The sequence below is a fragment of the Myotis daubentonii genome, chromosome 16 (genome assembly GCF_963259705.1).
Source record: "Myotis daubentonii chromosome 16, mMyoDau2.1, whole genome shotgun sequence".
Classification (NCBI taxonomy): domain Eukaryota; kingdom Metazoa; phylum Chordata; class Mammalia; order Chiroptera; family Vespertilionidae; genus Myotis; species Myotis daubentonii.
This window is the reverse complement of record NC_081855.1, coordinates 17,559,505-17,694,110: the sequence shown is the minus strand read 5'-3', so window position 1 is coordinate 17,694,110 and position 134,606 is coordinate 17,559,505. Positions and strand designations below refer to the sequence as shown.

The window sequence follows — 134,606 nt, the reverse complement described above, 5'->3', positions numbered from 1 at the left end:
ACATCAATGTTTCTCTCTCTCTCCCCGCCACCTCCCTCCCTTCCACTCTCACTGGAAATCGATGGAAAGAGTATCTTCAGGTGAGGATTTTTTAAAAAGAAGAAGATGTGGATGAAGCTTACACGAGCAAGGCAGAGCTGGAGCCCCTCCTGGAAGGGCTGGCCGATCCGATCAACTTTTACAGGCAGCTGTATGAGGAGAGTCATGGCCTGCAGTCCAGACCTCCCACACATCCATGGTGCAGTCCATGGACAACAACCGCTCCCTGGAGCTGGATGGCATCATCGCCCAGGTCAAGGCCCAGTACATGGAGATCCCTAAGGGCAGCTGGGCTGAGGCTGCGATCATGTACCAGATCAAGTATGATGAGCTGCAGAAGCATGGGATGATTGGCTGGGAAGCATGGGATGACCTGCATCGCATGAATACTGAGATTTCTGAAAAGAACCAGAACATCAGCCAATTCCAGGCTGAGATCGAGGGCCTCAAAAGCCTGAGGGCTTCCCTGGAGGCCCTATCACTGTTGCTGAGCAGTATGGGGAGCTGGCCATCAAGGATGCTTAGATGCCACCTCCAGGGAGGGTGGGCGCTGAGCGGGTGGACTAGGCATCGAATGGCAGGACACATTCGGGCTGGCTCCTTGCACTTCTCAGGGCGGCACTGGAACCTTCAGAGCTCTACTGATTTTTTCTGAGAAAAAGAAAGGGAGAGAAAGAGAAACATCAGCTTGTTGTCCCACCTATTTATGCATTCATTGTTTGATTCCTGTATGTCCCTGTGCCCTGACCAGAGATTGAACCTACCACCTTGGCATACGGGGTGACACTCTAACCAACTGAGCTCCCCGGCCAAGGCCTATAATTCCTCACCTATCAGTTATCACTTTTGATCATGAAAAACTCATGGGACAGATTTTTTTTTTAAGATTTTTTTTTTATTGCTTAAAATATTACAAAGGGTATTACATATGTGTCCATTTTTTCCCCCCGCCCTAGACAGTCCCCTAGCCTCCCCTATCCCCCAGTGTCTTATGTCCATTGGTTATGCTTATATGCATGCATACAAGTCCTTTAGTTGATCTCTTACCCCCCTACCTCCTGCCCCCCAACCCTCCCCGGCCTTCCCGCTGCAGTTTGACAATCTGTTTGAGGCAGCTCTGCCTCTGTATCTATTATTGTTCAAAAGTTTATAATGGTCTCTATTATCCATGAATGAGTGAGATCATGTGGTATTTTTCCTTCATTGACTGGCTTATTTCACTTAGCATAATGCTCTCCAGTTCCATCCATGCCGTTGCAAATGGTAAGAGTTCCTTCCTTTTTACAGCAGCATAGTATTCCATCGTGTAGATGTACCACAGTTTTCTAATCCATTCGTCTACTGATGGGCACTTAGGCTGTCTCCAGATCTTAGCTATGGTGAATTGTGCTGCTATGAACATAGGGGTGCATATATCCTTTCTGATTGGTGTTTCTGGTTTCTTGGGATATATTCCTAGAATTGGGATCACAGGGTCAAATGGGAGTTCCATTTTCAGTTTTTTAAGGAAACTCCATACTGTTCTCCATAGTGGCTGCACCAGTCTGCATTCCCACCAGCAGTGCACGAGTGTTCTTTTTTCTCCACATCCTCTCCAGCACTTGTCGTTTGCTGATTTGTTGATGATAGCCAGTCTGACAGGTGTGAGATGGTACCTCATTGTTGTTTTGATTTGCATCTCTCGGATGATTAGTGACTTTGAGCATGTTTTCATATGTCTCTTGGCTTTCTGAATGTCCTCTTTTGAAAGGTGTCTATTTAGGTCCTTTGCCCATTTTTTGATTGGATTGTTTATCTTCCTTTTGTTAAGTTGTATGAGTTCCCTATAAATTTTGGAGATTAGGCCCTTATCAGATATGACATTGGCAAATATGTTTTCTCATGGGACAGATTTTTGTCCATCCACAGCCATACACCCCAGTCGAATACATTGGGAATCAGCAAGCATTTGACTGCCAGTTAGAGAGAAGAAAAATGAGCCCCAACTTAAACCTATCACTGGCAACACAACAAAAGGCTTCTTTGGAAAAAGTGGTTATTTACTCAGAACGTTCCATAGTGTGAACTACAGTAACCATAGTGAGGATTAGTCCCTTGGTCCCCAAGGGCCAAATGCCCGGTTCTGAAGAAAAGCCAAGGCTAGCTAAAAATAATAATAATAATAAAATAAAAAGCCAAGGCTAGAAGACCCCACTCAGTGAGACCCGCTGCAGATCTACTGTGACTCCTCACACTCACCTACCCCTTCCTGTCCCGCCTCCGACGCAGAGGGAGCCTGAGGCTTCCTCTCTCCATCTCCGCAGGGTGCCCGTGCTCCTGCACCATCACAGGTGACCATGACTAACACCCACTGCTAACAGGTACTCATCTAGACACGCCCTTCTCCATCTACCCACCGATTCTTTAGCTTGGTTCCTGATTCCACATATCCCAGCCCACATAACAGAAGGCTATCCACAGAAAAAACCACCATGCCCACCCTTGCTCTTTGCTTACATTTAGGCAGGCATCTGGGATGTAGACTGAGATTTGCCGGGTTGTGTGCCAATAGGAATGTTCAATAAATCTATGGAATAATACTTGGGGCCCTAAAATACATTAGGGAAAAAGCAACTCTTGTCAGATGCCTACTTGGCTTTCATTTCACGTCATTTCTTTTCTTTTCAGCTTTACTTGAGGAACCATACAAAGCTCCTGACTGGGTGAAGGTCAAGTGCACCAGTGCGCAGCTGGGTGGTGAGGGTCAGGGGAGGGTAAGGGCCCTGAAAAAGGAGGAACATGAGCTTGTGAAGCGCCCAAAACTGGGAGCCAGAGACCTGGGCAACAGGGGATAGCACTTAGCACTTTCTGATCGGGTTTTTACTCAGCTGTGGGAGGAGACTGAAATGCATGTCCTGCCCACCCTTGGGCTAGAAGGGAGTAATATAATTGGCCAAAACACTGTTTTGAAAAATAAGCAGTGCTGTCTTTATCTAAGTAGCAGCGTCATCGTTTGTGATGTGCCCAGATCACTGACAGAGACCGTATTCAAGCTGTACAGGCAGGAAAGCACATTTTGGACGTTACCAAGTAGGTGCCAATAACCTAATATGTAGAAAAATACTTAAAAGCAACCGAGTGTTTGGTGGGTGGATAGCCTGGAGCTTCAGAGCATGTTTGGAGTTGGAAGTCTAAGCACACAAGAGCCCTCCCATCCATGAGAAGGGCTGGGTAGCAGCCTCTGGTGATGGAACTAGAAACTCTCAGGTTCCAAATAAAACTTTCATAAGACAGTATCATTTGTCCTCTTTTTATAAAATTGCAAAAACAAACAAAATAAACATGTATCTTCCTAGCCAGTTTTGTTCCGTGGTAGAGTGTCAGCCCGCAGACTGAAGGGTCTTGGGTTCGATTCCGGTCAAGGGCATGTACCTCAACTGCAGGCTCAATCCCCGGCTCCAGCTGGGGTGCATGTGGAAGGCAACCAATCAATGTGTCTCTCTCACATAGATGTTTCTCTCTTTTCCTCTCTCCCCCCTCCCTCCCTTCCACTCTCTCTAAAAGTCAATAGAAAAAAAATCCTCATGTGAGGATTAACAAAAATAATAATGATCCTATCTAATAAAGACAAAATATGCAAATTAACCATCACTCTGTGACAAAGATGGCAGTGCCCACAGGCAATAAGGAGGACATATGCAAATTGATGTGACAAAGATGGTGGCGGCCGGGGTGGACGGGACGCCTGCTATGGGGGCATGGGGAGTGGGGGGAGCTCCAGGAGGGTGGCAGGGCCAGAGCAAAGGCAGAAGGTGGCTCCAGCTGGAGCAAAGGCCCAGGTCCCAGGTGACAGAGGGAAGCCAGTGCCAGCTGCCAGGGGAAGGAAGGCCTATTCTTGCATGAATCTTCATGCATCGGGCCTCTAGTAATAGTAGTAATAGTAATAATCATAATAATAATGCAGTTACATTATTTGTTTAAAATGTTACCATTGATTAAAAATAAATTAAAACAAATAAAATAAAAAAATTTAATTTTATTATCAGGCAATTCCGACTCACCACAGTGTGTGTTTGGCAGACATTCAGTGTCAAATGCAGTTTGATTGTCTTGCCCACGGTCTCAATATTATTTTTAAATTGGCAGAGGCAGCAGAACAAAGCTAGGTAAAATCCTATAAATGGAAACACAGAGAATTCAATCAGTGGCAAAGGAGTTACCTGAGTAGGTAGAAGAGGCAGGCCATTTGCTACTCTTTAACACTGTAAATAAACAGAGAGGAGGACAGACATGCCCAACAGAAGGGTAAGTATGGCAGAGGGTATGGGAGGCCTAGAATAGAGGTGATAAGGACTAGAATTGGGTGACACTAATGCACAGTTTAATTCCGATGTATCCCCTTCTCCCAACCCTTGAGAGTCCACAGGAAGAGGAAGACTTCTCAGAAGACTCCGAATAAGTCGCCAACTTATGGAGTCCCTTTCTCAATTCCTAATTGTGAGTGGGAAATATATAAGGAATTACTCTGGGCATAGAAACATTGTGTGGTGGGAGAGATCAACCAAAGGACTTGTATGCATGCATATAAGCCTAACCAATGGACACAGACACCAGGGGGGTGAGGGTATGAGTTGGGGGGTGTGGGGGGAGCAATGGGGGGATAAGAACACACATATACCTTAATCAATAAAGAAAAAAAAGCATTGTGTAGATAAATAACAGATTACATTGGTCAAATCTGGGCAATTTGAACATTCAAAAGAAAACTGATAAGTTACAACATAATTAATTTAAAGAAGAGCTCATGAGTTCATAATGATACTCAAAAAGAAAAGAGGGGAAGCTATTATAGAATAATGCTGCCAGCTAATAAATGTAGAAGGAATAATAGAATTAGAAAAAAAGTGTCATTTTGTAACCACCAATAATCGATTCATACGCAGATTATCATTGATGCACAGCTGGTAAAAAGCTGAGAGTAGAATCTTCCCTGATCCCAAAGTATCATCCCACAGATTTATTAATTACCAAGGGGGGAAAAATCTTTACAACGGAGAGATCTGCACCAAGGGATCAAATGTAGCCCACTATGGGCCACCTGCAGTGATGAGGTAGGAAGAACACATCACCTATGTAGTAAACCCTCGATTTTTCGGACAAAATTTCTGGTCCATACGTCCTATGTGAAAATTAACACCCTGTTCATTGTAAAATGCTTTTAACCAAGATGTGCTTATTATTAAATTAACAGGTTATTTTTGTAATTATTTCACTGTTATTTTTAACAAATTTTAGCAAATGGGCCATATGTTGGAAAAAACAATGGAGTAATTTCACCAACATACATAAATACCACATATCTGCAACTATAGTCTATATATTTAAATGCAAGAATCACCGCTTGCAAACATTGGTCAGTGAATGATTAGCACATGATTACGCTAAATTGTGCGTGGTAATTGGTTCTGTTGTCTCGTGAGGATTTTCTGCAGCAGTTTTCGTTTGTTTGTTTGTTTGTTTGTTTGTTTTAATCCTCACCCGAGGATATTTTTCCATTGATTTTTAGAGAGAGTGGAAGAGAGAGGGAAAGACAGAGAAACATCCATGTGAGAGAAACACATCTATTGGTTGTCTGCTGCACGAACCCCGAGCAGGTCCTGGGCAGGGGAGGAGCCTGCAACCGAGGTACATGCTCTTGACTGGAATCAAACCAGGGGCCCTTCGGTCCGCAGGCCAACGCTCTATCCACTGAGCTAACTGGCTAGGGCTCAGCAGCAATTTTAACACATGGCGCCAATGTTCCCACCTGCGCTAAGCCTGGTCCCAGCGTGTGCACCTGTTTACTCGCAATGACTGGTGACTGCAGTATACCCATTCAGGGTAAGTTTAAAATTATAATAATACATAGAGAAAACTTTTCTGTGAAATTAAACTTTTCATACATACTTAATTTTAATTACACAAACCTGTCTACAGAAGTAAAAACAGGTTAACTAATTTGTCCATTTTTTAACATATGCATTCAGAAAACCTACTTTATTATGTAATGGATTTTTCAGCTTTAATGAGCACCTCTCACCGCGATTAGTCTGTTATAGTGAGGTTTTACTGTATTCTCCCCAAAATAGTTTACCTTGAATCTAATCACAAGCAAACAGACAGATCCAGACTGAGAGACAACATACAAGACAACTATCTTAAGCACATCAAAAATGCCAGTGTCAGCCTTGACTGGTTTGGCTCAGTGGATAGAGCGTTGGCCTTTGGACTGAAGGGTCCCAGTTTCGATTCTGGTCAAGGGCATGTACCTTGGTTGCGGACACATCCCCAGTAGGGGGTGTGCAGGAGGCAGCTGATTGATGTTTCTAACTCTCTCTCCCTCCCCCTTCCTCTATGTAAAAAATCAATAAAATATATATTTTTTTTAATGCCAGTGTCAGAAAAGACTTTTTTTAAAAAGCGTAGGAAAATGTTTTGGACTATAGGAAACAAAGACACAACATGTGATGCCTGATCTTTGATTGGATTCTGGATCAAGATTTAAATACTATTATAAAGGGAAAGGAATACTACTGGCTTTTGGCCAAGATGTAGTAACTAGGGCCAATTTAACCTCCTTCCCTTCCTTCCACTCACTCTCTGAAAAACAAAGAAGGGAAATAATCCAATAAAATAAAATAATTTAATAATAAAATAATAAAAGCTGTTAAATTCCTGAGGTTGTTTCAACCACTAACTCTGTAGATGACTGAATCTTTGCCTTTAGATTTGTCCTCTTCTCTCAGCAACAACTTACCTATTCCGTTTATATACACACTAGAGGCCCACTGGGGCGGGGGTTGGGGGATCCCTCAGCCTGGCCCGTGCCCTCTCACAGTCCAGGGGCCCTTGGGGGATGTGTGACTGACGGCTTAGTGCTGCCGTGGAGGCCGGAGAGGCTCCCACCACTGCTGCTGCACTCACCAGCTGTGAGCCTGGCTCAGGGCATTCCCTCTGTGGGAGTGCACTGACCTCCAGGGGGCAGCTCCTGCGTTGAGCGTCTGCCCCCTGGTGGTCAGTGTGCATCATAGCGATAGGTCCTTCTGCAGTTTGGTTGATTTGCATATTAGCCTTTCATTATGTAGGATTTTTCAGGAAGGTCAGAAAAAGTCAGATACCTGTCTGCACCGTTTCCACTCAACCAGAAGCCTTCCTTCCCAAATGCTGTACGTCCACCTGTTATACCACCATCATTCTCATCATCCAGGGCAGAAATTTTACCAGGGTCTTATTCTTCTCTTTCCTCTACATATCCCCCCCCCCCCCCAGCTCCAGTCAGTTACTAAGTCTTGTCAGTTCTGCCTTTATAGTGTCCCCAGGATTTTCTTTCTACTCCTGTCATAACCGCTCTGGTCCAGCGCCTTCTCACTTTACTCCTAGACTTTGCTAGAGCATTCTATTTGGTCTCCCTGAATCAAGCTTTCCACTCTAGACCACTCTGCATATGGAATCTAAAATAATCATATTTCAATCATCTGTCTCATTTGGAAACTTTCAGCGGCTCTCCCTATTTCAGTGTACGTTTCACACCCTCAGCAGGTTTTCATAATCATACTAGAGGCCCAGTGCACGGATTCATGCACTGGTGGGGTCCCTGGCCTGGCATGCAGGGATCGGGCCAAAACTGGCTCTCCGACATCCCCCGAGGGGTCCTGGATTGCGAGAGGGCACAGGCCAGGCAGAGGGACCCCACCCGTGCACCATTGGAGCTGCGGAGGGACCGCGGGAGGGCTCCAGGGCGAGTCCAGCCTGTCTCACCCAGTCCTGATAGGCCAGACCCCAGCAGCAAGCTAACCTACCGGTTGAAGCATCTGCACCCTGGTGCTCAGTGCGTGTCATAGCGACTGGTCGAACGGTGGACCAGTCAGACACTTAGCATATTAGGCTTTTATACATATACATTTTTCACTACTTCCTAAACCAGTTCTTTACAGCCAGATGGGTCTATTACGTCCTGATCATTCCTGCAGCCATGCTTTTGCTTACACTGCACTCACTAGTTTTTCTCTATTTAACAAATCATAGACTCCCTTTAAGTTCCAGCTAAAGTTCTAGCTTATTCATGCAGCTTCCCCTGACTCCCACACCCCCGTGACTACAGGCTCTGGTGAATTATACTATCTCTTTTAGTACTTAATTATATATCACCTCCCTTTTTATCCGTATTCCCTTTCTTCCCACCTATCATTGTTATGTTCTTTAGACAATGTCTTATTTCTGTAGCTTCCACAGCACTTAGGCCTGGATTGGGCACAAAAATGAGTGATATATATAAATAGAAAGCCAGGGGGCAGAGATGAGTTCTGGACATAACTGAGGGATCCAATAATAATAATAGCTGACACATATATATGTTAGGCAGTGATATAAGTGCTTTACATATATTAACTCGTCTAAATCTCACGACAATCCTATGTGGTGGTAACTATATAATCTTCGTTTTCCAGAATGAATCCAAGGCTAATAAATGACATAAGTGCAAACCCAGTCACTCTGGCTCTAGACTCTCTACTCTTAACCACTTTGTTGTATCATCGCCGATAAGGTGAGGAGGGGGCCAGGTTGCTTTAAAGAGGATGGAGCAAAAGGGGGAGAAGAATAGAAGTTAAGGGATGGGATGATGGGGCTAAAAACATGGATAAGGAAAAATAATACGGGTAAATACAACTGCGTCTGGCGACTGGCTGCTGAGCTACGGTAACTCCCCGGTGGATGCGAACTCGCTACCTGCTCTGGAGGCGGACGTCTGAGTCCCTTCAGGGCACGTGGGAGAAGAAACTGCAGTCAGGACCCTCCCAGCGAGGCCGTCCGCTCCGACCTGCCCCGCTCCGCGCCGGTCTGCCCGCTTCCCCCCGGAGAGACCTCGCCAGGGTCTGAGCCAACCGCTCCCGCTGGGGTAACGGACTCCCCACTTTTCCGTTGAAAATGCGTTCTCCGCGCCAGAGCGGACTGGCTCAGCTAGAAGTCCCCGCCCCTAGTCCCTGATTGGTATTCCTTGATTCTGTGCGGTTGAATCGTCCAACGCTCTATCCTGATTGGTCAGAATAGAGCCGCTCTGATTGGTCAGAAGTGCACAGCTGATTGGGTGAGGAAAGCTCCAGTCCTATTGGTTGGAATGGGACGCCTTTCATAAGGGTTCGCTCAACCACAGGAGCACAATGCAGGCGGTAGTTCACCGGCGCTGGTAGGCTTCAGTATCGTTAGCGCTCTTTTTTTTTTTTTTTTTTAATATATTTTATTGACTTTTTACAGAGAGGAAGGGAGAGGGATAGAGAGTTAGAAACATCGATGAGAAAGAAACATGGATCAGCTGCTCCCTGAACACCCCCTACTGGGGATGTGCCCGCAACCAAGGTACATGCCCTTGACGGGACTCGAACCTGGGACCCTTCAGTCTGCAGGCCAACGCTCTATCCACTGAGCCAAACCAGTTAGGGCTCCATGGATTTTTTAAGAGAGAGGGGGAGAGACAGACACAGAGAAACATCCAGGTGAGAGAGACATATCAATTGGTTGCCTCCCACACACACCCTGACCAGGTCCAGGGATGCAGCCTGCAACCAAGTAGGTACACTGGACCGGAATCAAACCCAGGACCCTTCATCCAGGGCCAGCGCTCTATCCACTGAGCCAAACTGGCTAGGGCCTCTTCATGTTATTCTCCAAGAATCAGATTTTAATTTTGTAGGTCATATCTACATTTTTATATCCTACTTTATTAGGTTTTGCTTTTTAAAAAAAGTCCCTTTCTTCTATTTTGGGGGTTTATTTTGTTATTTTTTTTTTAAGTTTCTCGAGTTAAAACAGCTTATTTCAACTCACCCTTTCTTAATTTTTTTTAATAAATGTGTTGAAGGCTCTGCCCAGCTCCTCCTGGGCGCTGCGTTAGACCACCCACACCCCAGTGTGCAGTGCTCTCCTTGTCCATTTCTAATTCACTTGCATCTACTTTGATTTTCTCTTAAAGTTTATCTAGAAAGTTGGTGAGAAAGGCAGATGTGATAGTCCTTTTTGGTTCTACTTGTTTTCAGGTCTAACTGTTTTATTGGGGTCCTTTTTAGAATTAGCTGGGGGCTTGTTTGTGGCTAATGGTGCATGTTTGCTGACAAACCCGGACGAGTCTGTAGAGCCTTGGTCTGTTTGTCCTGTTGACCCCTGTCCTGGGTTGTGGATTCCACTTCTCTGGGGTCTGCCCTTCCGTGGCGCTGGCTCTCCTCCTGAGCGTGGTGCTCTTGGTTGGGGCTCCGCTTTGGGTCCCTGCACTTGCCGCCTGTGGCCGCTGCTTCTCTCCACTGTGATGCTCGAACAGATGCATCAGCTGGAGGCTCGGGAGTGCCTGACACAAGGGCGGCCCTGCTGGGTGTTAGGTTAGGTGGCTCAGGAGGCGGCATAGGAAATAAAGACAGTCCAGTGAATCAGAAAAAGAAAGAAAAGGAAAAGGTTTATTTCTGTGTCCCCGGGAGACCCACGTACCCCAACCAACAGGGAGGGGGGTGCTTTTTTATACTGCGGTTGGGTGAGGGGCGGGGACATGAGCTGAGGTATTCAGCTGAGGAAGTTTCAGTTTCAGGGGGTCAGCAAGGTATTCAGGAAGGAGTCAGTGTCTGTGTGGGGGTATGTGGATTCAGGGAGAAGAAGCCGGTATCTGTGTCTGGCACGTTGATCTGTGAGAAATTCCAGGGGAAGTCCATTATCTCATCACACATCTGCATGTATCCGATCCTGGGCTCTCTCCTACCTAACACTGCGGGGTAGGAGGGGGTGGTGTGGGGGGCGGGGGGTGTTGCTGGAAGGATGGTCCCAGCACAACACCGTGTTCCAGCTGAGACTCGGAGAGCAGAGTAACTTGCCCTAAATCACACGCCTGTAAACAGCGAATCCCTCCCTCCGGCCCAAAGCCATACTGTTCCCACGCTAACCCATTACCTGCCCTAGGCTTCCCCGTGCCAACGGCCATTCCCCATGCTTTTCTTTTTTTCTTTTCTTTGTTTATTGATTTTCTTTAGAGAGAGAGGAAGGGTGAGGAATAGAGAGGTAGGAACATCAATGATGAGAGAGAATCATTGATTGGCTGCCTCCTGCTGGTTCATAGGTCGACACTCAACCACTGAGCCACACCGGCCGAGCCCATTCCCCACTGTTAATCCCTCATAATTAGTCAACTCAGACTGTTTCGTACATTTCTCTTTTTACTCAAAAAAAAAAAAAAAAAAGTTGACAATAACCTGCAAACCGTAGAAAGTGGCATAGCCCTCAATCTCCCCGCCCTTCCGAACATCCTCTGCATTCCTCGGCCACCATCCTCTCCCCTCCCCTACAGCCCAGATGAAAAGCCCCAAGAATGTGCAGGAAGCCCCAGCTAGGAGGATCCCAAAGTGAGGAGCCTTCAGCAGGTGAAGGCATCGAGGAAATAAATTAGGGGAGCGGAGGCTCCTGGGTGGGCCTGCCCAGCTCTGCCTCGCAGACCCAGCGGTAGGGCCTCCGGCAGACGTCATCATTCCAGCGGCCATCATCTGTGAGGTGGGCACAGTCCTCGCCTCCCCCAAGCCCGTGCCCGGTCCAGTCGTCTGGCTGATCTGGCCTCCAGTTCCTAAGAAGACCAGACAGATTGGGCCCCAGGAGGCCAGACCCTCAGCCAAGCCGAGGAGCCCCTCTTGCCCTTGGACCCGCCAGGCTGGGACAGCAGGGGAGGGGTTATAGCGGAGGCCAGTGCAGAGCGCACAGCACACACACACTCACTGGAAGCCCTTCTCGTAGTCCGACCCGTCTATCCATCTCCAGGGCCCATCTTGGTCAGTGAGGCCCATCCAGGTGTTCACAGGGCCCATGTGGTGCTGGACAAATCTCTGGGGAGAGAGGAGGATGGTGACCTCTCCGTAGAACAGACTGACTCCCCGAGGAGCCCTCCGGAGCCCTCACCTGCTCCTCCCAGGAGCCGACCACCACCAGGTGCCCGTTCTCCAGCTGGCAGTACTTCTCAGCCTCCGGCCAGGGCTTCGCAGTCCGAGAGAACCAATAGCAGCTGCCTTCATGCTCCACCCAGTTAATAGGGCAGCAGTTCTTCTCAGAGCCTGGGGTGGGGGGAGGGGGTGCAGAGGGAGGGTGAGAGGCTGAGCTGCTGCCAGGAGGGGAAGTAGGCATGAAAGCGGGGCTGGGCATCCCTGACTCCTCACCATTGCCCTGGAGGATGGCCAGCTGGCAGCTCAGGCTTCGTATGTCAGACACAAAGGTCTTCACGTGGAGCAGCAAGCTGGAGTGATCTGGGGGGACAGAGGGCGGGGGGAGGGGGAGAGTGAGGAGGGAAAGAGGTCAGTGTAAATTCCGTGTGCAGGACGGAAGGTCAGTCCCAGGTGCCCCTGCCACGGGACCCCTTGGTTTGATGGAGAGAGAAAGTTTCTGTCAATGAAACGTTTGAGACTTGCAGGGCGGAGGGGAGGGGAGGGGAATTTGTTGTCAAGACTCCTTGGTTTGGCCCAGCCGGTGTGGCTCAGTGGTTGAGTGTTGACCTATGAACCAAGAGGTCACAGTTTGATTCCCCAGCCAGTAGGAGGTGTGCAGGAGGCAGCCAATCAATGATTCTCATCATTGATGTTTCTACCTCTCTCCCTCTCCCTTCCTCTCTGAAATCAATAAAAATACATTCTTTTAAATATATTTTATTAATTTTTTACAGAGAGGAAGGGAGAGGGATAGAGAGTTAGAAACATCGATGAGAGAAAAACATCGATCAGCCACCTCCATACCCTTGACCGGAATCGAACCCGGGACCCTTGAGTCCGCAGGCCGACGCTCTATCCACTGAGCCAAACTGGTCAGGGCGATAAAAATACATTTAATTTAAAAAGAAAAAGAAGAAGAAAGAAAGACCCCTTGGTCCGGCCTGAGAGACGCCCTGTGTTCCACACATGGCCCCGGCACACGGGCTCCCCTCCCACCTTGACTCAGCTCCTGCTGCTGTTTCTCCAGTTGGGACTCCAAGGACTTCATCTTCCTGCCCACACCTCCTCCTGGGGGAGAAACTTGCTCAATGTCCCAACACCCCTAGCGTCCCACAGCCCCCACAGCCTCAGCCCCAGCCCCTCACCCTGGATGCGCAGGTCCTTGACCTCGGCCTCTGTGCTCACGGTGAAGTTGCTGAAGGTCTCTCTCAGGGCCCGCAGCTCCTCCTTCAGCGTGGAGTCTGGGCAGGAGAAGGTGTGAGTTAGACAAAAAGAGAGCGCTGTGCCCACCATCGTGGCTACCAGCACTCCCGCCACGACTGCTCCCATCACCTCCCCCAACATTGCTCCCTTCCCCGCCCACCCCTGGGGCACCCACTCTGGGATCCGATCACACAGACAACCACCAGCAGCAGGAGGCTGAGGCCCAGGGAGAGCAGGAGGAGGCGGGGGCCGGAGCAGAGCCGTTGGAAGAGTGGTCGGGGAGGAGGCGGCCCTGCAAGAGGAGAGGGTCTCAGGGTGGCGGCAGAGTCCGGGCAGCGCTGGGGTCCCGGGAGGAGAGCCGGCTAAGGCTCCTCTCGTAGGCTCGGAGGAATCGCATAGATTAAGAAGCATGAGCGTGTCCTAGCCAGAGTGGCTCCGTTGGTTGGAGCATCCTCCCGTACACTACAAGGTCAGGGTTCAATTCTCAGTCAGGGCACATACCCAGGTTGCTGGTTCGGGCACATGCATTTATGTTTCTCTCTCTCCCTCTCCCTTCCTCTCTCTCTAAAATCAACAAAAGTACCAGCTGCATGGCTCAGTGGTTGAGCATCAATTGACCTATGAACCAGGAGGTCACAGTTCAATACCCAGTTAAGGCACATGCCCAGGTTGTGACCTCCATCCCCAGTGGGGGTGTGCAGGAGGCAGCCGATCAATGCTTCTCTCATCATTGATGTTTCTATCTCTCTCTCCCTCTCCCTTCCTATCTGAAATCAATAAAAATATATTTTAATAAGTAAATAAAAGCATGTTCTCAGGTGAGGATTTTTTTTATAAAAAAAGAAGAAATATGGGCAGTGGGTGACTGAGAGGCCAGAGGCCTCTGGAGGTGGGCAGGGAAGAGGGCTGCAGATGGAAGCAAAGCTTGGACCTGCGCGAGCCCTGCCCTGGCCCTGGGCTTTGGCTGACACCTAGTGGCCTGACCGTGTCAGTGCAGCTGGTGAGCCGCTTCGGAGCCGTGAGGATGGAGTTTGTGAGCTGGAGACCAGCTGGGGAACCAGGGCTCCTCCCTGAAGGTGGGGCCAGGGGCAGAGGTTTCTTCCTCCCTCCAGGAGTCCCACCGCTCTGGCTGGGGGCAGGCTGGGGCAGGAGGAGAAGGTGGGGTAGCCAGACTTCAGGTCCCTCAAGTTGCTCCACCAGGCAGCCCTGCTCCAGTGAGCCAGAGTGTGGGAGGCCTTCCCCTCCATTCTCGCCCCCTTATCCCCTTTCCCATCAAAGGCACTGCCCACTCCCACCCCCCAGGAGCTGGACCCTCGCTCAGCCCCAACGGCGTTCCTGCTCACGGGAGGAAAAATGGGGGTCTTTTTATTGTTGTTGATGATGATTTTTAGATAGAGAGGGGGGAAATCAATGTGACAGAGAAACATCAATCAGTTGCCTCCTATATGTACCCCGACTGGGGATCCAACCTGCAACCTAGCTATGTGTCCTGAGGGGACTCGAACCTGTGACCGTGGTGCTCCGACAGCCACACTGACCAGGGCGCGGGGTCTGTTTTTTATGTAGGAGGGCCTCATCCTCCCTCAGATCAGAGACCCCTCAGCCTCTTCACAGAACTCTTATCCCCTGACCAAACTGATCACACACACACACACACACACATACACACACACACACACACACAGCTCACTGGTGTTGAAAGAGGAAAGGAGGAGGCGCCTGACTTCCTTCATTACCGCCACACTCATGGGCCCACCCCCTCCCCAAGGCCCTGAGAAGTGGGTGGCATGGCAAGGGTCAAGGGTACCCTCCCCAAGACAGAGCTCCAGCCCCACACCCCCACCTCCCCTTAGAGGGCAGCTATGTTCTCGCGACAGGGGAGGACCAGAGGCAGAGGCAGGGGCATAGAAAGAAGCCGGAGCCTAAAGCTCGCCCTTCCAAAACAGCGGCGTCCCTCACCTCGTCTGATCTGATGGTCATTCTCCTCGTTGTCCAGGTGCTGAAGATCCTGATACTCCTTGGTCATGGTGGGGCTGGCTGGACCCCGGACTAAGTCAAGGCTGAAGTGAGGGTTGAGATTGGGACTGAACCGAGTTGGGGGTTGGCGTCTTTCCCTTTCTAAGTGGCCAGTGGCGACGTGCAGACCTTCCTTCTTTCCCTCATTCCATCCCAGGCCTGTCTCCCCTGAGTGTTCCCACCCAGCCCCTCGCCCCTGACAGCTGGTCCCCTCCCCCCTCCCCCAGCCCGCCCCAGTCAGTCCTCCTGCCTCTCTTCCCCTTTTACTTGCTGGTGGTCTCGAGGGTGACTCCTGGATCCCTCAGTGCGGTGCAGATCCCAGGCTAAGAAGGAAGCTGAAGCCTGGAGAACGGGGGTGCGCAGACAGCCCCGGACAGTGGGAGAGGGTCCATACAAGGGCCCTGAGCCCTGTGCTTACGCGTGGCTGCTTGTCTGTGTCCCTAGTGTGCCGAACCTGGCATCTCCAGTGCCAGGGACTTTGGACTTAAACAGAGGTGGAAGTGGATTTGGAACCGGGGGCTGTGTGGGGGTGGAAGCAGGGGGATGGGTTGCCTCTGCTTTCCTCCCCGGGGAGGGGAGTCTCCAGGTCTGTCCCCCTCACCTCCACAGGCTGGTCACCTCGCTTGCGTGGTCTGGGAGGGGAGCCTGGAGGGCCTGGGTGCAGCTTCAGGGTTCCCCTCTGTCCTCACCCTGTCACGCCTGCCTCCGAATTCCCGGAATTGTTGGTGTCTCCAACGGGATCAGAGGGCCGGGCATTCTTTGCTCTTGCCCAACCTGGGCCTGTGACCTGGCATCTGAGGCTAGGCCCCAGCTTCCTTGGGGGCTCTGCCTCCAGACTCCCCAGCTCAGGCTGAGGGGCTTCAGTCTCCTGGAGAGTCAAGTTCCCCAGCAGCATGGCGGGGGGGGGGGGGGGGTGAGATGTGGGGAGAGGCAGGAGACCAGGCTTCCCCCCTCACCAGAGATTGGTGCCCACAAACCTCCGCTGACTCCTGCTGGGTGCCCGGGCTCTTGGTTCATTAACTCCTCTCCTCCCCAGAGCACATCCAGGATGAGGAAACGCAGACCCTGAGAGGTAAGAGCTAACCCAGGTTCACACTGCGAGGAGGCTGCACCGGGGGCATGGAGTTGGGGCAGCCTGACTCCAGGACCTTGTGCAGTCTCCGCAGGGCCCTGAGGTCTCAGAGACGGCTCAGTGGTTGAGCGTCGACCTATGAACCAGGAGGTCACAGTTCGATTCCAGGTCAGGCCACATGCCTGGGTTGCAGGCTAGATCCCCAGTGTGGGGCATGTAGGAGGCAGCCAATCAATGATTCTCTCTCATCATTGATGTTTCTATCTCTCTTCCTCTCCCTTCTCTGAAATAAAAATATTTTTTAAAAAATAAAATAAAATACTAGAGATAATCCTCAGAAACGAAAAAGTTACTAAAATCAAAACTATGCCACGATGGTGGTATATCTACCTGTGCACTCTGAGAATTCATCCACCCTTTACATTTATTCCTTTAAGAATATATGCCTCGCCCTAGCTGGTTTGGCTCAGTGGATAGAGCTTCGGCCCGAGGGCTGAAGGGTCCTGGGTTCAATTCCGACCTGGGTTGCGGGCTTGATCCCCAGTAGGGGCGTTGCAGGAGGCAGCTGATCAATGATTCTTTCTCATCATTGATGTTTCTGTCTCTCCCTTCCTCTTCTTTTCTCTCTGGAATCAATAAATAAATTTCATATATATATATATATATATATATATATATATATTTTTTTTTTTTTTAAGATTAACTACATACTACAGGGCTCATAAAGAGTTGCAAGCAGGATAGTGGTGAAGTCAGATCTCTAAGCTGATAGCCTGGCCGTGGAATAGGTCATGGGTCAGAGGTGGGTTACTGAGAGGAGGGGGTGAGGTCAGGTGGCTGCGGGGCTGGTCTCAGTGAGGCCAGACAGGAGGGCCACTCGGGCAGGACTTGGCAAAGGAATGGCGTGGACCTGCGGCTGCTGAAAGTGCAGTGGGAGGAGGGGATGGGGCAGGGGCACAGCAGCACGCCCGCCAGGACCCAGAAGCCTGATGGAAACGGATCAGGAGTCCACAGAGCTTTCGGGGCTGGAGACGCCGAACTCATCATCGCGGGTGTGGCCCAGATGTGGCCAGTGCCCGAGATGACACCACCCAGCGAGAGGGCACAGTGGGGAGGGAGCAAGCAGCCAGGACAGAGTCCTGCCAGTGGGAAGAGCAGAGGGAAGAGCCCCGGGTTGCCAGTCATACCAACTGGAAGGCGAAGTGGCCTTCAGGGCCAGCTCTTGGCACCCGGAGTGCCAGGCTCCGTGCTGGCTTCCCACAGAGGGTGACCTGTGGTTCTCCAAATCTAGGAGAGGGTGTGGGTGGCACTGAAGCAGGAGATGCTAGAGGAGGTACCTCCGGCTGGAGCCTCAGGGCCAGGACTAGCAGCAAGGGGAGAGGGGGCCCCAGGGCTGCAGGAAGAGAGGACCACGCACACACGTCTAAACAGGAGCCGGAACAACCCACCCCAGGGCTTCAACATCCGCTCCCTCAGCCTGCAGTGCCTGGGGCCCGCCGAGGTCCCTCCCCCTGCTGCTCTCCCCTCCCCTCCCCTCTCCTCCTCCACTGCCTCCATCCCAGGCACCCCCCTCTTTTCAGTCCTGGGGTGGCCAGGGTTCTGTGACCCAGGGCCCCCTCTGCTCCTCTTTCCTACTCAACTTTTAGAAAAATTTAAAACTCCAAATGTTTCCAGGGTTTTTTTAACTTTCAAGTTTACCCGGTAACTGCGACTAGAACATGAAGCCAGTGGCAGTAATGATTCCGTGTTGGCCCTGACCAGTTTCGTTCGGTGATTAGAGCTTTGGCCTGAGGGCCTTGGGGTCTCGGGTTCCATTCCTGGCCAAGGGCACATCTTGGGCTGCAGGTACCCCAGTCCCAGTGTGTGGGAGAGGCAACCAATGTGTCTCTCTCATGTGGAGGTTTCTCCCTCCCTCCCTCCCTCCCTTCCTTCCACTTTCTCTAAAAATCACTGGAAAAAATATCCTTGGGTGAGAATTTTTTTAAAAAATTATGATTACTGTTTCCTAAGTGTGCCAGGAAGGGTGCCTAAGGCTACACGGATTATCCCTTTGTTCCTCACCGGAGTCCTGGGAGGAGGGTAGTTATTACCCCCATTTCACAGCTGGGGGAAATGAGGCCCGGAATGAAGTGGGGCATCCACAGCGACACCGCACCTCATCCCACCCCACAGCCATCTCGGGACCGGCTCTGCTGCCCCTTCCGGACCTTCTCCACCAGCGTGGAGGCCGACGCAGTTGCTCCCTGCTTACAGCTCCAACAGGACTTCCTATGGCACCATTTTATTTTATTTTTTTTAATATATTTTATTGATTTTTTGCAGAGAGGAAGGGAGAGGGATAGAGAGTTAGAAACATCGATGAGAGAGAAACATCGACCAGCTGCCTCTTGCACACCGCCTCCTGGGGATGTGCCCGCAACCAAGTACATGCCCTTGACCAGAATCGAACCCGGGACCCTTCAGTCTGTAGGCCGATGCTCTATCCACTGAGCCAAACCAGTAAGGGCTATTTTATTTTTTATTGTTTATTGATTTCAGAGAAGAAGGGAGAGGGAGAGATAGAAACATCAACAATGAGAGAGAATCATTGATCGGCTGCCTGCTGCACACCCCCCACTGGGGAAGGAGCCCACAACCCGGGCATGTGCCCTGACTGGGAATCGAACCGTGACCTCCTGGTTCATGGGTCAGTGCATAACCACTGAGCCACACCAGCCAGGCCTATGGCACTATCTTAAAAATCCATAGACAGTCCTCAGGCCTTGCTTACTTCCCTGATCCAGCTACTTACCTCCCTTCCCCCACCCTGCCGCACCCTCGTCCTCCTCTCTCCTCGGACAATCCAAACTTCTTCCTGCCTCAAACGTTCCTCCAAGAGGAGGCGTCTGTGACCACCCTGTCCAAACTAGCAAGGACACACACCCAGCATCATGTTCTTTGCTTAACAGCATCATCATCATAACTTATCAACACTCCTTTACTTCCTACTGTCTGTTGCCCCCCCCCCCCATGGGCCCCATGTTCCCTGAGGGCAGGGACGTTGCATTCCCAGCATTTTAAACTCTTCCTGACCCCAAGGAAGATCCAAACAGGTGTTTGCTGAGACCAATAGAGGGGCATGGAGGGGTCAGAACTGGAGCCTCGGTGGCCTGTCCATTCACACAGGTCTCCGTAACCAGCAGGAAGAGCGTCGCGGATCTGGGGGACCACATCCCAAACTGCTGGCGCGCTTCCCTCTGAACTATGTGGAATGAGATGGGGAGGGAGCTTTTTATTTCTAGTCATATGTATTTCCATATTTACTTGAATGTCGGTAAGGTACATGTATTACTTTTGTAATCTAAAAAATACTGCACGTGCCCGGCCAGTGTGGCTCAGTGGTTGAGCATCAACCTATGAACCAGGAGGTCACGGTTCAATTACCGGTCAGGGCACATGCTCCATCCCCAGTGCGGGGTGTGCAGGAGGCAGCTGGTCAATGATTCTCTCTCATCATTGATGTTTCTACCTCTCTCTCCCTCTCCCTTCCTCTCTGAAATGAAAAAAAATATTTTTTTTTAAATGCATGCAAAACTAGGTAATTTCACCCCTTCTCGGAGAACCCTCCTTAAGCCTGTAGAGCCAGACACCTCACCTGCACACCTTCCCAGCTCAGACGTCTCCCTTCGGCTAACGGCAGAGACCATCAGCACAGCCTCGAAAGTGTTTCTACGCAGAACCAAGCTAAGAGGCTTATTTGAAAAACATCTTGGGGAGCAGAGCTTCTCCACCCAGCAAGACATCAGATTCACCGGGGAGGCTTCCCGAATGCAGAGTCCTGGGCCCCGCCCCCAGGACGGGGCTCCGTCGGGTAGAGGCCTGCACAGAACTGCGCACGCGGTCCAGAGAGAGCACCTCTCCAAGTTCTCTGCCTCTGACCTTGGATCGCTAGGGCTGGGGCAGCCCACCCTCCCCAGAACCAGTGCCCCTGGGGCCTGGCCTTTTGCATCCCTCTCTCCACTTCCGTCAGGGGGGCTGTAGGACTGCCCTGTGGTCTGGCCGGTGCGCTCAGTGTTTGAGTGCCGACTCCTGCACCAAGAAGTCGCTGGTTCAATCCCTGGTCCAGACACATGCCCTGGTTGTAGACGTGATCCCCAGGGGGGCAGGAAGCCAATCAATGTTTATGCTTCTCTCTCTCCCTTTCTCTCTCAAATCAATAAAAACATTTTAAAAAATGTTAAGCTGTCCTTTCACACTGTTCAGGATTGACCATTACGCTTAGCACCCTGCAACCTCAGCCTTCCCCCGAGGCCCCGAGGCCCCCCAGTCAGAGGGGGAAGGGGCCACACCCCACTGGGACCAGCAATGGTTCATTTCTGCTGCCGCTGAGGCCTTCATGGCGGGAGCCTGTCAGCCTATGAACAGAGGCAGAAGCAGAGCTGAGAGCCCTGCCCTCCATGCCACATCTGAGGAGCTTCCGTTGGACTTATGGCCAGAAAAAGGACTCCCTGAAAGGACGAGAGGCCCTGGCCGGGGAGCTCCGTTGGTTAGAGCATCATGCCCACATGCCAAGGTTAAGGGTTCCATCCCCAGGCAGGGCACACACAAGGGGCAACCAATACTATAAATGCACAAATAGGTGGAACAAATCCATGTTTCTCTCTTGCTCTCTCCCTTCCGCTCTCTAATATCAATAAGTAAAATTTAAAAACAAAAGGACTAGAATTTTGTCTTTATATCTAACAATAATATATAAGTGTATGCTCTAACCGGTTTGGATCAGTGGATAGAGCATCGGCCTGCGGACTGAAGGGTCCCGGGTTCGATTCTGGTCAAGGGCATGTACCTTGGTTGCAGGCACATCCCCAGTGGGGGATGTGCAGGAGGCAGCTGATCGATGTTTCTCTCTCATCGATGTTTCCAACTCTCTATCCCTCTCCCTTCTATATATATATATGCCATTTCCTTTTTTGCCTGGTCTGCTAGGAAGCTCAGAAATTATCTTTATCCTCACAGCAACTGTTTCTCCTATTTCTATCTTTAGTATTAAGTTCTATTTTCCTACCCTTATCAATTGCAAAACTGCTTCAAATCTTTTTTTAAAATATATTTTACTGATTTTTTACAGAGAGGAAGGGAGAGGGATAGAGAGCCAGAAACATCGATCAGCTGCCTCCTGCACACCCCCCGCTGGGGATGTGCCCGCAACCAAGGTACATGCCCTTGACCAGAATCGAACCTGGGACCCTTCAGATGCTCTATCCACTGAGCCAAACAGGTTAGGACTGCTTCAAATCTTTTCTGTAGAGATGAGGCATAAAGAAATCCAATGAATAAGTATTTACACAGCATTTCTCATCAGCAAACCTCTGTGAAGACGGTCGCTGGAGCCCAGCTCAGGCCACAGCTCCATGAACAGGAACAGAAAGTGGCCTCTGTGTTTCCCTTCACAGACCTCGTGCTGCCTGACGGGACCAACAGCCCTGAGAGGGGTCAGGGCTGAGCTAAGTTTTCAGGTTTTCAGGAACGTATGCCTCCTTGTAGGGCTGTCAGTGAAAGGACAGAGCTCCAGTGCCTCCAGGCTCATCCCCTGATTTGCAGGTTCCCTCCAAGGCCCCTCCAGACCCCTCTACCCTGGGGGTTGGGGGGATCAGCCCTATGCTCCCACCCTGTCTCCCTCCTCACCCAACTCCCAAATAACCAGGCCACACACCAGGTTTCAAGTATCTGTCTCTTCCTTTCACTCTCTCAAAAGAAAAAAATAAATAAATTGCAGAAGGCGGCAGCATTTCCAGTCTTCCCCTGGACACCCAACCCCCACCCCCACCCTCCCTCCCACATCCCCACTCCCTAGACCCATCCCTCCCCTTTCCCCAAAAAAAAATCCCAGGGGAAAAAAAAAAAGCCACAGTTAACCCTTCCACTCATGCAAACCAGCAAAGATAAAAGGTGGGGGCATGTGGAAGGCAGGGGCCCACAGTGGAGTCCCCTACTTGTCCCCCAAAAAACCACCTTTGAGAAGAAAAAAAAAGGAAAAAATAAATGAGAAATCAAGGGAGTTATGGTGTGGGCAGGGGTGACCCCAGAGCTGCCTCAGGAGAGCGGAGGCCTGGGGCCTGCCTCCCCCAGCGGGTGCTCCCGGAGGGCAAGCCTGACTTCTGGAATGTGTGTGTGGAGACGGGGGAGGCGCCCCGTGGGTCTGTGTGTGCGTTGGGGGCGGGCAGGGCCGGGGACCCTAAGGAGCCAGGGCCCGGGACCAGGAGCTGGCTCCCCCAGACCCAAGGCTCCTGGGGCTCAGGAGCCCAGTTCTGGGTGCAGGATACATGCAGGGGAGTGTCCCCCCCAATGGGCTGGATCCGGTTAGAAAGGAAATAAATAAGAAAGGGGGGGAGGGAGGCCGGGGAGTGCGAACGGCTTGGGCAGTTCAGTCCAGACCAGGGGCCCAGGCGACGGAGGCGAATCCAGGCCACGCCCGGGCAGGAGTCAGAGTCTCTCTCGGGCTGGGACCCAGATATAGGGGCCGGAGAGGTCCTCGATGACGCGCTTCACCTTGTGGTAGATCTCCTCAAAGCTGTCGCCCTCCACGATGGCTGGGGGGGGGGGGGGGGGGGGGGAGCCAGATGAGCCAGCTGTCTGGCCAGGGGTGGCAACAGCCCAGAGAAAGGGGCACCTTTTTCTAGTTCTCTCTACGCCGTAAGCCGTGCGGTTGCACCCCCCAAAGGGGGCACCTGCTTCTAAACCGCCCCCCAGTGGTCTCCACCCCCTCTCCCACGCCCTGCGCCCTCTGCCCTCTGCTCTTTGACCCGAGCAGCGGCGCCCCGTGCGGTGCTGGCTCACCCGAGAAGCACTCCGTGAACTCCTGCTCCAGCTTGGTGGCTCTGTCGAAGGCTTTGCGGGCTTGCTCCTCTGTGATCCGCTTATTAATCTCTCTGTGGAGAGTGAGAGACGCCCTGAGGGCGGGTCCCCCTCTGCCCCTTATCTCCTCCATCCAGGGACGTTAAATGGCAAACGGTCTTTTCTCATTTGGAACACGAAGCAACAAAATAAGAATTCCCAACATCCTCTGGGGCCACAGAGGACGGCCCCTTCCCGCAACCCACCAGCCGTGCGGCCCTCCAGGGACCTCTCCAGAGCCGCCTCCTCCAGCTGCAGCCCCAGTGAAGGGACTGGGACTCCAGCTCCCAACAGCGCCGAGGCCCTGGCTACCCCAGCGGGTGCGTGCCCCGGGGGCTGCTGGGAGTTGTAGTCCTGCCTAGTCCAAGGAAGAAGAGGGGAGAGGCCTGAGATTGCTGCATCCTCCGGGATCCAGCTCTCTGTGCAGAGTCCCCTCAAGGGCTGCTGGGAGCACTGCCCTGGGTTACGAGGGCACAGTTCAACACAGAGGCCATTGAGGCCCAGGGCCGCGGGTGTGGGGGAGTGGAGGGGAGGCCCCCGGGACCATACTCACAGCACATTCTCCAGGGAGCGGGGGCGGATGAAGATGGCGATAGGGTGCAGGTGGGCCGCCTGCAGCCGCCGCACAGCATTGGCTGAGACATCAAGGATGCAGTGCTTCCCCTGGGGCAGGCAGGGCAGGCGGAGGGGGACCAGCAGGTGGTGGGAAAGGACAGACAGAGGCACCAGGACAGGACACAGTACAGGGAAAGGCAGGAAACAGGAGGTTGGCCAAAAGGGAAGTGAAGTGACATGGATGTCAAAAGACACATTGGCAGAGAGTCAAGGTGAGAAGGGGGTATGGACACAGTGAAAGACAGAGAGAAAGAGGGAAGGAGCAGACAGAGCGAGGGAAGGGCCAGCACAGGAGGAGGGGATCGGAGAGATGGAGGAGGGTGAGAGACAGGCAGGGAGGAGACCCCGAAGAAGAGGCAGAGGAAGGCAACAGGGCAGAAGAGGGTGGGGGGATGGAAGGTGGGACAGGACAGATGGGGCAAGAAAGCAATGGAAATGAAGAGAGGAAGTAGGATAGAGGGAGGAGGGAGGGGAGGACGGACAGAGGACAGACAGATGGAAGGAACCAGGAGAGACAGATGGGAGGGAGGAGAGGCAGATGGAGAAAGGATCGGTGGAGGGAGAGAGGGCAGGGTGGGGGCAGCATGGAAAGGAGGTAGCAGAGGAATGGGAGAGGGAAGTGGGGACCCCAGGAACAGAGGAGGGGACAGGGACAAAGGGGAGTCAGCCGAATGGGGGTGACCGAGGTAGGGGAAGCCAAACCACCAAGGGCAAGGCCACAGGAAGCGAGGAGAAATGGGGCAAGGAGGAGGGAAGGGGGGAGAGGGGCCAGATGGCGGTGCGGAGTTTGGGGTCAGGAAGCAAAGGAGGCCGGCAGGAAGAGCGGGCACAGAGAGCAGGCGGCCAGACAGAGTTGCCCAAGAGGAGAAGGAGGTGGAGGAGTGGAGTCGAGACCCAGCAGGGAAAGAGACAGAGAGAAAGAGAGTTAGAGAGAGCTGGAGGAAGGCCATGGGGTGGGGAGAGGGGAGGAAGAGTGCGAGGTGCCCGCCGGGTCCTACCTGCTCTGCCACCTCTCGCACGGACTGGACGCTGGTTCCATACAGGTGGCTGTTGTACTGGCCGGCCTCGATGAACTTGTGCGCTTGAATGTCCTTCTCCATTTTTTCCCGGGATGACACAAAGTGGTAATCCCGGCCATCTATCTCATACTCCCGCTTGGGCCGTGTCGTATCTGCCAGGAAGTCACCCCGCCCCCCAAAGATCTAACCACCATCCCTCTAGCTCCCAAGCTGCCTGTGTCAGCCCCTCCAAGTGCCCAGCTGGTCCCTCCGGGCAGGGGCGCAGGGGAGACCGAGGCTGAGAGGGACAGCCCCCGCCCAGCACCCTCCGCCTCCATCCTCCAAGTCTGGCCTCCAACGGCAACATGCATGGGACATGGGAGGGCTGAGAAGCACCCCTTTTCTGAGAACACCAGTGTCCTCCTGCAGGGCAATGCCCAAAGGTGGCTCTGCCCCACCTCCCACCCGTGCCCCCCCCCCACTTCCGCCTCCATCCAGCCCCAGCACTCACGGGGAACACAGGATCCAAACTTGTCGGGGAACTCAGAGAGAAGGTCGTCGTTGGCACGGTCCTTGGTGGGCCCGAGGATGATGATGGGGCGAGCATAGTGCACTGGGGAGAGAGCGCTGGCTCAGGCGGGGACAGAGCCAGGAGCGGCAGGGGCTGGGCCACGCCGGGCGCGGGGCTTACCTTCCATCTGCGTCACCGTCTCGTAGCTCAGAACCGAGTCTTCCCGACCTGGTGAGAGGTGGGTCATTGTCAGGGGCTCTGAGATAGGGGACGCAGGCTCCCTGTTGCCTTCCTGAGGACATCAAGCAAAGCTCAGGGCTCCCCTCACCCCAGATCTTCCCAAACTGACCCTACCTACCCTGCGATCCAGAGCTGGAGCCCCAATCCTAGGAAGAAAGAGCAGGCCATGTGGTTGGTTGAGTTCACCCCATGAGTCCCTGACTCTTCAACCCAAGCTCACCCCACTTCTACCTACCTTAGCCTTTAACCTTGACCACTCCCGTCGCTCAACCCTACGGGAAACAGGGAGGAAGGGGGGATAGGAAAATGTCCAGTGAGGAGCCCCACAGCCCCAATCACTGGACCAGCTCCTAACCCCCTCTCCCAGCAGGCCCTGGGCCCCTGTGCTCCTAAATGAGATGTCTGCCCGAAAGGCTCATAGGAGCTATGGTGCCGGGAGGGCCAGCAGACAGATTCCCAAGAGGGCAGAGGGCACCTCCACGTCCTATGGGCTGCCCACCCGGGACCTGAGGAGAGGCGGTGCCTGTGGCAGGAAGGCTGAAGGCCCGAGAGCCTCACCGCCGTTTGCTGGGAATAAAGCCAATGTCGTCGGTCTCGCTGTCGGAGTGAACCCGCCGTGCCTGCCACCACTCCTCATCACTGGCATCGATGACATGCAGCACGTCCCCAAAGTGGAAGCTAAGGGCCTGGCTCAGGAATCCGCAGTCCTTGGTCTTGTCGTAGTCAAACAGGGCCCTGGAGGACAGACGGCCATCGGTCAGAGCCTGGCTGAGGACCCCAGCCACCGAGGCCCAGCTCAGCGGTCAGGGGCAGGGGGCTACAGCAGAGCACGCTGCCGTGGCGCTCCCCCGGGTGCCTGGGGTCTGAGCAGCCCAGAGCTCTGAGGGACCCAAAGCTCCGTCGTTGCTCACGGTCATTCAGTCAATGCTGTGTCCGCGATCAGACAAGCCATGGACGCAGTGCAGTCTCTCAGGTAAGACGGGAACCCCACCCTCCCGGGGAGGCAGTCTGCAAGCACAGCACGTCACAGCCACAGAGGTAACCTGGAATCGCTCAAGTTCATAGGAAAAACAACACGCTGCAGACTGGCTGTCTTAACACCTCAAATCCCTGCCAAGGGGCCCTAACCTCTGCAGTTGGGGCAAGGGGAGAAATGACCACCGAGAGAGCCAAGATGGAGAGCAAGACAGCGGGACGGGAGGAGAGACGCAGGGCCAGCAGCGTCACCTGTGAGTCAGCACTGACCAGCCTGCAGCCAGGAGACCTAGCAGGGAGGGAAGGGCCGAGCAAGGCTCTGGTTTGAGCCGGGTCACTGGTGGTGCCATTCAGCAAAAAGGAGAGAAAACACTGACTCGGCGAGACAGCAAGCACAGCACAGGAGGAGGAGAGGAGCTGTCTGGGACGTGTTGAATGTGAGATGCCTGTGGCACATCCCCAGGGACATGTCCAGAGAGCAGATGGCCAGATCTGCAGGTCTGAACTGGGGGAAGGTCGGGCCAGAGCTGACAGCTCTGAGAGCCACAGAGTGGAGAGCAGAACAGACCAGGTGAGTGGACGGGAGCCCAGAGGGAGAGGAGAGAAGACAGACGTCCGGGGAGGGCGAGAGAGAGAGAGAGAGAGAGAGAGAGAGAGAGAGAGAGAGAGAGAGAGGCGGCTGAGGGGAGGAGCCCAGAGAAGGAAGTCAACGCTACTGAAGAGACAGGTGGCAGGAGCGCGCTGCAGCGCACCCTCCCTGGACTGCACATCCCAGGGGGAGATGCAGGCTGGGCACACTCGGAGTAGCCCCGGGCCCCGTTCTGGCACTAACCTTTGCGTTAGAAAATGTGGGGCAGCTGGGGGGGGTAGGGGGGTCCTAAGGAGAGTGTCAGGGTAAGGGGACTAGAGGAGTGAGGCTGCTTGAGGCTGAGGCTCTTTTTCAGGCGACAGGGAGTGTTTAAAACACTCATCTGTGCAGCTGAGCCCGGAGCACAGCTGAGTGTGGGGCTGGAGGGGCAGAGGGAGCCAGGCCGGGTTAGAGGAAGGGCTGTGTGGGGCTGGGGGTCCCAGAATGAGGAGGAGCCGAGCCCAGGAATCCCCCACCTGATGTAGAAACCCCTTTTGGGGTTGCTCCGAAGGGAGGCGGTCCCTGAGCCCAGGCTGCTGTTCATGAGCTGCTCCCGAAGGTCGTGGATCTTGGCCTCGAATCGGCTGTACTCTGAGGAAGAGCAAGGAGGCTCCTGAGCTCCGGCCCCGTCCCACTGCCTCCCTCCCGCCCTCCCTCCGTGCCCACTGAGGCCAGAGCTGAGGAGACAGGGTCCGGAGGGCCATCTGAGCCCCCAAGAGGAGGAGCTGCAGGCCTGGTACCTTCTGGCTTATACTGAGCGATGATCGTGACCGTCTGACCCGCATTCTTCAGGGCGATGGCGGCCTGCTCGTGGCTGGCATTGCGGAGGTCAACGCCATTGACCTGGAGGGCGGAGGAGAGGCTGGGTCACCGGAGATGAGGGCCAGGCTCCGGCCGTCCAAGCCCCTGCCCCAGAGCCCTGGGCCCTGCCGTGAGGGGAGCGGGTGGTGCGGGCAGGGGCTGGCCTTCTCTCACCGAGAGGATCTGGTCCCCCTTCCGCAGCTCCCCACTGAGGTCCGCAGGGCCCCCAGCCAGGATAAAGGAGATGAAGATGCCTTCACCGTCCTCGCCCCCGACGATGTTGAAGCCCAGGCCGGTGGAGCCGCGGTGAATGACGATCCGCCTCGGTTCTCGGGGAATGTCTTCCTCCCCCAGCAGGTCCTTGGCCACCGGGGAGTAGCGCCGGGGGGACGTGGGGGTCATGGCTGTGGGGTAGTCCGTGCCCAGGTAGCTGCTGTGACTCATCTCGTTGTCCAGGTGCTGGGAGTAAGCTGGGGGAAGACGTGGGATAAAGGGTGACACAGAAATGCATGGACAGACAGCACCCCCCTCCCCTGCTCCCGGGAACCAGGAGAGCTGACTCGGGTGAAGGGGAAATGATTCTGGCAGATACACTGGGGGGTGGGAATCAGATCACAGCGGTGCCGGGGGCAGGAATTCACAGGTGTCCGAGCTGGTTCTCCTAGGACCTACGGCAGTGATGGCGAACCTTTTGAGCTCAGCGTGTCAACATTTTGAAAAACCCTAACTTAACTCTGGTGCCGTGTCACATATAGAAATTTTTTGATGCTGAAACCGGTTTGGCTCAGTGGATAGAGTGTCAGCCTGCGGACTGAAAGGTCCCAGGTTCGATTCCGGTCAAGGGCATGTACCTGGGTTGCGGGCACATCCCCAGTAGGAGATGTGCAGGAGGCGGCTGATCAACGTTTCTCTCTCATCGATGTTTCTGGCTCTCTATCTCTCTCCCTTCCTCTCTGTAGAAAATCAATAAAATATATATTAAAAAAATTTTTTTTTTATATTTGCAGCCATAGTAAAACAAAGATTTATATTTTTGATATTTATTTTATATGTTTAAATGCCATTTAACAAAGAAAAATCAACCCAAAAAATGAGTTCGCGTGTCACCTCTGACACGCGTGTCACAGGTTCGCCATCACTGACCTAGGGGGCCATGGATGTGCGGTTACATGTCCTAGGAGTGAAGGACGGTGGGGTCAAGGGGAATATTAACCCCAGGCTCTTGGGGTTTTCTTTCAGTTGCAGAATGTCTTCGTCTAGAACATTCCTCTCCCTCTTTTCTTTTCCTCCTGGCCATCCACTTGGGAAAAACAAGGTCATTGTCTAACAGAGGTCCCCTCGTCCTGTCAGGAAAATCTCACTGGGCAATCGCTGCTTGCACCCCGTGGTGCGAACATGAGCCCCTGCCTGGTATCTCCTGCAAACTGGTCATTCAGAAGAGAGACTTAGATTCAAGTTCAACTTTTCAGCAAGAGCCCTTCCTAGATGGTGCTGTGTACTTTGCGCTGCCCGTGTCCCGTTGTCTCTCCGTTCGTAGACCAGCTGGCAGGCCCCGGGGTTTCAGCATCCCGCCTCAGCGTTTCCGCAGCCCCGTGAGCGCGTCCTGGTTCTAAGGTGTCACTGGGGATAGCAATATGGTGACGTTCTACTGTCTTTACTTTTTTCTTTTTCTTTCCTTTGCGGGAGGGGCATTTATTAGTGGGAATCATGCTATAAAAATAACTATCGCGTAGCCGGCTTGGCTCGGCGGTTGAGCGTCAACCTGTGCACCAGGAGGCTGGGGTTAGGTTTCCGGTTGGGGCACGTGCCCGGGTTGTGGGCACTGTCCCCAGTGAGGGACATACAGGCAGCGGATTCTCTCTCATCACTGACGTTTCTATTCTATCTCTCTCCCCTTCCTCTCTGAAATCAATAAAAAAAAATTTTTAAACATATAACTGTCCCCATGGAGGATCCTGGAGACCATTATGCTAAGCGAAATGAGCCAATCAGAGAAAGACAAGTGTCACATCATCTCACTTATATGTGGAATCTAATAAACAAAATAAACTAACAAACAAAATAGGCCTGGAACCGACTGACAGATCTCACGGGGGGCGGGGGGGGGGGCGGAATGGGAAGAGATTAACCAAAGAACACACGTACATGCATGTATTCATAACCCACAGACACAGACAACAGTGTAGGAAAGGCCTGGGGCGGGGCAGGGGTGGGTGGGAGGGGGCAAAGGGGGGGTAACACTGTCAACAATAAAACAAATAAGTAAATAAAACAGAACCGTCCCGTGTTAACCATTTGGTCACCCTAAGGTGCAGTTGCTCCAGAAGGAGAACAAACGCCTGACTTTTCCCCCTTATCCGCCCGTTTTCCGAATGAATGGGTCCTGAACACCCTCCAAAGGCACCTTTTGAAGCGCCAGCGTGATCTCCCGGACTTTCATACATTCAATGCGTTTTCGTTAAATGGCCAACAGAGCCCCTCCCTGCATGTGGCTCCTGTGTCTCCGCCGCGGCCCTGGCCGTCTCAGACACCCCCTGCTTTCTAGTACGAAAGCTGTTGTGAGCTCCTCGTCTACATTTCTTGCCCAAGCTTTGGAATCGGCCCTTCCTCCAAGAAGCCGCGGTTCCCGGCAGGCCATGGTGCTGAGAAATGCTACCACGTGATTTTAATAGCGTTACAATATGGCTTCAGATGTGGTAGGATCAGTCATGCCTCATCATTCTTTTCCAAAAACTTCTTATTCTCCCAAATGTATGTTTCCCGTTGAACTTTAGAATCAACCTGCCAAGTTCCCAGGGAAGGAGGGGGAGAACATTAAAATTCTGATTAGGATTGCATAAAATGCATAGGCTAATTTGGAGAGGGCTGAAATCTTTAACATAACAAGTTTTTCCATTCAGAAACATGGTGTGACTCTCCATTTTCTAAGTCTTCTTTTGTGTCCTTCAGTAAAGGGTACTCATTTTCTCCAGATAAAACTTATACACTTCCGGTCGTCAAGTTCATATTTCTAAGAATGTTACAGAATTTTTTCTATGGTAAAAGGAACCTTTTTACCCATTACATATTCTTATTGCTGGGAAGTTACTAATCCTTGTCGTTTATCTTACATATGGCCACATTCCTAAACTTCCATATTATTTCTACATTTTTTTGGATTTTAATATCAACAGACAATAGTATAGTTTATAAATAAGGACAAATTTGTTTTTCCTTTTCAAGTGTAACTGCTATCGTCCTGGCCGAGTAGCTCAGTTGGTTAGATCATCTTCCTGTTAACGCCAAGGTTTCAAGTTTGATCTTCAGACAGGGCACATACAAGATCAAACACTGAATGCAGACATAAGTGGAACAACACATCAATGTTTCTCTCTCTCTCTCTCTCTCTCTCTCTCTCTCTCTTTCCCTTCCTCCCTTCTCTCTAAAATCAATCATTTTTTTTAATGTCTCAAATGTAACATCTATTTATTCTTCTTGCCTTCCTACATTGCCTGGAATCTCTAACGCTGTGATTCTCAAGCAGGGTAATGTTGCTTCCCAGGGGCACTTGGCGATGTCTAAAGACATTTTTGGTTGTTCTGACTGGTGGGGAGGAGTCCCATCATCTGATAGAAGCCAGGGATGCTGTTACACATCCTGCAACGCACAAAACAACCCAGCAACAAAGAACCACCGAGTCCAGAAAGTCAACAGTACCAACGCTGAGAAAGCCTGCTCTCCAAGCAATGCCGAGTAACAGCAGCAATAGGGACGTCCTTGCATAGTTACCGACGGGATGGACACACTAAGGTTTATCATTAGGAGGTGTTTGTTGTTGGATTCTGAAAACTACTCTTCACCACATTAAGGAAAATTCCTGCTCCTTGTTTACTGAATTTTCACCTGAAAACAGATATGGAATGCCATCAAATGCCTTTCGCACATCTATCTGAAATGGCCCTACAGTCTTCCTCCCTTAACTTTTTAATACAATGAATCAAATTAAGAGGTTTCCTGATCTGGAACCACCTTTCTGAAACAAACCCTACTTTGTGACAACCTATTCTCTTCATATGCTCCTGTGTCTGGTTTGCGACTCTGTTATTATAAACTTTTGCATCGCTATTCGGAAACAAAATTGGCCTGTGCTTGCTTTTACATTATCTTGGTGACCATTGGAACTGCCCTTACAAAATGAAATGTGACGTTTTTATCCTTTCCTATACTCAGAGAGAGCATAAGAATAATCCATTCCTTGAGGGTTTGATAAAATTAGCCATAAAACCATCTGGGCCTTGTGCCTTCTGGGGGAGAGACTTTTGACAATATCTTTTAGTTCTTCCACGGTGACCAATTTCCCACATATTCTCCAACCACAGGAAGTGACAGCAGCTATTTCACGGGGAGCATCTGAAGAGGAACAGTGACCGGAATGCCGGGGGGAGGTGGGGTGGGTCGTGGGGAGCTCTGGGTTTGGAGGATTCTCACAGGTTGTGATGTCTGGGGGAGCGTAGCTGTCACTCAGGTAGGCATTGCTGGGCTTGGCCACCTTTAGGTAGACAACATCATACGTGTTCTTCAGGGCTGCCACGGCGTCCTCATGCATGACGTCCTCCAGCCCCACGCTGTTGACCTGGGTCAAGGGAAGCAAAGCTCAGACAGAGCCAGAAGCAGCCTCAAGACAAAGGCACTAGAGTGAGCTGGCCACGAAGCCTAGGTCTGCTCGGGGCCACAGGCAGGACCCAAGCGAGGGGGGTCCTCACCGCCAAAATCTTGTCTCCAATCTGCAACCTCCCGTCCTTATGGGCGGCACCCCCTTCGATAATCTTGGTGACGTAGATGCTGTTATCGCCGGGGATGTGCTGGTTCCCTACACCGCCGGCGATGCTGAAGCCAAGACCTAGACGGAGGGAAAGGCAGAGGTGGCGGCCTGGGAAGCAAGCCTGGGGCGGGGGACCAGGGATACAGGGGTGGAGACACAGGGCCGACTACCTTTAGGCCCCTTGATGAGCTTGATCTCCATGAGTTTCTCAGCAGGGGGCTTCCGGCGCATGACGTAGAGGCGGACTATGGAGCCGGCCTCTTTGAGGGCCTCCACCGCCGCCGAGTGGGTCACCTCCCGCACGTCCACTTCATTTACAAACAAGATGCTATCGTTGACCCTGAGGGCAGCAAGGTGGGCCTGAGCCAGGCGCTTCCTGCCACCCTGGTCCTCCCTTTGGAGGGAACCCGCATCCGAGCCCCTGTCTCCTCTCCCCACCTGAGGCGGCCGTCCTGGGCCGCGGCCCCACCAGGAATGATCTTGGTGATGAAAATGGACGGGTCGTCACCGATGTGTGGGTTGTCGGTGCCACCTGCGATGCTGAAGCCCAGACCTGAGTTACCCTGGGCAGAAGGAGGGGGGAGAAGGTTAGCTCCCCTCGCTGTCGGCTCTTGGCAAAGCAAGTGGGGAGCTGTGACCAGCGCGGGAAGGGTCAGGGTGAGGAGGCTGGCCACCCGGAGAGCAGCACAGACAGGGAGACTGCTCACCCTTTCCAATGTGATCTCCTCGTATTCCATCTCCCCCTCGGTCCCGTTCACCTGCAACTCCAGCACGGGCCAGAAACACAGACACAGTGAGACAGACATTCCCACCTGAGAACCTGCCCCACACACACTGCTGGAACCCAGGCCACCCCACTCCTTCCTTCTGCATTGGCCCCAAACTCTAAACAACTCACATATCCCGGGGCTTCTAGGGTGTCTGTGTTGACAATCACGGGGGGAGAATTGGCCTGTGAGGGGGAAGGAGATGAAAAGCTGCCTGAGCGTTGGCTCAAGAGGGAGTCCGTCCGTAAGTAAGAGTCCGGCCAGCCCGGCTACCCTCCCAGCCTCTTAACCAAGCTCCTCTGCTACCCTTCGAGTCCCTCAAGGACCCAGCCTCTGTCCACATCACCATCACACACATGCACACGTGCACACGCTCCACTCTGCCCAGCCCGGGCCCTGCATGGAGAAGATGTTTCAGAAGCCGGAAGGGAGAGGCAGCCAGCCGGGGAGCAGCAGATGGTACAGAGGGGGGAGGGGGCCGGCTGGGGGAGCCTCTCACCGGATGTAACACCACCGGGTGTTCCGTGCCTTATGTGCTACACACGTAAACCCCAGGGCTGATGTCCACCAGGGCCTGCTCCCCACTTCGTGACCCATCCCTGTCCGCCTACATATACCCTGACCCCTCCACAACCCCCCCCAGACTGACCCTCGCCTTTACGTACATGTGCCCCCAGCCCTCGCCCAGCGGAACCCAGGGTCCCCCAGATGCAGGCCCCTCCCTCCTGCCCACCCGCCGTCTAATCCACTCTTTCCTCGGGGACTTGGTTGCCTAGCAAGAGTATCTAAGCGCCGCCAAGGCCAGGGGAGACCCACCTCCAGGAGGCCCTGTCGTCAAGACAACAGGAGGGGTGGGCGTGGCCTAGGGGCGCCCAGGCTCCCACGCAGCAGGGATCAGCCGGCCCCGCCCCTCCCGCGCCGGCCCCGCCCCCGCCAGCCGGGCCGGGGAGGTCCGGGCTGCAGAGGTTCGCAGGAGCAGCGCCTTCTGCATCACCGCCCTCCTCTGCGCCCCTCACCCTACAGTGCAAAGGACGCCAGGAGGGGAAGTGGTAAAGACATCCGGGTCCCATCCTCTCATCTATTCCTCCCCCCCTACCCCCCCCCCCCGCCCCCCGCCACTTCATTAAAGAAAGAGTTAAAGTGGGGCGTGCTAAGGCCCCTGACGTCAGTGGCCTCGAAAGAGCAGGGTCTCTAGACTCCGGGGTGGGGCCAGCTCTCGGCCGGTCCTAGGGGCTTCCCCCATTGCCAGGGCAACAGAAGCCACGTCTCCATGGCAATGAGGGAAGGCTGCCCAGAGCCTCCTTCCGGGATCCCCAACCTAGCGCCTCCTTAAACAAATATTTATCTGGAGCCTACCAAGCGAGAGGCAGTCTTCACGTCTCCCCAGGCTCCTCTTTCTCCCCTGCAAAGGGGTCTCTCCCCTCCCCTACTGCTGCTTCTCAATACTACACATTACCATGTTCAATCGCTAATAGATTTCACACTCATAAATCTATTAGCACCATCCTCCGGCCCTTCGGGTCTCAGTAAATGCTGTTATTCAGCCAACAGGCACTGACACCAAACTCCCCTCCACATGGCCATCCTCCACCCTGCAGCCTACCCTCAGTCCCCACCTAGCACCCTTTCCTCATCCTCTCTACCCCATCCCCACACCCCCATCTATAAACCTGTCCCACCTTCCATTTCAGTCTCCAGCCCCAGCCTCCACTCTCCATCTGCTTCCCTGCCCCTATCCCACCTTCCAGCCCACCCCTATTAGTCCCGTGGCCTTATCCTCCATCCTCACTTCTGATTCCCCACTAAGATCAGCACCACTCCCCCTGACCTCATCCTCAGCCCCTCCAGATTCCATCCCTAAATCGCAATCCTTCATTCTCAACCCACTCCCCATCTCCTCTGAAAACCGGGGTTTCTCCTGTCTGCCTGTCCTAAGACCTCCCACACACACACTCGGGCCTCCACACTCTCTCCTCCACTTCCCTGTGCTTCCTGAGCTCTGACGGCAGCACCCCAGTCCTGTACCAACTGCACCTCTCAAGCCTCCCTCTCTCGTCTCACCCCTCCCAGGGACGGAACGGCCCCACCTGGAAAAAGCAGCTCTGGCGTCTTTCCTTCACTCCTTGCAGCCCCCAGAGCGTCTCACCATCTCCCCAGCTCCAGGGCCTTCCTTTCCTTCCTTTCAGTCAGCTCAACCTGCTACCCTGATTTCAGTCTCAGCCCGGCCTGTCCCCTGCCCTGGGACCTCTTACCCTTCTGCTGTCTCTCCATTTTGCTAAAGCCAGAGAATGGTCTTTCTCTCTCCAGCTCCTCTCCTGCCAGCCACCTCCTTCTCACCCCAGAACCTGCTGCTGCCTCTCCCTGCCCCCTCATCCCTAGGCTCCGACCTCCTCCCCACCTTGTTAGTGTGATCAGCAAAGCCCCCCTCCCCAGGGCATCCCGCAGGAGCCCTAAAGCCCAGCCCTGAGCCCACAATGTCCCCCTCAATCGCACAGCTTGCCTGGCGCTCTCCATTCTCCCCATCCTGTGCCCCCGGAAGAGGAGACTGAGGAGGGGAGAAGAGGAGAGTGGCCTAGAGAATGGGAGGTCTCAGAAACAAGGCTCCCCCGGACGGGAGAAGGAAACTCAGATTCCGGCACACAGGAGAGAGGGAAACAGGTGGTCATAAATAATAATGGGGGACAGACAGGACACGGAAAAAATATCTGGGCAGAAATGAGAGCCCAAGAGGATGAGAGGGGAAGCCTGGGAGCGGGGAGAGCAATGACGAACAGTGCAGGGGGTAAGTGGGAGGGGATGGAGGGGTGCCTGGCTGACCCTTGAAGAGGACTGAGCAGGCCACAGAGGGCCTGAGCGGGGATCTGGGGGAGGGAGGTGCGTGCGTGGGAGGAAGAGAGAGACAGCATCAAGAACCAGCCAGCAGGGAGGGAAGGGCAGCAAGGAGGGGAGGACGCACAGGAGCGGAGCAGAAGCTGGGGCCGGGGACAGAGGCAGCGGGCGCCCCAGCCAGAGGTCTCAGGCCAGACAGATGGAAAGGACTGGAGACCAGGGAGACAGGGAGAGCCAGGCCCAGGAGTGGGAAGTGGGGGGAGGGGGCAGGGAAGGGACCAGAGCTAATGAGGGCAGCAGGAGCTCTGAATAGAGCTCTGGACGGGGAGACCGAGAACAGAGGTAGGGAATGTGAAGGAATGGAGTAGCCCTGGTCTTGGTGAGCATCCTGCACACATCTCAACACATATGCGCGCAGACACGCAGGCAGGCAGACAGACAGACAGACACACGCACGCACATCCAGGCTTTCAGCTCTGCGCCCGCTCCCACTTGCCTGGCCTCTGCTTCTCCTCTGTAGGAACAAGGTTTCCAGCCCCCCAAATACCCTCTCCCCCCGGCCCCAGGAGCCCAAGTCCCAGCCCACAGTCCCAGCCTTCCTCCACCTACACAGCTTGGCTATCGCCCTACCGGCCTTGGAGGGCGGTTGTGGCTCCGAGGCTCCGAGGGCCGCACTGGGGAGGGGCTCCCTGAGTCTCCTACCTTGAGGGGGGAGAGATGGGCGCGGCCCACGACCCCGTGGACGGCCTCGAGGTGGGACAAGTTCCTCTCCGCCACGTGCACCAGCTCGGGGGCGTTTACCTGGTTGGGGAGGTGGGCCGGGCTGTGCTCCAGAGGGGGTGTGTCTTCATCTTGGTAGCGGTATTTCTGGGGACAGGGATGGAAGTGTCACTGGGGCCGACCCAGTGCCTCGGGCTCCAGGCCGCCTCCTCTTCCCCCCGCCAGTGCAGTGCGGAAGGCCCGGGGCCTGACCAGCTCCTCCCCCTCCCTCTCCTCCAGCCCATTGGTTCCCCTCTCTCCACCCTCCCACAGCCCCCTCTCCTGCCCTGGCCTGGGCACCTCTCATCTCTTTCCAAATCCCAGCTCCAACCCCCAACTCCTCTTCCTCCCATCCTAGGACCCCCAGCCTTCTACCCAGCAAACTCCCTCCTCTGGCCTCTGTTTCTTCACCCCCCCCCCCCCGGCCTGCATCATAAATCCCTCCATCCTTTCAGAGCGACAGCCCCTCTGACAGTGGGACCCACATTCTCTACATCCATCCAACCCCAAATTCTTTGCTTCTCTCATCATCTTCATCCCACTTCCCTCGTTGCCTTAATCCCACCCCCCAGGCTGTAACCTCCCTCCTCCCTATTCCAGTTGCTGCTCCTGCTCGCCATTCCATCCTACCACCCCCCCACCCTCATTGCCTCAGTCTCCCCACTACAGCTTCTACCTCAGAAGACTGGCTCTCCAGCACCTTCCATGCCCAAGGCAGGAACCTTAGTCAGGCCCTTCAAAGAGCAGGTACTTGGCATCAGCCCCCCAAGCAGGACAAAGCTAAACCTGGCCAGCTCTTTCTCCAAAGGCCCCGCTGGTTCCCAAGAAGTCAGCAGAGGGGCCCCAAGAGTCCAGCCCCACCCCAACAAATGCCCACAGCCCAGCCAGCTAATCGGATGTACTAGAAGGGGATGGGAGAGAAAGGGGAGGACAGAGGCAGCAGGATTCAGGAAGGGGACAGGAATGGGTGTCAGGTTCCAGGGTCCCTGACAGGAAGAAGGCAGGGTGCTGAGCCTCAGGGTAAAAGCACGGTCTCCCTCTGGCCTTAAGGAGTGAAAGACCCAACATTACTCCCTTCCCAGCTAACCACCTGCCATCTCAAGGGCCTCCTGTGCTAGCTTAATAGGGACACCAGCAAAGGAGATTAACTGGGGGGCAGAGAGAGAGGAAAAGGGCAGCCGGAGACAGCAGAGAAGGGCAGCAACCCTGCCTGGTCCTCCCACTTCTGCTCTGACCTCCCGCTGCTCCCCTTCTCAGGACCGGCCCCCCACAGCAGACCCTCCCAAACTCCAGGCTGGGGAAGGAGGAGAAGGGAACCGTCTGGAGGGGGAAGTAGGGTACACTCCCCAGTACACATGGGTAAAAAAAGAATTTCCTTCTCAAAAAAGTATCTGGGAAGCTGAGCATACCCCAACATTTGGAGGCCAACGGCTGCATGATCCAACTGAAGGAAGCGTATCAAGGTCAATGCCTAATACGACAGTATGATTCTGAAATTTCTGAGGATGATGAACCAAGACGTAACTCAACTTTGGCTGTAGCTCAGCTTGCAGTAAAAGAACGGGGGGAGGGACATGGTGCTGGCAACATGAAGATTCTCGGCCCAGGACACAGACAACTGGCATCAAGAAGTGCCTTGATACATCTGAAGCCTCAAAGAAGGAAAACAGGGACTCCTGAAGACGTACCCCGTTTTCTGGCCCACAGATGTGAAGAGAGCAGCAGTACCTGAGCTCCAGGGTTCAATGCCACGGGCACAAAGGGCAGAGAAGGGAGAGGAGGGGAGAGTATAAGCTAAGTATCCGTCCTCAAAGGCTGAGCCATCTTGGATAACAGAATTCAGTGAAAGAGCTTGCTCATCCCACACCCGGAAAAAGTGGTCTTCAGCCAGGACAGCGCAAGAACTAAGGGACAGTGCCCCAGAACCGGGGGGGTCCAGGCAGCTCTCCTCTCTCACTTCACAAGGCCCCCAATTCCCTGGTAAATGAGGCAGGGCCAAGGGTTGCAGCTTCAAGCTTAAGAGTCTGGGACAGGGTCTGCCCCATGCCCCTCCCTCTGCACCCCATCTCACAGAGAAGATTCCTGAACCGGATGATGAAATGCCAGGTGCACATAAGGAAAAGGGAGGCATGGGAAGGGACATTTCATCGTTTATTCTAGAGAGGAGAGGGAGGTAAATGTTTATCACAGTGAGACTGCCATCACCTCTCTCTGCCCCACCCCTGTGCGGGGAGAGGGGGTCCAGGACTGGGGGAAAGGCTCCTCCAGATGGGAGACAATGTGACAGAAATAGAAACAAGGTAAGGGACAAAGTTCCCAGAATGTGGCTGAAGGAGGTTAGAGCCTACCTTCAGCCCTTGGAAATGTTCTAAGTACATGTATGGGGGGGGGGGGGGGCGCATCTGGAAAGGGGAGGGTGGGAGAGTAGCTCTGAAACCAGGAGGTGGGAGTTGGGGCCGGCACCTCTCAGTCCTCAATTAGGACATCTAAAGCAGAACGGACAGCAAGGGGGGATCCCCTAAACAGATGCTCAGGTCCCCTCCTGGGGCTGAGGCCCGGACCCGCGACAGCGCCAATGCTATTGGGACACCCCCAAGATATTAGGGCAGAAGAGAAGTGAAAGGCTTGGGGATCGCCGCTGTTCCTCCTCCCTGGGCCCCCTCCTCACTGTCGCCCAGCTGCACAAAACAACCTGGCACCGAGGCTGACACCCCCGGCACAGAGGGGTGTGAGTGAAAGTGGATGGAGGTAAGAGGGGGGACCCCCCTGCGCTTGTCCGCGAGACACTGCAACCCAGAGACCCCGCGCCCAGCAGCAGCAGCAGCGTCAGCGCTTGGAGCTCGCACCCTGAGATGTGGAGGGTCCGGGAGGAGGGGAGCGGGGCCGGAGCCCGGATCGCGGCACGTACCACGCAGAGACACATGGAGGCGAATCTGTTCCGAGCCGACATGTAGAAGGGGAGGGGGCGGAGGGGAGGGGGCGGGCGGGAGAGCAAGGGTCCCAGGGCTGGGGGGGGGAGGGGCAGAGGGGCGGGGGCTGCGGCGGCGGCGGCTACTGGAGGCTGCGGCCGCCGGTGGGGAGGGTGGGGGCCAGCGCCTGCGCAGTGCGGAGGAGCGTCACGAAGGGAGAGAGGGTGCGGGGAGACCCTCCGGGCCGTCAACTTTCCCGGCTCCAGCGGTTCCTGGCGGACTTGCCCGTCCGCGGCCGGCTCCCTCCACAAAGAGAGACGCTCCTAACGTGCGCCCATCCATCGCCTGGCTCTCCGGGCCCCTTCTTCTGCCTCATCGCGCACCCCGACAAGCACCAGGCCCCTAACTATTCCAAAGCCTCGCTAGACCGCTCGTCACTGCTGGGCTGTCAGGGTGCAGGGAAGGAAGCAGCATTTATCTCACCTTAGGACCCCCAAGGGGCTACATTGTCTCCCACAAGCCCCGCCCCCCAGGTCCCCAAAGACTGTGCATGTGGACAGCATCCCGGCGGACGGACGCAGAGACAGCTGCTATTCTCACCGGTAGTCCAGCCCCGCCTGAGAGCCAGAGGGTGCTTTTCAAGAGTTTAAGGACCACAGATCCTCGTCTGCCCTCAAACTGATCTTCCCCTTAAATCATCCCTTTCAAGATCATATCTATCCCTCCATCCACTAACAGAAATCTTGAAATTAATGCAAATATTACCCTTGCTCTAATGTAAACATCCAAATAAGCAGTTCTCAAATTCCTTTGTCGTCCTCTGTCCAAATACCCAAATCTAATAAAATACTCAGGCTTTTCTAATATACCAGTCCCTAATACCGCCAGACCCCAATTTTAGGTAATAATACTTCGTGTATCTTAAAGCTGACGCTCCAAATTAAATGGAAACCTTTTCAATTTACCCCCAAACCCTTAAATTAAGAGGTATTTTTCTATCCTTTTTCTTTACCCCGCAGTTTCATGCATTATTCATCCCCCTCCATGATTCCGAGTTCCAACTGCGTTGGAAGATTGCTCCCAAATGTGCTAATCTGTCCCAGACACCAGCCTCGAAAAATATTCACTAAAGTAAGATAAGGTCCAATTTGCAGTGACCCACAAATTTTCCAGAACACCCCAAACCGACTGCCCAACAACGGCCTGAAAGCGTCTCTCCCAAATATTCTCCCACTGAACGCCCGCCTTTCTTTCCCAAAGCCCAGCGAGCAGTCTCCCCAAATCTGCTCCTCTGGCTTCTCTAAAACGCTCGCACATGGCATGAAGGACGGCCTTTTCTAGAATCTCGCCTATGCCTCCTCTTTCCTGTGGACCCGAGTCTGTTAGATGCGCCCCCAAGATGACCCCCAATGCCCTAGTTTCATATGTGGATAGATGTTTGGATCCTCAAAGGAAACAAGTGCCGAAGGGGCTGGACTCGAAATTTCTTCAAGGATGGAAAAAAATCACAGTTCTCCACTAGTGGGCGCTATGACCCAAGACCCCCACCCCCCATTTCCTTTTTCCCTCCATTTTCCGTTTCCCGGTTGCCTAGCAACGCAGCTATCAAGGACTTTGCTGTCGCCTAGTAACCGTCTCCTTGGAACATAGAGCTGAGGTAGGAGGTTGTGCTCTAATGAAAACTGAACAGGCCTCCATCTTAGGAAAATTGAGACGTCAGATGGCCCAACCCCCGGATTCTCCTTTCCAAAGACCCTCGCGCCCCGCAGTTGCTTAGACAAGCCCCTCAAACCCCCGTCTCATTTTGGCACATGGGACCACGCCACGCCCCTGCCAGGTCAGCCCCGCCCTCATTCAGTCAAGTTACCCAGCCCTAAGGCCCCGCCCCTTTCCGAGGGCTGTAGCCCGCCAACCTGGAGAGTAAGCCAGACCTCGCCCACCTGCCTCCAGGAGACCACGCCTCCATCCACTCCCCGCCCATTTGCTCGCCGGCCTCCCCCGTACTGTCCTTTCGCCACGCCCATGTCGGCCAATGAATGAGGCCGCTGGCCACACTGCCCCGCCCCCGTCATCTTAGCTTTGCCCAATAAGGACCACCCGGAGGGATTAACCGCTTCGCCTCCGAGGGTTCAAACACCCCTGGTCTTTCCCCACCACCCCCTTCCCCCGCAGTTCTGCTCCGCCCTCCGCCACCCGCGCCCGGCCCTCCAGTCCGCCACGCAACTTCAGTCGTCGCCGGTTACCATGGCAACGGCGGCAGCAGTGCGGAGAGGAGGGGGAGGGACGGGGGCGGAGTGGGAGAAAGAGATGCTCAGAGATCGAGAGACTCCTGCAGAGAGAGGCACAGAGTAAGAATAAGTGATAGCTATAAAAGCAGAGTTGGCACAAAGCACAGGGCCTGGCACATGGTAGATATTCAATACATGTTCCTTAAATGACTGCACCAGGTGTCTAAATATAGGTAATGGAAGATGGAGTACTCTCAGACGGAGCTGGGGAGCTCAACGACCTGAGCACCCGCTACCCACATAGCATTTTGGGGGGGACAAGAGCCATGTGCCCCCTGCTGGTTCCTCCAGGGCTACCCTCCGCTGCCCTGGATAGAGAGGAACCACAACTCCCAACAGCCCCGTGGCAGCAATCCCCTAACACTGAGGGATCTTGTGCCTCAAGGCCTTATGGGAGTTGGAGTCCCCGCCATCCCGCAACTGACAAGTTTTCAGGCCAAGAAATGTGGCAAGCCTGAGTCTCCACGCCTCTGTAAAAGCCCAAATGCATCATCCTCTCTGTACAAGCTCCTTTCTTCAGGGGAGTTCAACCCTGGGCTCCATGGAAGAAGTGGGAGTCTGGAAGGAACACGGATAAGCGCCCCCTCCCAGAAGAGCTGCCAGTGCCAGGGAGCCCCTCACCCTCGCTCACACATGTGCACACGTGTTGGAAGCAAAGCCCACACATTCCAGCTGGCTTTCTGTGTACACCTGTGCACGGAACCACAGCCTGGGAGCCTAAGTCTCAGAAGCAGGCTAGGGCAAGAGACAGGAGGAGCTGCGGACCAGAGGACGTTAGAGAGAGCAGGCCAGAGAAACTGAGGCCCCCAAAATCTACTGAAACCACAGGGGATGGGAGAGGGGTGCAAAGCAGCAGCGGGGGGAGAAAGGTCTCAGTAAGAGGGACAAGCAAGCAGCCTTGGCGACATAAAGGTCCTCAGCCCCCAATCTCTTCCGTCCGTGCTCACACATGTGTAAGTTTGTGACAGGGAACATGTGTGTCCTCAGCTCCCTCCCCTGAAAAGCTGCAGTTCCCACTAAATATAACCCCCTCCCCAGCTTCTGACTCACCAGACCCCGCCTTCCCGGCCCCCACTTCCTGTCCCACCCCCCAACCCCCAGCTGCCTGCCACCAGCCCATGCCTCCCTCCACACACCAGGCATCCAGCTTTCCAGTCCCAGAGTCTCACAGCCAAGACCTAGGTATTCTGTATACCCTGTGCTCCCCATCGTGATCTCCGGCCCTTTCCACACTCCAACCACAGGGACACCTTGTACAGATCCTCACTGCTGCCAGCCCTGCCCTCCTCCTACTCCTTTTCACCCCCGTCACCTTAAATCCAGGTATTTTCCCGCACCTTGAGCCCAAGTGTCAGAGGTAACAGAAACATTGCCCTCCATCGAATCTCCCTTTCACTCAGCCAGGAGCAGATACCGTGTGGGAGGAGAGGGAGATATTGGGCACCCACCTTGCCCACCCCCAAATTTTGCACCACCCATCTGGCCCCCCTCCTCAAATCCCCTTTCTTCCAAAACCTCTCCTCCCCCTCCTCCTCCTCAGGAACCCGCAACCTCAGCTGCTGTAACCTGTGTCTCCCATGGGAGTACCCCAGAGCCTAACCTTACTTGGTCCATTCCCTCAGGTGATCCTTGTCAGGCCCCAGCCCTCCGACAACTCCCAACTCTCCCCATCCCACATGATCATGATCGAACCCTAAATTAACAGTTCCCTCTAATTGAGAAAGCACCCCCAAATGTATCTACCAGAAGACGCTGTTTCTATAGCCTGAAGGCCCACCCCTTCTCACCAGCTGACACCCCCAGACCAGTCAGGCATTCACAACCAATAACCTTCTACCCATACCGAAAGCCCCCTTAAATCAGACAGGGCACCCAGAGGCCAGCTTGTCCCCCAGGAGGAAAGAGAATCCCCCCCATAGTCCACCTTCCAATATACAGGAACAGGACTCCCATGTGAGCCAGGCTTCTCCTTAAATAAGTCTCTCTCAAATATGGTTGATGAACCCCAAAACCTACCAGACCCCCAAAACAGTGTACCCCAAATTTTCCATTTCTCTACAGGTACAAAGGGATGACTCCAGGGGGCACCTGTGGCCAAACCCAGCGTTTTCTCAAATGTGAACCCCAAAACTAAATTAGGACCCCAAATACATCTTCTGATGCTCTAACTCCAGGACCCCCAGCCCCAAATTAGGCCGGCCTAACCCCTCCCCACAAACTCATACCCTCCCCCAGTTTAGAGCCCCCCCACATCATGCTTACCTTGGTTGTCACTATACAGAGACAGTCCATGTTGGGGGGCCTGGCCGCCGCGGCGGGTAGGGGGCTCTGACTTCATCGGAGTTTCGTTCCTCTCCTCCGTGGGTTCTCACCCCTCCCCCCTCCGCACCCCACTTTTGCAGGGGTGGCCAGGATGGGGGGAGGGGTGAGAGGGGAAAGAAGGGGTTGGAGAAGGGAAGGGTAGGGGAGCGTGGGAGGGAGGGAAAGGGGGTCCTAAAAGGGAGTCCCCAATGGAGGGGGGGCTTGGGGAGCACACCCCGGTTCTCAGGAGGGGCGGGGGCACCGGGGGCTAGCAGCCCCGGAGTTCGGGGGCTGGGGCATGAGCTGAGGTGGGGGAGGGGAGCTGGATTTCGGGGAGCCCCGGGGGAGTCTTGCCTACTGGCCAGGGGCTAGGGGCCTTGGCGGGAGGAGTGGGGTTGGGGGGTTGGAGGTGGCCGCGGCCGAGGGAGCCGTGGAGCCAGAGGAGGGAAGGGGAGAGAGGAGGAGAGAGGAAGCAGGGGGAGGGAGGGAGGGAGCTAGGAGCCAGAATGGGGGGGTGCCTTGGCAGAGTTAACTCCTTCAGTGCTGGAAGGAACCCGGATAATGGAAAAGGAGACGGAAGCAAAAGCAGAGAGGCCCTGAAGCAAACATGGAGACCTGGCCAGCCACCAGCGATGACAGCAGACACGATGAGGACAGATTTCATTTCTCAGAGGAGGAAGCTCCATAGTTGGGCAGGGAGCACCCATGGTTGTTTAAATACTGGAGAGAGGCCATGGCAGGGGGTGGGAGTGAGGGAGGGGTTGGCAGGCGGGAATCCCAGGGTCCTAGTTCTCCCACAGGATTCGCAAGAGGAAGCCTTCAAAATCATTATATCCTCAACTCTTCAGTGCTGAAATGGAGGCCGGCGACGAAAAGGGGGAAGCCAGCGGAGAAGGGGCTCGGGGACAGGAGGGGCATTCTCTGTGCCCCTGACTCAGGATTTTGTCCCCAAGTGTCAGTTCAAGATCAGCAGGACTCTGCTCAACCCGCGGAAAGTTAGGCCCTCATCCTACCTACCTGACTCTCTGAGATGGAAGCCTCATAGCAGTCCAGGATGTCTGCCAGGAACAGCACTGTTACCCTCCCCACCCTCGCCTCCCTGGCCACCCCACCTCCTGCCATCACCCTGCCTCCTGCTGTCTGGGAAGGGAGGCGCTCCTCCCGCCCAAGCTGGTGGACACTGAGGAGGAGCCCTGCGGGGGTGACCCCTGCATGAGGCTCTTGCTTGGACCACATGACCTCCGGGCTCCCAACCAGCCCCCAAGTCCAGTAACTGCCCTCACAGGCCTAGGCCAGCCCTTTCCGCGACTGTTTCTTAGGAAATTGGGAGGCCACTCACCCAGCAAGGCCTGGAAAAGGTCGCTGTGCAGTACCCTGAGGAGAGAGGGTGCCCAGCGCAGCAGAGGGGGGGCCAGGAGCCAGAGGGCTGACCTGGGAGCTGGTGAAATGCAAGGGAGGGTGGGTTGGGAGAAGAGAGAGACAGAGACCAATGTACTCACCTTATCTTCCCAGCCTTGGCCCTTTCACCCCAGACTCTATGGAAAGGCTCAGGGAGAGGGATCCCCAAAGTCTCAGCCCCCATCCCACCCCCAGGTCTCTCCTCCATAAGGACTCCTGTTTTTCACCTCTTGGTCTCTCGGACATCTCTCTCTTCTCTCACTTTAATCTCCCTAATCCTCCAGGATTGGAGCTGAGCTGTGTTCTCCCAACCCAATTTTAGCCATTAGCCAAAGCAGCACTCTCTGAACCAACCAGCTATCCCATTCTCCTCCAGGTCTCCAGGCACCACCACCATCACCTTGCTCCACACACCCTGGCCCCTTCTCCCCAAAGCCAGTCACAACTTCGCTACACTTTCCTGAGGGACTGAGGAAGATGGCTGCCTCCCACAGCTCAAAAATAGAGCCCAGCTCTGTCTCCTCCTGGGCCTGTCCCCAGTGGGAATGGCAAAAAGAAGGGCATAAATTACCTGGGACTCTTTTAAACTTAATTTTTAGAGAGAGGAAGGGAGAGAGAGAGAGAGAGAGAGAGAGAGAGAGAGAGAGAGAGAGAGAGAGAGAGAAACATCAGTGTGAGAAACATCAGTGGGCTTCCTCCCGCACCCTGACTGGGAATCAAACTCACTACCCTTTGGTCCAACCAACTGAGCTACACTGGCCAGGGCCACCTGGGACTTCTTGGCCCAGAGCTAGAGGAGTGTGGGAGAGGGACGAGACATGAGGATCCCCACAGTTCCCCTCACGCCTGGAGAGCTCCATCTGCCCAGAGGTCTGGCCTGAGCACCTGTCTCAGGAAGAAACAGAAGGCAGGTGCAGAGAGGTAGATGTTGAGGAAGGTCCCAGAGGCCTAAGGGGGGGGGGCAGTGAACCCCAGGAGGGAAGAGGAGGTCCTTCCTACTGTGAAAATGTTGGTGTTTCCCAAATTAGTGGACCTCCTGGGTCTCAGGAGAATATGCTTGGGACACTCACACCCCAGCTTGAGTCCCCCACCCCGACATTTTCCTCCCTTTTGTGAATTTCACCGGGGAGACCAAAGAGTCATCCTTCCATGCCTCTGCCTCTGGCATCCAGCTTACACTTCTCTCTCCCCGCCTCTCCCTCCTAACCCACCTGTAAGCGCTCCTTCCAGCCCACCCTCCATCCCGCTGCTGCAGTTGCTAAGCTCCTCCCTCTTCAGTCCCGGCCTAACCGATCACGCCTTCCGAGAGCTACACTCTAGTTCGGACAGGTGGCAGGAAGGAGTTTGGGGGGGAGAAGGGACGTTTGGAGATCACCCCTAGGTCAACCAGAATGCAGGGCTGGGGGGGCTCCGAAACTACAGCTCCCAGCATGCCCCGGCGGCCGGAAGCCCCGCCCACCGCCCGGTGCATTGTGGAGAATGAGTCAGAGGTTGTAGGACCCTGGCTTTCGCAGACAGAACCAGAGCGCGAGGTCAGCGCTCCAGACAGCGGCGGCTAAGGAAGGCGGTTCAGAGATGCAGGCGGCGAGGAGGGCCCCGAGCGTGGGGCGGCAGCTGCTGAGGTTGGCGGGCGGAAGGTGTGTGTATGCCCGGAGGGCTGGGGGCGGCGGGCCCGGGGGCTGGGCCAGGACTGACCCTCCACTCCCCACAGCGCACGGCCCTGTGCGATCCTGGGCCACCCCCGGCCCGGCCCGGCCCAACGACCCTATGCCAGTGGGGCCGCTCAGGTAAGAAAGCGACGGTGGCTTTGGGGTGGGCGACCGTCTGGCCCCCACCTCCCTGCCGCCGCCGACAGGGGTCTCCCTCCTGGTGCAGTGACCCGCTGACCGCTCTGGCAGCGAAAGTGGGGGAAAGGGCGGGCCAGGGTGCCCTGGCATGAAACTGGGTGAGAGGTCGCCGGGTCTGCCCTTCCTGGCACCTCGCTCTGCCCCTCGCTCTCCTTGGCATTTCGGCAGACCCTTCCCCAGCCGCGTTAACTATCCCTTTCCCCAGGCGGTTCTGGACAAGTCAGACTCGCTCCCCTCTGAGGCTTCGACCGGGGAGAAAGCGGCCAAGGCGGTATGTGGCCCCGATCTAAGCCGCCAGGGGCGGGGCTGGGCGGGCCCAGGGGTCACCCCAGCAGCCAGCTCCCTGAATCCTCCTCCTTCCCCTGTGACAGGAATCTAAGTCCTTTGCTGTGGGCATGTTCAAGGGCCAGCTCACCACAGATCAGGTGTTCCCCTACCCGTCAGGTAAGGGCAGGGGAAGTCCGAGCGGGCGGGGGCGGGGGCGGGGCAGGTTCCCCTGATCACCTGGCCTGGCCTGTCTCCGCTGCCTCCGCAGTGCTCAACGAGGAGCAGACACAGTTTCTCAAAGAGCTGGTGGGGCCGGTGTCCCGTTTCTTCGAGGTAAGAAATAGCCTGGGCCTGGGGAGTAGCGGGCTTGGTCCCTGTGGGGTGGGAGCGGTTTCGCACCTTTAAAGGAGCCTGCAAGCGGGATCCTGTGCCCTCCCAGGAGGTGAACGATCCCGCCAAGAACGACACACTGGAGAAGGTGGAGGAGACCACCATTCAGGGCCTCAAGGAGCTGGGCGCCTTTGGTCTGCAAGTGCCCAGTGAACTGGGTGGAGTGGGCCTCTGCAACACCCAGGTGAGAGCCCCGCAGCTACTTCCCAGCATCCAGGTCTATGGTCTACTCAGCTTGGCAGGTTCAGCTCCTTCATCCCTGGGGCTAGTCTGCCCAGTCCCTGCCCTGGAACCTGCGGGATATGGTCTCTCAAGATGTGCACACACCCACTCCAGACACATCACTGAACTGCATACAGTCCCCTAGGGCCGTGGACCCCCACCCAGGTCCCCAAATCCTGATGAACCTCATGTAAGTGGGGACTACCGGACAGGGTAGGAAGCCATCACGACCTGGACTGGACACCCGCCAGCCAGTGCCCTTCCCTGCCATGGTCCCACTTCCCTTCTCCTGGGAACGCCCAGGTCGGGCTCTGCCCACCAGTTACAGCCTGCTTCCCCTCCAGTACGCCAGACTGGTGGAGATCGTGGGCATGCACGACCTTGGTGTGGGCATCACCCTGGGGGCCCACCAGAGCATTGGTTTCAAAGGCATCCTGCTCTTTGGCACGAAGGCCCAGAAGGAAAAATACCTCCCCAAACTGGCATCAGGTAAGCAGGCCTTGTAGCCCCAGGGATTAGGGGTGTCGGGCTTGATGCAAATTAGGCCACCACAACGCTTGGCATGTTGGTTGAGGGAGATTTGGGGAAGGCATGACAGGGTGCTGGTAGGGGAATGGGAAGAAACTGAATATACCCCGAGGTGTTAAGGGGTCACTTGGGGGGGCACTGAGGGACCGTCAGTGCCCATCAGACCCGCGATGGGCCCAGTGTAAAGGAGCTTTCTGCCCAACAGGAGAGACTATAGCAGCTTTCTGTCTAACTGAGCCCTCAAGTGGCTCAGATGCCGCCTCCATCCGAACCTCAGCTGTGCCCAGTCCCTGTGGAAAATATTTTACCCTCAATGGAAGCAAGATTTGGATCAGGCAATCTTCCTCCCATTTCTCCCCTCCTCTGCCCGATTCCAGGCCACACTGCTCTGTCCGCCACGCCCTGACTGCCCTCTCTCTCCACAGTAATGGGGGCTTGGCAGAAATCTTCACCGTCTTTGCCAAGACACCAGTTACGGATGCAGCCACGGGAGCCGTGAAGGAGAAGATCACAGCTTTTGTGGTGGAGAGGAGCTTTGGAGGGGTTACCCAGTGAGTGGGTTTGGGGAGGAAGAAAAAGGTTGAGCCAGGGAGGGCAGTACCGAGCTCTGGGGCAGATGGCTGTTACAGGGCACCTGGAATGTGTGCAGAAGCCAGCACAGCTGGAGAGAGTGTTCCTTTGGGACTAAAACGTATGAAACTGATCTAAAGCTTTAGCTCCAGCAACCAATGAGGCCAGCACAGGGCAGGACAGGGCCAGACCTCCTCAGCCCTCGGGCATGCAGGGAACTTGTGTACAGGCTACGAGTTGTAGTTCCTCCCTGGTTGATAAGAAATGAAGGGGCAGCTTTCCCTGCACCTTGTTGGGCACACTCTGCTCTGCTCTGCCCTATTGCAGTGGGCCCCCCGAGAAGAAAATGGGCATCAAGGCTTCAAACACAGCCGAGGTGTACTTTGACGGAGTCCGAGTGCCGTCAGAGAACGTGCTGGGCGAGGTGGGGGGCGGCTTCAAGGTCGCCATGCACATTCTCAACAACGGAAGGTTTGGCATGGCGGCGGCTCTTGCAGGCACCATGAAGGGCATCATTGCTAAGGCGGTGAGTACCCTGCTCGAGTCCCTAGACAGCCCAAATCTGTCACATTGTCCCCCTTCCTCCATGTCCCTGTTCCCCTGCAGAGACCCCTCCCCCACCAGCAGCTCCAGACCTGATCACTTAGGTCTCCATCTAGCCTAGACTGGACTCTCCTTGGCTGTGGCCAAAGCCCAGCCCAGCCCCTCTCCTGGGAGGACTAGAGAACCACAGTGGGACACAGGTGCTCTCTTCCAGGTGGATCATGCTGCTAATCGTACCCAGTTTGGAGAGAAAATTCACAACTTCGGGCTGATCCAGGAGAAGCTGGCCCGGATGGCCATGCTGCAGTATGTGACAGAGGTGAAGCGTCCTCCCCATGTTCCTTTCCTGTGGCCTTCTCAGTCGGGTCAGACTACAACCCCCAGCAGCACCTGGGGCAGTGGGTCTCCAGCTTTACACCAATGCCCTAGGGGATGCGGGGAGGCATAGTCAGCTCAGCCGCTGCAGAAGGGGGAGAGCCATGCTGTTCTGCTGAGGTGCTTTCCAGAGGGACCTGAAGTCTATTCTACCCCCACATCCACACTTACCTCTTCACCCCTTTCAAGAAGTCAGATTCCTAGAATCCCCTGATGAACTAACTCAGGGAACCAAGTATTTCAACATGCCTGACACGTGGAGTTAGAAGGTGAAGGCAAGGGCTGCAGGAGCTGGGGCAGATTTGGTCTTGGAGATCTGGGTGATCAGGTCAAATCTAATGCAGCCCTTTTCGTTCTCATGTTCCAACCACGCAACCTCAGTCCATGGCTTACATGGTGAGTGCCAACATGGACCAGGGATCCAAGGACTTCCAGATTGAGGCCGCCATCAGCAAGATCTTTGGCTCGGTGAGGCTTCAGGCTGCAGGGAGGGAGAGCCCAGTTCGGGAGCTCAGCTCCAAAAGCAACCTTCTATGGTTCTGTCCCTAGGAGGCAGCCTGGCAGGTGACAGACGAGTGCATCCAGATCATGGGGGGCATGGGCTTCATGAAGGTACGGGAGGGTTCTCTGCCCTTGGGAGCCGCAGTTGGGCTGGAGGAGGAGGCAGGCACGTCCCACTCAACAGAGGCATGTGATTTATCTTTCCCTGTGCTAGGAGCCTGGAGTAGAGCGTGTGCTCCGGGATCTTCGCATCTTTCGGATCTTTGAGGGAACGAATGATATTCTTCGGCTGTTTGTGGCTCTGCAGGGCTGCATGGTAAGGAGGAGGAGAACTGAGGGGAGGAGGTGGGGAAGACGGAACCCTGACTGTTGTACCCTCCTGCCCACAGGACAAAGGAAAGGAACTCTCTGGGCTTGGCAAAGCTTTAAAGAATCCTTTGGGGAATGCCGGCCTGCTGCTAGGAGAGGCAGGCAAACAGCTGAGGCGGTAAGCTTAGGGGCCAGGGTAGGGCAGGTTAGTGTAAGTGTATGGCAACTAACCACTTTCCCCTTTCCTCTAAGGCGGGCAGGGCTGGGCAGTGGCCTGAGTCTCAGTGGCGTCATCCATCCGGATTTGAATCGGAGTGGTGAACTGGTAAGGAGTCAACGCTTGAGTGGGTGGGAGACAGCCTGCCTCCAGAGCTGATGGGGCTGTGTCCCCCCTGAGCCCTGGGCACCTTCCTCGTCTCTTCAGGCAACACAAGCCCTGGAGCAGTTTGCCACTGTGGTGGAGGCCAAGCTGATAAAACACAAGAAGGATATTGTCAGTGAGTGAGACCTACCCCATACCCACCCCTCCCCCGTTTTCCTCTCCCTCCGACTCACACCCCTCCCCCCATCCCATCTACCTGACAGATGAACAGTTTGTGCTGCAGCGTCTGGCAGACAGTGCCATTGACCTCTATGCCATGGTGGTGGTTCTTTCCAGGTGAGGAGGCAGTGTGGGAGGTCTGGGCCGCAAGGCGGTCCTGGGCCACAAGGGGGTCCTGGGCCAGGGTCACAGCCCTGAATTTTTGTCTCCTGCTTCCCACCAGGGCTTCACGATCCCTGAGTGAGGGCCACCCCACAGCCCAGCATGAGAAAATGCTCTGCGACAGCTGGTGCATTGAGGTGAGATTCGGGGTTGCCAAGAGCAGGTGGGGGGCCCAAGGCACAGTCCCGAACACCCTCTTCCCTGTCGCCAGGCTGCAGCCCGGATCCAGAAGAGCATGGCTGCTCTGCAGTCTGACCCCCACCAGCAGGAGCTCTTCCGCAACTTCAAAAGCATCTCCAAGGCCTTGGTGGAGCAGGGAGGCGTGGTCACCAGCAACCCCCTCGGCTTCTGAATACGCCCAGCCAGAGCCAGGGTGTGCCTTAAGCCAAAGCCTAGGCCCCTTTTCTGTGGGCCCTGGTTCTCCCTTGAAGGGGCCTTACTCCAGGACTGTGCCTGCTCTCAGAGGGAGCATTCGCTGCCTTATCAATAAAGTCATGCTTTGCTACTGTGTCTGAGTCCTTTTCCTCGCTGCCTGCCTCCCTCCCAAAAAAAGGAGCCAAAGGCGTAGGGAGTTTGCCCCTATTGCTTTATTTGGTGTTTTATACAAGTGACTAAAATAAATAGAATAACAAATGCAGCTACATTGGCCCCCAAATACCAAATACCCCAGCTTTCTTTGACTGCTGTCAAGGGTGACCAACCTCCCCTCTTCCTCCCAGGGTAGCAGGACAGAGGTGACTGGATGAGGTCACATTTGGGGGTTAAAAGAAGGGCCGGGAGATAGGGATTCTTCATATAAAAGAGGAAATATCTACTAAAAAAATAGTCTAAAATATGTAGAAAAATCTATTTTAACCCCCCCAAAAAGCGTACAAAAAAAAATACTAAAAATAACCAAAGGTCCCTTGTACACCCCTGAGGGAAGGGGGAGGAACCAGGCACTGCTGGTAAGAGTCACAGTGGTAACCTCACAGTAGGCAGCAGCCACAGGACAGGCTGAGCCCAGGCACCCAGGCACCACAGAGGAGTAATGAACACGCCTGATAAGACACCCAGTCACAGGACAGGAGCACCAGGCGCTGACCAACAGGCCAGGGGGAGAGCTCCAACATGGCACTGTTGGCTCTACATGACATCCACAAAGAACTCACTGGGGTTGCCCATGGCCATGTGGAAGCTTTGGCGGCTGGCTGTCAGCTCTGGGGGCACTGAGCCGAGGTCTCTGACTGGAGGGGCCCCCGGGGGCTGCACTGCTGGAGGGACAGGTGGGGGAGGTGGGGGCACCATGACCACCATCATGGGATTATAGGGAAGGGCCATACCAGGGGGTGGTCCATAGGGATGAAGCCCTGGGTGGGTTCGGAGGTTGGGAGCACCTCCCGATGAGCTCCTGGAAGGGGGAGGGCCCCCATCACCAGTCCCACCAGGTTCCCCGCCCCGCCGAAGGCTGCCCCCGCGGCTGGAGGGCTCCGACTCACTGCCACTGCCAGACTTGGACTCGGGGGCCCGCTCCTCAGGCCTCCCTGGGCGCCCTGCACCCCCATCGCTGCGTGTGGACCCACTGCTCCGGCTCCCTGTTGGGGGAGAGGGTGGGGGGGCAACTGAGCCCGGGCCCAAGGCCCCTCAGCCTCCCCAGCCCCTGCCCCTGCCTCTCCACCCTGGTGTCCCCGCCCCCCACCCACACTGTATCGGTGTCTGGCAGTTACTTACCTTCACTGTGCTGGCTGCTGGCACTGCCTCCACCGTAAGTGTAGGATGAGAGCTCATGGTAGGGTGGGGGCTGGGGGCTGTACGGGTGCGGGGCTGGGTACTGGTAGGGGAAGGTGTGCAGCAGGGGCCAAGGGGTGGCCCCAGGCAGAGGAGCCAAGGTGTCCTGGTCCGAAGCCCCACTGGAGCCGTCATTGTCATTCAGAGACAGATTGACTAGGTCTGGAAAGAGAAGAGACTAAGTCACTGCTTCAAAGGGCCAGGTCGCCAAGACGTTGGATGAAGAGGAACTGGGAACCGTTTCCCCAGAACCATCCATGCCAGGGGTTCCAACAAGGGCCTCTAACAGGAAGTTCCCCGCCTGCCACTACTATTGGGGCAGGAACCAGCCAGGGCCACCACAAGTCCCATAGGCTTTTATGCAACGCAGGAAGAGGCGCCCTAGCCCCAGCAGGCAGCACTGTGCCTGGTGCTCTGCTTGTCCAGCAGAACACTGGTGGGCATTGGCCGCTACTTGTGTCATCGGCCAGTGCAGGGCCCAGTGCAGGGCACATACTGCTCCTCAGTCCACAGTGACCCTAACCGGTTTCTGGGCAAAGTCTGAAGTTAGAGAGAGGCACTCACAACCCTCACAGCCGCCACTGAGGTCTCCAAAGACATAATAGCACTGCTCAGAGAAGGTGATCTTGTTTACGGTGTGCCGGATAAGGCCAGCCTTGAGCAGTCCGCTGGCGTACTTTCGGGCCTCCCGCCGCTCAGGAAAGCCCTCCACGTGATGGTAGAGCCAGTCGACCACATCCGAACCTGGGATCACCCCGAGCAGAGAAAGGCTTCAGATCCCCCGACTTGTTTCACCCCTGGCCTGAGCCATTCCCAGCTTTGGCTCCTCCTCCTTCCCATGCCCCGTGCCCAGGCCCCAGCCGTACCCAGAAAGGCATTAGGGATGGTGATCTTGAGCCACATGCGGTCCCGAACTTCCAGCCCAGACTCTGGAGATGCCATGGCTTTGGTCACAGAGGCCATGTCTGTATGGATGGAGAGGCCTCGGCCCTCACAGCCTGCCAGAGAAGCAGGAATCAGGCAGAGCCCACTCCCAAGGAGCAAGGGGATCACAACACTGCAGCCTTCTGGGAAGGGGGGATGAGGCGGGCCTAGGGGCTCACCATCAGGCAAAGAGGACCCTGACGTAATGGTGCTCATGGACGAGGAGCCCGGATAGGCTGGGAAGGTGCCGGTCAGTGCAGCCGAGTGTGAGACCCAGGCAGCAGGGTCAATTGGCTGGATGGGCTCATCTAGGACAGAGAAAACCACCAACATGACCACTTCCTAGTCCCGGAGAGCCATCCCCGCCCCTCCCTGACTGTGATTTGACCTTCCTCCACCCACTCCCAGTGGCCCTGGGACCCGCCCCAGCCCTCCCCCGCCCTCCCCGGCTCCCCGCTGCAGGCCCTCCCGAGCATCACTCACTGCGGGGGAGAGTGAAATAGGCCTGGGGAGAGGGGTCCCAGCACTTGGCCACAGTCAGCACGATGGGGCTGTAGGGGAGAGAAGGCCGGTCAAGCAGGGTGTGGAGAGAGGCCTCCGGAGGACAGAGGCCTGGAATGAGAATGGGTTGAGGGACAGAAAGAGGAAGAGAAGAGAAGACATAGCTGGGCCCCAGAAGATGAGGGTGGAAGGCTCCATCCACTATGAGGGTGACTCACCAACTTGGATAACTCTGAGAAACATACTGAGTCAGACAAGAGAGTACACACTGTACACTTCCATTCAGAGAAAGCCCCCGAGCAGGTAAAACTAAAGCATGTTGTTCAAGGGTACACGCATGGCTGGTAAAACTATCAAGCGAAGCGAAGATTTCGTCACCGCGATGGCCAAAGAATCAGGAGCATGATTACCCCTAGGGGCCGAGAGGGGGGTGGGAGCCGGAAGGGACACCGGGGGAAACTTTGGGGGTATCAGCAATCTCCTACTTCATGATCTAGGCAGTGGTGACAGGGGTACTCATTCACGCAAGAATCACTCATTACATTGCGCATCTTTTGTTTTATACACCTTTTACATAAATGTTTCACCACTCTTTAAAATGATAAAACAAAAAGGAGAAAAGGCCGACAAGAGGACTGAGGGCCCGAGACCAGCTCGGAGACTCACCCTGGCTTATGCACAATGTCTCTCAGCACTCGTACCGCATCGTCGTTGCTCATGTTCTCGAAGTTCATGTCGTTCACCTGGAAGGGAGGGGCAGTGGGTCAGAGACAGGGTGGGAGAGGCCGAGACCCCTGCCCGAGTGCCCTGCCCAGCACACCTGCAAAAGCATGTCCCCCGGCTCGATGCGCCCGTCAGCAGCCACGGCCCCCCCCTTCATGATGGAGCCGATGTAGATGCCCCCGTCTCCCCGCTCATTGCTTTGGCCCACAATGGAGATGCCCAGGAAGTTGTACTTCTCTGTGGAAGGAGTCCATGTGATGAGGGGAAGCCCAAGCCACATGACCCCCGCGCCCTGGAGACCAGGTCCCCAAACCCCCGTCCCTGGCTCCCTCATACCCATGTTGAGTGTGACTGTGATGATGTTGAGAGACATGGTGGAATCAGTGACGCTGCTGAAGGATGAGGTCTGTGGGAAACAGGGAAGGAGCTAGACTAGACTGCCTTCAACAACCCAGGGACAAGTCTGGGATTGTCTGGGCCCTCATACCCACTTAGCCAAGGCCCAGGTCCCCAACTTCCCCAAGATCCAGTCATCCCATGACCCCCTCACCCTCTCCAGGCGAGGCGGCCGCTGTTTCCTCCGCCGCCGGTGGCGCTTGAGGAGGCGAGAGGCACTGCTCTGCTCCGTGGAGCTGCTGAACCTGTCAGGAGGTGGGAAGGGAGCACTTGCAGGCAGAGAAAGGTGAGAGGACTGGGTGCAGGAGGGAAGAGAAGGGGCTGGTGCCCTGGGGGAGATCTGTGGAGCCATACCTACTCGTGGTGTCGTCCTCGTCGGAGTCCCCCAGGCTGGTGCTCTCCAGCTCGCTGGTCATGAGGGTTGAGGAACTCTCGTACCCAGCCAAGTGGCGCTCCAGCCTCGAGGGGCCACTGGGCCTGTGGCCCCCAGCTGAGTATGAATGGCAACTTCAGGCACCAAGCCTCCTGCTCCTCACCCTCATCAAGGCTCGGGTCTGACCCAACCCCTTCCCAACTCCAGTCTACCCACCCTCAGAGCCCGACCCCTCACCGCCATGCTCACTGCTGTCTCTCCTGCGAGGCCGCTCCCGCCTCAGAGACACTACTGACTCTGTTTCGGTCTCAGGCTCCAGATTTTCCCGGCTGCTGGACACATTCGGGCTAGAGGGGCAGAGAGGGTGCCAACGGGAGGCAGTGGGACAGAGTTCCAAAGCCTTGGCTTCCCCGCCCAAGAGGCTTCGATTCCCTCCTCCTCTGCCCCCCCCCCCCCCCCCCAGAATCCCAGGGACTCACTGGAAGGATGGAGGTCTGGAGTCCCCAATGCCACTGGTCCTCTCCGGTGGTAAAGGGGGTAATGGTGGGGTTGGAGGCACCAGTTCTGTCCGAGGCTCCTGGGCTGGGGGAGCTACCTCGGGTTGAGGGTTATCGGATGACACAAGCTAGAAGGATGCAAGTGATTAAAAAAAATAAATAATCTACTGGAATGTGAGGCATATGAGATGGGAGTGAGGGAAAGGACTAGAAAGGGGACAGGGTCTGCCAGAGCCTGGAGAAAAGCATCAAAAAGCAGGAGGAAGCTTGTACATAAATGTTGAGAGGCTCCAGAGAGAGGGATGAGGGACTTCAACTAGCTCTCCAAACAGGTGGGGAAGCAAAGAGCCAGGATCTCCAACAACTAATCAGGGGTTGGGCTACAAGGCCAGACTAAGGCTTGAAGAAGCTTGGTGATACAGGAGGGACTGGGCCCTCAGAGCCAGGGCCCCTTACCCAGGAGACAACTCTTCCGTTGAAGCAGGGAAGGCGGGCATTGTCATCTGAAATTTCTTCCTTCACCACCCTGTCGAAAGCCAGGATGAAAAGTCAGTGAGACTGGACGGTCCCTCCAAACCCATCCCCAAAGTTTCTCCCAATTTTTTTTTTTTAAATCACAAATAGGATTTCTTTTCTTTTTATTGATTTCAGAGAGGAAGGGAGAGAGATAGAAACATCAGTGACGAGGGAGAATCACTGACCGGCTGCCTCCTGCACTTGCCCCCTACTGGGACTGAGCCGGCAACCAGGGCATGTGCCCCCGACCCGAATGGACCCCAGGACCTTTCAGTCCACAGGCTGATCTCTATCCACTGAGCCAAACCAGGCGGGCACAAACAGGATACTTTATTTGTCACCATTAAAAGTCTGCCTTTAAACAGATTCCTGGACTGGGGCTCATATCCATCAGCTCATTCAACTTTAGCACCTGCCTCAGCCTCAGTGCCTTTCCCAGAACTCCTACCTTCACCGTGACGTTTCCCTAACTCTAACGCGGGCTTCTTCAGCGTTTTGACTTTCTAACAAAGATGTCTTGGAGCAGACAAGTAGATGGGCAAGCCTTTTCTAATGCTACCTGGAATCAACTTATTGGCCACTTCTTTCAAATCATCTGTGGACCTCTCGGGTCATGATTTCCATCATCATCTGGATTTGGTGGACCTGTTGATGCTGAGCATAAGAGGTCTTCCAAATCTAATTGTTGTGTCTTTTAGTAAAAACAACACAGAATAGATGAAGCAAATGACCACCGGTCGTCTGGCATCAACACGAGCTTCAGTCATGGGCTGCCATTTTCTGACCGTGGAGCACATTTTGTCTCCATGGTAAGATCCATGCCATGGAAATTAGGCAGGTCTGCCCTGAACATCCTCAGTAATTAGCTTGAATTTTCTAAATGCAACTTCATTACCCTGCAGATCAGCTACACTCACTTCAAAAACATGGCCTTTGAGACCTTTGGATGCAATTTTGGTTTCCTGTGTTCTCGTGACTAGTGTTTTTTCTAGTATTTCTTTATATATATATATATATATATATATATATATATATATATATATATATATATATATATATATAATTGATTTTTTTACAGAGAGGAAGGGAGAGGGATAGAGAGCTAGAAACATTGATGAGAGAGAAACATTGATCAGCTGCCTCTTGCACACCCCCCACTGGGGATATGCCCGCAACCAAAGTACATGCCCTTGACTGGAATCGAACCCGGGACCGTTCAGTCCGCAGGCTGATGCTCTATCCACTGAGCCAAACCGGCTAGGGCTCCAGTATTTCTTATATGGAACAGAGCTGGTGCTTTCACATCACACCAATCTTTCTTAGAAAATGGCTCAACCCCTTTCTAGCTGGCTCCCTTTCTGCCACCTTTTCTAAGGCACCTGTTCTTGCAGACTACCATGGTGTTGCTCAGAGAGCCAAACGGGCTCTCCCAATCTCCATCCAGCTCAAGGATGTGATGCTGAATTTCTCCCACCCTGTCTAAGTCCTCTTCTCTCGCATTAAAACACTTCGCTCTTATACCTACGATATCTACAAACTCAATGCTGTTTCTTTATTTCTTCTTCTCGCCCCAGCTCATCCTCAGGGGCTCAGTGCTGCTCCGAAGATCTCCTTGAGCCTGACTCAGATCTCTCAGTCCAATTTAAGAGGCCACCCCTAAGTTACCCCAGTTGCCCCAAATATCTATCTAACCTTAGGAGCCTTGCAGGCAGCATCCACTGTTCCTCACATATCTTCCCCCTCCAAAGTTGTTGGTGCTCATCTAAAGCTCTGCTCTTAGGCATTCTTTAGTTTTCTCTAGCTCACTTCCAGGGAGCCATCCACGTGCACGATCTTTGCCTGGGTGAAAACAACCATCAAACCAAACACTGGCCCTTCCTCACCAGGCTGAGAGTTCCCAAGGGGAGGGAGGCCCTGCTTCCCATTCCTGTGCCTCACCTGCCACAGACTCTGCAATCTGCTCCACCTGACAGACTTCAATGACCAACCCTGGGGGTCCCATCTCCCCTGGGTTCCTTGAGATGGACTGGACTTGCCCCTTTTCAACCACCTGTGGAATCAATTATATTCAACACCATGTCCTGGCCACACAGCAAAGTACCTGACACTTCACAAACATCAACGAATACTTGTTGACTAAAGGAATACACATATGAACTATGAGCCTCTCTGCCCTGAACAGAATCTCATACACATTCCCCACCCCCACCCCCCCCGCCCCAATAGGACATCCTGTCTGATTAACCTTTTAGCCTAATATGGTTCTAGACCCCTGGATACATGCCAACTTAATCCCATTTGCTTTCAATGTAACAAACGCAGTCCCGTCACTACCAATCTGTCCCAGCATAATGTCATATTCTTCACAGCATAATACCAATCTGTCTCAGCATAACCCAGCCTTCCCAATGATTCCAGTCTGTATTACCATAACGTGGTTTATGGACTAGTCAAACTCAATACTGCCAATTACCACTGGCCAAGAATTAATGTGTGCTATGCACCTGTACTAAGCATTTTACTCAATCTGCATTTCACAGATGAGATCAGGCACAAAATTTTTTTTTAAACATATTTTATTGATTTTTTACAGAGAGGAAGGGAGAGAGATAGAGAGTCAGAAACATCAATGAGAGAGAAACATCAATCAGCCGCCTCCTGCACATCTCCCACCGGGGATGTGCCTGCAACCAAGGCACATGCCCTTGACCGGAATCGAACCTGGGACCTTTCAGTCTGCAGGCTGACGCTCTATCCACTGAGCCAAACCGGTTTCGGCTCACAAAATTTTTTAAATTGCCCAATTACACTGCTGACAAATAGAAGAACCTTGATTTAAATCAAAGGTAACTCCCCAGACAATACCATTTTCCCAATGGTCAACAATCTTTCTAGATGGAGCCCAGTTGATTTGGCTCTCCTAGAACCCAGCCTATCCCAGCCTATTCAGTCTGCTTTCAAGAGCTGAGGTTGAGCCCTAGCTGGTTTTGCTCAGTGGACAGAGCGTCGGCCTGCAGACTGAAGGGTCCTGGGTTCGATTCTGGTCAAGGACACATGCCCAAGTTGTGGGCTCAACCCCAGTAGGGGGGGGGGGTGCAGGAGGCAGCTGATCAATGATTCTCTCTCACCATTGGTGTTTCTATCTCTCCCTTTCCCTCTCCTTTCCTTTCTGATATCAATAGAAATATAAAAAGAAACAAAAAAAGAGCTGGAGATTGAGCCCTGGCCAGGTGGCTCCGTTGATTGGAGCGTTGTCTCATGCACCAAAAGGCTCCAGGTTTGATTCCTTCCTGGTCAGGGCACATAACCTAGGTTCCAGACTGGATCCCTGGTCAGGATACATAGGGAAGGCGACCGGTTGATGTTTCTCTTTCACATCAACATTTCTCTCTCTTCCCCTCTCTCTCAAATCGATAAAAACATCAAGTGAAGATTAAAAGGAGAGAGAGAGAGAGAGAGCGCCGAGGTTGAGGTTCAGTACCCAAAATTATAAACACAAAAGAGCTCACTCTGCATTATTTAAAGTCCCAGCTTAGCCCAGAATGTCCCAAATTACCCCAGGACAGCCCAATATATTCTAGCACAGCCTAGAGTGTCCCCACACGCAGCTGTCTGCACCAACACATACTAGAATATCCCCATACAGCTGTCAGTATTGGCAGAGACACCAAGAGTACCGAGTGTCCCAATAAAAACCAGGCCCCAATACAAACCAACATCAACCAATGCAATCCAATAGAGACCAGAACGGCCCAATCTACCCCCAGCCTTCAACGCCCCCATACAGCACCCTCTGCATTAGTACAGACGAAGGTCCCAAAACAATCCCGGCGGCCCTGGCATGGGACGGAGTGTCTCAGGTTGCCCCAATAGAGCCCAATCTACATCAGATTTCATAGTATCTGCGCTACAGAACTGCGCAGAATGAGAGGTAGAGCGATCTACCTCAGGACAGTCCAGAATACCCCGAATAAACCAGGGCGCCCCACTCTGCTCCAGGAGAACCTAATCCCCGCTAATCTGGCTCCGGGTTTAGCATAGCCAGTCTTCCTCCTACAGCTCCGTGCGCCTGTCTGTCCATCCCGGGCAGCCAATCCATCCCACCACAGTGGTCCGCTCCATACAGCCCAGGAAACGCCAGCATGGCCCAGACTAAGCCGTGCCCGCGACACCGCCAATCAGCCCGGGCGCAGCCCCCCTCGGCCCCAGGCTAGGCCTCGCGCTCACCCGAAATCCTGATCCATAGACTTGAAAAAGTACTTGGCGCCCGCGGGCCGCTGCAGGACGCTCTTGAAGTCGCCGAGGGTGATGCGCTCGGCGGGGACGGGGATCTTCACCAGATAGGGAGTCTCCTCCTCATCCAGGTGGTAAATCACCTTCGTCTCCCCGACGCCGCCGCCCCCCGCCCCGCCGCCCGCCATGGTCTCGCCCGCGCGCTCTCCGGCTCCACCGCCCACCCAACTGGGCTACTCGCCCCGCTGCGCCTGCGCACACCCGCACACCGACGCGCGAGCGCGGGCCGGACCGCCCGGGTGCGAGAGGCCGGAGGGAGGAAGGCGGGGGTCCACGGGTGGCGGCCAAGGGGGACGGGCCGCGGGGCGCGACCCGAAGCCACGGACTCGCCGCCGCCGCGAAAACCATCCAGCGCCCCGCCCACCTCTTCCCATGTCACGTGGCTCAAACCGGCCCGCCCTCTCGCGACGCCCACACCACGTGACGGGCGCCACACCACGTGACTGCTTTCAGCAACGGTCTCCCTCGTGGCCCCGCCCCCCATGCCCCCGTTCCCCACTCCCCTCCCGTGCCCTCCGGGCACCCCGCCCAAGTTGGTCCCGGCCCCCAGGGGGCCGGCAACACACTCCCACCCCGCAGGGGCTCCAAGCAGCTGTGGTCCGACGGGGAAGGCGGGCGCGGGGAGGGCGGGGTTCCGGGGGTTCCAGACTGGGGATGACATGGGGCAAAGCCAACTGAAGCCAGAGTTGTTGGGCAAGACACAGAGGATCATGTTCAGCTCCGGCTTTAGAGGTGGGTTTCAGGACCGCCTCCAGCCATCTTCTCTGCCAGCTTTTCCAAAACCTCCCTCCCAAGGACAGTCAGTGAGGGCTGTAAACACAAAAGAGCCCACTCTGCTTTATTTACAACACGCAGGCACCCGCACCCGCACCAATGCGGGACAGTATTATTAAAAACAAGAGGTGACCCGGAGAATGATCACCTGTCTTCCTTCCTCCCTCAGCCAGGCTCTGGTACTCCACCTCTGAGCTGCCCTGCCCAAAAAGGGGAAGTCCAAAATTAAAAACAAAACCAGTGTAGAATAAATGGGGATGGAGAGAAAAGATGAGGGAGGGAAGTGCTGAATTTACACTAGCGTTTTATAGACAACTGTCCCATTCCATCCCATTTCCAACCCTGGCACATTGAGTGAGAGGTGGCAGGTCCAAGGGACAGGGATTAAGTGTCTAGGGACCCAGACAGCCTCCCACCCCCAACTGTAATGGCTCCCATTTCAAGTCCACAAGGTGGGAAGGAAGAACAGAGTAACAACTCATTTCCAAACAAGGCTCCCTTGGGATTTCCTGCCTTGAAGTGGGACAATATCCAAGCTCCGGGGGATGGGCTGAGGACCCCGAGGCTCAGTTCCCAAGTCATGTTGTCATTTGGAAGTTCCAGCCTAGACAGTGATGTCAGGGCTCTCCAGATTTGGGAGGCCCCCCTAACCGCCGGGCCTCTGGCCGCAGTTCCTTGCACTTCTGGCAGTAAAAGAAGTCAGGGACATTCGTCTTCTTTATCTTAGCACATGAGAGGTGGATCCATGTCCCACAGAGGCTGCACTCAATCATGGGCCGCCCAGCAAAGGGCTTTCGGCAGTAACACGTGATCAGGTCCCACGAGTCATCACCTGGGGCAAAAAAGGTTGGTTTAGTATTGTGCCTGAGCTGCTGCATCCCCGACAGCCCCATACCCATCATCCCAGCTGCCCCTGGGCAACTCCAAACTTCTCACCTGACTCTACCATGATGTCCTCATCCATGACCCGCATCTCCCCTTCACTGGAGCTGGCATCACCATCTTGGCTTGTTTCAGTGCTGCCCACCTCCTTGCTTTCACTGTCAGTGGGAGGGGCTCCTTCAGGGTGCGCAGGGGCAGGGAGCCTGGGAGCCTCAGGGGGTGTTGGCAGCACAGGGGCTGGGGTGTCACACCCTACCATTGCTGCCATCTCTTCTTCCTCCTCCTCCTCCTCTTCCTCCTCCTCCTCTTCAGAGTCTGTATCACTGGGAGGTGCCCGGGGAGGCCCAGGAGGTGGGAGTCTATCCCCCCGCTCTGCCTTTTTCAACTTCCGCTTCTTGCTCTTCTTGATTCGAGACCTCTTTTCCCCATCCGCAGGGGCTGGCCGAGGCCTCCGAAGAACCCCAAAGCCAGCCCCCCCTCCTGGCCCCAACTTTCTGTTCTTTCGGTCCTTCTTTCGAGGAGGCTGGGAGAGGTCCCCCTGGGAAAGGGGTACTGGGGTGAGAGCAGCAGAAGGCCGGGAGGCATGTGTGAGGGATGAGGGAGAGAGTGGAGATGCCATTTTGGGCCCATCTAGATCAAAGAGAGAGTCCTTGAGCTTCATCTTCTCAAGCAGGGTGGCACTGTCAGGCGCCTGCAGACGAGAGAAGGTGGACCTTGGGGGTCCTGGCTGGGTGGGACCTGCCTGAGCAGCCCGTCTCTTGGATGACTTGGCCTTCTTAACGAAGGTCTGGATGGTCCGGAGATCGGAGGGAGCTGAGTCCCAGCCGTCGCTGTCGGCCGCACTCTCACCTCGCAGTGGAGAGCTGGAGCCGGAGGCCGGCCAGTCGCTTTCCTTCAAAGAGGACAAGACCCGGGTCAGCAGGGGACCCAGTGTCGTCTCCCAGCTCCTCTACAACCCTAGCTTAAAACCTGGGGACTAACCTACCCCGAACACCCTGCCAAAAACAGCAAACCACCACTGTGCTCAAAGATTGATCCCCACCCCAATTCCCATTAGCGTCTCCATGTTACTTCTGCCCTTACATTTTAGCCGTTTCTCCAGTTCCCACTGCCTTTGCAACATTGTATCCCTCCAACAAGAATCTTATTGTCTAGCTTTCTGTGTAGCCTCATTGGTTATCATGTACAGTTTCCAAAAGTTTATCCAAAACACCTTCCATTAACAAAACCCCAAGGCCGTTCACAGCTGCTCAAGCCAGCTCTCTCCATTAATCCCACCCCCACCCCAGACAGTTTTCCTACTAGAATTTCTAATCGCCCTAGTCTCACATAGTTTCGGATGCGCTTCTTCTGTAAGTAAGTACAGCTCCAGTCGCTCACCAGATGTCTACAGTCCTAGGCCACTACCCTCATGTCAGTTGACGGCCTGTTCCTACCTCTTTGCTGGGGGGGATGTAGCCGGCATAGGCCAAGACAAAACTGCAGAATTTGTTGAAATCCTCAATTGTTCTCCGACGTTTCTCGGGTGGCTGAAGGAAGGAAAGTCGTATCATACGGGGTTTAAGAGGGGCATTTCCAAAGGCATATACCCAGGAATAAGGAAGCTGGAGTAGGTGGGGGGGGGGGGGGGGCGGGGGAGAGGCGGGTCGGATAGCAATACTGGGCTGCAAGGTAAGGGGAACCTCACCTGAGTCTCTGGCTTCAGGGTCGGAGGTGGGTCTGTGAAAGCAATAAAAGCTGAGTCAAGGCACGAGGAGAGTCTGGGTGCAACCCCACCTCTGAGCCCTGGAGACCCCAAGCGAACCCCCAGCTCCCCCGGGTCCCAGAGCCCGGCCAGCGAGCCCCTGCGGAGCCCGCCCCGCCCCGGCTCCCCCGCCCGCCCGCCCCGCGTGGGGCGGAGCCTGGGCGCGGCGCGGCGCCCTCCGGGGCCTCGGTACAGCGCTCCCCTCCCCTCCCCCCGCCGCCGGCCGCGCGCTCCGCCCCCCCACGGTCTCCCTAGACTTGTCTACTCCGATCGCTCGGCGCCCCACCCGCCGTACCGCTCCCGGGGCCGAGCCGGGCCGCGGCCCGCCCGATCCCTCACAGGCGCCCCGTGTCCGAGCTCCTGCCGGGCCGCGCTCTCCGCACCGTCCCTCCGAGACCGAGCACGCCGCCCGCCGGGCCCAGGAGGACCGCGCCGCCCGCCGGCCGCCCTCCGCGAGCACGAGGCCGGCGCGCCCCTCACCCCACACACTGGCTCGCTCCGCCAGCGCCGCTCCACGTCCGGGACAGACCGGCGCGCTCGCCCGGACGCGGCCCCACCTGCCCCCACATACCGCGCTCCCCACAATGTCGCGGTCCCTCCGCCCCCATCCGGGGCTTTGGCCCCTCCCCGCCGCGAGCAGCTCGGCTCCCCGCCGGGCCCCCGGGCCCAGTTCGGAGCTCTCTCCGGCCGCCGCCTCCCCCACCCCCGTACCCGCCACCCAGTCCCGAGGCGACGGACCCCTCCACTCTGGCCCCCGCCCTGCTCCTCTCTCCCGCGCAGCAGCCCCAGCTGCCCCTCGCCCTCCGCAACTCCGAGCCTTTAACCCTCGCCGCCCGAGTCCCCCACTCGCCGCACAACTCGCCGGCTCGATCCCGCCCCACGCCCCAAACTCCTCACCTCCGCGCTCCCGCGGGCTCTCCCGGCACAGGTCCCTCTGCCGCAGACAATGCCCGGGCTCCCCTTTCCCGCAACTCTCCCCGCCCTCCAACAAACACCGGCCACCTCCGGCGGCAACTGCCGGGCGCTCGGCGCTGCCGCCGCCAACTCCCCACCTTGGGGAGCCGGCTCCCCACTCGGTCCACCTTCTCTCAACTACTCTCCGGCCCAGACCCCCCAGCCTCCCAGCTCCAGGGCTCCGACTGGCCGGAGGCCCTTTCGCCCCCTAACCCCAGGCTGATCTCCAGCTCCCACTCCCCCCTCCACCGCCTCACACAGCATCTGGTCTCCAACTACCCCCGGCACAGCCTCCCACTCCTCCTCCCCAAGGTCTCCCAACTCGTCGCCCTCCACCTCCAGGGCAGCCCCCGAGCCCCTCCCCACCTCCCTCGCTGGACTCCGGGCTCGACCTCCAAGTTTGCCAATTGATTCCTTGCCCGCCCCCCTCCGGCTTAGTGCTCAGTGCCGGTCGAGAGCTCACCTTCGGGACTGGGCTCCGCCATGGCTTCCAGCATCGCCCCCTCCCCTCCTCCCGGTCCGGCGGCCCCCTCCCGAGCCGGGGATCCCGGTGCCGCCTCCGGTGCTCGGTGTTCCCGCTGCCTCGCTCCACAGAGGTGTCTGCCTGGCCCCGGTTGCGACTCGAGTCCGCTAGCCGCTGCCGCCACCTCCCTCTACCACTGCCTCCCGCACTCCCGGACCGAGCCCCCTCCCCCCGCGCCGCCGGCCGCCTGCTCCCTCCTCCTCCTCCTCCTCCTCCTCCTCCTCCTCTCCACTCCCTCCTCCCCTCCCTTCGCGGGCGCCGAGGCGCAATGCATCAAGGGACTTGTAGTCCATCTGGGGGCAGCGGGAAGGGGACCGCATGAGCCTTGGGAACTTCAATTCCCAACAAGCTACTGTTTCGCGCCGGCGCACTAAACCGCTCCCCTCCCCCTGGGAGTGGCGGGGAGATTGGTAGCGGAGGGTAGAGCGGAAACGCGCGCGCAGGCTCCTGGGAAATGTAGGCTGGGCGGGACTAAATAAGAAGGGGAAAGAAGGGATTAGAACTCTCGGCCACCATACTGCCTCACTCTGCAGTTTCTTTCTCCCTTGGAGGACCGCCCCACTTCCGGCCAGAGAAGTGGTTGCTGGGAGATGAAGTCCTTCTGGTAATAATAGATCCCTCCTCCTAGTCTTCTCTCCTCTTTGGATTCACTCCACTAGATCCCACATGCCCGCACAAAGTCTGGACAAGTGACAAACTCTCTTCCTTAATCCAAAAGGAACAAACTTGGATGTATTCATCTAAAGCAGATACTTTCAAACTTTCCCCACCGGAACCCAGTAAAAATGTTCCTCTTTTACATCAGGACCCAATACACAGGTATATACAACTGAATTTCATGAAACAATACCCAGGATATCCCATCCATCACAACAAAAGCACCTTTTCATGCACAAGGAAAAGCCCAACATCAACAGAATAAACCAAAATATATTACTATCCCCCCAATCTCATCTTTTCCCACCAACCACTGAAAAAACAATAGAAGGTAGCAACACAAAGCAAAATCCAGTTCAGCTTGATGGTTTCCTCTTTATTGATGTGCCTCTTACCTTCCCCCCCCCACAATTTCATCCCCTTCCATCTACCCCACAAAAAGATAGTGAAAGGGAACCAGTATTGGGGTTCTGAGCTCCTTGGGCAGTTAGAAAAGGAACAGAAACCAAAACAATCACTGGATGTGACAGAGATCGACAATCAAGTCTAAAGCAGAGTGGGAAAGGTGGTAGAAAGAAGAAGGCAGGAGAAAGGAGAGGTACCAGAGGCCATCTCCCCCATGAGCCCCCTGCTAAGAGGGTCTGGAGAAGAGCCTCAAACATTAGGAAGTACAGGTCCTGAAGGAAGAAGTCAAGGAAGGGGGGGCCATCTCTCTCTATGTAGAATGGGACCCTCCACTACAGGCGCAGCAGCTTCACAGGCCATAGACACTTTCGTCGCTGTAGGCAATGTATAGAAAGAAGTCTTCTTCATGGTGCTCCTGGGGTGAAAGCAGAAAATAATGGTGCTCAGGCATCTGGCCTTTAGTTACTTGAACCACCCAACACCCAAACGCATTCTTCAAAAACCATTTTTTGAAGACCCTCAAAACCACTGCCTTAATTCCCCGCCCCCCCCCCCCACTTGTTCCAGGACCTAGCAGCCTAACAGGAGGATTATCTCTAGCAGCAACCCTGGGCAAACCCCCCCCCCCCCAAAAAAAACCCTCAAACTGTTCTCTGCTGCCTGGAATGAGGAGGGTGGGGGAGAGTCCATATCAGAACAGTTGCTCCAGCACGCTGTTCTCTCCCTTCTGTCTACTCCCACTGTCCTGTACAAACCTCCAACCCAGGACTACTCAGCTAACCCAAGAACTGCTGACCTAAGACTTTCTTCCCCTCAAGCTCTTCCAACTCCTCTCCAAAACCACCACTACTTCCCAATCGCCATACCTGGTACAGCTGACCCATCGTGGCACTGGTGGGTGGAATGACATTGTTGACAAAGAAAAACAAGGCATCCTCAGCTCGGAGGTGAATTCGCTTCCGGATCAAGAAATAGAACTGCCCAACTGGCCAAAATATAAGATGTGATAAAGTCACAGGTATCACAAATGCCCTCAAAATAACAGCTGCTATGTGGAGCCTCCTCCCACAGATAGCAAAACCCGGGTACTGTGGTAAGATTCCCACCTGTGAGATCAGAAGGCACCAGGTATTTCTTTTTGTCCAGGTCTCCTATCCGAGCTTTGGGAGCCTTTTCTACTATCACCTGGTAAAGGGAAGATGAAAATTAGAAGACATTTGATATTATAGCCCCCGGCTCCACCTGTCAGCAACCCAAGCAACAATATTCCTAGCACCCAAACGCCCCAGACTCATTTCTTTGTCTCTGAACACGTGGTGCAGCCCTGAGTAGAGACCCGGGACCCCACTGACTCAACTCCCCTAACCACCCAGGTCCCTGAATGGAGGGCGTCATAATAAACAACTACCTGAACCCCACGGGACGACTTGTCTGGGCAGATATGGGTTCACTCTCCAAAGCCTAGCTGGCTGGGGGAATGACCATGTGACATTCAGACTGTCAAACTCCCTACAGCCTCCGACCCAAATCCCACGATCTATCTCCCCCATCCACACCCCTGAGCCCCCAGCTACCACCACCACCCCTCCTTTCACCTCCAGCCCCCGACAGCAGTTTCAGGGTCGCTCCCAACCCCACCGCAGCCCACAGCCTGATGGCCGCGCTGCCCGTTCCGGACCCAAGCCCAGGCTGTGGCGTCAGTACCAGCGCCCCGCGCCCTCGGCCCTGGCTACCGTCCTCACCGGGACCCGGTCCGGGTATTTCTTTCTGATCTTCTCGCCCTCAGAGCGGCGCTTCTCGAACGGATGCTCCTCTTTATACACGAACTTCATCCTCCCGGGAACCGGGCTGGACCGGACTGGGCTGAGGGAACCCAGGGAGGGGGGGCCCGGGACGGGGGGCGGCGGCAGCGACGGTGGCGACGCGCAGGCGGATTCAGCGGAGCGATCCCAAGACTTGCGCTACTTCCCTATTCGCCAACCCCGCCCCCGCCCATCTGGGGCCGCCCTGCGGGCTACGCTACGCCACCAGCGCAGCAGCTCTAACGCGGATCGCTTAGCACCGCCTGACCGCACCCCCACGCCGTCAGCGTAATCACTTTGGAATCAATTTGTGGGCTACACGGCGACGTAGCAAATTTGGGTGGTTGGTCTTCGCTACCGTAAAAAATAACTGAAAACCCATTTCCCGACCTTCCCCACGAAGCTAGGAAAGAAAAGAAGCTAGGCGATCGTAACCATAGTTGAGACTCGGCTCCCCCCCAAATTCTTTCCGGACATAACGTGGAGGAAAGCAGATAATTACAAGGACAGCTATTCACGAATAGTTGGTACGCAAAAGGCGGCCGTTGACACCAAAACAAAGTAGTACCCCAGGGGAGAAGATGGTCTTCCGAACTAGAGGGCAGAAACTAAGCACATGTTTGCAGAGACGCACAGAAGGCTTAGGTTTCGGGAGAGCGGACCAATAGGGACTGGAGAGCAGGCTCGAAAGGTGGGGACTAGGTCGGCGCGGAAGAACACTATCAGCCTCGTAGCAACGAAATCATGTGATCCGAGGGAAGGGCGGAACGTCACGTGGCGAAGGCGAGAAGTAGAGCCGGCTCGCGGGAGGAGGGCAGAGGGAGGCAGGGCCCGAAACTGCCGGAGCGGGAGACGGAGGCCGGTCCGGGGGAGCGGAGGGCCCAGGGCGCCGCCGCCCGGGGGCATAGACCGTTGAGCTGGTCTAGTCAGCCCCCAGCCCGGCCGTTCTCCAGCTACACGCATTCTCTGGCGTCCAGGCTTCTCCTTTCGTACATCTGTGTCCTGCTCTGCAGCTCAGGTTCCCTCAGGACGGACAGCTGTCCTTTCGCTCCCGCCCAGGAGCCCATCCCGCCACTTAGACGCTTCCCACCAAAGCACCTGCTGTAGATGTTGACCACTCCATCCTCGCCAAGCGACACCACCTTTTCCCCCTTGCCCTAGGACCAGCAGTCTCTCCCCTCTGCCTTTCACGTCCCATAACCCCAGAGAAGGACCTGGGGCAGCTTTGGTTTCAAAGTTATAATGCATGGTTTAAAAGAGGGGGAACAGAGAGAGAAAGCTGGTTACAGGTCTGAGGAAATCTAAGAAAGGAAAAGGCAGAGAAAAGGAGGGGAGGGGACAAGTCTGGGGGAAATCCAGTGGCCCAAATCCCAGTTTCCCACCCACAACCCAGCCCTTGGAGTGAAGAATTAGATCAGTTTTGTACAAGAGTTTTTTAAAAAATTAAATCACAACAAAGCTGGCTTGGCTTCTCTCTGAGCCTCCCGGATTATTGAATGTCTGTCTCACTCTGGCCAGTCCTCTCTCTCCATCACAGACACTGTTTCCGCTCTCCTAGACCTCTGCTTATGTCCCAGTCCGGGGTGTCCAGGGAGTGCGAACAGGAAGTTAGAGAGAGGCTGCTTCAGAGTCTGCCCATGTGTCCATCCAGGTTCCATATGGAGTGCAGGGCTCCCAGGGCAGAGAGGGGAGGGAGGGGCAGACCCTGCCCAGGCAGTCCTCACCATTGGACAGGGCATCAGACAGCATCTCGAGGGCTCACCCTCCCTTTCCCCCCCACCCCAACTCAGGTGGAGGGGGAGCAGCTGTCACCAGAGCCGGTGTTGGTGAAGGTTTCGGCTTAGCACAGAGCGAACATCAGCGGTGAACCTGGGATGACAATAACTTGCATTGGTAGAGTCCTTATAGTTGACAGAGGCAGCCTCACTGGAGATGTGGGGCAGCCACCATTTCACATGAGACTGAGGTTCAGTCTGCTCAAAACACAATGGCTAAAAGGTCAGCTTTAGTATAAGACTTCCATTCAAATGCTAAATGCTTACGGAAGAGAGGTAAGGAAGTAAAACAGGACAAGCTTTTAATCCCCCCCCTCTTCTTTTCCTCAGAAATCTAAGTGTCCAGTTTTCCTCACCTGAGGGCATCCAGCATCGGGAGCAGATTAAGAAGGGCGGTGTCGCTGGGGTCGCTGAACCAGGACTTGATGGGGATGGCATTGTCTAAGTCGAGTGGAAAATACACATGAGAAGAAACAATGCATTCAAGAGGGACAAGGTGTTTTTTCTTTTGTTTGGAAGTAGGGATCATTACTTTAAAATACATGTATTTACCTCACCACCAGTCACCTACCCAAATCAATAACCTAAGTAAAAACCTTCCTGATTTGTACTCCAAAATAAAATTAACTTGCAATCACCATATCTCACACTAGTATGAGGCTTCTAGTCATACCTATTGTCATTATGACGTATATCTGCTGTGAGAAATCTGATTTACGAAATGGACATGTGGGGGAGGGGGAAACATCTCATTTAAAAGCGCAACAACTTGCACCTTGACCTACAATAAAGTAAGGCATCCCAGCTCCACGCATTCAAAATACTTCCTCAGAGCCACCTCCTGGGCCTGCAGACTCACCACATTTCCCCGTACCTGGATGGCTCCTGTAAGCCCCTGGGGAGTTATCCAAGATCACAATGCTGGAGAGGTCACTGTGGACCACAGAGAGGTCCTTGATGTAGCTGCCCAATTCCAAAGTGCAGTGCTACAAGGCAGGGTGAGTTGGGTATCAAAAGGCGACTCAGTCCTCTGTGATTGCTCCCCCAACCCCAACAACGCCATGGGCAGCCAAACTCCCACAAAGGGGACCATGCAGTAAGCCTCCCGCATGTCCCCAGGTCTCATTGCAAGGCAATTGCCTCAAACTCAAATCCCTCCCTGGGGACCTGCCTCGAGTTCACTGAGACCTGGATTCTACCCCTTACCTGTCTGTAATATCTCCTCTTGAGAATGCTTCTGCTATTGTCTAGTTTATCTGCCACAGCAGAGCCATAAATCTCCATGCTTGCTGTGAATACGACCAGCTCGTACCACTGGCTCACCTGAAACAGATAGGGGGAGGAGGTATCGGAAGAGGTGATCATTCATTTAGACATATAGTGCCTTTTCACTGGGACTATCGAATGTCTCTGAGGACACAAAATTCTGAGTGCTCCCAAACTCAGAGTCTTAGGCACCATACACCCTTAATTAAGATTCAGAGATGCAAGAACAGAAGAGCAGGAAGCCTGTGGAAGAACAGAATTTTTCCTGGACAAATGAACCCAAACTACCAAAAGCCATTCTTCAACCATATACCACAACCTCCCACCCCCAAAATTGCCCTCAGCCATTTCTCCTCACCCCTTATTTCCTCCAAATCTTCTAAATTACCAGAGCCCTAAAACCATTCCTTCATCACAGTGCACCCTTTGGCTTCTGCAAACTCACCACTTCTAAGAAGAAATCCACATGGGGCCTCTTATGTACAAAAAACCGGACGGGATGTTTGTCTATTACCACCTGCAGAGGAACAGGGAAGGACTGGGGGAAGTCCTGAGCACCACAGCACGGCCTGAAGGACATCCCCCCGCCTCCCACTGCCTGCTTCCCTTCTTCAGGCTGACACTGGTGCCAGGGGATGGAGACAACACCTTCTGGGACTGGGAAAGGTCTAAGCAGAACAGACATAACCATTCCATCACTTCCCACAGCACACACCTTGAGGATGAAGTCAGGAGGTGTTCCAGGTCGGACCGTAGGCCTCAAAACCCCATCATGATGGGAGTGAATAAGTGTCTCATCCAGATCCAGCACCAGAATCTTCCTCTTCACCTGGCCTAAACCATAACAGGAAAAAAATAACACCAACCAACTTCTAGCCCAGACCTTGAACCCTACCTCACCTTAAAGGATCTTCCCAGCCAGCATACTCACCTAGCCGATTCCGAGACACAGGAGATAAGGGAAGGATATCATATCGAACAGTTTGGTACTGAATTACCTGAGAACAAAAGAGAGGATTAGAATCCTTAACAAGGAAATCTTCCTCAGTAACAATAGGTAGCACATGTTGAACATTTACCGTGTGTTACGCACTGTGTAAATGACTTGATGACTTCATTTATTTCTCAAAACAACAATAATAACAACTCTTGTTTTAAGAATAAAGAAACTGAAGCCTGAAGAGATTAAATACATTGCCTAAGGCCACATAGCTAGGAATATTATTTAGTTGTTTGTTCCAATTAGAATGAAAAAAACTCCATGAGAGCATGGATTTTGTCTCCATCGTGCTGTCCTAGAACACTGTAGCAAGGGGTGGTCAGTTAATATCAGAATCGATAAAGCGGTGGAGTCAGGATTGTACCCATGCAGTGCGATACAAGAACCTGCTCTCGTAACTCTGATATCCCCTTGCTACTTTGAACAAAGAATTGCACCGCTCTCCCCACCTCCACCCCAAGGATTCTTTGTGACAACTCCCATCAGCCTTAGACTCCTTAGTGGACACAGGGTAGGAGTCAAGAAGGGAGGTCCTCGGGCTCCTAGGGGAACAGAGGATGAGGGAATCCAGGGGTTGTCAGGTCAGCTCAGTTCCTCTGGCTAGGGGCCACCAGGCCTATTTTAACCAGCCACCTGTCCATTTCTGTCTCTATGAGCCAAGTCACAAGTTGCAAAGAACCTAAGCCCTCTGAACAGCCTCTTTTCCTGGTACCCAGGGCAAGGCAGAGGACACTGGAAAGCCCCACCCGCCAAGCCAGCTGATAGGGTGCGCAGAAGGCCAGAGTGAAGTAAGGGCTATGAGTAAGAGGTGAAGATGGGACAAGGACATCACTAGCTCAGCCTTCTAGTTTCTCCAAACCTTCTCCGAAGGCTCTTATTTCTAACACTTGAATCTCCCCCATGCAAAGCCTGGCAATTCCCTCCTCTGCTCTTTTCTTCTAAGGTGCAGACCAATGCTCTTCAGTCCATCCACAGGCCCTGAGTGTCACCAGAACCAGGTTCCCCTTGCAAACCAAAGAGCCCTCACCCCTAATCCCAAGGCATCTGCCCTTCTTTTCTCCCTGGGCCATCCTGAGGGCCGGCACGGCTCGGGTGTCCTGCCCTGCTATCTCGGGTTGCACATGCTGGGCATGTAGGGACTGCTCCAAGCATCTGCCAGAAAGGGGGTGGGGGAAAAGACCAGATTGGAAGGGAAGACAAAAGACTATGGGGTCAGTGCCACTCAAAGGAAAGCAACTAACCTCTGGCTGGGCTAAAGGACTACTCCCTGCATCCAGAACAAAACCTGACGTGTCAGGAGGAGAAGGTGGGAGGCTCAGAGCGAGGCCAAGCAAAGAGGCCTGGCAGCTAACATGTAGAGAAAACCCCAGGGGCTGACCCACACATCTGAGCATCTCACCCCAAATTCTTCTTGGCTCCTAACTCTTGTCTCAGCCAAATAGCCCTGCCTACCACCATGACCACCCAGAACAATCCACACTCTAAGTCAGGAAATGGAAGTCGAAGGGTAAAGGAGACACTCAATGCAAGGCCAGGCCCATTCCCCCAAGTCAATCAAGTCCACCACTACCACCCAGGGTTTTCTGGAAATTCCCTGACATAGGCAGCTCCTGCCTGGGTTTATTTACTGAGGTGTGCCAAAGGGCACGGACCAGAGAACCTCTGCGCCCTCGCTCACTTAATTTTCCCCAGACTTCAGAGGATTCTCCCCAATGGTGATGAGAACGCAAGAGCACATTCATCAAATGGCATTGGCCTCGGAAGCTTTGACTCTGGAGAAAAACTATGAGGGAGGGAACCCACACAGGGATACATGCAGTCTCCACTGCCCACAGAGCCTCCCACAATGCCAGGGCTCTCGGGGAGAAACAGGGTGCCTGGCCCTGGGATTCCAGCCTGCACCCACAAGCAGCATCCCCTGCCAGGACACCCCAACTTTCCAGTGCTCCCTGCCACGGCCAAAGCAGCCAGGATCTCAGTGACTCCAGGCACCCGCACTCACATTCAGAAGGAAGTTTTCTGGGCTTTTTTGCAGGAGTTGCCTTAATGCAAACCGCAGGGGTTTCTCCCTCGCACCCAGGGCTTTTCTCAAGTTCCCACCCTTGTTTGTCACAGATACCCTTCCACCCACCCCCACTCTTGACCCCTAAGCCTGTCTCTCCCTTGTTCAAGGCCAAACACAGTTTCCTAATCACAGGAGGGTCTCTCGCAGGCCCACATGAACACATCTGCTGCCATCAAACAGGTGTCCCCCGCCTCTCCGTTCCTTTAGCAACTCCAGCTTTTTTAAGAGCGCCCCACCCACCACCCTAGCCCCCAAGAATTGCCAAATCCTGTCCCTAAGGCCCCCCCACCCCGCCCCATCTTGGTTCTACTACAGCGATCCCCCTCCTCCCTGTTCCACCCCAGGCCCTGCCGAAGGTGCCCCGGTTCTCTAAGGGGGGAAGCCGCCACCAGGACCAGACAGAGGCCGACCCCTTCCGAAAACCCGTGAGCATCGCTGACAGAGGCCCCACCACGACCAGCGCCCACCCAGGCTCACCGTGCGGATCTGCCTCCGCAAAAGGTAAATGAAGAAGCTCCACAGCTTGGCGGCGAAGGCCACGAACGTGCGCAGCCCCAGCAGACACTGCGTCCGCATCATCCCGATGACCCCGGCACCGCCGGCCCCGGGGCCCCCGCGGCCCAGCTCCGCCAGCCCCCCGGGGGCAGCCCCCCGCCGCCGGGAGGGGAAACGGGGGCCCCGAATGGCAGGAGAGGCTGCAGAGAGGGGCACGGGGCGGGCGGCTCAGAAGGCCACCCCCGGCGAGGGCAAAGCCCAGCGAAACCAGGAGCTGGGGGGCCGGCGTGGGCAGCCCGCAGGGGCCCACATGGGCAGGGAGGGGCACCGGCGGCTTCGCGGAGACTGCGGGCTGAGACAGACCGGGTTAGGACGGGGTCCTCCGAGCGCAGGAGGGAAGGGGATGGAGAATTGGGGGAGGGGGCGCCGGGGGAGGGGGCTCGGGAGAAAGGAGGGGGAGGGGGAGGAGGAAGCGGAGGGGGGCCCGCTGCGCAGGCGCGCTAGGGGGCTGCCCGCGGGAAAGGGGCGGGCGCGAGCAGCGGCGCGCGAAGGGCCGCGGCCCGGGAGAACGGGCCGGCTGCGCGAAGGAGCGGGAAGGAGGGGAGGGGGAGCCGAAGGGCGCGGGTGCCTGAGCCGGGGCGGCCTCCCCCTCCCCGAGGTCGGGGGCGCCTTAACCGCTGAGAAGCGGGGCTGCAGTTTCTGCAGCTGGATTTCCCACTCTGACGGGCGCCATTTTACCACCCAAAGGGCTCCCTCCTCCTCTCCTCCCCCCTCCCCTTCACCTCTGACACTACTTCCGGTGGTGACGTGTACTCGCTTCACCCGGACTGCGGTTCCCGGCGGGGCCTACGGGGGAGGGACGAGGACCGCGGTGTGCGCCGCGCGCCAGGCCGCAGCACCGCGCACGCGCAGACGGCGGCGGCGGGCAGGCCCTGGGGCGCAGCAGGCCCCGCCTCTGACGGGGTGAACGGGGCGGGGTGACTCCAATTGACCCCGAGTTCGGGCGGTCGGACGGGCTCGTGCGGCCTTCTCCCCCTCCCACCGACGGCCGCCCCAACCGCTCCTCCCGCCCCGGTTACTGTAAAAATGTGGAGGGGGCGTCGTCCGTACGTATGTGCGCCAGGCGCGGGAGAGGCACCTCCGCGCGCGCCGCCCCGGGCCTATGGGACATAGTGTGACCCCTCCGTCCAGACTAGGCCGGCTCTCCGAGGGGGGCGGAACCATGGGTGCCCCGCCCCTTCCCCTGGAGGCGGGGCAGCGGTCGTGACGCCATCAGAGAGCGTCGGAGAAGCGACGGGCCGCTCGCGGGAGATGCTGGAGTCGCTGTTGGGTCCCGGCGGCCTGGTGCTGCTTCGGGGTGCGGGGCGCCGGCACGGGGGCTCGGGAGCCGGGCTCGAGGGGCGGAAGCGGAGGGGAAGGGCCGTGGGTCACAGCCCGGGCGGTGGTGGGGACGGTGAAAGCGGAAGCCTTGGTTCTCACGCTGTCTGTCTTCCCGTCGCTCTCCCCAGACTCGGTGGAGTGGGAGGGGCGCAGCCTCCTGAAGGCGCTCGTCCGGCGGGCCGCGCTGCGGTGAGTACCCGCGGCCCCCCGCCCCCGGAAGCCGCCCGGGCCGCTCTGACATCCGCCTCCTCTGGTCCTCAGGGGGGAGCGGGTCCACGTCCTGGGCTGTGAAGTGAGCGAGGAGGAGTTCCGGGAAGGCTTTGATTCCGGCACCAACAGCCGGTAAGTGCAGGTTGGAAGAGTGTCCGTGGGATGTGAATGTCCCTTAAAGCAGCGAGACCAGGGTCTGGCGTGGGAGAGGTTCCCGTCCGTGACGCTTGGGCTAAACAGCCGCCTCGGGCGGTGAGTAAAGAAAAATGGAATTTATGTAGGAAAACGGGTTGGGGAACGGGGATGTCCAAAGGAAAATGCGACACAGCACTAAGCCGAGGGCGTTGGGTCTCGGATGGCAGCAGAGCCACACTGAGGACAGTGAAACCAGGAAGGGCCTAGAACAGCGGTTCTCAACCTGTGGGTCGCGACCGCTTTGGGGGTCAAACGACCCTTTCACAGGGGTCGCCTAAGACCATCGGAAAAACACATATATAACTACATACTGTTTTTGTGATTAATCACTATGTTTTCATTATGTTCAATTTGTAACAATGAAATTGGGGTCACCACGACGTGAGGAACTGTATTAAAGGGTCGCGGCATTAGGAAGGTTGAGAACCACTGGCCTAGAAGCAGTGACAGGAACGCCTGGGCGGGGTGCTTGGCCCACTGAGAAGTCGGAGAAAAGGGGGCCTTGGAGACAGGGTCAGGGGGATTTGCCACTGCCCGTTGCTCCCCTGGTTGCAAGTCTGGTAGGGTCCCTTGGAGAAAAGAAGGGGGAAGGGAATGGCTCTGGCGTGTTCCCCTGGGGGAGAGGGCGTGCTGGGTCCTTCTTCCTGAGTGAACGTGTATCTCTTGCAGTTGGGAATCTTGGGGGAGGTCTTAGAGGAGGGTCTTAATAGAATATTCATCAGCTTTTCAGGTGTGTCCTTTCAGGGTTCTGGTCTCCACTGATTGGTCGTGCCAGAGCAGGGTCATTAGTCAGTGGTCCTGAGGCAGCCATGGGAGTCACTTGTCTGGTTTTGCTGCTTTTGGGGGCCTGGAGCTGCAGTACAGCTGAGGCCTAGATGTTATCTTTAGGGGAAAAAGGTCAGGCATCCAAACTGTGATATGACAGGAGGACAGCTTCTCCTGGAGGCGAGGTTCTCGCTCTCCCAGTTTTGCCCTTGCTGGGCAGCTGGGGCTTTCTGTACCTGGCCCTTCCTTCCTGTGTTACGACTGTCTAACGGTATGTAGGAGCAGCTACTTATTCATTGTATGAATCGATAGGGATCTTTCAGGAGGCAAGCATGAGCAAGAGGAATGTTAAGGAGTGGCGAGTATGTGGAGAATCCACAGCAGAAATTATAGAATGTGAAAGAAGTAGAGGGTAAAGGCCAACAGACAAGTTTAGCACTAGAAGCTGTCCTGGAGAAGAAAAATAAACCTGTTCTGCCTTTTGAGTTATTCAGAATCGGATTCCAAACTTGCATCAACACTTAACTGCACACTACTGAGGGATTTGTCCCACAGGCAGAGGGAACAGCACATGCAACAGTTAGGGATGTATGGGGAAGGCATACCTGTTCATGGATGATGGAAGAGCTTACTGAGGTCAGACAGAAAAAGATACCTGAGCCCTAGCCAGTTTGCTCAGTGGATAGAATGTTGGCCTGCGGATTAAAGGGTCCCAGGTTCAGTTCCAATCAAAGGGCTCAATCAAGGTGTATGCAGGAGGCAACCAATCGATGTGTCTCTCTCACATTGATGTTTCACTCTCTCTCTGTCTTTCCCCCTTCCTTCCACTGTCTCTAAAAAACAATGGAAAAATATCCTGGAGTGTGGATTAACAAAAAAAAATACCTGCTAGCTCTGGCCAGCATGGATCAGTGGTTAGAGCATTGGCCCGCAAACCCAGAGGTGGTGGGTTCTTTTCCGGTCCAGAGCACAGACCTGGGTTGTACATTCCCGACCCAGTTGGGGTGCACTTGGAAGGTAATCAATTGATGTGGCTTTCTCACATGGATATTTTCCTCTCCCTCCTCCCTCTCTTCTGCTCTCTCTGAAATCAATGGAAAAAATATCTTCCAGTGAGGATTAACAACAACAACAAAAAGATGCCTGGCAGTGAAAGGTCTTACAGAGTCTGAAAAGGAGTTTAGATGTTGTAAAGGAAGTGAGGAGTCATTTGAAAATTTGGGAGGGTAATATCATCATTCCTGTTAAGATTCAGTGACCACAGTGTTGAGAAGTGTTGGCAGGGGGCAGCCTGGCGATAGGGAAACCAGGTGGGAAAATTATCGCAGTAATCCAGGTTGACTCAGGTGGGTATGTACTGAGCACCAATTGTGAACCAGCTACCCACTGGAGATAGAGTAGTGAATGGGGCAGATAGGATCCCTATTCTTATGAACGTAGAGCATAATGGTAGGAGGTGACAGACCTGGCTGAGGGAATGGCAGTAGGAATGGAGAGTTTAGGACAAATGTTAAAGGACTTGAGCTACTTATAGATGGACTTACAGATGTGGGGTAGAGGCAAGCTTCCAGGTCAGGAGGTCCCTGAACCCATTTACGTTGCCTAATTAAGAACGATTATTTCCTGGTCTAGGTAGCTCCATGAATTATAACAAGTTTATATCTGTCTGTTGAGCCCTAATTTTGTAGCAGTCATTGCGAGAGAGGTGATGCTGTATGTTAAGATGTCATTTGAAAAGGAACAGAAGATAGAGAGGAGGTGTCTGGGAACAAGTTCTGCCGCCATGAAGCTTTCCCAGGATTGTTAGCCCACACCAGCATCCCTTTCCTGAACTGCTGTTTTATCTGTAGTTCTTAGTGATATGTAGCCGCATAACTGAATTTGTGACCTTTGCTAAGCTGTTCTACAGGCTGGAACCATGTCTCGTGTTCTTTCCTTTCTCCTTATCCATCCAGAGATAGGCACCACTCAAGACATATTTGACAGTGATGACAGCTAACGTTTATCAAGTATTTAGCATGCTTCAAGCACTGTCCTAAATATCAAGAGGTTTGTATTCCTGTTTTACAAATGAAGAAACCAAGTCTTAGATTAAGTAATTTATCCTTGAGGTGACCTTGGGCAGTTAGCAAACCCGGGCTTTGAGTTCAGGGCTGTCTGATGCCAAAGTCTGTTTACTCAATCACTACATTCTATTTCTCAGTTACTACCTTTCACTGGTATATAAGATATTGGTAAAAATTGAGAAAATAGTGCCACAAAGATCAGAGGATGAATTTCAGGAGTGGGGGAGGGGTAGCATTATGTTGTCTGCGATTTTCTCTTTGTAGGCTGGTTTACCATGACCTCTTCAGAGACCCTCTCAACTGGTCAAACGCTGGAGAAGCCCTTCCTGGGGGGCCCCTGGGAGTCTTGAGAGCACTGTGCACGAGAACAGGTCCTGGTCCTGTCACCATTGCCCTTGATTCTCTTAGCTGGCTGCTGCTTCACCTTCCCTGCACCACACTCTGCCAAACCCTGCATGCTCTGAGCCGTCAGGACTCCCGCCCTGGTGAGACCCTCCTTCATTACTTCCCCCCATATATGTCCCTCTGCCAAGAAACATAACCCTTTCTACCCTAAGAAACAACATATCGGGGATCTCCAAGTGGATCTTTTTTCATCTCTTTAACATTTATTACTTTAACCATTTTTAAAAAATATGTTTTTATAGATTTTAGAAAGGAAGGGAGGGGAAGACAGAGAAGAAGAAACATTGACAAGCTGCCTCCAACATGCCCTCTACTAGGGATTGAGCCCGCAACCCAAGCATGTATCCTGACCAGGAATCGAACTGGAGATCATCTCTTTAACCTTTATACTAGTTCTTGACTTCTCTGTAATGCCACCTACCAATCACTTTTCCAAGTTCTTTTTTACTCATCTATCTTATTCATTCAGCAAACATTAAATACATATAGCATGTTAGATATTATTTTAGATAATTGGAAGATAAAGACTTTACTGTAGTCAGGTTCTTGTCTTCCAGGAGCTCAAAGTTCATCAAGGATGCAGACAAGTAAACAGGTAGTTACAAGATAATCTGATGAGAGCCATGATGATTGCCCTGACCGGTTTGGCTCAGTGGATAGAGTGTCAGCCTGCGGACTGAAAGGTCCCAGGTTCGATTCCGGTCAAGGGCATGTACCTTGGTTTCGGGCACATCCCCAGTAGGAGGTTTGCAGGAGCGGCTGATCAATGTTTCTCTCTCATCGATGTTTCTAACTCTCTATCCCTCTCCCTTCCTCTCTGTAAAAAATCAATAAAATATATTTAAAAAGAAAAAAAGCCATGATGATAAAGGAACGTGTACAGAGTACCTTAAATAAAGAACTGTCTTAGAGCAAGGGGTCAGCCCAGCAAATATGGCCAGGCCCATGGCACTAGGAAGTACAGGGTGGGGCAAATGTAGGCTTGCAGTTGTGAGTACACGAAATCAGAGTTTATTCTTGTATTTTTATTTATTTATTGTCTTCCATCTGAACAACTGTAAACCTACTTTTGCCACACCCTGTATACTCTGGGTACTAGCATGGACTTTGGAGTCGGACACCTGGCTTTATATTATGGTACTTGATCTCTCAGTGCTTCATTTTCCTCTGTAAACATGTGGAATTGCCATTTTTTGTAGTTCAGATGTAGTCAAATGTCAAATATGAGCAAGTTCATATAGTTCAACCCAAAAATGCTGACCTTTGTAAGAATTGAAATGTTACAGTTAAGTGTTTAGTGTAAATGCTCTGGCACTCGTAAATGCTTCCCAAAAGGGAGGAAATCAAAGGCACTAATGGGATCTTGGCAAGTTCCAGAAGCTGCAAGTCAGCATGTGAGAAGCAGGGGCCAGATGATGAAAGTGTCAGTTCATCCTTAAGGCTTGGAGTTGCCCCTGAGAGTTGTAGTCAGTGGTTTCCTGATCAGATTCACATTGGAGTAAGAAAGTACCGTGGACCCTGGTGTTTGGAATGTCTCCTACCTCAATCCACTTCTATGCCTGACCCCCCCTTCATGCTGATACCTGTATGATGAGTCACACATCTTTCCTGTGACAAAGGAGAGAACATGCAAATATGAGTCAGTTTACCACTGTTAAAAATCTCAGGATGTTGTGCTGTGAATATTTTGTGTTTTTTTGCTTTTGTTGCTGCTTATACTTACAAAATTTTCATTTTTTGATGTACATTTCCTTTCTTTTTTGTTAAATTTTCCTTTACATTTCATATCCTTTTTGTTTTTAAAGTATTTATAGATTAAACAGCACAATAGACATGTACTATATATGAGAAAGGTTAAAACGGAATCATTTGGGGGTCTGGAAGGGATTCATTAAATTTACATTATTTCTAATGGGGAAAATGATTCGGTTTTCAAACAGCCTTCCGGAACAAATGAAGTTCAAGAAATGAGGTTCCACTGTGCATGAGCGGTGAGAGCTGAAGGAGCTCAGTGCAGGGCCGTGAGATGGGGCACACTAATTCAGGAGTGTGGCAGAGAAGTGATGGCGTGTGGGCCTGCTTCTCTTTATTTGATCCCAGGCCTCCACCCCAAACGCTCCCTCCTGCCCTCTGTGACCTGCATTTCTTGTCCCTCCAGATGACAGCTCCCCAGTAGAACGTGTGCGTGTGCTGGGCCTGCTACATGAAGAGCTTCATGGCCCAGGCCCTGTGGAAGCATTGAGCTCCCTTGCTCAGATTGAAGTGACCTTGAGTGGTTCAGGGGACCAGGCCTCAGCTCACATTCTCTCTCGGAGGCCCCAACATCGTCCAACACATAAGGTCAGGAGAAACCTGGGAGGAGCAGAGGTTGGGTTCGGACAGAGAAGAAGGACAAAAAAAACCCCCACAAAAACTGATGTGATGAAGCACTTCTCTGTGCTTTCATCATTTTGTTATTTTCCTCATTTAATCTTCACAGCTACCCTGTGAGATAGTTTTTTTAAAAAAAATATATTTCACTGATTCTCTACAGAGAGGAAGGGAGAGGGATAGACAGAAACATCGATGAGAGAGAAACATCGATCAGCCGCCTCGGGCACACCCCCAACTGGGGATGTGTCCACAACCAAGGTACATGCCCCTGACCAGAATCGAACCTGGGACCCTGCAGTGTGCAGGCCGATGCTCTATCCACAGATCCAAACCAGTCAGGGCCTGTGAGATAGTTTTATTACCCCTGTTTTGCAGCCTGGGAAACTCCGATCCTGTGAGCTTAACCAATAAAAGATACTGCCTTCCAGGAAATGGAAATGGAGAAAAGACTGGGAGCGGTTACTGGTGGGGAAGGAACAAGTCCATAAGGAGAAGTTTGAAGGAGGGGTGAGAGAGAGCAAGAGCTGAAAGCAGTTGTATAGCTGATTGGGGCTGAAGGTATTAGGTTTTTAGTTCTCTCTGGTTTCTTCAGTAAGATTGGAAAAAAAACTTTAATACTCTCCTTTCTTTTCCCCAGATTCAATGGTTCACCATCCTGCCTGACTTCAGCCTGGATCTCCAAGAGGGGTCTCCCCTAAAGTCCCAGCCCCACCCAGATCCTCGCACACACCCGGTATCTAAGAGTGCCAGGGCCAGAACAAGAGAATGGAGTTGGGATCTGGCAAAAAGAGAGAATAAAAACTGCAGAGGTTTGGGGGTGGGGTCAGAGATTACAGGGATGGGTCATAGTGACAGCATCCTTTGTACTTACAGGTGGATCCCACTTCTCACTTGACCTTTAACCTTCACCTGTCCAAGAAAGAGAAGGAAGCCAAAGATAGCCTGACCCTGCCCTTCCAGTTCAGCTCAGAAAAGTAAGGCTGCAGCCTATATCCCTGGGTCCTTAAGTATAGAGCCCAGTATCTGTGCCCAAGAGGTGGGGTGACAACAGGTTATTGATTAACCTCAGACTTTATAAGGGTTGAAGTCCATCTCCAGAGCCAAGCCTGGGGAGTGGTTCTCTACCCACCCATACCCCAACAATGACAAAGCTCTTTGTCGCCTTCTCCATTCCAGCCTTGGGTCCCAGCCCCACGTCTGGGTCTAAGCTGAGCAGAACAAGACCCTGGGGGAAAGGCCCTATCTCCAGGCAGCAGTACCAGGACAGGAAGCCAGATGGGGAGGGCAAAGGCAGGTTAATAAGGGCTTAGTAGATACCTGTTCTGTGCCCAGTGTGTGGGTGCATGAAGTAAGACTGGCAGGATCCTTGCCCTCGAGCTACTACGAGTATTATTAGGAGAGGTGTTGAGTATCTATTCCAGGACCAAATGATGCTTCAGTATAACTAAACCAGGAGCTCAGAGAAAGGGACTTGGATCAAGAAAATACGGAGTACAAAGAAGGAGTCATAGTTACCAGGTATAGGGTATTCAGGTGGGACCCTTGTTACCCACCCTCACCAGCACCAATTCTTCTCTCTCAGACAGCAGGCTCTACTGTGCCGTGGTTTAGGCCAAGCTACCAGCCATATCTTCTATGAGCCAGACGCTTATGATGACCTGGACCAAGAGGACCCAGATGATGACCTAGATATTTGACTAGAGTGAATTGGAGGGGGGTGCGGAGACCTGGGGCCTATAACCATTGTTCCAGTTGGCCTTACCTTGTTTCTTCCCCATCTTTGTTTCCTGTGTCTCTGGAGACCCTACCCTCTGACCCATGAGCCAGGGAGCAGTGTCCAGTCAGGACAAAAAGTGGATGGGCCCTAGCCGGTTTGGCTCAGTGGACAGAGCATCAGCCTGTGGACTGAAGGGCCCTGGGTTCGGTTCTGGTCAAGGGCACGTACCTTGGTTTCAGGTTCCCCGGCCCTGGTCAGGGTGTATGCAGAAGGCAACCAATCCATATGTCTCTCTCACATCGATGTTTCTCTCTGTCTCTCCCTTTCCCTTCCACTCTCTAAAAATCAATGTAAAAATATGAGGATTAACAAAAAAAAAAGTGGGATGGGGGCAGAGGGAAAGGTGAGAGACTAGGAAACCTATCACACACACGCCTAATAAAGTATTTTTTTATTAAAAAAGAAACTCTGGTAGCTATTTAAGCAAGAGTTGGGAGTAGAAGGAACTGGAAGATGTCAATGGGTTAAGGAAACCAAGTATCTGAGTCTTCAGACTCGGTGGGGGGTTTTACTTGTTTTTTAGCTGAGACAGGTATACTAAGGTTCCAGGCTCCCTGCGAGGATCTCGGTAGGGAAAAAGAAGAGGCCCTGAAGGGAAAGAAAGAAGCCTACTTTCCAAAACATACGTTTTATTACTGTACAAAAAGCACATCCGCCCCTCCTTTGTTCTCCCCCACCCCGCCCCCAGGGAACTGAACGTGGTGTACAGGACTGCATGACCCAGGGCTGCCGCGCACATCCTGCCCACAGGCTGAGCTCTGCCCCAGGTCCTTTCAAGTGTCTAGGTTGCCAGGCTGGGGCAACGGAGTCCCAGCTCACACATACTCCTTGGCAGAGCTGGGCTTAGCGTAGGAGCGGGGCGCACCGTACCTAGCTTTGCCCTCACTCCCAGGACAGGAGCAAGAGAGCAGTGCACCTCCCAAGAGGACCAGAGCAGACCCTGCCCAGCCGATGAAGATGGCAGGACCAAACTCGTACCTGTGGGGAGAGGGGATTGAGGTCAAACCCTGGCCTGTCTCTCCAGACCCCAGACCTGTCCCTTAGGAGGCAAGACTCCCATACTTACTTAGTATTCATGGGGACCAAAGGGTTATAAAAGTCTGTGATAATCTTATGGCCGTACCAGGAGCAAGCTATCAAAGCAGCCAGACCTAGAGAGACAAGGAGGATGTAGATATTGTGAGACCCCTCAAAGCAGCACCACGTCCGCCCTAACTCCTCAGCCCTGAGGCCACCTTGGACCTGTAACTCACCTGCCACGATGAAAATGATGCCTCCGGTCATGGCTATCCGGGCCTTTTTCACTTTGTCGTCTCCCCCACAGCGTGTGCACTTCATGCCCATCGTGGCCACGAACATGGCCATGAAGCCCAGCACGAGGGACACCACCATGAGCGCTCTCGTGGCCTGAAAGGCCGCTGCGAGGAGGGAGGGAGGCCTTTCATGACTGGGAGGCAGCAGCCTTCGGACCACCCCAGCCTTCGAGCCCGCGGCTGCCCGAGGCCGGGCCGGTTCTGGGTGGATCCCGGCTCCGGGGCCTCCAGCTCCGCCCCGCCCTGCCTCAGCTCTGCGACTCGCCCGGGGCGCCCGGGTTTCGGTGAAACTGCCCTGGGCAGGGGGAAGGGGGAAGGGACAGCGGGGGCGGCCGCTGGAGGCTCCGCACGGGCCGCAGACGACGGCCTCGGCCCGGGTCTGACCCCACTATCGAGGCCACGGGGTTTGCGGCTTCGTCTAATCGGTCGATAAGATTAGAGGCCGCAGGCGTCTGCCTCGGTCAGACCAGAGCGCACGGCTCCTCCACCGAACCCCGCGCCACCCTTTGTCCGAGAGAACAGGGCGGGCGTAGGAGAGGCCACTGCCAGCCCGGGGCGGCGGAGGAGACCCCGGCCAGCGCCCGGCCGCCCCTGGGGAGCTGGGGTAGGGGTGCGGCTCCGGTGTAGCCGCCAGAACGCGCCCGCTGCGGCCCCCACTGCCCCGTCCCGGCGCCTCCGCGCCCTCCTCGCCCCGCTCCCTCCTCTCCCCGCTGGCTCCCAGGCAACCCGGGGCGTCAGGTGCGGGGCCCCGCCACCCACCCCTGACCTCGGCCCTGGGCGCGTCGGATGGCCCCGGCCCGGCCCGGCCCGGCCCCGCCACCCACCGCTGACCTCGGCCCTGGGCGCGTCCGCCCCGTCGGTCTCGGCCTTACCGGGCAGGGCGAGCACCGAGTCGTACATTTTGCAGCTAATCATCCCCGTGCTCTGCGTCACGCAGTCCATCCACAGCCCCTTGTACATGGCCTGGGCTGTGATGATGTTGTCGCCCGCGTACGAGCTCATCTGCCATTGCGGGAGGGCGGTGCACACCACCAGGCCCACCCAGCCCAGCAAGGCCATGGCGAAGCCGAGCAGCTGCAGGCCCGAGTTGGCCATTCCGCCCTCACAAAGACGAGGGGCGCGGGCGGGAGCCTCTGCAGCAAAGGAAACTTCGAGGGGCGAGCCCACCAGACGGCTGGGGCTGCAGTTGTAAGTCACCCAAAGCGCAAAACAGTTTCTGGTCGAGTGACTGCGAAGTTTTTATCACCCGAAAGAAACCAATCGCCCCTCCGGCGGGCGAGGGTCTCCGCAGAGGGAACAGGTTACGCTCCGAGGACTAGTGGCCGGCAAAGGCGATCCCCGGAGTCCAGGCCGTTCCCTCCGGTGCTGTCGGCGACGCTTCCCAAACAAAAGGTGGAGGCGCCGAAGGGGCGGCTCCGGGTGCTGAAGTCCCCGCTGGACCCTGGGCTGTCGGCCCGGGGCCGAGGTGCAAGCGGCGGCGAGCTGGCGGGTGCGGGCGGGCGGATGCGGGCGGACAGGTGCGGCGCACCGGGTATATGTAGGGCGTCGGGGGCGCGCCCCCGCGGGGCCTGGGAGCGCGAGGGGGAGCGGAACCGGAGGGGCGGCCAAGGGTGACCTGACGTCACCGAAGGGACACTCACCTGGGCCGGAAGTCCTGGCCCCCACCCCTCCTCTCCCAGGTATAGAGGAAGAAACTTGAGCACCAGGGTCACGCCCCTTCACTTGCCCGTCTGTGACCACAGGTGGGGAGGAGGCGGCGGCCTCTCGGAAGTCAACCCCGCTGGACTGGACTTCGGTCGGGCCCCGGGATGCGCCTTCCCCGCGCCCCAACAGGTGCGCCAGGGGCGCGGGGGAGCCCGAGCGCGGGGACGCCCCCGGCCAGCCTTCGCTCCGCTCCGCTCCGCCCCTCCCCCCCTCCCCCTCCCGCCGCGGGGACTCCAGGCTTCCCTTTAGGCGCTTTTCGTCCCGCCCTCCCTCTCCCCACCTTCTGCTCTACTCCCTTCCCTTCTCTCTCCTCTCCTGGCCGACCCCGTCAGGGCCCTGGCTCCAATCCTTCGCCCTCTCCCTTCAGCAGCCGTGTTGGAGTCGCCACCCAGAGCCACCCCAGCACGCGCGCCCCCTCCGCCGTCCGCTGCCCTCCTACCCGGCCCTCCACCGGACGCCCGGCCTGCAGGCACGCCCTCCCGTCTTCTTGGTCCCCTCCGTGCACGTCCCTGCTGAAGTGACTCAGTGCCTGGGCCCTCCCAGCGGTCACTATCCCCTCCCGAATCAGGGGTCCTTGTAACAGAAGGAAGAAACCACTGAAACCAGAAGCCAGCTGAAGGCGGGGTGCAGGGTAAGGTCTCCGGTACCGCCTTGGTCACATCCCTCGTTCCCGCCCTTGAAGTCTTTTCAAACTTGTCCTTCGCCTTTGCCTCTTTCTCCCTCCTACTCCCTCTTTTGCCCCCCGCTCCCCCAAGCCCCCAGTCCCCCAGCCATACCCCATTTCTCCTTCCTTCTGAGCCTGGACCAGCCTATCTGTATGGGCTCTCCCACCGCTCTGTCCTCCCTGACATCTGGCTCGCAGGCTCCCACCTCACCCTCAGGTTTCTTCTCTGACTCTCCCTAAACTCTTTCCCCATCCTCCCTCTGGGTATCTCTGCCAGCATCCCACATCACTCATTCCTCCCACATAGCTTATCCTCCCCTCTTCCCGCCTTTTCCACGTCCTATTTCACTCCCCTGTCTCCAGCTCTTCTGGAGTGCAGCATCACCAATTGGTCTGGCTTTGCCTCCTCCTGCCCAGTTTCCTCCCAGCCTTCCTCGCCTCCCACCTTGTCACACCTCCCAGACTCGCACACCTTGCTTACGCTCTCTTCATTTTTCTCTCTCCTTTTCCCCTCAACTCTCACGCATTTCCCATTTTTGTTCCTCCTTCTTAAACATGTCTCTGTAGGTCTTTCCTTCTTGTATTCAATAAACATATTAAAGAGAACCTCATACCAAGTCATTTAGCCTGTTTGTTTGTTTTATAAAATGCAGACTTTAATGAACTCTTTTTTATTCATTCACTTTTTTCTACTTTGAGGTTAATGGTCTTTTTTTCTTTTTTTTTAAAAATATATTTTATTGATTTTTTACAGAGAGGAAGGGAGAGAGATAGTTAGAAACATCAATGAGAGAGAAACATCGATCAGCTGCCTCCTGCACATCTCCTACTGGGGATGTGCCCGCAACCCAGGTACATGCCCTTGACCGGAATCGAACCTGGGACCCTTCAGTCCGCAGGCCGACGCTCTATCCACTGAGCCAAACCGGTTTCAGCATTGGTCTTTTTTTCTTTTCTAAAATTGACTTCAGAGAGAGGAAGGGAGAGGGGGAGAGGGATAGAACCATCAGTGATGAGAGAGAAACATCGATCAGCTGCCTCCTACACATCTCCTACTGGGGATAGAGCCTGCAACCCGGCATGTGCCCTTGACTGGAATCTAACCCGGACCCTTCAGTCCGCAGGCCGCTGCTCTATGGACCGAACCAAACCAGCCAGGTCAATGGTGTTTTTTTAAAGGCACTTTCCAACTCTAAAATTCCATATTCCTCATTACTTAAGTATATATAGCTTCTCTCCACACGCACTGCCACCACCTCAGGCCAAGCCACCATCCCCTCTTGCCTGGACACTAACTGTCTCCAAACCAATCCCCTGCTTCCCTTCTCGTCCTCCTAAAATCTAGTCTCTGGAAGTGACTTTTTTTTTTTTTTCCAAACAAACTTCGAGAATCTTGTCACTCCCTGTTGAAAAGCCTTACTGTCTTCCAATGGCACTCCTTTGCTCCTATTGTTCGGCTGGATTTGGCAAATGCCATACCAGACTGCTTGAGCCACACTGGCATCTTTCTGTTCCTGAAACATACTTCCCACCAAATTGCCTTCGCACACTCTGTTCTCGATGCCTGGATGTTCTTCTCCATTTACCCCCACCCACTTTCCTCTACCCAGCCAGCCAAGTAATCCTTCAGCTATCAGCTCAAATATCACTTCTCCTAGGAGGCCTGGCCTGGCTACCCCACCTCAGACTGAGTCAGATCACCTGCTGAATGCTGTTACCGCTACTTACCTATACTTTACTTTCAAAGCTCTTATCATAGTTTGAAACTATTTACATTGTGTGCTTATTTATTCAATGTCAGTCTCCCACTATACTAAGTTCCAAGAGGGCAGAGATGTGTCTGGGTTTTATCATCAATAAATATTTAATGGCCTGGCTTGCGTGGCTCAGTGGTTGAGCGTTGACTTATGAACCAGGAGGTCGTGGTTCGATTCCCAGTCAGGGCACATGCCCAGGTTGCGGTCTTGATCACAGGGTGGGGCATGCAGGAGGCAGCCGATCAATGATTCTCTCTCATCATTGATGTTTCTATCTCTCTCTCTCCCTCTCCCTTCCTCTCTGAAATCATAAAAATATATTTTAAAAATATTTGATGAATAAATTTGAAAACTAACTATATTTTCCCCCATGTGTTCAATAAATACTTCCTGAGTGCCTGTATAATGTACCAGGCACCATGTTGGACACTGAGGACACAGCTGTAAACAAGAAAGATAAGGACACTGCTCACGTGACTTACATTCTAGAGAGAGGGAAGCAGACAGTAAAATCATAAACAAAATGGCTGATGTTTCGAAGGCAATAAACCAGGTGAATGTGATGAGGTTGGCTCCACTCCCGAGGGAGACTTTTCTGGGAAGCGTGAATAAGAAGCCAGCCATGTAAGAATCATGTTCTAGCCAGAGGTCACGGCAGATGCTAAGACCCTGTGTCACCTGCCCCTTTGAGACTTGTAGTATTAATTTAAAGCAGGCCCTATTAACCTCACACATTTGATATGGCTGATGGTCCTGTGCATAGGATATTTAGCATCCTTAACTTTTACTGATTAGATGCCAGTAGAATCTACCCCTGAACCCCAATGTGACAGTAGAAAAAAAGGGGGGGGGTGCAGCTCTGGCTCGTTTGGCTCAGTGGATAGATCCTCAGCCCACAGACAGAGACTAAAGAGTCAGGGGTTGATTCCAGGCAAGGGCACGTACCTCAGTTGTAGGCTTGATCCCCAGGCAGGAGGCAACCAATCAATGTGTCTCTCTCACATCGATGTTTCTCTCTCTGTGTATGTCTCTCCCCCTCCCTTCCACTCTCTCTAAAAATCAATGAAAGGTGGAAGGATATCCGTGGGTGAGGATTAATAATAATTTAAAAAATGGGTGCAAGGAGCAAGTAGAGGGATTAACCAAGGTTGATGACTAAAAAGAGAGAGAAGGGATTTTTAAGGTATTTGCACGAGAGTGTTTTATGTTAGATCAGTGATATAAATTGGGTAAGAAGGCGCGTAAACATAAAAAAGGGGTTGGTAGATGGTACAAGAAGGGAGAGGATCAATGGTTTAGAGGCCTCTCTGACGTGAAGGGAGTACCTGAGTAAATCCACGAGTAAATGAACTGGAAGGCTGGGAGGTGACCATCAGGGGTGGGAGGCTCAAGCTCAGTAAATCAGAGGAGGTTGATTTTGGAGACGGCAAAGCCTAGGAATGAGCCAGAGAGAAAAACCACTGGAGATGAGACTGAGGGTTGAGAGGCTACAATTAGATGGAGAACCCTGATGGATTGTGAATTCAGAACAGTGACAGGGACATAAATGTGAAGAGGAAGTTAAAGTCATCGGCGAGTGTGGGTGAAAGAGCAGCTGGGAGACCCTAGCAACAATTAGAGGCAGTGAGTGATGCACTTGCAGACATGAACTTCAAAGGAGCGGGGGATTTTGAAGGATGAAGGAAGAATAATGGTCTAGAAGCAGCACTGGGGAGCAATACTCCCAGCTCCAGACCCTGAGGTATAAGAAATAAGATCAAGCCATGGTCGGTTGTTCAGTGGTTAGCGTATCCACCCACAGACTGGAGGGTCACGGGTTCGATTCCTGGTCAAGGGCAGGTACCTCCTTGCAGATTCCATCCCTGGCTCCAGTCAGGGCATGTGCGGGAGGCAACCAACCGATGTGTCTCTCTCACATCTCTCTCTCTCCCTCTTTCATTTTCTCCCTCCCTCCCTTCCTTCTACTCACTAAAAATTGTTGGAAAAAATATCCTCAGATGAGGATTCTTTAAAAAGATAAAAAAAATAAGCCTCTGTTAAGAGAGCTGACCAGGAAGTGTGACCTCCAAGACAGCCAGATTTTTTTTGAATATATGCCACATTTTAAAAAATATATTCTATTGATTTTTTACAGAGAGGAAGGGAGAGGGAGAGAGATAGAGAGTTAGAAACATCAGTGGGAGAGAAACATCGATCAGCTGCCTCCTGCACACCTCCCACTGGTACACACTCCACAACCAAGGTACGTGCCCTTGACTGGAATCAACCTAGAACACTTCAGTCCCCAGGCCAATGCTCTATTCACTGAGCCAAACCGGTTAGAGCAGACAGCCAGATTTTAACAAGGCCTAGAAAAGAAACATTCAGAGAACAGGCTGGGAATATAAGGAGTTCAAAGGTCACAGAGAGTGAAAGATCTAGTCTGGTGGGGGGTTGGGTCAGATTAAGGGACATACGCCACAGCATGGAAGTGACTGGTGACATGATGAGGTAAGCAGCCTGGTCTGGAAACCTGACTAACTTGTTTGTTTCTATAAGAAAGTGTTCTGAGTTCTGAAAAACTGATAAACTTTGGAAACTTGCAATATTATTTTAATACTAGAGGCCTGGTGCACGAAATCTGTGCACTCGGGAGGGGGGGCGGCAGTGCCTCAGCCGGGCCTGCGCCCTCTCACAGTCCAGGAGCCCTGCGATCCATCGCCTGGCAGAAGGATTGATTACCTCCCTCATTGGGGCAATCGTGGGGCGATGGGACCTCCCACCAATCACATGGCACCCACCTTGACTGGCCTGGGGCCAGTGCATGTCATAGTGTGGTTGTCCCGATTGGTTGTTCTGCTGTTTGGCCATTCAGTCAATTTGCATATTATTCTTTTATTATTATAGATTATGCATTATTACTTTAAAAACCCTAATTATTATATTGATCACTGATTTTTATTTTACTAGTTAGGCCCCAAGGCAGATAGAATATTCCAACTTCTTCTTTTTTTTTTTTTTAATTCTGATTTCAGGCCACCAGTTTGCTATCCTTGTTCTTTTTTTTAAAATGTATTTTATTGATTTTTTACAGAGAGGAAGGGAGAGGGATAAAGAGTTAGAAACATCGATGAGAGAGAAACATTGATCAGTTGCCTCCTGCACACACCCTACTGGGGATGTGCCCACAACCAAGGTACATGCCCTTGACCGGAATCGAACCTGGGACCCTTGAGTCCACAGGCTGACACTCTATCCACTGAGCCAAACCAGTTAGGCTCCAAAGTTTATCAGTTTTTCTTTTCCCCATGCATTCACCGTTGACTCTCGGGTGTGCCCTGACTGGGGATGGAACCCACAACCCTAGGGTATCCTAGGGTTAGACAACTTTCTAACCAACTGAACTACCCAGCCAGGACTAATTCCACCGCATTTAGAAATTGTCTTGGTTGGGTGGCTCAGTTGATTAGAAAATCCTACCGTACACCAAAAGGTTGCTGGTTTAATTCCCCGTCAGGGCACATGTAGGTCTCTGGTTCAATCCCTGGTCCAGGCACGTTTGGGAGGCAACCGATCAATGTTTCTCTCACATCATTGTTTCTCTCTTGGCCTTCCTCTCTCTCTAAAATCAATTTTAAAAAATTCCCAGCCAGAGTGGCTCAGTTGGTTGAGCATTGTGCCACGCACCTAAAGGTCTCCGATTACATTCCCAGTCAGGGCATATGCTCGGGTTGTGGGCTTGATCCTCAGTAAGGGGTGTGCGGGAGGCAGCCCATTGATGCTTCTCTCTCACATTGATATCTCTCTCCCTCGCCCTTCCTCTCTCTCTACTGTAGAATCAATAAAAACATATATATTTTTAAAAATCCCTCAGGGGAGGATAAAAAAAAGAGAATCAACCAATGAATATATAAATAAGTGGAACAACGACAAATCAATGTTTCTTTTTATCTCTCCCTTCCTTTCTAAAACCAACACACTAAAAAAAATAAAAAAAAAATAGAAATTTATTTTGGACCTCAATTGTCTCATCTGTAGAATGGGAGTGGAGATATTTTGCCTGCTTAGGAAACAGGAGGCGAGGCCAGACGATCCCCTGTGCTTCAGCCGAGAGCACATATTTAAGATACAGTGTCCCGAAGAGTGACAGAGTGACCAGCTCGTTTTATGAAGCTCGGGTAATCTCGCCTCAGAAATCAGTTAAAGATCATGTGAGCGCCCTGACTGGTGGGCTCAGTGTGGTTACAGCAATGGCGGCCTCTGCACGAAGGAGGGTCTCAGGTTGGATACTCCCCACCCCCAGAGCATGTGCTGGGAGCCTGGGGGAGGCAACCAATGGGTGTTTCTCTTCCCCCTTCCTCCCTTCCACGCTCTCTAAAAATATCAATGGAAAAAATGTCCTCAGGTGAGAATTAACAACAAAAAGATAATGTGAGAAAAGTATTAAAGGTCCATTTCATCTATAAATATAGACATAAAGAGCATTTGATAAGTTTCAACAACTACTTATGATAAGAACTCTTAGAAAACAAAGATTAGAAAGAAAATTCTTTTTATTTGCATGAGTTTATTTGAGTCAAACAGGGAGCAAGATCTCAAATGCTCCCAGAAAGGAAATTTTTATACTTAATGAAGAAATTTTAGAAGAAGATGGCGGCATAGGTTAATGCTGGAGTTTGCTGCCTCGAACAACCACTTCAAAAATACAACTAAAAGACGGGACGGACATCACCCAGAACCACAGGAACGCTGGCTGAGTGGAAGTCCTACAACTAGGAGGAAAGAGAAAAGCATACCGAGACTCAGAGGAGGCGCAGTGCTGAAGTCAAATACTAAGGTGGGGAGTGCATGCAGAGCGAGCTGGCAGCTGAGGGCGCGGTTGTCTGTTTCAATCGGGAGGGAGTCGCAGACTCTGAGCTCCAGATCCAGGCGAGTCTTTAGGGACCCAGACTCAAACGGGAGAAGCGGGACTGTCTGGCTTCGGTCGGAACTCGAAGGCAGCTCTCTCTCCGAGGTTTGCAGCAGTTGCTGGGACTCGGAGAGGCAGAGCCCCTGGGGATGGGACTGAGAGCAGCCATAACTGCTCGCTCCAGCCCACCCTGTAGATCCCTGGGACACGCCCCGCCCAAGCCCTGCACAGAACCATTTGCCGGATAGCCTCAGGCAAACGCTAGATTAGCACCTCCCTAGAGGACAGGAGTTCTCTCACTGCTGACACAGCTGATTCTCACAGCCAGTTGGCCTGGAGGTCAAATCCCCACCAGTATTACCTACAACAATCTAGGCTTAACTACAACAAGACTGCGCACAAAGACCACTAGGGGTTGCACCAAGAAAGCATAAAAAAATGCGGAGACAAAGATACAGGATGCAGATGTCAGAAATGGAAGATATAGAGCTCAAAACCACACTTTTAAGGTCTTTCAATAATTTTCTAAAAACTGCCGATAAATGTAGTGAGATCCTCAAGAAATCTAATGAGACCCTCGATGTTGTGATAAAGAACCAACTAGAAATTAAGCATACACTGACTGAAATAAAGAATATTATACAGACACCCAACAGCAGACCAGAGGAGCTCAAGAATCAAGTCAAAGAATTGAAATGTGAAGAAGCAAAAAACACCCAACCAGAAAAGCAAAATGAAAAAAGAATCCGGCCGAAACCGGTTTGGCTCAGTGGATAGAGCGTCGGCCTGCAGACTGAAAGGTCCCAGGTTCGATTCCGGTCAAGGGCATGTTCCTGGGTTGCGGGCGCGTCCCCAGTGGGGGATGTGCAGGAGGCGGCTGATCGATGTTTCTCTTTCATCGATGTTTCTGACTCTCTATCTCTCTCCCTTCCTCTCTGTAAAAAATCAATAAAATATATTAAAAAAAAAGAAGAAAAAGAAAAAAGAATCCGAAAATACGAAGATAGTGTAAGGAGCCTCTGGGACAGCTTCAAGCGTACCAACATCAGAATTATAGGGGTGCCAGAAGATGAGAGAGAGCAAGATATTGGAAACCTATTTGAAGAAATAATGACAGAAAACTTCCCCTACCTGGTGAAAGAAATAGATTTAAAAGTCCAGGAAGCACAGAGAACCCCAAACAAAAGGAATCCAAAGAGGACCACACCAAGACACATCATAATTAAAATGCCAAGAGCAAAAGACAAAGAGAGAATCTTAAAAGCAGCAAGAGAAAGAAAGTCAGTTACATACAAGGGAATACCCATATGACTGTCAGCTGATTTCTCAACAGAAACTTTGCAGGCCAGAAGGGAGTGGCAAGAAATATTCAAAGTGACGAATACCAAGAACCTACAACCAAGATTACTTTATCCAGCAAAGCTATCATTCAGAATTGAAGGTCAGATAAAGAGCTTCACAGATAAGGAAAAGCTAAAGGAGTTCATCACCACCAAACCAGTATTATATGAAATGCTGAAAGGTATCCTTTAAGAAGAGGAAGAGGAAGAAAAAGGTAAAGATACAAATTATGAACAACAAATATGCATCTATCAACAAGTGAATCTAAGAATCAAGTGAATAAATAATCTGATGAACAGAATGAACTGTTGATTATAATAGAATTAGGGACATAGAAAGGGAATGGACTGACTATTCTTGGGGGAGAAAGGGGTGTGGGGGATGCGGGAAGAGACTGGACAAAAGTCGTGCACCTATGGATGAGGACAGTGGGTGGGGAGTGAGGGCGCAGGGTGGGGCGGGAACTGGGAGGAGGGGAGTTATGGGGGGGGAAAAGAGGAACAAATGTAATAATCTGAACAATAAAGATTTAATTTAAAAAAAAAAGGCCGATAAAAAAGAAAAGAAATTTTAGACTAATGTCTTTTATGATGGAAAAAGGACAAAGATGTTCACTGTGTGACAAAGTCCTAAAGGTCATAATTAATACAAGGAAGGAAAATAAATAAGTAGTGCAAAGATTAAAAGGGACAATATAAAACTGATTTACAGATGACATAATCACCTACTTGGAAAAGCAAACAGAATCAACAGAGACTACTAGAACCAGCAAGGATGCTCATCAAGGTTGCTATATACAAGAAAAAAAAATGTTCCATAAAATATATTTCATTAGCATTTTACTACACCAGTAACAACTAATTAGGAAATGAAATAAAAAATAACATTTAATTTGCATCAGTGACAAAATTATAGAGCACCTAGCAATTAACCAAGTATTCATAAGACCTCGATGGGAAAAAAAACTTTTATTTCTAATAAGGGACATAGAAGATGACCTGAATAAATAAATAGTTCATTACAAAGATATCAGATGTCCCCAGGGAAATTTATTATTTGATACATTACCAATAAAAAACCAATTTTTAAAAAAAGATCTTGATAAGTTTACCTCCAAATTTGTATGGAAAAATAAAAGATCACAAATAGTAAGTTGACATTGAAAAGGAAGAGTAACAAGAGGGGTCTTGCCTTTCCAGAAATTTAAACTTGCTACAAAGCAGCGTGAAAAACAGACACTTGTAGTCTTAATAGCAGGGCAGTATTAGTGCAAGAACAGACTGCTACACCAATAAAACAGAATCCTCAGAAACAGACACTTTTATTTTATTTTTTTAATATATTTTATTGACTTTTTACAGAGAGGAAGGGAGAGGAATAGAGAGTTAGAAACATCAATGGGAGAGAAACATCGATCAGCTGCCTCCTGCACACCCCCTACTGGGGATATGCCCACAACCAAGGTACATGTCCTTGACCGGAATCAAACCTGGGAACTTTCAGTCCGCAGGCCGATACTCTATCCACTGAGCCAAACCGGTTAGGGCTACAGACACTTTTATATATCAGAATTTGATATGTGGTAAGTATGGCTAAATAAGAGAAAAATAAATTGGATTTCTAACACCTAAAACAAGGATGTACTCCAGATGGGTTAAAAAGACCTAAATGTGAAAAGTAAAACTAAGCCCTGGTGGGGTAGCTCAGTTGGTTAGAGTGTCATCCTGATACACCAAGGTTGTGGGTTCCATTCCTGGTCAGAGCACTTACAAGAATCAACCAATGGCCCAAGCCGGTTTGGCTCAGTGGATAGAGCGTCGGCCTGCAGACTCAAGGGTCCCAGGTTCCATTCCGGTCAAGGGCACATCCCCAGTAGGGGGTGTGCAGGAGGCAGCTGGTTGATGTTTCTCTCTCATAGATGTTTCTAGCTCTCTATCCCTCCCCCTTCCTCTCTGTAAAAAAATCAATAAAATGTATTTTTAAAAAAAGACTGATCAACTTATTTGTGACAACATGGGTGAAAATTGAGAGTATCATGCTAAGTGAAATAAGTCAGATGGAAAAGAACAAGAATAATATGATTTCACTCATATGTGGGATATAAAACAAAAGAGCAACAAATGAAAACACACACAAATTCATAAGTACAGACAACAGAATGGTGATTACCAGAGGGAGAGGGGGTTTGGGGGAACTAAGAGGATAAAGGGGGGCAGGTATGTGGTGGCAGGGAGACTAGATTTCTGGCAGTAAACACACAATGGAGTATACACATATCGTGTTATAAAGTTGTACACCTGAAATTTATATAATGTTATTACCCAATGTTACCCCAATAAATTTAATTAAATATTTTAAATTTAAGAAAAGAGTGACTATCTTTTTTTAAAAATATTTTATTGATTTTTTACAGAGAGGAAGGGAGAGGGATAGAGAGTTAGAAACATCGATGAGAGAGAAACATCGATCAGCTGCCTCCTGCACACCTCCTATTGGGGATGTGCCCGCAATCAAGGCACATGCCCTTGGCCGGAATCGAACCTGGGACCTTTCAGTCCACAGGCCGATGCTCTATCCCCTGAGCCAAAACGGTTAGGGCAAGAGTGACTATCTTAAGTGTTGTTGAGGGTGTAGATGAGTCAGAACTCTCAAACACTGCTGATGGGAATGTAAAATGCTACAACCACTTTGGAAAGCAGTTTGGCGGTTTCATAAAAAGTGACATATACACCTATCATACAATCCAGCCATTCTATTCCTAGGTATTTCCCAAGAGAAATGAATGCACATATTTGTACAAAGACACTTGTACATGAATGTTCCTAGCAGCTTTATTTGTAATAGCCTGACGTTGGAAATAACCCAAATGTCCATCAACAGGTGAATGGATAATCAGACTGATTACTATTAATAATCAAATAAATAATATTCAGCAATAAAAAGGAATGCACTATTGATACATGGAACAACATAGATGAATCTCAAAATAATTGTTAAATGAAAGAAGCTAGACAAAAAGGATACATTCTGTATGATCCATTTACATAAAATTCTAGAAAATGCAAACTAGTCTATAATAACAGAAAGCAGATTAGCGGTTACCTAGGGGATAGGGAAAGGGCTGAAGGGAAGAATTACAAAGAGGTACAAGGAAACTTTGGGGGATAATGGAAATGTTTATTATTTTTTTAAAAATTGATTTCAGCCGAAACCGGTTTGGCTCAGTGGATAGAGCGTCGGCCTGCGGACTGAAGGGTCCCGGGTTCGATTCCGGTCAAGGGCATGTACCTGGGTTGTGGGCACTTCCCCAGTGGGGGATGTGCAGGAGGCAGCTGATCGATGTTTCTCTCTCATCGATGTTTCTAACTCTCTATCTCCCTCCCTTCCTCTCTGTAAAAAATCAATAAAATATATTTTAAAAAAATTGATTTCAGAGAGAAAGGAAGAGGGAGAGAGAGATAGAAACATCAATGAAGAGAGAGACCCACTGATTGGCTGCCTCCTGCAGGCCCCCCGCTGGGGATTGAGCCTGCAACCATGGCATGTGCTCCCTACCAGAATTGAACCCGGGACCCTTCAGTCCCCAGGCCAACACTCTATCCTCTGAGCCAAACCAACTAGGGCTATTATCTTGATTATTTGGACAGTTTCACGGGTATATACAAATATCAAAAGTTAAACTATACACTTTAAATATGTGTACTTTATTTTTGGCAATTATGTCTCAATAAAGCTGTTTAAAAACAAACAGGCAAACAAACAAACAAACAAAAATAACAGAAACAGAGGCTAGGGGACTGTCAAGGGCGGGGGGGAAAAAAAAAAGAAAAAAAAAATAACAGAAACAGCCCTGGCCGGTGTGACTCAGCTGGTTGGAGTGTGATCTCATATACCAAAACGTTGTGGGTTCAATTCCTGGTTCAGGCCCGTTCAGAGGTTGGCTGATTGATGTTCTCTCTCTCCCCGCTCCCTTTCTCTTCTCTCTAAAATCAATAAGCAACCCGGCTGGCATGGCTCAGTGTTGAGCATCATCCTATGAACCAGGAGTTCACGGTTCTATTCCCGGTCGGGGCACATGCCTCAATTATGGACTCAATCCCCAGTGTGGGGCATGCAGGAGGCAGCCAATCAATGATTCTCTCTCATCATTGATGTTTCTATTTCTCTCTCTCTCTCTCTCCCCCTTCCTCTCTGAAAAAAAAAAAAAATATATATATATATAAAAAATAGTGGGTGAGAGTGGCTGGGGAGAGGTCACTGGGGGAAAAAGGAGACATATGTAATTCTTTAAACAATAAAGAATTTTAAAAAATAAAATCAAAGCATATCCTCAGGTGAGAATTAAACACAAACACACACACACACACACACACACACACAGAACAGAAACAGAGCCCTGGCCAGGTAGCTCAATTGGTTAGAGCGTTGTCCCAATACAGCAAGGTTTTGGCTTTGATCTCTGGTCAGTTCACATACAAGAGTCAATCAGTGAGTGCATGACTAAGTGGAACAACACATCGATGTCTCTCTCTCTCTCTCTCTCTCTCTCTCTCTCTCTCTCTCTCAAATAATAATTATTTTAAAAAGAAACAAAAAACCTTACTCAGTTCAATCTATTCTAAGCATTATATGAGTATCACATTATTCACCTTCATTAAAACTCTAAGATGGAGACACTATTATTATCTCCCTTCTCATTTTACAGATGAGGTAAATAAGGCACAAAGAGCTTAGGTAACTTTCCCAAGGGCACAGTGTTAGCAAGTACCAGAGCTGGGCCTCAAATGCAGGCCGTTTGGGCCCCAGAGTCCATACTCTTAACTATGCAGCCTTTGGGTGGCAGTGACTGAGAGGGCGTGGTGGTAGCGAAAGCCTTCCACACCGCTGATGGGAGCTGAGACGGGGCCAGTCATTCTTAACAGCAAGCTCTTAGTCATATTAGGTATAAGTATACCCTGTGACTCAGCAGTTCCACTGTGGAGCTAGATATAAATAAAGACCTAGACATCGGCAGAGGAGAGCTAGATCTTCCAAAGAAGCGCTCGCAGAAGTTCATGGTGACCCTCGTATGAAAACGTTCATCGCCACATTGTTTGTTCAGCTGGGAACTAGAAGCGACATGGGGCTCCTCAGTGGGATGATAACATGTGGTGTGACCGATAACAATTTTAATAATCACGGAACATGAGTTTTTAAAACAGTGCTTACTGAAAATAAGACCAGAATGAAAGATATAACAAGATGCTATTTATATTAATTTAAAATGTTTGCACACAAAACAATTCATATCTTGCAGGACCACAAATAAAAAATGAGCATGAAAGGCATTTAGGATGGTTGCCTTTGGAAGGAGAACAAACGAGAAATGGATATATAACTAAAAGAGAATAATTTTCAACATAAAAATAAAGCATAGATCAATGAAAACAATGCACCAAAAACTGTGTTATTCATTCAACCCTCCACATCTGAGACCCTAGTACATAGACAACTGCAGTGAAGGGACAAAAGGAGATAGCATTGCTGGAGCTCAGGAGTCAAGGTTTCCCTCCAGAAGCGAGAAGAAAAGAGGACCTGTAAGAGTAGGAGCTGGAGGCAGGGTGCGGGTGTTGTGTGAAGGAATATGCTGGCTTTCTCTAGCCCACCAATCTCCTACTGCCATGGGCTGAACTCAGCCAGAAAGCAGGGAATACAGGAGCTTGGAAAACAAAAGCCTGCAGGATTTAGCTCCCCATGATATAGGGCAGAGTTTAGGAAGGGCTGCAATTGGTTCTGAAATCACATGGGCCCAGGATTACTATGCTAAATCAACACACACACACACACACACACACACACACACACACACACACATGCAGAGCTCCAATTCAAAGTTCCTACTGTTTCATAAGTCTCTTTCCTTCATTTTCTTTCTTTTTTATTTTTTTAAAAATACATACAGAGAGGAAGGGAGAGGGAAAGAGATACAAACATGTGATGGCCTGGCCCCTGGCCAGTGTTGCTCAGTGGTTGAGCATCGACCCATGAACCAGGAGGTCACAGTTTGATTCCAGGTCAGGGCACATGCAGGAGGCAACTGATCAATGATGAGCGAATCATTGATGTTTGTATCTCTCTCTCCCACTTTCTTTCTCTCTCTGAAATCAATAAAAACTTTTTTTTTTAAGACATATCAATGATGAGAGAATCATTGATTGGCTGTCTCCTGCATGCCCCGTATAGGGGATGTGCCCTGACCAGAATTGGAACCATGGCCTCCTGGTTCATAGGTTGATGCTCAACCAGAGCCAGGCAAAACCGGCTCTCTCCTTCATTTTATTTCATTTATTTTTATTGATTTCAGAGAGGAAAGGAGAAGTGGGAGATTGAAACATCAACGATGAGAGAGAATCACTGATCGGCTGCCTCCTGCACATCCCCCTGGGGATTGAGCCTGCAACCCGGGCATGTGCCCTTGACTGGAATCAAACCTGGGACCCTTCAGTCTGCAGGCTGATGCTCTATCCACTGAGCCAAACCAGCTAGGGCTTTCCTTCATTTTTAATCTTCTATCAGTCAACATCTTTCCCCCCATTTTCCATGCCATTTTTTCTTTTTCTCTCCCAACTTTCGCATTTCTTTTTTTAAAGAATATATTTTATTGATTTTTTACAGAGATGAGGGGAGAGGGATAGAGAGTTAGAAACACCAATGAGAGAGAGACATCGATCAGCTGCCTCCTGCACAACCCCTACTGGGGATGTGCCCGCAACCAAGGCACATGCCCTTGACCGGAATCGAACCTGGGACCCTTCAGTCCGAAGGCTGACGCTCTATCCACTGAGCCAAACCGGTTATGGCTCATTTCTTTTTTTTTGTAAATCCTTACTGCAGATATGTTTTTATTGTTGTGAGAAAAAGAGGGAGGGAGGGAGGGAGGGAGGGAGGGAGGGAGGGAGGGAGGGAGGGAGGAGAGAGAAACAGCGATTGGTTCCTTCTGTGCACACCCTGACCGGGGCTCCTTATTTCTTTTTTTTTTTTTGTCTCCTCTTCTACTTCCCCATCACTTCGCCACATTTTTTATATCTAGATCTGACTTGCTTCCCTTAATCCTGCTTTTCCTGGGATTTAAATCCCTAGACTGGTCCCTGAGAAGCATCAGAAACAAGGCATCTGAAGGCGAGCAGGAATGTGCCTTTGCTGGAGTGGCAGCACAGACCCCAGGCATGGGCCCCAGCCCTGCACTTCACCCACCTACACGGACTTCTCATCTGCCCCCAGCCTGTGCTTCCTGCCCATTTCCTTCTTTCTTCTTGGCACCTTTCTCTGCTTTTCCCGTCTCCCTGACCTCCTCGTCCCCGGTTCTCCTTTTACCGTCCAGATCAGTCTTCTCCGCTGCCATCTATTGCTTCTTCTCCTTTCTGCTCATAAATAACTGGTTCTTAATGTTCAGACCTTAGTTCTTCATCCACTCCCCTTCAGTGAGAGGGGGAAGCGGTTTACCAAATGGTTCTCCCCTTTGTGATTGCTCCCCAACATGGCCACTGGGAGCAGACCCTCACTTCATTCATTCAACACATATTTATTGAGTGCCCACTCCTAGCCTGGGTGCTGGGGACACAGGTAAACAAGGTGACTTTCTGTCCTCAAGGTTACAGTACAGGGAAGAAATGATAACAATATACTCTTGGGGACACATGACTTTCTGGAGGAAAGCCAAGGAAGGTTTCACAGAGGGGGTGAGCCTTTTTCTGGAGGATGAAAGGAGTCCTGTGGTATTCCAGACTGAGGGGTTATTAGTATGACAAAGACACCAAGGAATGACAAAGCACCGTGTGTTCTGGGCACAGGAAGTAGTTAGGTATAGAGTGGAGAAGATAGAAAGTGAGGAAGAGACAGGAGAGGAGAGACAGGGCGTTTTGTTTACTCTAAAAAGGGTTTTGAACTTGAGAGTGGGGGGCAACCAAGAGCCAGCGACTTTTGAGGCTGGAGTGATGAGGTTGAACTTTTTTGTATTACACCCTACCCTCCGTGTAAGGGAAAGGGAGAATCAGGAGTAACAGGCAGGGTGATGGTGGTCTGGGCCAAACTGGCAGCAGAACAGGTGAAGAAAATCAGATGGTTGTGAGTTTCGAAGGTCCAGACCCCAATGTTGGTAACTGGATAAAGGGAGCTGCAGGAGAGAGGAAGTTAAATATGACTTCCGAGATTCTTTTTTTAAATCCTCACCCGAGGATAATTTGTTTTTCATTCATCTTTAGAGAGAGTGGAAGGGAGAAACACGATGTGAGAGAGACACATGGATTGGGTGCCTCCCACATGCCTCCCACCAGGGCCAGGAGCCTGCCAGCGAGGTATGCGCCCTTCCCCGGAATAGAACCCAGGACCCTTCAGTTCGCAGGCCGATGCTCTATCCACTGAGCCAAACGGGCTAGAGATTTCCAAGGTTCTGGTAGGAGTGACAGGGTTGCTATTGAGACCACTCACAGGGATCAGAAAGTTAGGAGGAGCAGGTTTGGACTCCGTCCAGGCAGTAGCTGAACACTCGGAGCTGGAGTTCCAGAAAGAGGCCTGCGCTGGACGCCGCAGAAGCCCTAGAAAGGCAGCAGGGCCCCGGACAACGGGCCGGAGGCTACGCCGGCCCGATCCGCCAGCGCGTCCCCGCTCTCCCTCCAGGTGGCACTGCTGCCCCGCGCGCCTGAGCCCGGTTTCCCGAGCCGCGTGCGTTCGGTATTCACCCCTCGGTCCGCTTTTCTCAGTCCGCGCCCCCCTCTAGGTCGCGACCTCCCCGCGGGGCCGGAGCGAGCTGGGGATTCAAACCAGGAACGGCCTCCAGAGAGAGTGTCCAAGTTGCCCACGCGACCAGCACATGCGTGGGGGCGCAGGGACCTCAGCGTGGCGTGGTTGCTGTGACCACCTGTCCCTCGGGCTGCTTCCAGGAACCGACGTGGGGACCGGGGGCAGGGAAAGGGCCAGATGGGCTGTGGCGGGAGCAGGGACGCATGGAAAGGACCCCCCGACACGCTCGGAACGGAATTCCCCGTCCTCCATGGCCACCCCCGCGTGGGAAACATGTCGCGGACCCTTTAAGGCTCCATCTCCCTGCCCTCCCCAGCCCAGGACAAGCCGGGACACCCGGGACTTGACATTTGGCTTCTCCCAACGTGGGAGCTAAAAATAATCGCTGTGGGTTACTTTAGGCCATCGCTTCTCAGGCACCGCGCGCGGGCTCGCACGCTCTCCGGCCGCCCGAGTGCACTCCCGGGCGAGGATACCTGGCTCATTTCCTCCACTCGAACCCGCGGTCCCAACTTGCGGCGCCAGACTTTCCAGTCGCCTCTCCAGCCCCCAGCCCTCGGCTGGTGGGAGGAGTCTTCACGCGAGGGGGCGGGGCCTCCTCCAACCTGGAGGGAACCCGAGGGGCGTGTCCTGCCCGCACGCTGTGGGGTGTGGCCTGGCTGACAATCCGCTAGCAGGTGCCAGGCTCTTAAACCCTTCGCTTAGGGGCGTGGCCTCCCGGGGTGTGCGGGACCCTGGCCAATGGGTGTCGTGAAGGGCGTGGCCCTTGGCGAGGTGGGGGCGCTCCTCGGGTCTTTTCCCTCGAGCCCGGTCCTGCCAGATCCCCGGAGCCCGGCGGCTCTCGAGCTCCCTGGCTTGCGGCGGTGGGTCCCGCTGGGCACCCCTCCGCACTTCACCCGGGACCCCCGTCGCCCCCGCGCCCTCCGCCCGCCAGGCTGGGCCGAAGACCCCCAGTCGCCTCCGTCTCGTTAACTGCTGCAGCTCCTTTGCCTGCCTCCAGCTCCTAAGACAAGATGCCGTCGGGCTTCCAACAGATCGGCTCGGAAGTAGGGTTCGGCATGGAGTGGTGGGACGGGGCCGGGCCCCGCTTCTCCCGGGCGGGGGTCGCCGCCGGGGTCGGCGGAGGGGCGGTCCCCGCGCAGGCGCAGGGGTGGGGGTGGCAGCCTGGCTATTTATACTCCGGACGGGACAACCCGTGACGGTCGGATTCCAGTCCCTCCCGGAGCTGAGGGAGCCTGGGGGGCTGTTCAGGGCCACGGGCCACGCCGGACTGTGTGAGGCCAGGGCTGCCCCCTTCTCCAGCGCTCGGCGAATTGCGCCAGAATCGGGGACACTCTGCCCTCGATCCAGCTTGAGAAAGCAGATCCGGGCGGGCCTTGAATTCCAGGAGCTTCGTCCCGGCTCCTGGGAAGTGTTTCGGGGCCCGAGGCCCCGTGCTGGCCCCCGCCCCCACTCCTGGTGGTTCTCCAGAACGCTGAACTTTCCCTGGGCCCCGGGGTTGGCGGAGGGGCAGAGAGGAGGGGCACCCCCCCCCCCCCCCCCAGCTCAGGTTTCTGCTCGGAGACAGTCTGTGCCGCCAGTGAGCGACCGCCACCGCCCCTCGCGCCACTTTCCCGCCCCATCCCCTGGGCACGGCTCTTCCACGCGAAAGCTCGGCATGGCCCCCTGCCCTTCGACGGGGCTTAGGGGGAGGGAGGCGGGCGGACGTAGAGAGGGCCACCACCAGGGCCATGGGCAGAGAGCAGTGACCGCGATGTCCTTTCTGGAATCACTCTTCTGGAGCCTGTCGGGGGCCTCCCGGAGCCGCCGAGAGAACCCCCAGCGGGGAGGGAAGAGGACGGAGGGGCCGATGGAAATGCACATTTATAAATGTCCGTTTACAAAACCAGCGCTGTCCAGGATGCCGTTAACATTTTATTTTGATTTTTCACACGTTCATTGTAGGCAAAGCAAGCCACAGCCCAGCCCCCTTTCCTCCTCCCCCAGAGGAAAGCTATGTTCAGGCGGGAAGTGACTTGTCCAAGGTCACATCAACCTGAGCTCAGGTCTCTCAAGGCCAAACCTGTCCCAAGGTCACAGGAATGGTGAGACCTAGGTCCTCAAACATTGCTCCGCTGGCTGGACGCAAACACCCAGTGTCTCCTCCACGCCCTGGTTCCTGTGGGGTTCTTCCTGCCCCTGTTTATGCTGAGGTCTTCCTGCAAGTCCTAATATGGCCCAGTTTCCCTCACCCAGCGTGCTGGATGGAGCCCAGTAGCATAGGCTCTGGCTGGGCGCCGGCCCAGGCCCCTGGAAGAAGGAACGAAACCATGTTTCCGTGTGACATGCCTCCTCTCCACTCTGCCTGCCCAGGAAGGAGAACCTCCCCAGCAGCGCGTCACCGGGACCCTGGTCCTCGCCGTGTTCTCTGCTGTGCTTGGCTCCTTGCAGTTTGGCTACAACATTGGGGTCATCAACGCCCCACAGAAGGTGAGGCTCCGGCGGCCGGCAGAGCGGGGGGTCCCCAAACAAGGAAGGCAGGGGACCGCAGGGATGAGCAGAGAGGGAAGGGTCTGCAGGAACTCACTCCTCTGCTGTCTCCCCAGGTGATTGAACAGAGCTACAATGAGACATGGCTGGGGAGGCAGGGGCCTGGGGGACCTGGCTCCATCCCCCCAAGCACCCTCACCACCCTCTGGGCTCTCTCCGTGGCCATCTTTTCTGTGGGCGGCATGGTCTCCTCCTTTCTCCTTGGCGTCATCTCTCAGTGGCTGGGAAGGTACGGGGCTAAAGGACAAGGGTAGGGAACAGGAAGGGGGCTGTTGTACAGGCACCCTAACTCTCACAGCCCACTCTCTGCCTGCCAGGAAGAGGGCAATGCTGGTCAACAACGCCCTGGCAGTGCTGGGGGGCGCCCTCATGGGCCTGGCCAACGCTGCTGCCTCCTATGAGATGCTCATCCTTGGACGGTTCCTCATTGGTGCCTACTCAGGTACCCAAGGGCACCATGGCCCTGCCCAGTGCCCTGCTCTCCTTTACTCTCCCCGGGTTTGGTGGGAAGGAGTGGGCAGCCAGCTGCCTCAGCCCCCTCTTCTTCACTCTGCCCAGGGCTCACATCGGGGTTGGTGCCCATGTATGTGGGGGAGATCGCTCCCACTCACCTGCGGGGCGCCTTGGGGACACTCAACCAACTGGCTATCGTCATTGGCATTCTGATTGCCCAGGTGATTGGGCCTGCCCTCGCATGGGGGTGGGGAGAGGTCTGGGGCGGGGCTCTGGGGCACAGGCTGAATGATCTGCCATCCTCCCACAGGTGCTGGGCTTGGAGTCCATGCTGGGCACTGCCACACTGTGGCCACTACTCCTGGGCATCACAGTGCTGCCTGCCCTCCTGCAGCTGGTCCTGCTGCCCTTCTGCCCAGAAAGCCCCCGCTACCTCTACATCATCCGGAACCTGGAGGGGCCCGCCAAAAGGAGTGAGCCTCCACCCCACTTGCTAGTGCCTATTCCCGCCCCTGAGCCTCTCCCTGTCCTCTCAGTCCTGACCCTCCTCGCCTCCAGGTCTGAAGCGCCTGACAGGCTGGGCCGATGTGTCTGGAGCACTGGCTGAGCTGAAGGAGGAGAAGCGGAAGCTGGAGCGCGAGCAGCCACTGTCCCTGCTGCAGCTCCTGGGCAGCCGAACCCACCGGCAGCCCCTAATCATTGCAATTGTGCTGCAGCTGAGCCAGCAGCTTTCCGGCATCAATGCCGTACGTATGCAGCAGCCTCCAGGAAGGGCAGGGTCAGGGAGCAGCCGGAGAGGAGGGGAGAGGGAACAAGCCCCCTTCCTTAAAACTCGGGGTCAGTCCAGGCTGGTGGGCCGCAGGGAAGGAAGGAACATCCCTCCCATCCCCTCTATTCCTCCCCCACGTCTAGGTTTTCTACTATTCAACCAGCATTTTTGAGACGGCGGGGGTAGGGCAGCCAGCATACGCCACCATAGGAGCTGGAGTGGTCAACACAGTCTTCACCTTGATCTCGGTAACTGCGGGCCTCTAGGGTGGCCACCACCATTGGCTTCGCACCCCTTGGTTGTCTCCATCCACTTCCCATCCTGAAGGCCCTGACTCTCCCTGCAGGTGCTCTTGGTGGAGCGGGCTGGGCGCCGGACTCTCCATCTGCTAGGCCTGGCAGGAATGTGTGGCTGCGCCATCTTGATGACTGTGGCTCTGCTTCTGCTGGTGAGGCCTGGGGAGTAGGAAGGGGACCAGTGGCCCAAACCCACGGGGACTGCTCCAAGAGGCTGTGTCCAGCCAGGGCCACTCCTCAACATATGTGGTTTTGATCCTGGAGCCGGCCTGTGTGCTGGGATCATGGTCTGTGCTCTCTAGAGGCCCAGGTTGCACTTCCTCCCACTCTGGAAGGGAGTGTAGCACAATTCTGGCAGCCAGGAGGGAGAGCCGCTGTCCGGCCATGGGAACAGTAATTCCTAAGGATCCAGCTTTAGAACCAAGGGGAATTGATCAGCTTAATAGCTGAGAGTCCATACCATTCCCTCTGCCTTGAATTGGCCTAGGGAAACCAGCTGAATGTCAGTGTTTAGAGATGCTCAGGGGTCTGCTTTAACCTCAGGTGGCAGACCCCCGTCCCCCACGAGCTGCTGGGAGGGGTTGATTTTAGTTCTCTGGGTTGAGGGCAAAGGAAGATCCAGAAAGACCTGACCTGAATTCCCACCCTCCCTGCCTGGTCCCCAGGAGCGCGTTCCAGCCATGAGCTATGTCTCCATCGTGGCCATCTTCGGCTTTGTGGCATTCTTTGAGATCGGCCCTGGCCCCATCCCCTGGTTCATTGTGGCCGAGCTCTTCAGCCAGGGACCTCGCCCAGCAGCCATGGCTTTGGCTGGTTTCTCCAACTGGACGTGCAACTTCCTCATTGGCATGGGTTTCCAGTATGTTGCGGTAGGTGGCCTGCTCCCATCCAATCTCCCACCATAGGCCAGAGGAGGGCGGGGACTCGCAGCCCATTCCCTTCCCAGTCAGGCACTCCCTCAGCTCAGACTACTGGTCTTGAAGATCACTTTGGTGGACCCTGAAGACACCTGCCCCACCTGCATCAAAGGAAAGAAGGGAGCTGAACTAGATTGCATAGCAATAGAGGTGTCTTCAAAACCAACTAGTGGTATAACTTATTTAGACTAGGAATAAAATTATAAACTTCATTGTTAATACTGTGAATGTCTGGGAATCCACTCTCAGTACAGTAACTCAGGATGGTAGGAGGGTGAAAAACTATAGGAGAGTTGGGGTTCAGAGGATCCTTTTTTCACTAAATTCTCATTCCTGGCTAGTCCCATTACCCTGCAAAGGAGCCACCTGCTACCTGCAGTATCCCTGCTCCCTAGGAGAGACTTTAGTTCCTAGCTTGCCTGAGACGGCCCCTCCCCCCCCCTCTCTGTCAACACCTCTTTCTCTGCCTGTCCCAGGATGCTATGGGTCCTTACGTCTTCCTTCTATTTGCGGTCCTCCTGCTCGGCTTCTTCATCTTCACCTTCTTAAAAGTGCCTGAAACCCGAGGCCGGACGTTTGACCAGATCTCAGCTGCCTTCCATCGGACACCCTCCCTTTTAGAGCAGGAGGTGAAGCCCAGCACGGAGCTTGAGTACTTAGGGCCGGATGAGAATGACTGAGGGGCCAGGCAGGGGTGGGAGAGCCAGTCCTCTCTGACCCCCTCCTTTCCTCGGTGGCACTTTAACCCTCTCGTCCCCAGCACTCCCAGGGTGGGGGAAGCCCCTGCCGCCTGGTGGAATTGGGAAGCTGGAGGGAGGGGTGGTCCGAGACCCCCTCATTTCCCTCGTGTGACTTTCTTGGATTATTTATGTGTTGTGGTTAGGTTGTGGCCACCAGGGTGGGCCGTTCTCCCCCTTGTCCCCCTCCTCCTTCCTCCATAGTTCACCCCACCCCGCCTCAGCTCCAGAATACTTTGCCCCTCTGCTAGAGAGGGATTGGAGGAGAGGCTCTAGGACTGACTTTAGGGGAGGTGAACTGAAGTACAGAGCAGGAGTGGACAAGGGAAATCCAGTTTCCTACCACCTCGGACTCCTCCCACTCTCCGGCACTCTCTCTGAATTCTTGTCACATAGACTCTGGGTGAAGAGGGCTCGTCTTGACCCCTCCAAGGCGAAGGATGCACCCTCCCAAGGTCTAACCTCACTGCAGGCTCTCACTGAAGGCTCAGTCCTCTTGCTCACCTTCCAGGGCGAGAGGGAACACCTGCCCACATGTGAGAGGAAGGGATAGCAAGCTCTGGCCTCTAAACGCAGGGCTCTGCTCCCAGAGGCCCAGCCCTTTCTTCCTCTCCCCTTCTGGAAGGTGTTGAACCCAAAGGCTTTTGACCAACTAAGGGAAAGAGACATTTGAAAGGCTGCCTGCAACATTAGGCTGGGAGGAATCCTCGGATATTTTTGTATATGCTTGAAAAAGGGGCAGGGAGAAGAAACCAAAAGTCTGTTGTATTAAATGTAAATATATAGATACGTGTATAAAGTCACTGTATGAGACAAGCGTCCTGTTGTGCAGGCACTCGAGGATGGGCTCAGACAGGGACGGACCACAACTTCCCCTTCCCCTCTTCCTCTCTATCCCGCCCCACCCCTCAGCTCCCGGCTGAAGAATCTGCTGGATGCTGTCACTCATGCCCCACTTATATTTCTAGTCATTGCTTTAATTAATAGTAAATTAATAAGTTGTAGCTGGAAGTGTCAGACTGCGCTCTCAGCACTTTACAAAACACTTATTCTGCAAGGGAAATATTATCCCCATTTTACAGATGGGAAAAGTGACTCTCACAGGTATGAAAGTGCTTGTTCAGAGCTCCACAGCTAGGAACATGGGAACAACGATTCATGACCAGGCCCTGCCCACTGCCCCACAACCTCCTCCCCACCTTCACCCGCAAGTTACCAGCAATTCTCCGAACAGAAAAGAGGCAGAGACCAAGACAACAAGAAAGCCTGTTTTTGTTTTTACTGGAGGCTCAGGTGGCACATGACAGTTCATAAAATGGCTTCAGAGGTAGGGGGTCGAGGGGAAACAAAAAATAAACTGGGGTGGGAAAGAAAAACAACCAGGAGGAGGTAAGAGCTGGCTGGTTCCTTCTCAGCCTGATTTAGGGGAGGGAGTTGATGCCTCTGAACAAAAAGGATGGATCCCTTCCTTCAACCCTTGGTAGGGGAGAGAGAAAAAAAAGCAAAAAGCTATTGCTTTGGCCCTCCTGAGTCTCATGGAAAAGGGGGAAAAGCCAGTGTTTTGATGTCATGAATATGGGAAAGGGGGAGGGGGTGCTGGGTAGGGTGCAGGTCAGTTGGAAAACCTGGCAGATACCTGAGAGAGAAAAAGAAATGGACAAGTCATGACTAGTAACTTCTCAGGACCCAGTCCCCGCCCTCTTGGCTCCCCACCCTGGGCCCTCTCCGAGCGCAGCCACTCACCAGATGGTAGTTCTGGGTGTCCTTGAGTTGGAATCACTCCAGGATGGTGGTGGTGGGGTCCCCACTGTTGATGGGGGCTGAGGTCTAGAGAGAGGGGTGGTCAGTTGAGACCTTCTTGTTCATTAGGGCCCCCCAACTTCGATCTTCTCCCATCTTTTCTCTTCCCATTCTTATAACCCCTTCCCATTCCTCCTCAAATTCACATCCATAGCTGGTGCTGTGGCACCAAGCAGAGCTGAAAGAGGAATCTGCAGGGGCTGACACGGGCTGGACTGCCTCTGCTGGGGTTTGCCGGTGGGTGGGGTGCCTGCCAGAGGTGGGCCCAGCAGTGCTGGCTCTGGTGTCAGGCTGAATGGAAGGGGTGGGGTGGGGTGGGGTGGGGTGAGGTGGGGGCAGGGCCAGGAGATGGGGGAAGAGGAGGATAGAGTGACATGGGAAGGGGAAGGGAAAGAAAGGCAGCCCAAGGTCCTCACCTCCTGGGCTGTGGGCTGCCTGGGTCCAGGGGGCTGCTGCCGTCGCCGCTGGAAGTAGGGGCGGTTTCGTGGGCGCTGGGGCTCAGGCCGGGAACCATCAGTGGGACCTTGGCTGGGCTTGGTCTTGCCATCCCCACCTTCTGTGGTAGGCTGCTGGGGTGGCCGGGGGCGGAAAGGCCTGGGGAGAAAAATGGGAGCCCTAAAGGGCATGGAGGGGCCCAGTGCAGACTGCCTCCTTCCCTCTCAGGACTCCCCCAGGAGAGGTGGCCAGCCAGCCTTCCATCCCCGTCTCCACCCCAGCAGCCAGCTTCTTTAGCCCTAGGAGTTGGTTCCCCATGGCACCTATGCATTAATCTCTCGCTATCCAGCTCCCGGCAACCCCACCCCAAACCACCAGCATCAGGCTTGTCTGAGAACTTTGCTCTTCCCCTTCCCATCCTCCCGACCCTTCCCATCCCCCTACACCCACCACCCCCATCCGATACTGGACAGTGAAGGGTAAGACAGGACCCTGGAAAGTGAGTCTTACCTTCGGTATCTGGGCCGGAATCTGGGTGGGGGAACCCGCTCATCTCCCTGCTGTTGGTCCCCCTCCAATGGGGCTGTCTCTTTAGGGTCTACCCCATCGGTGCCCTGGGAACACAGAGAGGCCCTGGTGAGCGGGGTAAAGCAGCTGCCTGGGAGCCAGGTGTCCACAGCTCTTCCCAGCCCTGGGTTCCATCCTCTGGGGACGCTGGCTCTCTCTTCACCAACTTCCACTCCTTTCCTAGGACTTGGGAAGCTGGTTCCACATCCCGAGTTCCCCTCACCTCTATAGGCTGCTGCTGGTTGGGGGGCCTTGGGCCTCGCACAAAGCGCCGTCGGTAGAAGAAGGGCGGTGGGCGCCGTCGCCTGGGCCTCTGCCCAGGGTCCTCAGCTCGTTCCCCTTCGATGCACGGTTCTGTCCCACCCGATGGAGCCTCTGCCACCATGGGTGGTGGGGCAGCCGGGCGAGGCCGGGGGATAAATCGGCGGAACCTACGTCGGTTGGGGGCATAGCGGCTACCCTTCACTGGCACCCCTCCAGGCCCAGTTACGTTAGCAGCTTCTGCACCCTGGAAAAGAGGTGGGGAGAACTTGCTCCAACAACAAATGCACAACATTCCCAAAATGGCTCGAATCATTTGTCTCCCCCTTCTTCCAGCTAAATCCCCTCTCCAGCTTTCTTCAGCCCCTCTAACTTCTGCCCACCCTCCCTCAGGGGGGCAGTGGCATGTTTGGACCCTTCTAGGAGGGGCCACCTCTGCAACTTGTCCTTTTGGAATAGCTGCTACTGAACCCTCTTGATTTTAAGCCTGGAGGGCGAGGGGTGTGGGTGCAAAGGCCTGGCGACTGTCCATCTTACTAGAGAGCTGACTGCCTCTGAGGGCCTGCGAAGGGCCCGGTGTGAACAGACAGAAATGCTTGAAGTACAAAGAAACCCAGATAGGAAATACTGAGTGATTAAAGGGACATGTTCTTCAGGATGTCTCTTAAAGCAGCCAAAGTGTTAAAGATGACAGTCTGCGTGAGGACACAGTCCGGGCTAAGGCGCCAGAGGAAGGGGGCAGCGCCTGGGATGACATCCAGGCCGCCTCCCACTCGGCCTCCCGCCACGGCCCCCAAACCTTCTCTCCTTCCACGACATCAAACTCCACAGTCTCCCCGTCTCCAACGCTGCGCAGGAACTTCCTGGGGTTGTTTCTTTTAATCGCTGTCTGGTTAGGGGAAAGGCCGTGAGAAAGGTGAGGACCAGTCTCTCTCACCCCTGCTGGGCCCACCACCCGCTTGTACTCTTTTCAGCATTTTACTTGTGGGCTGGGGCTGGAGGGTGGAGCAAGAAGGTAGTCAGAGTTTAGTAGGGGAAGAGCCATACACTAGGGGCCTCCAGAACAATTGTGCAGTTACCACCATCCCTAGGACACACTCCCTCCTCCTTTACCCCTCAGGGACTTAAAAAAGGGAGGCAAGAAACACAAACTCAAAACAAAAAGAACCGAAACAAAAAGCAGAGACAGTCCTAAGTTGCAAAGTGGGGAAAATGTACTGTGCTTCTTACCTCGATCCCACTGAGAGCTCTTTCCACCAAAGCAGTGGTTCTCAAACTGTGGCGGGCATCAGAATCACCTGGAGCGCTCGTTAAAAGATTGCCGCCTCTCCCCAAGTCTGATTCAGTAGGTCTGGGGTGGGGCCTGAGAATTTGGATGTCAGGTGATGCTGCTGGTGCAGGGACCGCACTTTGAGAACCACTAGCCTGTGTCCTTGCCCTCCGGACATCGCCTGTGATTCATCCCTGTGGTGTTAACAGGACACAGTAGGTACTGCGCATGCCAGGCGCAGAGGGCAGCGCATACGTTTCTGACGGACAACCCAACACAAGTGGGACCAATGGCAGTTAATGTGGGCACCTGATGCAGGTGGGGAGGGAAACCATTTCCTGGTGGACATGCTGTTGTGAGGTAAAAGCTGCAGAGCATGATCTGTGCCGCTCAGGATTATGACAACAGCCTTTCAAGAGAGGGCAGGTTCCTTCCCTCAGAAAGCCAGCCTAGCTCTTACCTGGTGAACAAAGACATCTTCCTTGGTGTCATTCCTGCAGGACAGGATGGCTGTTAGGGGGTGGCTTTGGTGAGGTGCTCACCTCCCCCGGGGGGCGCCCTAGCTGCCCACCCCCTAGCCTTCCGTGGCTGATGGGCGGTATGAAGAGAAGTATACCTATCCCTCCATGGAAAACCTGGGCTTCATGAAGAAAGGGTGGAGGAGGAAAGGAAATTCACTTTGCAGGAGCTGAGCACTCCACCCTCTACCGCTTAGAACCTGGTAGGGCTGGGTATCACTGTCCCGGTCAACACCCCCTCATCCCCACCCCCCATCGTGGTTGGAAAATTCCACTCCTGTCTCCTTCCTTCTACAGTCAGAGAGTGCAGGCAGGAGGAGAGGTGCAGAACAAGTCTGAGATGGGGACAATGTGTCAAGAACTTGCTCTCAACAGCCCCAAACTTCATTCTCAGCCTCAACCAGGAGGTGAACCCCAAGGTCAGGCCCCTTTTCAACACACCAAGGGACCAAGGGTGAGAGAGAAGATAATATTCGCCCATTCTCTATTACGGCTTGCCTATTATCCCAGTTTATCCTAGCACCCCAATGCGGGGAGGGGAGAGACGTTGCTTCAAACCTCCCAGGAGTCCTCAGTTTTCAGAATTAGAGAAGGGCCCTCCCCTAGAACAAATATTCTAGCTGTAAAGCACTTGGATCTGCACAAAGGTCAGCCTGCTAAGAGGGAACTAGGGCCTCCCCAGAGGGCTGGGCTGGGCAGGGTGCCCAGGCTGGGGAAGGGCCCACAGGGGGAGACCTGGCTTTGCTCAGAATCTGCCACTAGGGCCTCTCCCAGTGCATGGGGGCGGGGTGGGGTGGGGGTTGGGGGGCGGAGTGAGGCTGCCAAAGAGAAGAAAAGCAGCAGCCTCTGGCTGGGCTGGCTCCTTCCCCAACCCCCACCAGCCTCAGTCCCATCAGGTGGGGGTTTCAAATGAACCAACAACCCAGTAAGGAAGATGAGTTATGAGAGTGCTATGTGTGCTGCCCGAAACAGGAAAGTGAGTGCGGCCCAGCGCCCCGGGGCACAGACAGCAGGTACATTCTGCCCCAAAGGTGAGGCAAACTAAACCAGGAGGTGAGACAGACAAGCTGGGAGGGTCGGAGCAGGTTTGCCAACTTCCTAGATCCTTAACCCTCCGCTGCCCTTGAAGACGAGGAGCTTCATCTCGCCCACATTTGTGTTAGGATTAAAGGCTTTCAATCAACGTCAGCTGGACATTGCAACCATGTGCTTCGGCAGGCAGGGGCGGAGATGAGGTCGGGGAGGTGTCCACTCCCACGGGCCAGCCGGGAAGACGCCCCTTCCTCCCCCTCCCTAGGCTCCTCGGATACCTGTTGATGAATCCGTAACCATTTCGGACGTTGAACCACTTGACAGTGCCCAGGACTTGGATTGCTGCCAGGCAGAGGTGCCGTAGGGACAGTAGGTGGGGGAAGAGATGGAGTCGGACTCAGTTTGGAGACACCCCAGAGCCTAACCTACCTTCCTACGGCCTCAGTTAACTTAGCTTCAAGTGGAAGTGCCCCCACAGGGAGGCGCGGGCTTTCCACACCTTCCAGCACTGAGACTGGCTCCTCGAGGCCTCCAGTCCAGGCCTTGCACCTAGACTCGTGCACTCACCTGCTGCACCAAGTCTTAACGTCAGAGTCCCTAGTGCACCTGCTTCCCGGGCTTAGCCATTGCGTGGGACTAACCCGCGCCAGCTAGGGCTGCTAGGCCAAGCCTTCCGCCCGGGGCGTGGCCAGACCCTGCGGTTCCTTCTCCACCCGAGGCCCGCGCTGGACCTGCTCATCACGCCCCCCCCCCACGCCCAGAAGGCACGGCAGGACTCCCACCGGGGACCCACTCCGGTCCGCCGCCCCTACCCCGGCCAGTCCTCTGAGCCCGGGGCTTCCCAGACCCCGCCGGGCTCCACGATGCCCCTCGCCCAGCCCGCCCGCCCCCTTAGAACCGCCCTGGCTCGCGTCCTCCCCCCTCACCCAGCACCGGCTTGTCCGCCTGGCTCCGGGTAGAGGGCGCGGGGGTCCCCGAGGCCGCCGTCGCCGGGTTGCCAGGAGTGTGGGGGCCCAGCGCCGACGGGGTCCCAGCGGCTGGGCCGGAGGCGGCTCCGACCCCGCCGCCGCCCGCCCCGCCGCCTGCTTTCTGTGGCTCCCCCGCCGGCACCGGCACCACCACCGCTACCACCCCTGCCGCCGTCGCGGGCACCGTCGCCGCGGGGGCCGCTGACGCCACCGCTGCCGCCTCCGCCTCGCTCATCCCGCCGGGTCCAGTACCGGCCCCCGCCACCACCGCCGCCTCCGCCACCACCGCCGCCACCGCCCCGGCCCCTCCCCCTGGCTCGCGCACCCGCCACCCCGCTCGGTCCTCGCGCCCCGAGCCTCGCCCGCACGCCGGCAGCGGGCCCGGACCCCAGGCCAATCGCAGCCCGCAGCCGCGGCGCGCGCAGACCCCGCCTCCCGGCCGCAGGCCAATCCCCGCGGACCCGCACGCCCGCCCCGCCTCCCGGGCTTCGCGTCGCGGCCGCAGCCCGCGCCCGCCGCCCCGTAAGTACACCTGGGCCCCGCCCCGCCGTCATCACGTGACTGCGCACGGCCACACCCATTGGTCGGCGGCCCCTTTCCCCACCCCTCCGCCCCTTTTCACCGGCCGCGGGAAATCAAACGGGCTGGTGGCGCCCCAACGGCCACCTGGGCTCGGCGCGAAGGGCGGGGCGGGGCGGGGCGGGGCCGGCCGCTCCACGGTTGCCCCTAACGACCTGGGTGGGGGCCGGACGCCGCAGTCTCGGTTCCGGCGTGAGCGGCGCGGATCGCCTGCGCCCTCGAGGCGGCCCCGGCCCGCTCCGCGGCTCGCGAGTGAAAGCCTCCTCCCAGCCGCTCCGCCCGCTCTAGAGGATGCGGGCTCGGGCCGCCCGGGCTGCGGCCTTTGCCCGCGGAGCCAGCTGGACGGCGCAGCACAACAGTTTTCCCGGCTCGCGCTTGCTTTCACAGCCGGGGACTCCCGCCTTTGCTTTTCAGGTAAAATTTACAACCAAATGCACAACTCTCCACCGAGTTTTGATAACCGCGTTAGTCCAGGTGGTCGGTGTCCTCGTCCAGGTGTTCTTCCCTCGCCCCCAGCAGTTCCCTCGAGCTCCTGGCAGACGATCGGCCTCCCTGCGGGCCACCGCGGCGACCACCCTAGATGCGTTTCCGGGTCCGTGCTTTGCGCGGTGGTCGCCGGTCAGGCGGGGCCTCCCTCTCCAGCTCCCTTCTCCCTTCTTTTGTCCAACTGGCCAGGCTTAGGGCCTTTGCACCGGCGGTTTTCTCTGCCTAGACGTGTCCTCCGAGTCTTGCAGGTTGACTTTTAAAATACCAGCGTACATATCCGTCCTATGATATCATCCTTTATTTTTCTCATGGTGTTTTTGAAAATATGGGAGTATCCTGTTTGTTCATTTGCCCCTTTATTATTTTTCTGGCCCCCCCCCCCCCCATGGTCCCTTCCGCCACCCTAGACTGTGAACTCCACAGCGGCAAGAATTCCGTAGTTATGCCTGACGCCTGGGACAGTGCCAGCCACAACACAGACAGACTCTCCATATTTCTTGAATTAAATGAGTGGCCCCCATTCCACAGATGAGAAGGCTGGGTTTCTCTGGAGCCCGGAGGTCTGCCCCGGGAGCCGCCATCTCCCTCCTGGAATGATGCGGCTCCAGAAGTCGCTCCTCCCGCAGGCGCCTCCGCGGCCAGGGGCGGACCTGGCCCGCGCGGGGCAGCGTGTATTTTTAGCCGGGACAGCACACGTGCCCCTGGGCGCAGCTCGGCCCCACGTGCGCTTCCCGGGTCCAGGTGTCCCCACGCCAAGCCCGCCCTCGGCTCCCCAGCCGCGGCCTGTCCCGGTCCTGGAGCGCCCTCTCCCGGCGGGTCCCGGGGGCCGCCGGCACTGGTTTCCTTGCCGTCCTTCAATCCGGTGCCTCTTACCCCACCGTTTCCGAATGGAGGATTCTGTTTCCCAGGACACAGTGGACAAAAAAGGAGAAAAGATGAGAAAACAACTAAATCACGAGGCGAGGCAGTGAAGGATCCAGAAATGATCACCCTCCTTTAGCCTGTTAAGGACCGACTCACCTGTGCCCACCCCTGAATTCAATTCGAGGCTGGGGAAGGCCAGCAAGACGGTTCCGTGTGTCCCTGGCAACAAAAGAAGGGCCCTGGCCTATGGCGAATCGAGAGGTCTCTGGTTGATGCCCCGTCAGGGCACAGGCAGGGGCTGCGGGCTCGATCCCGGGTGGGAGACGCACAGGAGGCAGCCGATTGATGATTCTCTCTCAACACTGGTGTTTCTATCTCTTTCTTCCTCTCCCTTCCTCTCTGAAATCAATAAAAATACATTTAAAACAAGCAAACAAAAAAGATTAAAAATTAGGAGACGAGGGGCGGGGGTGCTGCAGGGAAAAGCACTCCCACTGAGGCCTCTCAGACATGGAGCAACATGCGTACATACAACAGTTACTGACTCTCTACCTCCGTGGATAAGAATTAGCAGACGCCACCCAGAGATGCTCAGGGGAGTTAATGTCCCTGTTCAGTTGGAGGGTTTGTGATGTAATGTTCCGGGTATTTAAATATCATGTGCTGTGGATAACAAGGACTCCGAGGCATTCGGCGGAAGGCCGCCTCCTTTCTCTGTCACTCTCTTTGCATTTGCTCATGCCGCCTGAAGTTGTCTGGCCTACTTTGTTCACTGTTACAAAACAAACACCGCCATGCCTCTTTAGCTATTGCCCTGTATATTTCCGTTCATTTAACACCAAGCTTCCTGAAAGCAGTCTTTACTGTCCCTACTCCCTCATCTTTCTTTCACACCCCACCAACCCAAATCTAGTTTCTGCTCTACCACTCCACTGAGATGGCTTCAGCAATGGTCTTACAGTCCCTTCTTTAAAAAAAATTTTTTTTAGCCCTAACTGGTTTGGCTCAGTGAGCATCAGCCTGCTGAATGAGCGGTCCCAGGTTCGATTCGGGTCAAGGGCATGTACCTTGGGTGCGGGCACATCCCCAGGGGGGGGTGTGCAGGAGGCAGCTGATCGATGTTTCTCTCTCATCGATGTTTCTGACTCTCTATCTCTCTCCCTTCCTCTCTGTAGAAAATCAATAAAATATATTTTAAAAAAAAAGTCAATACACCCTAGCTGGTTTGGCTCAGTGGATGGAGCGTCAGCCTGCGGACTGAAGGGTCCCGGGTTCGATTCCGGTCAAGGGCATGTACCTTGGTTGCGGGCACATCCCCAGTGGGGGGTGTGCAGGAGGCAGCTGATTGATGTTTCTCTCTCATCGATGTTTCTGTCTATCCCTCTCCCTTCCTCACTTTTAAAAAATCAATAAAATATATTTTAAAAAAAAAGTCAATAAAATATATTTAATTTTTTTTTTTTTTTTTAAGATTTATCTGTGCAACCGGCCGGGCCAATCCTTCTTAATTGAGACATTCAGTGGATGTTTTTTTGGTTCTCTTTCTACTCCATCAAGAGAAGTGCTCTTTCTGTAGCTTCCACTGCCCAACCTTTTTTATACCTCTCCTTTTGTGGCTTGCCCTTCTCACCAGCCTCATTCTTTCCTGGGCTGTCTTCTCTTGCCACCCACCTGCCATCTATCTGCAGGTGTTTTTATCCATTCCCCTGCTTTGGGTGACTACCTGCTACTGTGACACTTAAACCTGTGTCTCCAGCCCTGTGTCCTCCCCACCTCCTGTCAGACTCTGAGCCATGCACTCTGTAGCCTGTTGCTCCACAGGCTTCTGAAACTTGACAAGCCGACCTCTCAGCTCCTCTTTTTCCTCCCTCCCACTTCCTCCTTGCTGAGTTACATCACCACATTCCCACAAGGGGTCATTCTTTAGTACCAATTCCCCATTTGTAGAGCAGTTCCTCCTGGATATGTCCAGGCTTAGCATAGCAAAGATAGCAAAGGCGGAGATTTGTGGCATCAAACTGTGGCATCAAACCTTGAAAGGTTTAAAAGGAGTCACTACCTGGCCAGCGTGGCTCAGTGGTTGAGCATCAACCTGTGAACCACGAGGTCATGGTTCGATTCCCAGTCAGGACACATGCCCGGGTTGTGGGCTTGAGCTCCAGGGAGGGGCGTGCAGAAGGCAGTCCATCAATGATTCTCTCTCATCATTGATGTTTCTCCCTTTCTTCCTCTCCTTCCCTCTCTGAAATGAATAAAAATATATTTAAAAAAATAAAAGGGGTCACCTCTGCCCCTGGTACCAAATACTCCCAGCAACATTCCCCTCCAACTTTCTTGTTGCAGCTCAAATCAGATTTTACTTCTCTCATCCAATTCCTGTTCTCTTATTTCTCATGCCTACAGCCTCCACCTTCTCCCATCTGCGCCTTAGCTGCTGCTACCTCTGTCCTCCCGTTTCCAGGCTCTGCTCGCACTCTGCCAAATCCTTGATCGTTTCTCCGCCGTCCATCTCCTTGTCCTCTCGACCATATCTGATATTACTTACCACCGCCTTCTTGAAACCTTGTTTTTTTTAACCTAAACACAGTAACAGCTAATATTTGTTGAGCATTTACTATGTCCCATATACACTTCTAAGCACATTAGAGGCCTCTAGTCATTGCAACCGTCCTGGGAAGTGGATACTATGAAAATTATCCCATTTTTCAGATGAGGAAACTGAGGTGTAGTAAAGTGAAGCAACCAGCCTAAACTCATAATACTGTGGAACACACTGAGCTGAAATTCAAATGCAGATCAGCCTAACTCCAGAGCCCAACTTCCAAGTCATCAGCCTCTTTCCGCTGTGCTGGGACTGCACTTTTCTTTTTTTCTTTATTTTTAAAATATATTTTATTGATTTTTTACAGAGAGGAAGGGAGAGCGATAGAGAGTTAGAAACATTAATGAGAGAGAAACATCGATCAGCTGCCTCCTGCAAACTCCCTACTGGGGATGTACCCGCAACCAAGGTACATGCCCTTGACCGGAATCGAACCTGGGACCCTTGAGTCTGCAGGCCGACTCTCTATCCCCTGAGCCAAACCGGCTAGCGCTGGGACTGCACTTTTCCATCTTCCTCACCATCTTATGACCTCGCGTCCCCTCCAGTTCTTCCCACATATCAGGCTTTTCCTCCCAAACTAAATTTCTTGAGAGACTGTCTGCATTCCGCAGGCTCTGCTGCTTCTCTCAGTCGGCATTCAAGAAAGACTCTGACAGTTGCCATGTTACTTAGTTCAATGAACACTTTTTTGCTCTTATTTCTGTCTATGTGGCAGATGCAACTGGAGGCCATTTTCTTCTCACGTTTCTTCATGGGCTCCTCAGTCTTTCACTTGCCCCTTCCTAAAGGTCAGAGTCCCCAGTTCTTCTGTTCTGCCTCTGTAACCTCTCCTGTGGAGACTCATCCCTCCCACTGCTGTAGATACGCCCTGTTGTGGGTAGAATTGTGTCCCCTGAGAATATATGTTGAAGCCCTCACCCCTGGCACCTGTGAATGTGACCTTGTTTGGAAATAGGGTCTTTGCAGATGTCATCAAGTTAAGGTGGAGTCACTAGGAGGTCCTAATCCAATATGCTCGGTGTCCTTAGAGGAGGAAACTGCTCCGGAAAGACAGGCACAGAGGGAGAAGGCCGTGTGACGACAGAGGCCAAGACTGAGGTGCTACAGCTGCAAGCCACGGAACGCCTGGGGCTGCTAGAAGCTGGAAGAGGCAAGGAAGGATCCTCTGCGAGGCTTTGAGAGGACAGCCCTGCCAGCATTTTGATTTCAGACTTCTACAGAACTGTGAGGAGGAGTTTTTGTTGTTTTTAGTACCAAGTTTGTGGTACTTCGTTGCCATAGCTCTAGGAAACCAGTAAACAGCACAAACACAGAGGACTCCCCAATGTTTGCCTCCGGCCTAGAACACCTGAGCTCCAGACCCATGATGGCCAACTGCAAGCTGGACATCTCCAGGGTGCCCTGTCTTGGTAAAGGGCTCCACCATCTCTGGTTCACACCATCAGCAACGTTCACCTCCATCCCTGCAATAGCCTCCTGCCTACTTGGCCTCCTCACCCCCAGTGCTTCCACCCTCCAGCCCACTTTTCACAAAGCTCCTCCCAGTCATTGTGTTGCATTGCCTACTTTATTTTCACTATCTAGTTATCAGTGCCTGATATCTCCTTGTCCCTATTTTCTTGTTTCTAATATGTAAGCTTGGGGTCTTGTCTGTCTTACTCACTGCTGTACTCTCAGTACCTAAAGCGATACCTGACATCTAGTAAGTGGCCAGTAAATATTTGGCTGAATGAATGAAGGCAGCCAAAAGATCTTGATACAATGTATTTTTTTTCTGGCAATATTTAGGCACATTAAATATACACATTCCCTATGACCCAGAAATGCATCTTCTGAGCACATAACCTAAAGAGATTCTTTTACAGGTCTGTAAGGAGACAGGCATGAGTGCGTGAAGGTGGGAAGGTGGAGGCATCCTGGGCCTCCATCGCTGGGAGTGTGATAGGTAAGATGTGGTGAGCTGAGTGAATACCATGGAATATTATGCACAATTAGAAACAACTGGTTAGAAGTACTTATGGTAAAAAAAAAAAAAGTACTTATGGTAAAATAGATGCTTAGAGAAAGAGTAAGAAACAGAATGACATATGCAATGATTTTACTTAAAAACACATATTCCCAGCTGCTCTTGTCTGTGGAGTAGTCACTGTCAGTCTCACTGCTTCCCTAATAAACTCTCTTTCACTTAAAAAAAAAAAAAAAAAAGACATTCCCACAAATAACAATTATGTCTTGTCAGAATACATGAAAATAAAAAGATATATACTAGCATAATTGCCTATGGAAGGAAGGGGATAAGAATAGGGTAAGAACCCTGGCCAGTGTGTCGCAGTGGTTAGAGTATCTGCCAGAGCATCAAAGGGTCGATGGTTCAATTCCCAGTCAAATTCATGTACCTGAGTTGCAGGTTCGATCCCCCGTCCTGGTCAGGGCCTCTCTCTCCCTCCTCCCCTCTTCCTTCCCTTCTTTCCTCTATCACTAAAAAATCAATGGAAAAAATATCCTCAGGTGAGGATTAACAAAAGAAAAAGAAAGGTTAAAAAATAAAATAAACTATGAATGAAATACTCTATTCTGCTTAAAATTCTTCCATGACTCCCCAATGGAGACACATAGGTAAAGTTCGAATCTCTTAGATTAGCTCTGAAGACCCAAGATTCAGCCTTCTGTCTTCCCATTGAGTCCCTGCCCATCCGGGCCCCAAACATTCCTCCTGACAGGTCTTCCTGACGCTGGTCTGAATTGTCCAATACAGAAACCACTAGCTATATTTCAAGAGCAATGGCTAATGGATACTGTATTAGCACAGATACGGAATATTCATCAACACAGTTCTAGTAAATAGTGCTACTACAGAACTATCTATATTTTTAATATGTTTTTATTGATTTTAGAGAGAGAGGGAAAGGGAAAGAGAGAAACATTGATGAGAAACATCGATTGGCTGTCTCCTGCACACCCCTTACTGGGATTGAACCTGAAACCCGGCATGTGCCCTGACCGGGAATTGAACTGGTGACCTCTAGGTTCGGGGTGGATTCTCAACCACTGAGCCACACTGGCCAGACCAGATCTATCTCTTTAAATCTTAACTTTCATGTTACTAAATCATCTGTTCTCTAATTTCACTGACATTTACTGAGTACCATTTTCTGACCATGAAGTGAGGAAGACAAGTGCACCAATAACTAATGGTAATTGCAGTGCTTGTTAGCAACTCCGTGACTTCTAAAAATATTTCAGATAGTTTACAATAAAATATGCATATTTATTTCAACAAATACATACTGAGTATCTACTGTGTGCCAGGTATGATAAAAGGTGCTGGGGATATAGTGGTGAATAAGACATACAAGATTCCTGCCCTCATATGACTCACAGTCTAGTAAACAAGACAGTATATCTGTTTAGTTACATGTGCTAATTATAGATACAATAAAAGCCCTGAAGGAAATGCACAGACTGGTGTGACAGAGAAGGATGTGTGTGGGGGGGTTCATCTAGATTAGGCTGTCAAGAAGACACTGCCAGGATGCGGGTCACAGCTTAAACTGTGACCTGAAGGCTGAGGAGAAGACAGCTAAATGAAGGGATGAGGGAAGACAGTTTGAGGCACATGAAACAACTAGTGCAAAGGCCCTGAGGCAGCAGAGACCTGAATTTATTAGAGGGAAAAGTTTAGTGAATAAGGAAGAGGGTAAAGTAGGCAGAGCCAGATCCACCAAATGGATGTATTCCAAGCATGATGGCAAGTCTTCGAAGGGTTTTAAAAGGGGGAGTGAGTCATGTGGCCTGATGAACGTATTTTTAAAGCATTTTTAGGTTCACAGCAAAATTGGGCAGAAGATACAGAAATTTCTCATATACCCCCCTCCATGCACAATCTTCCCTACTTAATTTATTTTTTAAATATTTGGCTACTCTGTGGAAATAAGTTGGAGGGAGGCAGAGATGCTGGGAGCATGGGTTAGTGTGGGGGCAGTGAGGATGGAGAGACGTAGACCAGCATGAAGTATGTTTTGGAAATAGTGTGTGCAGGACTTGGTGGTGGAATGGATGTGTGGGAATGTGTGAACAGGAATCAAGGAACCTGGGTTTTTAGCTTAGGTGAGCTTTGCTGGGTGATGATGCTATTTCGGTGAGAAACCCTAGAGGAGGAACATAGTCAGGAGTTTGGTTTGAAACACCCAGGAGGAGAGCTCAAGCCAGCAGTTGGAGCCCTGGCGTAGCTCAATTGGTTGGAGCAGCGGTTCTCAACCTGTGGGTCGCGACCCCTTTGGGGGTCAAACGACCCTTTCACAGGGGTCGCTTAAGACCATCGGAAAACACATATATAATTACATATTGTTTTTGTGATTAATCACTATGCTTTAATTATGTTCAATTTGTAACAATGAAAATACATCCTACGTATCAGATATTTACATTATGATTCATAACAGTAGCAGAATTACAGTTATAAAGTAGCAACGAAAATAATTTTATGGTTGGGGGTCACCACAACATGAGGAACTGTATTAAAGGGTCGCGGCATTAGGAAGGTTGAGAACCGCTGGGTTAGAGAGCATCGTCCCATACACCAATGTGGGTTTGATCTCAGGTCAGGGCACATATAAAAATCAACCAATGGATAATACATAAATAAGTGGAACAAAAAATCTCTCTCCATACCTCATCTCCCTCTCTTCCCCTTTCTTTCTCTCTCAGATCAAGCCTATATAATAAAAGGGTAATATGCAAAGATTGCTATGATGTGCACTGACCACCAGGGGGCAGACGCTCGAGGCAGGAGCTGCCCCCTAGTGGTCAGTGTGCTCCCACAGGGGGAGCTCCGCTCAGCCAGAAGCCTGGCTCATGGCTGGCCAGTGCAGCTTTGACAGCAGGAGCCTTGCCCACCTCCACAGCAGCACTAAGGATGTCCAGCTGATGGCTTAGGAGCAGCCAGACATCCCCTGAGGGCTCCTGGACTGCAAAAGGGCCCAGGCCGGGCTGAGGGGATTCCCCCCACCCCCCCATAGTGCACGAATGTCATGCACCAGCCTCCAGTTTAAAATAATTTAACAAAGCAGGCAGTTGAAGGCAGGAGTCTGCAACTCAGGAGACAGAACTGGAGTCCTGCCTTTGGAGTCCTGAGTACAGATGAGGCTTATAGCCCTAGGGTTGGCGAGCTCTCTACAAGGTACTAGTAAGTGTTAATCTCTCTATTCTCTTAGATGAGGAAATGGTCTCAGAGAGGCTAAGGGACACCGCCAAACTTAAAAAAGCAGTGAGGGCCCAGGAGTGGGAAAGGCATGACTACTATGTCAAATACAGGAGGCCTGCAGGGGCTATGGAAAGGAACAGCTGGGACAGGTAGGTTGGCACCTAACTCTGGCAGGCCTTGAATCCCTGCAGAAACTTGTTCTGAATTGAGTGGCCCCTGCATGGTTGTCTGAAGCCATCTACTAGTACTGGGTTCTTGGTTGAATTGAATCATCTCAGAGACTGCTGCCATTGGTGGGGATTTAGGCTTCCCTGGCAGACTCCCAAGGGCAGTGAGGGTGGTGGGTATTTTTCTGGACCGGCAGATCTGTGTGGCCTCTCAAATCAAACTCTGACATGACAGCTCAGTCTGGGGAACCAAGGTCGCCCATAAGATGGACTGCTCAGATGAACTGTGGGGCTGACTTGGGGGACTGTTTTCTCCAGGGTGGCGGGAGGGGGGACTCCCTCTTCTGTAAATAGGCAGGAGACTTGGGCCTCAAGCCAGGGACAGGAGGGATCCTCTTCTTGTAAAAGTTACATCTTTAAGGCTGGTCTCCCCCCTTTGTAGAGTTTAGGATTTGGTGAATCCCACTTGTCTCTGAGCCATCCAGCCACCTCCCTTCAAAGAAATTGAGAGCACCAGTGCCAAAAGAATCAGATATTCTAAGCTGGACCAAGCCCCCTGAGGAGGAGAGGAGGCGAGGAGGCGAGCACAGGAGGGAGAAGGGCACGCAGGCCTCCGGCCTGTTTCCTGAAGTGTGCCAGGAGTGTATTCTTTAATCTCTAACTTCAAACTCCCATCCCACTGTTTTAGAACATTCTTTTTTTTTTAAATATATATTTTATTTATTTTTTACAGAGAGGAAGGGAGAGAGATAGAGAGTTAGAAACATCGATGAGAGAGAAACATTGATCAGTTGCCTCCTGCACACTCCCTACTGGGGATGTGCCCGCAACCAAGGTACATGCCCTTGACCGGAATCGAACCTGGGACCTTACAGTCCACAGGCTGACGCTCTATCCACTGAGCCAAACTGGTCAGAGCACAACATTCTTTTTTAAGAATCATTATATTTATTGAATTTTCAATCAAGTGGGAGAACAAAATACAAATTAAATGGAATGTTTACAAATAAACCAGTACAAACTAATGTGCAGTCAGATGAAACCATAAGACTTAATATCCTAAAACCAAAGAAATGACTAAATAAGCCATTAAGCAGCTAAAGTGTGTCATAAACTTTTTTACTGGAACTCATACTTGACTCATTATGAAGCCTCTTTAATCTTCAACCAAAAGATCAAATGATTCTTATAGTGTGGTGTTTAAGTTGTTCCCTTGTTCCAGTTACTACCTCAAAGCTTAGTGTCTAAAATACAACTATTTTATTAGGTTCATGGATCCTGTACCTTAGGATTTGGACATGAATGGCCTGATGATGTTGGCTTGTCTCTGCACAATGCCCATGGTCTCAGCAAGGACAACTCACATGCCTCGTGTCTAGAACTGTTGACAGGAGTCCTTATGCATGGCCTTCCCATATAGCTTCGGTTTCCTAACAGCCTGGAATATGTTAGTTGGATTTCCTGCATGATAGTCCAGGGCATGAGGTGCAAGTGTGTAAAAAAATATATAAGGTAATAGCCTGTTTGGCCCAGTGGATAGAGTGTTGGCCTGCAGACCAAAGTGTCCCTGGTTAGATTCCGGTCAAGGGTACGTACAATGGTTGCAGGCTCCTCCCCTGCTCGAGCCCCGGTGAGGGCGCATGCAGAAGGCAACCGATCTATGTGTTTCTCTCACATGGATATGTCTCTCTGTTTTTCCCACTTTCTCTAAAAATCAATGGAAAAATATCCTCAGGTGAGGATTAAAAAAAATAATAAGGTGAAAGCTGCATCACTCTTCATGACTCAGCCTTATAAGGTCACATGGCATCATTTTCACCCTATGCTTTGATCAAAGCAACCACAAGCCTGCCCAGATCCATCAGACTTCTTGATGGGGAATGGAAGGTCACACAGGATAAGAACATGTGAGATGAGAAATATTACTGTGACAATCTTTGGATAATACAATGTAACATAGTCTGCCCTCTCTCCAACACTTCACCTCATTCCCATTGCAAAATGCACTACACCCTTCCCACGACCTCCAAAGTCTCAATTAATTATGTCATCAGGACAGTTTCAGACCTCATCCTCTAAATCAGGTCCATGTATAGATTAGGCTCCGCAGTGGTGGTTTCTCAAGTAGACTTCCTCTTGCTCTGAAGACTACTTTGACTATGTATCTGAAGCATCTAAAACAAAATAGTAATTACTGGGTGTGCTATGTATCATTTGTTATCAAACTGATGCATAAATGATGCGAGCTTTCATCTCCCTCTAGGAGAGCCCCCAGCACAGGAAGACCATCTACCTGAAGTGCTAAGAAGACTCAACACTCTTCCTTCCTGAATTCCTTTTGAGTTCTTGGCAGTTTCTCCTGCTCAGATTGCCTCCTCCCTCCAATTCATTCATTCTATAAACACTCAGAACTGGCCATATGCCCAGCTCTGTGGTGGGTGCTGGGGGTGGAAAGACTGTGTTTATAGTCTGGAAGGGTAGACAGACATGTTGTCTGTAGGACAAGTGCTAGGTTGGGGTCATCACAGAGGTAATGAGGCAGAAAGGAAGCCATCCAGGTCAGCCTGGGAGCGACTGGGATGGCCTCAGTGGGAGGAGAAGCTAGATCCCATTCTGAAAGGCACACAAGATGCAGCAAGGGTATCCCCTCGGATTGGAGGCCTACAGCTGAGGCCCAACCTGCCCTTTGAATATTTCTTCTCTGAACACAGATGTCCCCTGCTCCTCACCTCCTCTTTCACATCTTGAGGTATTCTTCTTATGGTTCTAGACCAGCCAAGATGGGTTGATACCCAGCTAATGTTTCTTTTCATTTTTTAAGTAAATTTTTATTGATTTCAGAGTGAGGAAGGGAGAGGGAGGGAGAGATATAAACATCAGTGATGAGAGAGAATCATCAACCAGCTGACTCCTACAGGACCACCACTGGGGATCAAGCCCAAAACCTGGGCATGTGCCCTAACCAGGAATTGAAAGCTGACCTTCTGGTTCATGGATTGACGCTCAACCACTGAGCTATACCAGCTGGGCTGTTTCTTTCTCTTTTTTAAAAATATATTTTTATTGATTTCAGAGAGGAAGGGAGGATAGAGAGATAGAAACATCAATGATGTTTCTTTATCTCATCCACAGAACTCCCAGATGCTTCCTCACCCTGTTGAGGGCTGATCCTTCTGATTCCTCAGCTCTGGGTCTCCACTGCCAAAAGACCTACCAGCCTTCCAGACTGGGTTTGGTCCCATCTTGGTGCTCACTCAACTCCACATTCCTTACAAAGGGCTGCATCACACTGCTCTACAGTTGCCTGGCTTTCCCCCATTGGCCATAAGCATGGCCCAGAGCAAGGCTTCTGAGACCACCTGGAGAGTGAATGAATGAGTAAATGAATTATTATAGTCAACATGCTATAGTCATTTGTGATTGACTCGTTGAGCTGCTTTCCTCTACGAGCCGCGTCTATGTTCTGTCCCCAGCCTTGTTCCTATTCACTTGGTCCATTTTCTAAGAAATGTTCTGACTTTTCTAGCACCCAGGTTGAGCAAGATCTCATGGAGGGTGGGTAGGTCTTTTCTTCCAGGCCCAGAACAACTCCAGTCTCATTCTTTTCCACCTGCAGCCTCTTTTCTTTAACTTCCAAAGAGGCAAGGTCAGAATCACAAAGATCCCTCAGGCATCCTTCAGGGTGCTGCTCCTCCTACCAACTCTCATTATAAACCCATCATGGTAGACCCGCACTGGCCTGAGCACACAGAGCAATATTAGATTTTTGTTTATTATCTGATAATCTCCTTCCCCCCAGCTTATCATACTGCTAAGCTCACCATCTTTGTGTCCCAAGTATCTGGTACTTAATAGACTCAGTAAATATTAACTGAATGAATGGGTGAGTAAGTGAGTGCAGTCAAGATTTCTGCTATGGCCGAAACCGGTTTGGCTCAGTGGATAGAGCGTCAGCCTGCGGACTGAGAGGTCCCAGGTTCGATTCCGGTTAAGGGCATGTTCCTGGGTTGCGGGCACATCCCCAGTAGGAGATGTGCAGGAGGCAGCTGATCGATGTTTCTCTCTCATCGATGTTTCTGGCTCTCTCTCTCCTTTCCTCTCTGTAAAAAATCAATAAAATATATTAAAAAAAAAAAAAAGATTTCTGCTATGATCCCAGCAGCTGGGTGTTGTGAGAGCAGGTTCAAGACCTGTTCTTCTCCAAAGGGTTACCTATTTGACCATTCTCAAGGTCCCTTTGATGTATTTGACTTTTATGCAAGCCCTTGAGGGTGGAAGGAAGAATAAATAGTTCCTGCCCAGGTCCCTGGATAAGGATCAGTTCACTGTGAAATATTTGTACCACAGAGAACCCCCACCTCAACCCCAATCCTTGCCTGATTTCTCTCTCTCTGGGAATTCTTTTCATCAGCTGGCTTAATTTATCTTTACATGAAACACAGAAACAGTTTACTGTGGTCTCATGTATGTTGCTAATCCTCACCCGAGGATATTTTCCCCCCATTGATTTTTAGAGAGAGTGGAAGGGAGGGGAAGAGACAGAGAGAAATATCCTCCACGAGCCTGACCAGGGCCCTGCAACCAAGGTACATGCCCTTGACCAGAATAGAACCCAGAATGGTCTACAGGCCAATGCTCTATTCACTGAGCCAAACTGGCTAGGGCCAAAAGGTTTTGTTTTACAAAGGAAAGGGCAGGCATTTCAGAAAATTGAGTGGAAAGAGCTGGGGGTGATAGTATAATCCTATATCCTATATAATAAAAGCCTAATATGCTAAGTGTCCGGTCTTTGGGTCATCTGTTCAACCAATCAAAGCATAATATGCTAATGATATGCTAAGACTGCTCAACCACTCTCAATGATGTGCACTGACCACCAGGGGGCAGAAGGTAGACCGGTCAACCAGTAGCTATGATGTGCACTGACCACCAGGGGGCAGATGCTCCAATAGGTAGGTTAGCTTGTTGCTGGGGTCTGGTGATTGGGACTGAGCTAGATGGGCTGGACATGCCCTGGAGCCCTCCCATGGTCCCTCCCTGGCTGGCCAACCTCCCGGTGGTGTCCCTTGGCCTAGCCTGTGCCCTCTCGCAATCTGGGACCCCCCTCAGGGGATATCGGAGAGCCGGTTTCAGCCCAATCCCTCAAGCCAGGCCGAGGAACCCTACTAGTGCATGAATTCGTGCACTGGGCCTCTAGTGTGCTACCTAAATGTATTAATTCAAGCTGATGTTTGCAGCTCACATCTATCTCACAGGATTCTTAAACAAGAACCAGATTCAGGCCCTCGCTGGTTTGGCTCAGTGGATAGAGCGGCAGCCTGTGTACGGAAGGGTCGGAGTTGGATTCCAGTCAAGGGCACATGCCTCGGTGGGGCTGGAAACCAGTAGGGGGCGTGCAGGAGGCAGCCCATCGGTGATTCTCATCATTGATATTTCTATCTCTCCTTCTCCCTTCCTTTCTGAACTTGGTCGAGTTATTATGTTCAATAAAAATATTAAAAAAAATAAATAAAAGAACCAGGTTCAGGATTTTGGATTCTAATGCCAGCTGTTTCGTTGCTGGTCTTGTTCACCTAGCTTACTGAAGCCAACCAAGCAGCCGTGAGGGTGGTCTGGACACCTAGGAACTGGTGGGAGACCGGAAGTTTTCAGGAAATGCAGTTTTCTCCTCTAGAACGAGGGCCGGGTTAATGCATCCCAAGAGACAGCTTGTTTCCATCTTCATGGGCATCCTCTATGATTTATGAGAACGTCAGTGGAATTTAACATACCATTCTTATAATTTTTTTTCTAAGTGTGCTCGAAAAGGATTGTTTTGGAGACCACCGAGAACAGTTGGCGTGAGGGGAAAGAGAAATTACAAATAAGTATCCTAATTCAGGACTCAGGTAGAGCAGCCTCTGCGTGAGCCGTAGGGACCAATGCGGATCAAGCGTTTAAACAAGATGGTGGCCGCGCAGGGCCGCT

The 134,606-nt window shown here is 53.3% G+C and overlaps 11 protein-coding genes and 1 pseudogene across 32 annotated transcripts; 4 read left to right on the top strand and 8 right to left on the bottom strand.

Moving 5' to 3' along the window:
- LOC132219273 (keratin, type II cytoskeletal 8-like) overlaps positions 1–564 on the top strand; it is a 1,300-nt pseudogene extending 736 nt beyond the window's left edge.
- Positions 565–11,229: 10,665 nt separating this feature from the next.
- On the bottom strand, positions 11,230–15,934 carry LOC132218103 (asialoglycoprotein receptor 1-like). The gene is made up of 9 exons (XM_059668857.1): positions 15,817–15,934; positions 15,159–15,259; positions 13,375–13,491; positions 13,142–13,237; positions 12,993–13,064; positions 12,231–12,317; positions 11,977–12,128; positions 11,797–11,903; positions 11,230–11,647 (listed from the first exon to the last, which is right to left on the bottom strand). The coding sequence occupies exons 2-9, from the start codon at positions 15,223–15,225 to the stop codon at positions 11,473–11,475; spliced, it is 873 nt and encodes a 290-aa protein (XP_059524840.1). The 5' UTR covers positions 15,226–15,259; positions 15,817–15,934; the 3' UTR covers positions 11,230–11,472.
- A 6,177-nt stretch (positions 15,935–22,111) lies between these two features.
- On the bottom strand, positions 22,112–46,270 carry DLG4 (discs large MAGUK scaffold protein 4). Of its 8 annotated transcripts, none has more exons than XM_059668829.1 (22): positions 46,208–46,270; positions 45,922–46,020; positions 45,600–45,640; positions 37,028–37,192; positions 33,628–33,681; positions 33,437–33,496; positions 33,168–33,292; positions 32,900–33,069; positions 32,671–32,807; positions 32,396–32,540; positions 28,103–28,398; positions 27,868–27,970; positions 27,604–27,718; positions 26,083–26,259; positions 25,760–25,796; positions 25,643–25,670; positions 25,465–25,512; positions 25,285–25,386; positions 24,774–24,946; positions 23,714–23,823; positions 23,104–23,195; positions 22,112–22,856 (listed from the first exon to the last, which is right to left on the bottom strand). In XM_059668829.1, the coding sequence occupies exons 1-22, from the start codon at positions 46,224–46,226 to the stop codon at positions 22,750–22,752; spliced, it is 2,403 nt and encodes an 800-aa protein (XP_059524812.1). In that variant the 5' UTR covers positions 46,227–46,270; the 3' UTR covers positions 22,112–22,749. The 8 variants fall into 8 exon arrangements, with proteins under 8 accessions (XP_059524812.1, XP_059524814.1, XP_059524813.1 ...); XM_059668831.1 differs by having other exon boundaries at positions 33,437–33,487; positions 37,127–37,192; positions 46,208–46,268; XM_059668830.1 differs by having other exon boundaries at positions 37,127–37,192; positions 46,208–46,267.
- Positions 46,271–47,452: 1,182 nt separating this feature from the next.
- ACADVL (acyl-CoA dehydrogenase very long chain) lies at positions 47,453–52,743 on the top strand. 2 transcript variants are annotated; one of them, XM_059668839.1, is made up of 20 exons: positions 47,453–47,602; positions 47,692–47,767; positions 48,033–48,098; positions 48,199–48,271; positions 48,363–48,427; positions 48,534–48,668; positions 49,051–49,195; positions 49,440–49,569; positions 49,660–49,785; positions 50,132–50,330; positions 50,562–50,666; positions 51,104–51,190; positions 51,272–51,334; positions 51,438–51,539; positions 51,613–51,710; positions 51,785–51,857; positions 51,957–52,029; positions 52,118–52,190; positions 52,297–52,372; positions 52,447–52,743. In XM_059668839.1, the coding sequence occupies exons 1-20, from the start codon at positions 47,556–47,558 to the stop codon at positions 52,585–52,587; spliced, it is 1,953 nt and encodes a 650-aa protein (XP_059524822.1). In that variant the 5' UTR covers positions 47,453–47,555; the 3' UTR covers positions 52,588–52,743. The 2 variants fall into 2 exon arrangements, with proteins under 2 accessions (XP_059524822.1, XP_059524821.1); XM_059668838.1 differs by having other exon boundaries at positions 47,458–47,617.
- DVL2 (dishevelled segment polarity protein 2) lies at positions 52,293–62,617 on the bottom strand. Of its 2 annotated transcripts, none has more exons than XM_059668836.1 (15): positions 62,160–62,617; positions 57,873–57,942; positions 57,399–57,544; positions 57,157–57,266; positions 56,901–57,036; positions 56,701–56,791; positions 56,487–56,556; positions 56,248–56,387; positions 56,094–56,170; positions 55,410–55,477; positions 55,106–55,234; positions 54,869–55,000; positions 54,567–54,746; positions 53,946–54,164; positions 52,293–53,809 (listed from the first exon to the last, which is right to left on the bottom strand). In XM_059668836.1, the coding sequence occupies exons 1-15, from the start codon at positions 62,351–62,353 to the stop codon at positions 53,361–53,363; spliced, it is 2,211 nt and encodes a 736-aa protein (XP_059524819.1). In that variant the 5' UTR covers positions 62,354–62,617; the 3' UTR covers positions 52,293–53,360. The 2 variants fall into 2 exon arrangements, with proteins under 2 accessions (XP_059524819.1, XP_059524820.1); XM_059668837.1 differs by having other exon boundaries at positions 57,169–57,266.
- A 653-nt stretch (positions 62,618–63,270) lies between these two features.
- Positions 63,271–67,286, bottom strand: PHF23 (PHD finger protein 23). The gene is made up of 5 exons (XM_059668841.1): positions 67,043–67,286; positions 65,569–65,600; positions 65,318–65,410; positions 63,936–64,773; positions 63,271–63,831 (listed from the first exon to the last, which is right to left on the bottom strand). Exons 1-5 carry the CDS (start codon positions 67,074–67,076, stop codon positions 63,617–63,619), a joined length of 1,212 nt encoding a protein of 403 aa, XP_059524824.1. The 5' UTR covers positions 67,077–67,286; the 3' UTR covers positions 63,271–63,616.
- An 828-nt stretch (positions 67,287–68,114) lies between these two features.
- On the bottom strand, positions 68,115–70,124 carry GABARAP (GABA type A receptor-associated protein). The gene is made up of 4 exons (XM_059668856.1): positions 69,907–70,124; positions 69,271–69,349; positions 69,031–69,149; positions 68,115–68,579 (listed from the first exon to the last, which is right to left on the bottom strand). Exons 1-4 carry the CDS (start codon positions 69,994–69,996, stop codon positions 68,514–68,516), a joined length of 354 nt encoding a protein of 117 aa, XP_059524839.1. The 5' UTR covers positions 69,997–70,124; the 3' UTR covers positions 68,115–68,513.
- A 1,066-nt stretch (positions 70,125–71,190) lies between these two features.
- Positions 71,191–77,789, bottom strand: CTDNEP1 (CTD nuclear envelope phosphatase 1). 6 transcript variants are annotated; one of them, XM_059668848.1, is made up of 10 exons: positions 77,678–77,789; positions 77,350–77,413; positions 76,550–76,912; positions 73,939–74,005; positions 73,723–73,841; positions 73,453–73,545; positions 72,948–73,064; positions 72,601–72,727; positions 72,098–72,182; positions 71,191–71,835 (listed from the first exon to the last, which is right to left on the bottom strand). In XM_059668848.1, exons 3-10 carry the CDS (start codon positions 76,649–76,651, stop codon positions 71,775–71,777), a joined length of 771 nt encoding a protein of 256 aa, XP_059524831.1. In that variant the 5' UTR covers positions 76,652–76,912; positions 77,350–77,413; positions 77,678–77,789; the 3' UTR covers positions 71,191–71,774. The 6 variants fall into 6 exon arrangements, with proteins under 6 accessions (XP_059524831.1, XP_059524830.1, XP_059524833.1 ...); XM_059668847.1 differs by lacking the exons at positions 77,350–77,413; positions 77,678–77,789 and having other exon boundaries at positions 76,550–77,343; XM_059668850.1 differs by lacking the exons at positions 77,350–77,413; positions 77,678–77,789 and having other exon boundaries at positions 72,616–72,727; positions 76,550–77,343.
- An 11-nt stretch (positions 77,790–77,800) lies between these two features.
- On the top strand, positions 77,801–86,144 carry ELP5 (elongator acetyltransferase complex subunit 5). 5 transcript variants are annotated; one of them, XM_059668845.1, is made up of 8 exons: positions 77,801–77,924; positions 78,076–78,136; positions 78,209–78,289; positions 81,592–81,668; positions 83,747–83,928; positions 84,599–84,694; positions 84,835–84,935; positions 85,544–86,144. In XM_059668845.1, the coding sequence occupies exons 1-8, from the start codon at positions 77,879–77,881 to the stop codon at positions 85,656–85,658; spliced, it is 759 nt and encodes a 252-aa protein (XP_059524828.1). In that variant the 5' UTR covers positions 77,801–77,878; the 3' UTR covers positions 85,659–86,144. The 5 variants fall into 5 exon arrangements, with proteins under 5 accessions (XP_059524828.1, XP_059524827.1, XP_059524825.1 ...); XM_059668844.1 differs by having other exon boundaries at positions 81,448–81,668; positions 85,548–86,144; XM_059668842.1 differs by having other exon boundaries at positions 81,448–81,668.
- Positions 86,113–88,784, bottom strand: CLDN7 (claudin 7). 2 transcript variants are annotated; one of them, XM_059668854.1, is made up of 4 exons: positions 87,924–88,146; positions 86,992–87,156; positions 86,805–86,889; positions 86,113–86,716 (listed from the first exon to the last, which is right to left on the bottom strand). In XM_059668854.1, exons 1-4 carry the CDS (start codon positions 88,144–88,146, stop codon positions 86,554–86,556), a joined length of 636 nt encoding a protein of 211 aa, XP_059524837.1. In that variant the 3' UTR covers positions 86,113–86,553. The 2 variants fall into 2 exon arrangements, with proteins under 2 accessions (XP_059524837.1, XP_059524838.1); XM_059668855.1 differs by lacking the exons at positions 86,113–86,716; positions 86,805–86,889 and having other exon boundaries at positions 87,080–87,817; positions 87,883–88,784.
- An 18,187-nt stretch (positions 88,785–106,971) lies between these two features.
- SLC2A4 (solute carrier family 2 member 4) lies at positions 106,972–112,700 on the top strand. 2 transcript variants are annotated; one of them, XM_059668823.1, is made up of 11 exons: positions 106,972–107,229; positions 108,536–108,652; positions 108,769–108,941; positions 109,030–109,154; positions 109,271–109,386; positions 109,476–109,638; positions 109,724–109,911; positions 110,078–110,182; positions 110,281–110,382; positions 110,896–111,099; positions 111,624–112,700. In XM_059668823.1, the coding sequence occupies exons 1-11, from the start codon at positions 107,197–107,199 to the stop codon at positions 111,825–111,827; spliced, it is 1,530 nt and encodes a 509-aa protein (XP_059524806.1). In that variant the 5' UTR covers positions 106,972–107,196; the 3' UTR covers positions 111,828–112,700. The 2 variants fall into 2 exon arrangements, with proteins under 2 accessions (XP_059524806.1, XP_059524807.1); XM_059668824.1 differs by lacking the exon at positions 108,769–108,941 and having other exon boundaries at positions 107,188–107,229.
- A 431-nt stretch (positions 112,701–113,131) lies between these two features.
- Positions 113,132–119,030, bottom strand: YBX2 (Y-box binding protein 2). 2 transcript variants are annotated; one of them, XM_059668827.1, is made up of 10 exons: positions 118,335–118,524; positions 118,046–118,109; positions 116,678–116,711; positions 116,178–116,310; positions 115,747–115,836; positions 114,910–115,194; positions 114,630–114,733; positions 114,101–114,278; positions 113,628–113,711; positions 113,132–113,520 (listed from the first exon to the last, which is right to left on the bottom strand). In XM_059668827.1, the coding sequence occupies exons 2-9, from the start codon at positions 118,065–118,067 to the stop codon at positions 113,661–113,663; spliced, it is 897 nt and encodes a 298-aa protein (XP_059524810.1). In that variant the 5' UTR covers positions 118,068–118,109; positions 118,335–118,524; the 3' UTR covers positions 113,132–113,520; positions 113,628–113,660. The 2 variants fall into 2 exon arrangements, with proteins under 2 accessions (XP_059524810.1, XP_059524809.1); XM_059668826.1 differs by lacking the exons at positions 116,178–116,310; positions 118,335–118,524 and adding an exon at positions 118,694–119,030.
- Between the last annotated feature and the right edge of the window lie 15,576 nt (positions 119,031–134,606).

Bases quoted from the DNA above. Each gene is read 5' to 3' on its own strand.
- PHF23 (XM_059668841.1), bottom strand. From the start codon at position 67,076: ATGCTGGAAGCCATGGCGGAGCCCAGTCCCGAAG. The intron at 64,774-65,317 runs GTAGGAACAGGC...TCCTCTTTGAAG, and splicing joins ACATCCCCCCCAGCAAAGAG to GAAAGCGACTGGCCGGCCTC. The intron at 63,832-63,935 runs GTGAGAAGTTTG...TTTTTGCCCCAG, and splicing joins GGACATCATGGTAGAGTCAG to GTGATGACTCGTGGGACCTG.
- DLG4 (XM_059668829.1), bottom strand. The intron at 45,641-45,921 runs GTGAGTGGCCTC...TGTTCCTGGCAG, and splicing joins CCTTTTCCAGGCCTTGCTGG to ACATCCTGGACTGCTATGAG. The intron at 37,193-45,599 runs GTAGGTAGGATG...CCCTGTCCCCAG, and splicing joins CTTCCATCTCAGAGAGTCAG to AAATACCGCTACCAAGATGA.
- CTDNEP1 (XM_059668848.1), bottom strand. From the start codon at position 76,651: ATGATGCGGACGCAGTGTCTGCTGGGGCTGCGCACGTTCGTGGCCTTC. The intron at 73,065-73,452 runs GTGAGTTTGCAG...TATCTGTTTCAG, and splicing joins TGGATTTCTTCTTAGAAGTG to GTGAGCCAGTGGTACGAGCT. The intron at 71,836-72,097 runs GTGAGGAAAACT...TTGTCATCCCAG, and splicing joins CCGATGCTGGATGCCCTCAG to GTTCACCGCTGATGTTCGCT.
- ACADVL (XM_059668838.1), top strand. From the start codon at position 47,556: ATGCAGGCGGCGAGGAGGGCCCCGAGCGTGGGGCGGCAGCTGCTGAGG. The intron at 48,428-48,533 runs GTAAGAAATAGC...GTGCCCTCCCAG, and splicing joins CGGTGTCCCGTTTCTTCGAG to GAGGTGAACGATCCCGCCAA. The intron at 50,331-50,561 runs GTGAGTACCCTG...GCTCTCTTCCAG, and splicing joins AGGGCATCATTGCTAAGGCG to GTGGATCATGCTGCTAATCG.
- DVL2 (XM_059668836.1), bottom strand. From the start codon at position 62,353: ATGGCGGGCGGCGGGGCGGGGGGCGGCGGCGTCGGGGAGACGAAGGTG. The intron at 57,267-57,398 runs GTGAGTCCCTGG...CTGCCCCTCTAG, and splicing joins TCCAGACCTCCATCCTTCCA to CCCGAATGTGTCCAGCAGCC. The intron at 57,037-57,156 runs GTGAGGGGTCGG...ATTCATACTCAG, and splicing joins AGACAGCAGTGAGCATGGCG to CTGGGGGCCACAGGCCCAGT.
- ELP5 (XM_059668842.1), top strand. From the start codon at position 77,879: ATGCTGGAGTCGCTGTTGGGTCCCGGCGGCCTGGTGCTGCTTCGGG. The intron at 78,137-78,208 runs GTGAGTACCCGC...TCTGGTCCTCAG, and splicing joins GTCCGGCGGGCCGCGCTGCG to GGGGGAGCGGGTCCACGTCC. The intron at 83,929-84,598 runs GTCAGGAGAAAC...TCTTTTCCCCAG, and splicing joins AACATCGTCCAACACATAAG to ATTCAATGGTTCACCATCCT.
- SLC2A4 (XM_059668823.1), top strand. From the start codon at position 107,197: ATGCCGTCGGGCTTCCAACAGATCGGCTCGGAA. The intron at 109,639-109,723 runs GTGAGCCTCCAC...CCTCGCCTCCAG, and splicing joins GGAGGGGCCCGCCAAAAGGA to GTCTGAAGCGCCTGACAGGC. The intron at 111,100-111,623 runs GTAGGTGGCCTG...TGCCTGTCCCAG, and splicing joins TGGGTTTCCAGTATGTTGCG to GATGCTATGGGTCCTTACGT.
- GABARAP (XM_059668856.1), bottom strand. From the start codon at position 69,996: ATGAAGTTCGTGTATAAAGAGGAGCATCCGTTCGAGAAGCGCCGCTCT. The intron at 69,350-69,906 runs GTGAGGACGGTA...TCCCTTTACCAG, and splicing joins AATACCCGGACCGGGTCCCG to GTGATAGTAGAAAAGGCTCC. The intron at 68,580-69,030 runs GTATGGCGATTG...CTTTCACCCCAG, and splicing joins CGATGGGTCAGCTGTACCAG to GAGCACCATGAAGAAGACTT.
- CLDN7 (XM_059668854.1), bottom strand. From the start codon at position 88,146: ATGGCCAACTCGGGCCTGCAGCTGCTCGGCTTCGCCATGGCCTTGCTG. The intron at 86,890-86,991 runs GTGAGTTACAGG...TTGTCTCTCTAG, and splicing joins CATCATTTTCATCGTGGCAG to GTCTGGCTGCTTTGATAGCT. The intron at 86,717-86,804 runs GTAAGTATGGGA...CTCTCCCCACAG, and splicing joins TTGGTCCCCATGAATACTAA to GTACGAGTTTGGTCCTGCCA.
- LOC132218103 (XM_059668857.1), bottom strand. From the start codon at position 15,225: ATGACCAAGGAGTATCAGGATCTTCAGCACCTGGACAACGAGGAGAAT. The intron at 13,492-15,158 runs GTGAGGGACGCC...CTCCTCTTGCAG, and splicing joins TGACCATCAGATCAGACGAG to GGCCGCCTCCTCCCCGACCA. The intron at 11,904-11,976 runs GTGAGGGCTCCG...CTCTCTCCCCAG, and splicing joins TCGGCTCCTGGGAGGAGCAG to AGATTTGTCCAGCACCACAT.
- YBX2 (XM_059668826.1), bottom strand. From the start codon at position 118,970: ATGAGCGAGGCGGAGGCGGCAGCGGTGGCGTCAGCGGCCCCCGCGGCG. The intron at 118,110-118,693 runs GTGAGGGGGGAG...TCTGCCTGGCAG, and splicing joins GGCGGACAAGCCGGTGCTGG to CAATCCAAGTCCTGGGCACT. The intron at 114,734-114,909 runs GTGAGGGGAACT...CTGTGTTCCCAG, and splicing joins ACCAGCAGCAGCCTATAGAG to GGCACCGATGGGGTAGACCC.